The following is a 124,691-nucleotide window of genomic DNA, read 5'->3' as shown; positions in this document are numbered from 1 at the left end:
TTCGTCTTTAGTACAAGTGGGTTTGTCACCAATTCTGTGTATTATAGAAACTCAGACAGAAAGTGGCCAATGCATGACTCTGCCTTGCAAAATCTTCAAAAGTTTCATTTATTTCCTGTGATAACAAAGTGAAAGGGAAACCTCTGGCAGAAAATCTTTATATTAACAATTAATGAATGATAGATGTGATCACACTCTGTAGTGGGTGCCCTTTACACACACTTATGAGGGGAGGAGGCCCAGAAAGCTTCAAGACGAGCCATTATGGACGGCTTATTTCCTTTAAAAAGAGAAAGAAAAGCTTTCAGAGAGCATCAGTGGCTTTGACAAGACTCCTGCAAAAGAACACAAGGATGGGAGCACTCTTGTCAGAAAATAATGAGAAAGACACCATGCACAGAAATTTGTGCTCATGGATATGCTCCACTCCTGATCTACTACTTACTTCTATATATCTTAGGGAAAATGGCTTCTATTTTATAAGCATCAGTTTCTCGCTCAGAAACGTAAGGGTAAGCAATGAGAAGAGTTTCATTTAGAATCTGCAGTAAGCTCAACAACAGGATGCTGTGATCAATCCTGCATACTGGAGGTGCTTGTGCTGCAGCTAGGAGCAGGGAAGGACTGGGAGAGTTCGCCTTTGGTTTGCCCACTTAAAGCAAAATCATTTTTTATGGTTGGAATCTGCATGGCAGCACTTCTAGGTTAGCAAAACCCCATGGAGCTCTACTGGCTACCTGTGTCTCTACAGCTCAGCAGCAGACAGATGGCCTCATATGGTTTTCTAAATCAGGAATATTTTATAACTGTTGGTGTAATTGCACAAGGAGCAGGAGTATCAGGGATCAGGCAGGTCTTGAAAGTTTTATTGGCTGGGCAAAATATTTGGATTGGGTGTTTTGAAATAGGTACTAGAAAAGATGAAGAAAGGAATTAGGAAGATCAGCTGTGGGAGAAGGTTTCTCCTGTTGGCTGGAGTTTGGTGGAGAATGTAGTTTAGAAAAGGTGTGGGGAAGTCCTTGTTTTTAGCAGGTTTTGTTCTGCTTTTCCTTTTAAACTGACTCTCTGACAATGGGATCTTTGCAGCTTGTAGAGAGTGGGGGATTATCTCACTTGCAAATGATTCCACTCGGTTTTTAAAATAGAGATTTCATGTCTCCTTGAGACTTACTAATTGCTCGTGATTGCATCTAGGAAAGATTAGAAATGCGTCAAATTCCTTCCTGTTGGTTCTTGACTTCCGATTTCCAAGACTGAAAGACACCGACTTGCTAAAATCAGTGACAGCCCTGCTGAAGTCAACATTGCTGGCGTTGCCTCAGAAAAAGCTCTTCCCCTCTGCTTAATTATAAGCACGTACCTAGGCCTCATGGACGTCACAGCCTGCAATGACGTTCTTGCTCTATGACGAGGAAGGGGCTTACTTTTGGGTGGAGACTGCATCTCATTTTTTCCTCACAATGAGGCATCACTGTACCATCTGGGATAACCTTCAGGTAATTATGAGCTTATCTTCGTGAATTGATCTTCACTTTTAAAGAAACTATTGAGACAGCAGTTTTTGTCAGCTTCAGTATGAAGCAGATGGAATTTTCCATCCGTCTGGGTAGGCAGAGAGAGGCGGACAGCATCTGCAGGTCTGCACGTACCCAGAGTGGCACACGACGAGCGGGCATTTGCTTCTTTGACCATAGCGAACCATAGTATCTTCTGGGTTAATTCTATTCTCCTGTTAATAGTGTGAGTGAAGGCCTAATGATTTGTACAGACTTACTCCTGAATTACACCATGGCAAATGGAGCCACACTTTGCCAGTTCTTGTTAGCACCGAAGGCCAAATGCGGACATTTATAATACGTGAATGCACACACAAGATTTAGCAGGTTCATAGCTCTCATCTACGGTGCTGTGTACAATAATATTTTTGTGTGTTATTTATGGCTTTTCTATAAACCATGTGACAAAAATCTGATACAGTTTGAGGTCTGGTCCTGCAAATCCTTAGGTTGTCCTTATTCGCAGGCATAGGTTTGCTTCCTCAGATGGGGAATGGAGCAGCCTCAAGTGCTGATATGCTCTCACAATTCAGTTATTCACGCTTTGTTCATTCCTGGAGCAGGGGCCACCTTGTAGGTGCTGAAACTGGAAGAACAACACGATTAAAAATATCCAGGCAAAAAATATCTAAAACCATACTCATAGAGTTGTATCCAGCCTGTTTTTCAAGCAATCTGCTTTCCAAGGAAAATTCCAGTAATCATTAAAAAAATCAGCAAAAATGAGCCTACAAATATCTAAGAATTTCATTGTTTTCTGTTTTCTGCTGAAACACTTGAGTTTCAGGACCCAGTATTTCAGAATTCAACTAAGCTATTCCAGCCAAGGATGATCTACTGAAAAATCAATGTTTTCCATCCAAAGTATGGAATAAAGCAGGGGGGAAAAAAGGACTTTCATTAAAATCCTTTCCCAGAGAAAAAAAAGTACATTTGTAGGCTATCTTATATTGAGCCTTTGTTCTGAAAGGGGCAGGTCTCTTGGGCACAGAGGTAAGTTGCATGGAGCAAACGCTATGAAGTACTGATTATTCTGCATCAGCATACAGTGGGGGATTTGCAGACCATGAGCTGCAAAACTCTGTAGTTTGCAAAGAAAGGATCATCGGTAACATTTGAGGTTTTAAGAGTTTTTCAATACCTTTCCAGTCCTGTGGTCCTTTGTAGATCCACAGTAAAATTTAGAGGTCTGGTTGTTCCAAGCAGAGTCATACCTGAGCTAGTTTTGAGGCTAATTACAATAAGCAATGCAGCTTTAGTGGTACGGCCTTTGGCCACAAGTACTGAGGAATTGAGAAAGCCTAAGCTGCAAACAGTTCTGTGGCAGGTAGTTTGGTAAATTTGGGTAGGTTTGTATGGGTTGAAGTCTCACTCCTCAAGACCAAAATACAAAATTATAATTCTACCAAGCCCCTAACAAGTAACCTGTTATAATTAAGGTCCAGAAGAAATGATTTAATCTCTGTGAGCCTAGAATTGTAGCACCCCTGAAAGTTTGAAGTATCCTTTGGTCTCCAAATCTGTAGAGAAGAGTTTGATTTTCAGGAGTTTAGCATCTGTGGCTGGGGCCAGGTTTCAAAAGCTGCCCACACCAGAGAATCCTTACTAGGTCTTAGAGTCTGATTTTCAAACAAATGCCTAATTGAGTGCAAACCTTCAGTGAAGCCAGACTTTTTAAAAAACCTGGCCTGATGGTGAAAATGCTCGATCTTGAAAATCTGTCTGTAAAGGCATTGCAATACATCGACAGACTTGCAGGAACATTTGGTGTTGTGAGCCAACAATTGTTTGTGTGTTTGCAAAATATATGCACAGTGATTTTGTGACTTTTTGGCATATTCTAGTTGTTTCTGAGTCAATTTTGCTTTGAATCTGAGTTCAAAGCTTTGCCAACGAGAACAATTCTTCCTTGAGTAGCAACCATAGAAATAGTTGTCTTGGAGGTCAGGAATACATATCATGAGGCTGTGATCTTTTTTCCCCTTTTCTATCTGCTTTACTCAATAGACCATGCTGTATCCCACTGAAACATGAAAAGTGAATAATACCTATTCCTCAATAGCGCCTTTTAACCACTACGTTAGTATGAATGTGAAATATTCAGGAACATGAGTAACTGGAATGGTATCCTTTTATCTTAAATAGGCAGCGTATTTAGAGAGTATTGTGAGATACTACCAAACCACAGACTGTTTTTTTCTAACTAAAGTTAACAAGCAGCAGAGAAGTATGAAACAGTACTTACTAATGTCATACTTGTAATGCAGTGTGTGTACAGCATGGTGTTCCTGGCAGAAGTTTTCAGAGGTTTCTCTTGTAAATCATACCATGCTCACTGTGGCCTGTTTATTATCTCATTTTATCAGTGCGAATTCTGAATAACTCCTGTGGGTTAGATACTGATGTACCAGAGTGACTTGAGATTAACAACTGAGTTCTGATTTAATTGCAGCTGGTATAGAGTGAAAAAATGGACAACTATCATCTGATTTATACTGGCATAAGGCAAGAGTAGCCTGGGCAAAGTTTTGTGCCTATTTGAACTTTTAAATCCCAAATTCTGTTCCCAGTTTCACTAAGGTGAAGTTGTTTGTTTAAAGGTATACTTAAAATCAAGTATACACTATGTGCTTAAATGTGTGCATGTCATGGGAAAGGACATCAACATTACAACAAATCAAGCCATTTTAGACTACCCTGTGCTAGGCTTCTTTTTTGCAAAAAGTAGATTTTCACTTCAGGATATAGAAAAGAAATCTCTAACATGGAGAAGATACACTAAGTCACTATATGCAATGAGGGACTTCTAAATTACGTTGTTTCTTCCTATTTAATGTAGATATATGTAGATTTATGCTTGGCTTTTGTTTCTTGTTCTTGACTAAGAATATCCCTCTCAGCTCCTTTTTTTAAAGGAGATGTCAAGCATAAAGATGTTATCAGTGGTTGCAGATATGAATTTACAATATAAGTAGGGGGAAATAAACGGAAATGCAAAGATTTTGGAAAAAGTTTGCAACTTATGCAAAGTGAAGTCATACTGAGTAGTAGTAAAATTTAGATTCATACATTAAAAATGAGTAGACTGAAAAGAATAAAATATAAGTATTCATTATATTAAAATGATTGAACTTTGTATATAATTCTGTTCATCTTCTGTTCTAATTCAAAGAAAAGATGAGACCACAACTGTGGTTCAGTTCTACAGCCTCTGTAACCCACTCACTGGAAATTTATTTAATACCCAAATTCAGCCAGTATTTTAGGATATAAGAACTGTCATGTTGAGTCAGCTCAAACTTCTGCCTGGCCAGATCTTTCTTCTATGACAATAGCCTCTAATAGGACAGTCAGGAGGGGTTTATAAGAAACAGGGTGTCTATGAAATAATTCTTTTCTGTTTATAGCAATCTGCAGTTACATCTTGTTCATCTTGTTTAATAGTCCTTGGTTGACCTGTGTGCCATTAATTTGTGTAATCTTTTTTTGATCCCACTTTTGCTTTTGGTGACTACAGTATCCTGTGGCAACGAATTACGGATTTTAATTATATGTTATGTGAAGAGGTTCTTCCTTTTGCTACTGTGAAATACTGAGAATTGCATGTTCTTTGTTCTTGAGAAATAATGAGTGATCATTTCTTTGTACAGAAATAGTTTTATATCTATGACTCTTCTGGGTTGCCCTTCACTGGACCTATTCTAATTTTATTACAGCTTTGGGAAAAAGAATGAAGTAATTTGAGAGGGAAGGTCTTGACTTTTGATCACAGAAAAGTGAGATTCACCAGCTGTTTTATGAAGCAGTATATTTTGTTTTTTAAAAGCGCATATCATCTTGTAGATCTGCAGTGAATCAGTTCCTGTTAGATGTAAGTTTTTGCTGGAGAGCTTTGTACAACCTGCTGGAAAGTACAATTAATCGGAGTTTGCTCTGATCTGCTGCTCAGCGTGAAGATAAGAAGAAGAAGGGAAGATGGGTCTGAACCACACCTCTAAAGCCTGAACCCTAACGTGGCCTTCTATTAGTGGAAGGAAGGCAGTTTTATCAGAAATGAGGATCTTGTGACCAAGTAGAGTATATGTAGGAAAACCTCAATAAAATGCACCCTCATTTTCACAGAGGTGTAAATGCTTTAGCGTATGCGCTACACTGAGACATTGCACAGTCAGTCCTTCACAACCATGAGTGTCCTGCACAGTGATCAAAAGGGCCCATACTGACTGAAGGGATAATTGAGATATTTAAGCCTGGAGTCAAATCTTTGCTGAGTTCATCAACTTTTCTATCCTTGGGCAGCAGCGTAGCTAATTAGAGATATTAGAGGTAGTAAGGATACTGTTTTATGCATGTTTTTGTGTACTTAACGGTAAGACAGTGCAGTGGTTATGTAAAAACATGGCTTTCCTATCTGTCTGAACAGACAGAAAGAGAGTGGAAAAGTTCAAAGGCTGCTTTCTCCAGATAGGCATGGCTTGAGAAGGATGCTGTGTGTGAACAGAACTAACAGCAACAGTGCAAATCAGAGGTGGAAAATGAAGGGCTATCATTATTTTACAACATTTTTGGTGCTTTCTCTTCCAGTCGGGATGCAGATAAAACACTGCGTGGCTGATGTTCTGGCAAGATTTATACATGGCAGAATCTCACTAGTAATTGTCTTCCACATTTATAGCAGCAGAAACAACAAGTACCAAGACACCTTAGGAAATGTTGGTTGCATAATGCACTTGACCAAAATGGTTCTACCGTGTTTACTAATACTAATGTTTCCACTTGTGCGCTTCAATTGCTAGAGTCTGCACTCATGGAGAGCCTCCCAATACGAATGTCATGTGGGTATATTTGAGACTTTGTGGCTGCAGATATAAATAACAGGTACAGTTTAGGTTCTGTGGCTTCAAACAATGTTTTTGCTAGCTAAAACTTCATCCCTTGCCCTTAAAAGGCCAGATCCTGCCTCTGATTAGTACTTCCCCTGCCTCCCACTTCTCCCACCACCTGCCCCAGACCTTCCTCACCTCCAGATAAGTGTTACTGTGCCCTCTCTCCGGTCTGACTCCTGCCTCTTCCCTGGCCTCAACTCTCCCTTTGCATGATTTCATGTCCCATCTGCTTCAATCCTGGCACCCCTGATGCGGGGTCCTAAGGAAAACCCCACCTTGGCACAGTGAGTTAAAGTGTGAGGAGTTAAACAAATGTGAAAAGAGTTAAACAAATGGGCTAGAATGAGTATGCTGGAAGGAAGAGTTCAGGTTGGTTGCAACTTTTTCTGTCCTGTCCCACAGATACTTACTCTGGGTCCGTTTTGTTTCCGATGTTTCACAGCTATGTTGGACCATGAGTGTTGGTTACAGTAACCTTAAGCTTCCTCTTATATGATCCCTTATGACAGGCACCGGAGCAAGAGAAGGACAAGGAGAAAGCAAACTACTTTCCCCAATGCGGGTGACGAGTTTACACAGTGAAAGAGACACCTGTTGATCTTTGACTCATTCAACAAAGAAGTCACGTCAAATACTAACCTGAAAAATTCCTGGTAAGTGATTAAACCCTGAGACAATAGCATATTTCTGCATCTTGACGCTGTTAGAAACCACAGGCATCCTCAGTGATATTCTCCCTTTGATGCTTTGAGATCAGAAGTAATTTTGATCGAAAACTGGAGGAATTACCCCAAACATATTAATGCTAAAGGAGATTCTTTTGTTTTGGTCTTTAGTTACCCTCAGAACCATTGCACACTGCTTAAGATCTCAAAGAGTTATGGCTAAATTAAAATAAATACATTGCAAATGTATTTAATTACAAAATCACACTAATTTGGACAGAGAATGCTTTCATGGTACTTGTCCTGATGCTGATCAATAGCTGTGTTGATTTTCAGAAAGACTGTCCAGACTTTCTAAAGTAATTGGACTTCTCACTTCACCTAAGGCTCTGAATATGGCCATTTAATTTGATTCCTAGCTAGGTCTTTGTTTGAAAGTCAAAAATACCAAAACTGAATGTTCCTGGCTAAAAACTGAAAAAGACTAGGCTTTTGGGTGTTGTGTTGATTTTTCTTCCCCCCTGAGTTGTGGCAATTTTAAGACAGAAATATTTTCTTGGGAGAAGGGGGATGCTTTCAGCTGAAAATGTCAACCAGCCCTCCTCCTCACAGCGCTCTGACCAGCTCTGCCAGGAACTTTGCTGATGTTCTGCCTATTACTCAGAAAAGCACTTTGCAATTCTATAAACAGGTACTATTATTATTCTAGCTACTTGGCATGGCAAAGCACTGCCATGACTGTATTGCAGGGCTAGTGAAATGTACTGCAACCTGCAAGAAAGTGTGGTGGGCACCTCGACCGTTATTTGTGCTTTGGTCTTGTAGGTCTCAACATTCATGTAGTCATGAGTCTAAAATGAAGGGCCTTGTGTAAGGGCTGTGGGGATGGAAATGTGACAAATACCCAAACTTCAGTGCATTAATTACCAATCCAAGAGAAACAATTATGCTCTTTGCCATTTTGGGCTAGTCCTCTAGAGGTAACCGCTCATCAGGCTCAGTCTTTGCTGCTCCCTCTAGCTCAGCTTTCTGGTAGAAGGAACCTAGGTCCTGAGCAGTATCTAAATGGAGCACTTCTGAGTTGGATCCTTCCTCTGCTCCTTCCCAACCCATCCTGTGGAGCTGTCTTAACAAACTGCTTCCCCTTGACTCTGCGAAGCAGTTTCCCAAAACTTAAGTTAGACTCACAAGATGTGATTCTTCTTACCTGACCTCAGGTGCCCACAAGGTGTGTGTCCAAAGCAGAATTAGTCTCTCTGGGCTCTCTTACAATCAATAGACAATAATCCAGAGAGTTCAGCTGACCAAATGTAAGTACCTACTTGAGGTTGAGATATATTCCATACTAAATTCCCTGAGTGGGTCTCAGTGGGGTTTAGAGTGAGTCTGAGGTGACCAGATGAGGTGCTTACATTATAGACATTGATGCTTAATCAGAGCAATCCCTCTCAGACTGCCTGAAGGCAGGAGGCCTTATTTGGTTTTCCTGGAAGATACCAATACTACAAGAAACTCTTAGCTTAGGTAGGGATGTCTGCCATAATAACTGCTTGCAGTAGTCCTGTGATCTCTATATTAATTTAATTTACAACTTAGACTGTCTCATTGGTCTTCCCTGCTATCTTTTCCCCAAAGTCAGGAATGTACCATGGCCATTATCTTCAGATGGATAGTTCTGTTCTAGCTGTGCTGGTACTTAGTGACACACTGATGCCATGCACATACCATGCAAGTACTTGCAAACTTCTAGACAGTATTTTCACAGAGTTCATCCACATGTTGCGCAAAATCACAGTCCTCATAAACCAGCTTACCAGACTGAGACCTGGAGTTCTGAGGGAAAATGGGACTGAGCAGGAACGCAGTAGGTCTGTGTTCCTGCTTCAGCTGCTAAGGTATGTGACTTTGAGGTAAATCAGTTCTCCTCCCTGTGCCTGTCTTGTCTGTAATATAGGGACAATGAGGCTTATTTCCTTTGTAAGGCAGTTTGAGATCAGCGGGAGATAAGTAGTATGCAAGAGCAATTTTTGTTTTCCTGATTGAATTCACTTAGGCAAAGTATTTGTTTGTTTATTGTTCCAGCAAAAATATCTTTTCTTTCCCTGCTCAATCACACACATTTTTGGGGCATCCCATGACTCGCTTTGCAGACACCGGTGAGATGGAAGTACACTGATATGCTGACAGTTATTTTGAAATCATGGCTTCAAAACAATAGAAATAACTCAGATTACTTGCTTGTATAGTACTCAACTTGGTGTTGAGTGTGAATGCAACACAGATAAAATGATGATATGGCTATATTAATTTATTTATTGTTATTAATTAATAGGACCTTTAGTGGTAATCGTTTTATATTTTAATTCTACCATCCAAGGTTCCCACTGGCAGAACACAGGGTGCATTGGCGACCATGGAAAACTTCATGGCACCACTGAGCACCATCAGCGAGCTTGGACTTCAGCACAGCAAGGCTAAGTTCCTCCACAGCAAGGTGAGTGGGCCCTCCCGACGCAAGCGGGAGTTCATGCCGGATGAGAAGAAGGACAACATGTACTGGGAGAAGAGGCGCAAGAACAACGAGGCAGCCAAGCGCTCACGGGAGAAGAGGCGTCTCAATGACTTCGCCATGGAGAGCCAGCTGGCTGCTCTCAGTGAGGAGAATGCCATCCTCAGGACAGAGCTGCTGTCCCTGAAACTGCGTTTTGGGCTCATCAGCCCAGACACCGGCACCCATCAGGGCTGCTCTGTCCAGGACTTGCTGGGAATTTATTTTGGAGGACACAAAGCTGTCCCCCCATTTCCCGAGGCAGAGTCCTTTGCTAGGGATTCCTGCTTCTTCAGGACAAATAGCTTTGTGCCGAAGGTGCTGAAGACAGCTGATTTTTCATGCAAAAGCTTTGACCCATCCAGAAATATCCTCAGCTGTGACTCACAGCAGGCTCTCATGGGCACCCAGTGTGACCTTAGCCTTCACCAGTCAAAAAGGCTTGATTCAGCCTTCAGATCCACATTTTGCTCTCCTTTCCTCAATTATCACTGCCCAGACAAATATGCCTACCACTTCCCCTTGTCAGACAGTGCCTGCTTCTTGTCTCCTTCCCCCAGCCTAACTGAGGTGAGCAAAGAAAGCACCCAAACTGTCTCAGATGAAGACGATGAGCAACAGGTGCCCAAAATTTCTCCCCTACCCCTATACAGCCTGCCCTGCCCTTCAGAAGACCACCCAAAGGGCCGAAGCTATTCTGCTCTGCCTCACAAACTCCGAATTAAGACCAAAGCCCTCAGCACCTGGGAGGAGGGCAGCTTGGACTCCCACTGACATGGCAGAAGACTGGCCTGCTCTAGAAGGCCAATGCAAGACCTTCCAAAGACATGAGGGGTTTGGAAGGAGGGAGAGAGAGAGAGGGGAAGGTCTTATGCTTCAAAGTGGGATGCAGTTTTCTCTGTTTTGCATAAATGATAGTGGGTTTATAGGCCTGGGCTGCATCACTACAGCACAATTACATTTGACACCCTATGTTGGCTGTGATGCTCCACTTACCATAGGAGACCTGCCAGGTCCTGTGGTCACTGTGTGAGTAAGTCACAGTTTCACCCTGCTCACACGCCAAACTAAAGTGTGAAAGGACCAAAGGCAGGAAGAGGCTAAGATAGTGGCGATGGTAGCCACACCATGTAATACAATAGTGGCTCCACACCACAACTACAGCTGCTTGGTGTGGCAACCATTTTAATTCCCTTTCTTACTTTTGTTTCTTTTTTTTTTTTTCTTTCTCCTTCATCCTCTTAAATGGGGCTTGTTTGACATTTGAAGCTATTGATGGAAACAGCTTCACAGACCTTCTCACCCTAGCTGTCTGGAGCAAGAAAAAGTAGAGTGATTAAAAAGGCAGTAGATTTACACTGGCAATAATAAATAAGGCATTTTTCAGAAATGACCTTTCCATATTTGGAATTTGCCTTTATAAAACATTCTCTCACCTTTAGCTGAGTTGGCCAATACATTTCCTTATTTTGAAATGAATTATTTATAAAATAAAAATAAAAAATAAAAAAATAAAAATTTTTACCAGAATTGTCAGTAAACTGAATAGAAAGCATTTCAACATTTTAGATTTTTTTAAATGATTTTTTAAATTATTTAGCCAGCTTAAAATGCAAGTGAGCATCTTAGTTAACATATGGCTGCATACATTAATCAAGGTAAATTGTGACTGGCAGTGCTGGACTCAGAGTTGGATGTACTCACTGATGACACTGTCCAAGTTTAAGAGGCTGAACCAAAGAGCTGGCACTGATGGTTTCTCTTGAGTTTCAGTGCCTGGCATCTTTGCAACACTCAGAAATAATAGAGGAAGATAATACTTTAGTATTCTAGATGGATAGTCTAGTATAGACTGTGACTTTTGGATCCGTGCTGATGCAGAGTGTGTAGCATCATTGAATGAGCCACAGACATGGAGCAAAATGGACTGGACTTTCCAAAAAACAGTAAAGGCTACATTGCTGCTTCAGAGATCTCCTGGACATGGAGGAACTGATTTCCACCCCTATATGAAGGAGCCAGCAGACTGAGAAGTGTAAGGTACCCAGGGCACAAGAGGTGGTGCATAACATGTTCTGTCTGGTAGGTTCCCTTTATCAGGAAATATCAGGGAGGACTTGTATGTGAGCGATACCTGGGGACAGTGGTTCAGAGTCATCTTTGTTGATACTTTATACTGTTGTGCCCAAACCGAGAAGCTTCGTGATGCCCCTCATGTCCCAAGGACAGAGCTGCTTGCTTTAGTCATTACTTAACATAATTTACTCAGTGCTGTGCTGTCTGTGAATGGGCTCTAACATCTGCGTCTCTTGGACTGAAGTTCCCGCTGGAGCGAGATGGCTCTCCAGCCTGGAGCACTGCTTAGCAATTGCAGTTGGCCTTTGGAAGTGCACACAGCAAGGATAACTCTTCCAGCTCACTCACCTCCCTGAGGCTTCACATGTGTCTGCTGGGCTGTGGGAATTGCTCACTCACCAAAAAATTGTAGTGAGATGCGTTAGGAAGCATCTGCAGACTAGATGCCTCTAGTTCTTTTTGGAAGCCTGCTCTCAGGCTGGGCAAGGTGGTGTTCTGCTCCTGTATGGTGCTTCCTGCAGGACATTCTGCCCCTTCTCCAGGTGTTCAAGGAGCATCCATGCCGAGATATTTCTAGCACTGTGTCAACATTAGGTTTAACTATTCCAGGTCACAGGGGTGTCCATTCTGTCTCTCAGGAAACTGCTCTGTTCCAGATCGCCAGAGTTTTGTTTGTTTAATATTATCTAATACCTTCTGGTCCAGCCCCTAAAGGCTTTTAAAGCATTTTGCTCCCTTTTTACCTGTGCACATACTGCAAATAGTGTATGTATTCCTCAGGGTACCTGCATGGCCACTTTCCTTGTCCATCCTGCCTTCCCACTGCTTGGGAGAGTCTGCACTGCAGCGGTGGCAGTAAGTGTGGAGTAAGTTAGATATAGCCGAAGTACTTTAACCCAGTCAACCTGAGACTGCCAGCAGCATAGCACAGAGCTCAGTGCAGGGCAGCCCGACATCATGAGCAGGTTCTGCTGCTATAGCTACATTGAGCTTAAAACTAGCTTAGCCTCAATGAGCAGTAGCTTCTTTAAGGACATTAAGACCTACTTTACTCCGTTCCTCAGCCTCCTCACTTTAAGAGCTGCACAGTGTCTGCTGTCTGCGCTCAGACCTGGGCTCACTCCAAGGACTCAGGATCTAGGTCTGGATTTTGAGCGCCCAAAGAGCTGTCAAACGCATAGCTCCAAGGTACACGTGGTGCTGTGTGGAGGCAGAGGAAGAAAGTGTAAACTAGGAAAGTGTAAAATTCATGTTCAGGTTTCCAGTACTGACTACTGGGCTCATATGTCCCCCTATTTTCTTGACCTTGCTTTCTCCCTGCTGTATCTTAGTGCTGAATTATGCAGGATATGCCACACCTACAAGGTAGCTGAGCGTGGTGATTCATTTGCTTTACAAAACAGTAGCCAAAGATAGTTCTCAGGGATGTATTCCAGGTATATCTGTAATTTCTCATCCTCAGTTTTCTCTTTCTACCTCTTCCACGTTTTGTCTTGTTTCCTAAGGAAATGAGGCTAATGCAGTTCTGTGTTTCTGTGCCAGTCTGTCATCCCTAAACATTTTTTTGACTTGTTGGACAAATACAGTCCAATCTGATGGAAGAGAAGAGATCTCAAAGAGAATAAGTAACTTCAGATTGCATGAAAATAGGTGGTTGGGGCAGAGGAGGCCAATCTATCATATCCGTACTGATAGAAAAGCTACCGTGCCTGCCCAGCCCTGCTAGAAATTGGGAGAATAACATAGGAGCTCAACATCATAACTCACATTCCCAGTTTTGCTGCTCACAGAACTGCCTAGTACCTTTATATATTACACTGTTTTTGTTAAAATTTCAGGTTTTGCAGAACGAGGACAGTTGTCGGGGATATTTTTCTAGAAAGGATTTTATTGATAATAAATGAATGTGCCAATAATAAGAGAGTGTAAAAGGACAAACGGCACAGCCTGATGTGGGATATAATCCTCACGTCTTAGCTCGGTTTGGAAGAAGAATGCCCTTAATGTGAATTGTACAGAGGGAGATCTGCACTTTGCTATAAGGTGTATCAACATGTTGTGCCTAATAAAACTCTATTTCCAAAAGTGGCCTGTTGGGATTGTATCACTGCCAAGCTTTCCTTCTCAGGAGCGACTGGTATGATAAATACATCCCCTGGAGATAAGGTCTGCTCACAAGGAGCACAGGGAACTGTGAAGAAGGGCAAGGATTAAACAGCATCCCGCACCAAGCTGCGGTGCAATGGGGGCAGCACTACTGTACTCATGGGGATGAAGGGAAACCAGAGTACTGCAACTGCTCTTCAGGTGTGAAACTTGACACAGTGATGCTTGCAGATTAAAAGAAACCACAAGTGTGTCGATTTCCTGTGCTATTCCCCCCGTCCTCCCTTCCCCTCCAAACAGGTAGAGACAGACCATAGCAATAAGAAGGCTTAGAAATTGTTTTGCTAGAAAAAAAATCACCTCTGCCCTATGGCTGCCCTTCCCAAGCATCACTGGGAAGGCTCTTCCATGGCCTTCCTCTGGCTTGCTGCCTGTTGCAAGCATTGCAGAATATAGCAAGCTGTAAACAAGTGAGTTCAGGTACTGGCAGCAGTCTATCCTAGCGACAGAGCTTAGTGTAGGCTAGCTCACCCTGCTATTTAGGATGTGTTTTGCAGCACAGGCTGAGTTCGGTGCTAGCAGAGAGGAGGTGGCCCCAGCCCTGTGCTGCAGATGGTCCCTGGCAGAGCAGGCCCCGAGCAGTTTAACCCTGCAGGTGTCAAGAGCCAGGATTTTTCTCAGGGAGCGGACACGCTTCTTCTGAAGAGTGTTAAGAAATGAGTAATGCTTCCTGTTTGTTGTCTCCCTGCTGGTGCACGAGCTGGGGGCTGAACCTGGAGTCGGAGTTAACGGCAGTGTAAACTGCCGGGAAGGGTGGGATGGCAGCAGGAAGAGCAAGCAGGAGAGGATGAAAAGGTGTGAGATAAGCCAGCCCTGTTTCCACACCTGGCTTTATCTCACGCCACCTTGTGCTCCTCTCTCAAATGTCTCTCTTTTTCCAGGTTTAGCTTTTCCTCCCCTCTGGGGCTGCACACCTGGCCTAGGACGCGTGGGAGGAGATGCAGACGGGGAGGGTATTTCCGCTCCCTCCGCGCTTTTATCTCCACTTGTACTGCCTTGTCCTTGAGAAAGTTTCCTACTGGTAGCCTGTGGGCGATCCAGTCCTCTCTATTGATTATCCCTGCCCCAATTTGGCTATTTAATAATATCTTCAAATAAGAGTGATTATTAAACTAATTGCTTTAGGTAATGAGAGCCAGAGGGCTTGCCTGGGAGGCATCTGACCTGATTTCTGGTTCTGCTCAAGCTTAAAAGCTAATTCATTAACCAGCTTTTGTTCCAAAGCAGTTTTAAGTAGTTTTTGAGTTGATTAATTACAGGGAGGAGTGTTATATAATAAAGCAACTGTGTGTGAGTCTGAAGGAGGGAGGTGAGTAAAATGTTTCATGTTTCCTGAGCCTGGGGGCCCTGTTCGCTTTTGTGATGGAAAAACGCGGTGTCTGGGGAAAGACATGACGGTGAGGCATTGCGGGGAGTGGGTGGGAGGGTATGGATGAACACGGATGTAGGTGGAGTGGGTTGCTCACTGTATTCTTCACTGGCCCCAGGAGTCCTGGAGGTGGGGGGAATCCATTCCACGTCCTGTTCGACTCCACAGCCTTGATTTCGGTTGCTGAGTCAAACGTTGTAATCACATAGTTTTGCAAATCTGAACTGGAAATCTCTTGGGAAGATTTTGCATCAAAATCCATTTTGGTCCCACATGGGAGGGAAGAAAGCAAAAAAAAGACAGAAAGAAGCATGTCTAAAAGTTTATGCACCTTTGAACTGTTTTGCTCACTTCCATGTTAAAAAAAAAAAAAAGGCATAATTGGAGGAAGGTGGAAAGTGTTTTATATTTTTCCACAAATAAACATTTTGTATCTATTTTAGGTTTTGTTATAAGTACTGGTCAGCCTTGATTAAGAGATCTACTCCCCATGAGCTTGCTTGCATCTCTTTGGAAACCTATTCTGATATTTACCAGAATGGAAGGATCAAAAGCACCATCCTAATTCAGGACCAACTTGTATTTGACTGTAATGTTGATTTGATCCATGGTTAAGCAACTGTAAACTAATGCCACAGTTTTAATGTCAGCCCAGTTTCCACTGGCAACTACAGGCCTGTGTGTATCAATACTACTTGGTGATGTTTGTTCTTTACAGAGGTGAAATCGAGAAATAAAGTGGGTGAGGAGATTTGCAGGCAAAAACTAGCTAGCGTCAGTGAGAACAAGCCCAAGAGGGGACACCTCAGTCCCAGCATCGCCGGTGTCTCATCCTGCAGGCACCTGAGCAGGAGGAATCACACACACACATGCACATACACGTTTGGGGTGGCAGCTTGGCCGCGGTCCCGCTGTGGCGCTCCTCCGGTGAGCAAGCACTGGCACACGTGGCCAGCCCAGGCTGCACCGAAGCGTGGCCGCCGCGATCACTTTCATTAGAAAGCACAACCAGCGGAGGAAGAAATGGTGTATAAATATCAGCCTTTTATTTTGCATACGAGCTCGTGGTTACAGCACTTCCCCAGGAAATGAAAGATTGTGCTTCAATTCCCTCTGCAGGCTGCAAGGATTCAAAACGGCTTCCCAGACCCTGTGGGAAGCTCCTGGCCCAGCTGCTGCAGCAAAGCTGGGCACTGTCCTCCGGCCGCTTGAACCGCCGCTGCTGCGCAGCCAGGAATTCAGGGGCCGAGGGCCACAAAGACCAAGAGGAGAGGGAGCCCAGGACTGTGGTTTTCCCCTTCCTTGCAGCAGAGATGAAGCATTCGGTGGCATTTAAACTTTTCATGAAACTCTTTTGCCTTCTGAGCTTAATGTTCTGGTCAGTCACAAGCAAATCTCACTCTTGCAATGCTGTTTTAATATGTATTTTTAAAGCAGTGCTTTCCCCTCTGCAAATATCCTCCTTCCATAATCAATAGCTATTTTTTTCTCAAATTTAAAAAATATAACCATTTTGCTATACCAGGCAACAGTTTTGCTGATCATAATGGAAAGTACTTAAAAGCCTCCCACAAATTCCAGGAAATACAGTTATAGGTGTTATTTTGAGTAGCACCTCAGTGGCATCTGTTGTATAGTAAACACATGCAGTAAGTGGTTGAGAATAAGGGGGAAATAGTGAAATGAAAAAAGGTTCTGGTATCATAAAATTATTCAATCTGGCAAAAACTAAAAATGACTGCAATGAGTCGGAGAAGATCTCACCACCCTGAACGACTGTGGAAGAAAATGCAGGGGAATTTAATGTTGAAAAATACAAATTAATGCACATAGGAAAAAGCCATGACCTTAACAAGTCACATATGATAACTTCAAATTAACAGCACTCTGCAGAGCAATTTTGATGTCCTAGTGAGCTCGCGCTTTCAACGCTGTGTGCCATTCTGGTCCTCCTGCCTTCAAAAAGATGCAGTAAAGAGAGGGCAAGGATGGTGCCTAAGATGCCAGGTTTTCAAGTGGGAGAGAGGTAATTGAGAGGGACACGCTACAGATATCTAAATATGCATCATGCAAGACCTGTAGCATTTGAACAGGGAGCAATTGCTCACTGTTTTCCATAATGTAGAATTAGCCAGCATTGAATGAAAGTGGGCAGAACTTTTTTAAAATAGAAAAGCAGAAGGAAGTATTTTTTCATGCAGTGCACAGTTAAACCGTGGAGCTTGTTACCACAGGATGTTTTGGATGCCAGAAATATAAATGAGGTCAAAAAGTGATTAGACAAGTTCAGGGAGCATAAGTCCATCAGGGGCAATTAAACACAGAGGTGTGGATAGACTCTCCGGCTCAGGAAGTCTCTAAACTGCAGACCGCAGGAACTGGGAAGGCAGTGGAAGCTCCCTTTGCTCTCACAAAGTTTTTCTTAAGCATCCACCAGTTTTGGAGACAGCTTCTAGGCTGGATGAAGCTTTGGTCAGATCCAAATGCTCTTCTGTCTTTGTGCATCTGAAAAGAGCATTTTTCTGCTGCCAAACACTGCACTCTCTAAAAAGGCAAAAAAACCCTCTCACATTTCAAGCACTGTTTTTCACACCTTCGTGGTGTTAGATGGAGAGATGACTACAGAGTTTTCCCTTAAGAAGATGAGTTAATGATGACCTTTAGGTCATGCGAAGGACCAAAACTGAATCATTACTGAGGTAGGAAAAGTTAGCAATGACTTCTGGAAATAAGCATTACATTCAGAATACCCCACTGCTTGACCTATTGTATAGCACTCGGGTGTGCACATAAGGGTAATGCCATTTCAAAAATCTCTTTGAAATTTCATCTTGGCCATGTTTCCACTATTATGAAATAATTAGAAGGGAAAATGTCAAACCATACACAACTATCGGCATTAATCATTTGCAAAATGAACTTGTCCTACATCGTAGCCCCAGCTACAAGGGAATGAAGCAGCTTAGCTGTAGATGGACCATATTTTGCTAATGCACACCACTTTGGGAGAAATTCTGGCTTTTAAAGGACATAAGCACCCACCGCCACAAGACTTCACACTACAAAATGGCTCAAAATCCTGAAGGCTGTGGGCCCTCTCCCACCTCCTGCAGTGCGGTGGTGTAGACGTCTGCCCTAAACCACCATTCAGACAGGAGACACAGGCAGCTAAGCCTCAAACTTGAACTGAATTCCCCCACCCCCAACCTATAGGATTCTCTGTCAGTCCTGGGAGGTTACTTCTAGACATGAGGGTGGGTCTTTATATGGAAGAGAAAATAGTCGACCCGTTCTGGTTCACATTTCCACCATCATAAACCCCAGGTGACTTGGCCAGTGTCGGTGCCTTCAACTCCAGGCTGCCCTGATGTCATGGATTTGCCATTCCCCAGAGAGCTGAGGGTGCACATTAATGCAAGTATTAATGCAAGAATTAATGCAGTATTAATGCAAGCCAGGTGGTGAAACTCAGCGCTCGGGAGGTTGCTTGCTACGGGAAGCCTGCTTGACGGCTGCTTGAAGACTGCTTGGATCGAGGCCAGCTGAGACCAGCTGGGCAAGGCAAGACCAGAGGAGCAAGCAGAGGGGGAGGACGTGTGGGGCCGCAACAGCGCATCTCTGCTTTTACAGCGATGCTTTTACCCTTGTGGTGACTTGCAGGTTCCGGACGCTGGAGTTACAGCTGGTTTTTATTGTTTCCTACGCAGAGAGATCGCATGGGGCTCGATTGATCAACCACAGGCAGCAAGAGCATTTCTGCCCTTTATCTTGCACTAACCTCCTTATTAGCTGCACGAGAGCTGCTCCTCACACGAATCCCTCAGCTCTGCTCTCAGCTGCCTGCATTGCATACCTATTGGTTTCCTGCTGAAAAAGATATCCCAGATTAAATTTGCCCTTGTGCTCATATCCAGTCATCTTTCTAATAGGAATAGGAAGGAACTGAAGATCAGATCCTCAACAACGCAATTTAGTTCATAGCAAGTTAGACAGCACTGAGGCTCAGTGCCTGCAGACTTTGGCTTCCAGGGGACTCATTTCCATGGTGGAGAGCTGCATGTCCAGGGGTTCTTGACCTCATCTGTCCTGTGGTGATGTTGGCAGGGTGAACTTCAAAATGTCCATGAGGCCCATCCATCCTCAGTGCAAAGACAAGCTGAAAGTATAACTAGAGACACAGCTCAGAGATGCCCACCAGGACTGCAGGCTCACGCACCAGAGAACTTAGCTTTGTGGCTTGCAAAGGGCTGAAGTAAGTTACATGATCCAGCTCCCTTTTAATGTAAAACACTTTGGGAGTTGCTGTCTCTGCTCCTAATGCTACCAAATACCCTGGCTGATGTGCAGTAATGCTTGCTAGTGTGTTAAGATAAAGTGATTATTGAAGAGGCATCTTGGGTGCGTGGGAGTTTGTATATATGTAGCTGCCTTCTAACATACATCTTGCTCTTATCAGATACTCAGTGTTTCAAATTCATGCTCAACCCTGTAGAAAAAAGAAAAGAGAAAAAGAAAGTATAGCCCCTTACATTAGCTTGTAAAATTTAGTAAGTGCAGCACAAGAAGTGTGACTACACTAAGGTATTCATCTTTAAGCTGGCTTTCTCATATCAGTTCTTCTGAAGACCACAATCTTTCATTTCTCGCACGTAGCTTTACTCATACTTGATAAGTGTGCTAAAACATCAGAAGGACCTGGGGAGGCTTGACAACTCCTAGACCTCAAACAAACAAACAGAAAGCAATGCTCCGGAATGATTAAAAGCTCATCTGATATTTTTTAATATGTAAAAAGTCATCTTTGCATTTGTGATGTGTTAGGGCTGGGTTTGGATAAAACAGCAGCTAACCAAATCCTGCACCCAAACCTAACCTCCATCCCCAAAACTCTAAGCGAACCAGACTCTTCCACCTCCAATTTCTCCTTCCACCTGTTGCAGTTCCTGTATGCTCAGCGCCAAGGCGTCCAAATCGCTCAGTTGCTGCTATCGGCAGCGTCCCAGCGCCCCGGTGAGGAAGAGCTGTGTTACTGGCTCGAGCGTGGGGGATTACAGGATTTCTTTTTACCCTCTGTGCAGTGAGGCTGCAGCAGAGCAAGGACCGAGCTGTGTCTCCTGCACTGGACTAACCCTGTCCTCCCAGTTCTGTGCTCAGCTGAGTTTTTTCCCGCAGTGGCGTTTAAGCGGAGTCACACTGTATTTCCACTTGTTTTTCTGCCAGAAAACTTGGCTTATTGATGTTTGCATAAATTAACTCAAACTCAAGGGTGAAGCAAACCTGCACATCACCCACTGAAATGCCGTTTTGCTGGGTAAAAAATCCCCAAGCAGAATTTGGGTTAAGCTACCACGTTAAGCTAAACCTAGAAATCATCTCCTCTCTTTCGGTGCCCCTGCATTTTATCCCTGTTCTTTGCACAGATCCCAAGCTTTGTGGCCACATGGGCTTGTACAGCCCTGGGGTCCGGAGGGAATGACACCAGCAGGCACATTTGGTGCACATCAGGTATGTGGGACCACATTGCATGGGCAAGTCTTCAAAACACACGTCTTTAGCTTGCTTGCAGGTCTACAGCGCTGCCTTTTGCCTGCCAGATGAGACAAAAGTGCCAGCCAGGCTACAGAGGCAAAGCCTGGAGGTTTTCTTTGTTGCAGATGCAAACTGGCTGCACAACGAAAGCAGCGTGAGGAGCGTTGTGGTTGTGTGTCCAAGGGATCAGCGTGTCCCTCTTCAAGGGAGGAAACCCCCATGTTAACCACATCGCTGCACTGCTGGGAGGGTGCCAGGCATGCGAGAAAAGGCTTCAGCTGTTAGAAACAGGAGGCCCAGATATGTCCTCATGTTTGCACCTTTCTCTGCTTGTTTCGAGCTGAGCTGGTTGGGACAAAGTAGGACAGCACTGCGTCCTCTGCCCAGGTCATCCCCCGGTCCCCGGTGCACCGTCCGGGAATGGCCGAGCATTAGGGAGGAGCATCGGTGTCCTGGCACCCAGAGGACACCTCCAGGGACTCATCCATTGGCCGTCAGCCCTTGCTGAAGCCCTGCATGGACCTGCCAGCTCTGTTTTCCTGCGTGAAAACTCAGGTCTCCAAGCGGTGCCTTGGCTATCGGCCGCCGCGCTCATCCAGGGCGTGCGAGACCCGGCTAAATACCACTGTATCAGTGTCACCACAATCGATCCCCAGTCCTGACTCTTCAGTTCTGATCCTTTTCCCCTTGCTCACCGGTGCAATCCCTCTGGAGCAGAGTTTTCCCATGCATCAGCCACTAGAACTGCCTAAAAAATTATTTCATTTTCCTCGCTCGCATATGAAAGGCTTGTGATCTGATAGCGGTTTTCAGTTTGTCGGCACTTTTTTCCCCCCCACCTCAAGAAATGTTAGAGGTTCAGAATTGAAGTCATGGGTTTGTTTTTGGTTTTTTTGTGTGTGTGTGTGTGGAGAAAACAACTTTGGACGGGAAGAACTTCACCAGCCACATCTTGGCAGCCAGCTGGTTAGGATGATTTTTTTCAATTTATTTATTCCCTAGTTCCCAGGGGGGGATAAAATACCTATCTGCATCTTTCCTAATCTCCCCTTCAAACAGCGTGCATCTGCGCAGAGGCAAGACTGGGGGGTACCGGGGGCTTCTCCGCTACCCAACTTCATCGTATTAATGCAGTTATTAGAGTTAATGACAGTCTTTTGGGGACAGGCTTGGAAAACAGATGATAGCAGGGAGCAGCTCGGAGCGCAGCTAGCTCTGGAGCCGAATTACCCAGGTGGTTTCTTGCTCCCTGCACAGGGATGGAGCCCCCTTAGCGCTGCCCATCGAATTATAATCCCCTGTGAAATTGCAATGAGTTTGATCAAGAGAGCATCTAATGTCTTCCAGGGCAGAAATGAGTAAGAATTAATGTGATTTTATCACAACAAGGCCTCAGCTTGGTGGTTTTTCTGCGGTACTTATTAAGAAGGGGGAAAAATCGTTATTAGCTCAAGGCGATCAGAAGGATCCAAAAAAGGATGAAAAAGGGAGCACGTGCAGCTCAGCCACCTCGTTAAGGGCAGTCTTAAGCTCTTAGACAAAGTAAGAAAGTTTTGATAGAGCCCAGGTTTTCTTTCTCGTTGTTTCAACATTTTTCCAACTGACATAAGTGCAGATATTCCTCTTGAATTGCTTGTTAAAAATATATATAAAAAAAATCTTTGGGGGTTTTCCCTAGTGAGAGTGGGGGGGGGGAAAGCATAAAACTGAGAAAAAGTGGAATACTGATACACAAAATTCAGAGGGAAATAAAAGATGCTCTTGCATTTTTACTTTCCAGAGCCTTGGAGAAACAGGAGAACATGCTTTTCGGTGAATACCACCATGAAATTTCAGTGCGATCTGCCCAAGTAAACATCTGCACCTGGGTTGCATCCAACCAAGCTGTGAAAGCGAAGCAGGATGCCCTGAATTTCAGCTCCACGGCTGCTCTGCGATTCTGAATAACCACACAGCAGCATATAAAAGTGGCTATGAAATCTCAAGTGGCTGCGTATCTGTTACAAGATGATTAATTATGTGCGCAGCATAAACCACAGGAAAAATCCACCGCCTTCAAAGCTCCCAAGCCCCTAACTACAACAGCAGGGACTCTCCCTCCCAAGCTGGGCCAAATTTGCAAGATTTAATTGAAAAGCTGTCATTTATTTCGCTGCTGGGAGAACGGAGCTGGTGCTCCTTGCAAGAAGGGGACGAGTGGCACAGCCGGACTTATGACCAGGCCGTTTGGAGAGCCGAATGAAGAAGAAATGGCCAGATTTGCCCCTGGTTTTAAAGGGCATCAGTCGAAATCCAAGACACAGTCCTGCCCACTGGGCCTCGCTATTGAGCCACGGCTATGAAAGCTAAAGAATCTGAGCTGGGATTTTGGGTCAAAATATGAATCCTTAGTTAGGTAAAAACCTTTCTGAGCCGCTCCTTGGTGATGTGGGTATGCAGGCTCTCACTTTCAGCGGGTCGGACACCGACGCCTTTGGGGACTTTCGGGGATGCAGGGCACGGCTGAGACCGGAGGCACAAACACCGAATCGTTCCGGCTGCCAGCAGCAGCAGCAACTTTTATTTTTTCCGAGGTTTTGGCATTCAAAGCAGCAATCGGCCATCCTGAACGAGTTGGAGCCTCTCTTGCATCCGAAAAAAGCTGTTTCTGTTCTTAACGCCTTAGAAACAGGGATGGCAAGCTCAGAAGTCAAAATTTGATAAGAAAAGCCTCCAATATTCTTTTTTTTTTTTTTTTTTAGTAGCAATTCAATTCTGAGTTGGGCAGCCAGAACTGTGATGTTTCCGATCGTGAGGGACCAGGAGCATCTTTTTAAAGACACCCAGCGATCGCGGCGGTGTCTCCGAGGCTAAGCGGGCTCATGCAGAGCGCTCTCAGCCCCCTCTGCACCCACCACTCTTCCTGCCAGGAAGCGTTGGCGGCTCACTAACGGGGTGTTATACAACTTGCTCCACATTTTAGAGGTCCTCCTTGTCCTCATCGCCTCTGCGGGCCATCACGAATCGATGGCGGCAGGAGCTTGCACCAGTCCGGTAACTGGGCTGAGCACCCAGGGCCAGAGAGCAAGTTGGTTCCCCGTCACCGCCACGCCGTCACCCCTGCGAAACCATGTCAGGGCAGAGGTGTCACCTTGGCCGCGACAGCCACGACAGGCTGGGTGCGAGGGTCCCCATCCTCCAAGCTGAGCCCTGCTTTTGCTTTTGTCACCTCCAGGTTTGCAGCCCTGGGAAGCACAGATTGAGGGTGGAGGGGGATTTTGCGGCATTTAAGTGAGGGGCAGGGCTGCAATGCGGGCGGTGGTGATTTTGCTGCTTGAAAATATTTTTACCGAGCGATGTCAAGGGCTGCTTCAAACCAGCAAACGTGCGAGTGAAAGGGAAGGGAGCGAAAGGACTGTGTCTAAAGGTTAAGCCTTCCCCTTGGGAGAGAGAAAGCAATTCTAGCAAATGTCTTTGCTTTTAAATAATGTTTGCTGACGCAGTCGTCTCACGGCTATTTGGTTTGGGGGTTTTTTGTTTTCTGTTTTTTTTCAAAGGCCGAAAATCTCCTCTTTTTTTTCCACTTGCGCACGCCACTATCAAGGAGGGAGTCTGAGGAGCATCATTTTGAGCTCTCAGGTCGTCACCGCCTTCCCTGTGCGGTAGCAAGAGTTCACACCTCCCACACTCGTCGCATTTCTTCCGTACAGCACAAAACCCCTTGGGCCTGGCATCAGAACGAGATTACAGCAGAAAAATACTTTCCGCTAAGTTACCACAGCATTTTTGACTAACCTCAAAATCCTACCAGCCCTTTCTGCCTGGTCCCTTATTTCTCTGAGACTTACGGCCAAGGGGTTTCTCTTCATAACAAAATACATGCACGCGGAGGAGCTGATGCCCTGCCAGGACAGTGAAAATGCAACTCTTTAACACCAAGCACATAGGGTTGCCCTATTCTTTTTAGGTCCTGGAGCCATGGTGTGCAGGAGAGTGTCTCACTTAATGCGTATTTATTTTCTCACCAAAAGTGAGCTGGGAGGTGACCAGCAGATCTGGAGCCTGCCCCCTGCCTTGGACGGCCCTGCTCCCCTTGGCATGAAGAAGTTGCATCCAGTTTTGCTTGGAAAATTGCTGCTTCTGATTGCAGCCGCTCACTAGCTTTGTGCTGGGCATCAGTTCTTGGGAAGCCGCTGGGCTGTGCCAGTCCTCCAGGCATCGTCCAGCTTTCGGGGATCTTCGCACACCGGCTCGCGGTGCCGTTGCCCAACGCCCGAGCCAACGAAAGGAGCCGTCCTTCTTCGTGGGGAGAGGCTGGTGGGCAGCAGAAAGTACCTTTTGGGTGGATGGAAGGGAAACGGAGGCGTCGAGCCACTGAGCAATTTCTTCCCCACATGGTGGCTGTGCCCTGCACCGTGCCAGCGAGCGGGAGGCAGAGCGGGCAGCGGTGGAGACGCCAACACTTTTGGAGGGGAGGTTTCAGGGCTGCCTCCCAAAGTTGTCAGGAGTGGGAGCTCGCTGGGACCGAGGCTTTGCGGTGCTGCTGGGGCTGCAATGCAGCAACGCTTTTTGCAGGGTGCAGGATTGCACTGGTGTCGGGGGAATGCAGGAAACTGGGACGGGTTTAAATATTTGGTTTGCACCCCGCACTGCTGGGCAACACCGCCTTGCCAGAGGCGAGGCTGAACCTCTGGAGAAGAGCTTGCCGGCATTCCCATTTGATCGAAGCCGCACACACGCAGGTGGCCCTCTGCGCACAGCCGGACACAGGTGTCCCAAGAGCAACCCCCACCTGCTTGCAATTAAGTACCACTTTCCTGTCCTGCCACTCCCCTCATTTTCTCTGCTGTGCTAAGGAACTACCAAAACAAAATCAGCCTCTCTCGCCCCCTCTCTGCCTTTCTGCTCCCCCAGCTTGCACCAGGAGGGGATCCAGGCCCCAGGGGCAATCAGGAGGGGAAACGCTGCTGCTCAGGCATTTTGTCAAGCAAAAAGAGAAGGAGGGGGGATTTGCTGGGCTAAAAACGCTGCAAATGTGATGGCCATTTTGTGGACCACAGCAGTACTTAAGAATTAAAGTCCAAACCCTCTTTTAATCCTTTATTTTAAGTTTGCCTGAACAGAAAAAAAGGCAGAGGCTGAAAGTTTTGGCTGACACCGGGGGTGCAGAATAAAGCCACCAGGTCACCCCAGTGCTTTCCCTTCAGGCTCACGGAACAAATTTGGGTCTCCTGGGCTGCCACTCTTGCTGTGCCCATCCCTCAAGCCTGTCCCCATCCCCTCCTTTCCCAGGAGCTGCTCATTCCTCCCCGCCCACCTCCATGGCCTGGGTTTCTAGCAAGATAAGAGCTTGTTTTCTCCGGAAAGTTTCAGGGGAAATTAAGTGGCTAGTTTGAGTCAATGTGAGAGCCAAGCGCTCTGTGCTCATCAGTGAGCCGTGGGAAAGCTCTCTGCAGCATCCCTGCAGCTCTGAGCTCCTGTTCCTCCTCCTCGCCCCAGTGGTTCCGTGTGGCCCCCCAACAGCCTCCAAACACAGCTGGTAATGGAGAGACTGCAACGGGTCTAGCCCAGGGGCACAATAAATGTGTCGCCAGCTGAAAAGCTGTCACCAAACCCCGTACCAGCTTCAAAAGGTCGGGGGAGTTTCACAACAGTTTGGTAAATTTGGCATGATTTTTCTCTTGGGGATTTTCTGTGAAAGGGTTTGGTGCTGAGCTTGACATTGTTTGAGGTAGTTTCCATGGCTCTTTCTCCCCTGTGCAGTAAAAAAATCACTTGTGTGTGTGTGTTGGTGCCTGCAGGGATCCAGCCATGGGGTGGGATGGAGGGCTGCAGTCTGCGCTGGAGAGGTGAGGTAGACACCTCCGTCCTGCTTTTCCCTTCACACAAAATCTGTGTTCAAGTGAAATTAAAGTTGCTACGTTGACGTCAAGAGCATCAGCAAACAATGGGATTAAACCTGCCTTGCCCACTAGAGTGGGTGCATTAAATAATCAGTCCTCACAGGGCCAAGAGCTCTTGGGGCTGAAAAGAGAAAGCAGAGAAATAAAAAAGGACAAGAAGGCAAAAGTGTGGGGGAGTGGAAAATAAAAGGACTCAGCTTGAGGAAAAGATGAGGGTGCAGTTCTGTCACCGAAATCGAACAGTTCCAACACATCTAATCGCAGCTGGGGAACGCCTGTCCCTGTGGGTCCTCAGCCCCTGCTGCAATCCCAGTGATGAAATGCAGCTGGGGGAGGATTTTGCAACTCCTGCTTCTCAGTTGACTCCAAGCTGGCAGCAACTGGACCAAGAAACCCTGCATGGGAATGTGCTGTGCCAGGAGGAGAGCCGGCCAGCACCAAGCCACCCACACTCTGGTGGGCTGTGTGGCCTCTGCCCAGGTGGACACAGAGCTGTCCTGGCCCTTAGGCTGCAGCTGGGGGCATCTGAGCCCTTAGGAGCTGCCAAATGTCCCCTGAAGCTGATAAGCCCTCAGACCTACAAAATCCAGAGGACTGGTCTATATCTTCCTCCAGAGAGAGCACTGAAGAGGGGGGAGCCAGCAGCACCTAGTTCTGCTCTTTGCACCTGGGAATCTCCTCAGCTGCTGTGGATAGAGGCCAGACCCTTTCCTAGCAGTGACGTAGGAAAATCCTTTAGATGACTGGGGGGGGGAGGTCATGGATTTGGGAGGTTTGCTCTGCTCTTCCTCCCCCGCCATGGTTTGATCGGTACCTTGGCAGGCTGCTCTGAGTGCCTGGTTTTTGCAGGAATATGGGCATTTATGGCCAACTCTTGTGTGCTTGGAGGTGGTTGCAAGGGCTGGATGCACAACTGGAGACCTCTGCAGGGTCCTGCTTGGGCAGCATAAGCCTTTTTTGGAGTACCTGGGCTGTACCTGAGGGAAAGGCTCCCCTGCAAGCTAGGGCTGTGAAATTCAGCTCCCAGCTGGGCTGTTGCTCAGCTAGGCTGGAGCAGGGAGGTTGGGCTGGTGTTTGTGAGCCCTGACTCTGTTCCTGTGTCTCAGCAAGCTCCTGGGTGGCCTCAGGGAGGTAGAAGTGTGACATTGCTGCCACTGCAGTGGCCCTGGAGCGGGGGAACAACCATGATCTGCACTGTCCTCTGGGCCAGCCAGGCCGTGCAGGGCTGCACAAGGCATCTCCAGCAGGCAGGATGCAGGGAGAGGTTCCCCCTGAGCTGCTCAATCTGGATTGCAGTTTTCTCCCCATAAATAAAATCCTTCTGAGCAAGTGGGCTCCTGCTGCTGGTTTCATGTTTGGGGCATCTACTGAAATAACCCTCAGCTCTGCATGCTGTGGGGCCTGGGAAAGGACAGCATTCAATAAAGCAAAACCATTTATTATTGCTTTCTACTGGCCAGTCTGTAGCTACAAGTAAAATGTGCATTGATACATATGAATTTCTCATCCAGGTAGTCAGAGAAATCTGTTTGCTTTCTTGGTGACCTTAAGTCTGGTGTGAGGTGTCTCCTTCAGTAGCATTTCTGATGGACAATGCATGGTCCATGTTCACTGTACTCCTCCTTTCGGATCCAGCATGACTGGAAGTTTTTCAGGGAGGCAAGGATAGACCCCCCCATCCAGGCGGAGTATCTCCTCAGGGGAATGGCAGATACCCTGATTTTGGTGTTAGAGGGCATTTTTTGGAGGAGTTCGCTGGAAAACCTCTTCTCTAGCCCCTCAAAGAGAGAGGACCCTCCACACAGGAGGATGTTTTTGTACATTTTTTCCCTGACTGCTTCTGGCACTTTGTTTAGACTTCTCTGGGCCATCTCATGAATGCCCACGTAAGAAATCCCATGTGCCTGAGGGGGGTTGAAGAGCACCTCTGGGCACTGGAACCTCTCCTTCCCAAGACTGATAGTCTGACCATCTGGCAAGGGGAAATCCACTGTGAAGCTGGCCTTAGGGAGGTAGCACTCATTTTCAAAGTCAGAAGCAACATAGCAGCATTTATGTTTGATGTCTTCTATGACTTGGGTCATCTCTTCACTGAACATGTACCCAGAGTCTCTGAGAAGCTTCATCAGGTAATGCGTCATGTGGGATCCGGCAATATCCATTCTCTCGACTGCTTGCGGTAAGCTGTAACCCTCGTGGACAGGTACCGTGTGGGTCACAGCGTAGCCTGTGTCCACGACCAAACCACTGGTTTGACCGTGGGCATATACTGAGAGGACGGACTGCGAGGCAATGTAAATGCCGGGGGAGTGCAGCGACTCAAACACCAGCTCCACCATCTTTTCTCGGTTGGTGATAGGGCTCAGGGGGGGATCTGTGATGAGTAAAGCGTGCTCCTCAGGGGGGACCATGAGGTCATTGTAAAATATGTGCTGCCACAGGATTTCAGCCGCCTCCCAATTGATGATGATGCCGCTCTGCGTAAGCCCAGTAATGTCGACATCAGCATGAAGCAAGGCTTCTTCCCTGGAGAAGGTGCGAGGCCTGGCCTTTTCTGACCCCAGGGATTGCTCTGAAGGATAGGCAACCAAGGTGCTGATTTCAGATATGGGTTTCTGTTGTCCAGCAAACCCTGCTTTACAGCTCCCCGTACCAGTATCTATCACAACAGCTCCAGTTCTCATCTCAAAGGAGTGCTCGCTTGATGAGGAACTAGCTGTGTCTGAGGATGTGTCTCTTGCAGATCCTGGATCTGGGAGGTCTTCGTGCGGTCTGTGCAGTGCGGACATTGGAGAATGACTTCTTGCCCCTAGACACCCTGCTCTTCGGCTTGCTAAGTCTGGAAGCACTGTTCCCATCTGGGCTCTGGCCAAGGCGGCCATGTCCTTGGGCCGTCTGGAAGGACAGGTGGCAATGCAGCAGTAAGATTGGCGGTGGCTTTCTGAGGAGCGGGTTCAGACCTCGTATTTGACAGCTTGTGTTGTAATAGGGGGAACTGTGACATCACCCAGGGCTGAGCTGGTCACAGCGGACCCCCCGTGCTACCATGGTTGCTCTCTTGAGCTTGTGCTATCATCTGTGATCTCAAGAGCTTTTTTGGCTCTTTTCTATTCCAGCTAATTTTGCGCTTTGTTAGGATTTGAAACAAGTTATGGGGGGAGGGAGAAGCTAGAATTTGAATTAACCTACCTCAAAGCAAAAGGGACCTAGTTAACAGTCCTCTCTGGAGGGTCTTTCACAGTGCCTTGTTTTGAGGAGTGTTTCAAGCCCAAGGAGCAGTGTTTTAGCATTGCTCCTGAAGGCTGGAGATGTGGGGGCAGTTCAGGTGCCTAACAGAGGTATTGAGAATTGGGGTGGCTGGACTGGGCTGCCCCAAAAGACACAGGTTTGTATTGCTGCAGGGAGACCCAGAGCAAATATCCGAATTCGCTGTTCCCCTTTATAAATAGGATCTGATGATACTGTCTCTGCCTTGTAAAACCCTCCTGGCTCTGTGGATGGTGCTCCTCAGGAGCCTGTGTATTCTCTGGGCAAGATGGTGCCTTCCCAAAAATGCTTGAGAGCAGAGGAGGAAGGGACAGGCTTGCCCAAGGTCAGAGAATGCTGTTTGGAGAGTCTGAATCCAGGCAAAGTGCCCATCCCAGGGGATGCACCTGCCAGTCTGCTCATGGCTTTGTTCATTGTGGCCCCTGCTGTCACCGAAATCGGGAGAAAAACTCCTTAAGGTAACACTGCTATTTAATCTGGCACAGTCTAAATACCGGATTACAGTGATAGACACAGGAACATTGCTGTGGACATAAGCATGTTGGTGGGGATCAGGGAACGACAGGCAGCATTTGCATCACGATGTGCTAGGCTCTGCTCTTGGTGCTGCCCCAAAATGCCCATTTTTCCTGGTCCCTTGGCTGGGGCAGGAGTCCAAGGTTGGAGGATGTTGGGTTAGTGAGAGTGGGCTGGGAAACCTCTGTCCCCCACCTGCAACAGGTGATCCTCTGCCTCTTTGTGTCCCAGTTAAAAGTTTAATAAATCCACAATACAATACTTGATGGTATCGAATGCTTTTTTGGCAGGAGTGAGGTGGAAAGCTGAACAGTGTTACCTAGCTCCAGTTTATACCAACTCATGTGTCCTGGGGCTTTTCTTGGTCTGTTTTGTTTTTTTTTTTTGTTTGTGCTAGTGTTGTTTGGCTGCAAGCCAGCACCTGGGGGAAATCCTCACCTGATGCCAGAGCAGCTCCTTTGTGGCTGTGCTTCTGCACACCCAAGAAAAACTACAGCTCCTAATTTCCTGAAGTACTCTTGTAAAATCCTGCCTAATGCCTTTCAAAAGCTGCCTGGATTGCCACCTACAAGAGTCTCCTAACAGCCTTTTGGCTGCCTATGAAAGGCTAACTGGCACTGTGCAGGCTGTGCCCTTAGCTTGGAGTTATTTACTGCTGCTCTTGGAAGGGAGTCACTGAACTGCAGCGATTGAGTGCTGGAAAATTTCCATGAGTGGGTTGTTTGAAGGGCTTACAGGTGGCTGGGTGCAGCAAGGACTCTTCAGGCTGTGTAGCTGATGTCTGGCTACTTGCAGAGTCCAACCAGGGCCCTGGGTAGACCTGGCTCACACCAGAGCCCAGAGAAGGGGCTGCAGTGGTGTGGTGGGTGCTGGGCTGTGCTGCAGGCACAAGAGCCGACAAATGTCCCTCTATGAACATAGAGGGAGGAGGAAGCTGTAGTTGCTTAATGCTCCTTCTTTGCTGGTATATTGGACAAAGTATATTCCAAACTGTCAGACTTTGTCTCCTGCTGTCCCTAATGCTGGTGCTTTTATCAGAGAAGAGCAGAAAGGTGGCAAAGGGGAGCTGCAAGGCCCCAGCAGTGGCTCTAGGGGAAGTTCAGATTTGCTTCCTGCAGGATGGCAGGGAGGGAAACATCTTTCAGCAATTGTGGTGCCGACAAGGCAAGGCTTCTGTTCTGGATAAGGCAACCATTTTGCAAATTAAATTCCTTGTTAGGTGCAGCACAGCTCCTGGCTGACAGGGTGTATGAGGCGGAGATCTCTCCCTTGGAGCAAGAAAAAGGCTGATGAAGCACAATTAGTGACAAAGTTATGAGAGGGATAAGCAGAAAGGATGGGCTGATCTACCGTCAGCTATGGAGCTATAAAGCCCAGCAAGCACTAGTCAGCCACTACTGCTTCCTGTGTCTGGCCCCTGTGCAGCATCATTGAGATCCTGCTCTACTTGTTCTACCCTTGGAGGAGGGAACTTCACTGGGATGGAAATCGTTGGCTGCACAGCGATGCTGGAGTTGGTGCTAAAAACTGAGGTTACAGGGAAGTGTCTGGATGTGAGTGCTGAATGGTGCCCTTGCTGCACAGGGGAAGAAATGCAATACCAGTGAAGGGCTTTTTGATGACTTTCCTAGGCAGATGGAGCATTTTTCTATCTGAGAGCCAAACTGAATAGGAATTGCTGGGAAGAATGATGAGAAGCAGCTGTATCTTTTATCGCTGCAGTTCAGGCTTGTTTCCAGATGTCAGTATGAAATGTTAAGAGCTGAAAAGGAGGCTGATAAAGTGTCTCTTATCAGGCAGCAATTAGCAGGACAGTTCTGGGGAGGTCCAGCTGGCCCTGTACTGAGAAAAGAGCCCAGAGACCATCAGAAGCTGGTTTGCCTGCTGGCAACAGTGGGGAGGCCGGGCCAAGTCACACCAGGACAAATATAAGGAAAGACAAATGCAGAGGAATAGACCTGGTGTATCTGCAGTGTAAGGACAGAGTAGAAAGAGGGGGAGTCCTAAGATCCTGCTGGGAGGGAAGAAATGGTGGAAGGCTGAGTTGCAGTTTGGGATTGCTGTAAGGGTGTCCAAGAAAGGTCCACAAGGCTGAGCTGGGCCACCATCCAGCTCTGCCTCTTTGCCCCCTTGCTCTGCCCTTCCCTCACTGCTGCCCTTGGCCCTGACCCCAGTCAAACATCTGCCTCCCTGGATGTGCTAATCCCTATCTCTGGAGGAAGAGAAGCCATCTGGCTTCAGCAGCTGGTGGATTAAAACTCTGCCTGGGGCCAGGTCACTGAGCTGGTGTCTCAGGCACCTGCATCACTGCTGAGCTGGCCTTGTTGTGCTGTCTCTCAGGTCCCGTCCCTCCCCTGAGCAAGCTCACTGGGGGCTTGCTCAGAAACAGCGGTACCATAGCAAATGCAGGCCAGTGTCCAACTGTAACACGAGGCATGTTATGACACAACATGGGATGACAAGAGGCGCAGTGATATGTGGCTGCTCCTTCCTCTTGGAAGGCAGTCCTGGAAGGTCTGTAGATACCATGCATCTCTGCAGTGTGACCCAGTCTGGCCCTTTTTTGCCTGCAAATTTTTTGTTACCTGCAGGTGCTGCTTTCTCAGCTCCTAAATCCCCTTCTCTGAGCTTTCTTTGTGCCGTTTTCTTAGTATTTCGGCAGTATGACTTTGTCAGGGTTGGATTACGGAGACGAGCAAGCAGGGCTGCCCTTTGAAGCTGCCTGTGGTGTCGGGGCTTGCCATGGCGGCGATTACCAGCCAAGGTGTGCATGGGCCATTGTATGTGGCATGTCTTGGCCAGGTTTAGAGGAGCCCTGGAGCTCTGGGGGTGCTGCTGGGAGCTTCACTGAAAAATGGTTGATTTTTCTGCCCTCCCTTTTGTCCCTGGGGCTGGACAGGACAGGGGTGCTAGTGCAGGGGCTGTTAGTCTGTGCTCAGCAGCATGTATTGGGCCTCTTCTCTGGTTTCTAGTAGTCTTGTGGGCAAAGCCTGGTGTCCCAGGGCCCTGGCTGCCCCCTCACCGCTTAGTAGAGTGGGGGGAGTGGGTGGTCTAGTATGCTGCGCTGGGTGCAGCATAGATTTGGGGTGGACCTCAGGAGGCCCTGGGGGTCTCCTGAGATGGAGCTGGTGCTCTAACCACTAGAACGCCTACCTCTGCTCAGTCATTGAGATTTTGAGTGCCTCCCTTCAAAGGCTGAGCCAAGAAGTCCTTTCTGTTCAAAGCATTTCTGTACCCGTATCAGCATCATAGCCAGGGCATGCTCAGCAGCATTGAAATCTGCAAAGGTCTTTTGCAAGCAACTGTGAAAGCTTTTTAAGCTGATATTACTGACATAAGATTGGGTGTTTGTAAACCTTTGTTTGATCAAGCAAACAGGTTTCTAATCCTCCGTATCGGAAGTTCTAGTCTGTGCTTAGGAACCTGACCTGCGAGATGAACGAGGCCAACCTGCCGTTGATCAGTTTTGCTTCGAAAGTAAAAAGGCAGTTTGCATGGAAACATGGCCTGCAGTGGAAGGATTAATGACTAATTATGATTTCATTAGTTCTAGTGCATTCCCTTTCAGCAGAGTGGAGAGTTTGTCTAATGATAATATCAGATGATTACCTAGAGATTAGCACCATCTCCTGTGTTGAAATGCTGCATTAGGATGCCCAGCTGCTCTTGGGGGGGGGGGGTGGTAGGTGTGAGCCTCACTGTGTATTTTCCTCAGGAAAATGTTGGCATTGTATTTGGAGACTGACTTTCCCAAAGACTTTGGTTCCCAGGGACATGTGGCAACGGAGGCTCAAGAATCCAGCAGTTTCCCTGTGACACTAGCACGAATTTTCTGCAAGAGCACCCAGTGTGCTCTGCAGAAGATCAGGGCACACTGCAGGCACTGAGTTCTTGGGCACATCCATCCAGCACAGCATGGTTCAGAGGGACAGTGAAAGGTCATGATCTCCAAAGTAATGTTGGACCCTGCACTATGGTGGGGAGCTCTCAATGAGACCATTGAGGGGGTGAAATATCAGAGATCTTTGTAGGGCAGAAATCTTTCCTGATTTGGGATGAAGTGTTGATATAGAGAAATAAAAGGAATCGGTTTCATGGCAACAAATCTGACATTTATTAAACTGAAATCAGTATCAATCTTAAAAGACCACAGAGTGCTGTATCACACTCATAGTTAACAATGTATCTTTAAATAATCTCTTGACATATTAAATATAAAATGTTTTCATCAGCTTAAAATAGATATTTTAGATAAACCAGGAAAAAGGGTAAAGTCTAAGTGATCTGTCTTGTTTTTAATATACAGCAGTCAGTCCTGCAAATCTGTAAACTAGCATAATTAAGCCCTTTTCAGAAGACTAACACTGAACAGCCCTGCAAACTGCAACTCCTGGCAGTCTTCATTTTCTGTTGGTTGTGTAATATTTATATAAAATACTGCAGTGCTTTAAAAATATTTTCCCCAACATCTGTGTTGGCAGTTTCCCATACTATGAAAGTAGTTTTCGTAATAGTGCAGGCTTGCATCAAGACACGAGAAAAGGCTAAACAAAATTTATTAAAGAAGAAACATTTTCCTAGTAGCTGTAAACATCTTTCCTTCATCTGTGGATGGAACTGGTCTGTGAAAACAGGCTTCACCTGTTATGTCAATGCACTTTTCTTGTGTTCAGATGTGGGAAATACACCCCGTACACACTCTGTTGAACCTGGTACAGGTTTAACTTTCTTTTTAGGCAAAAGACAATCTGGTGGAAAATGAACAGCATTAATTGCAAAACACCAAGTCTGCATTTTGTCTTTCATTAGAGGGTCCCAAAACACATTACCAGGTGGAGAGATGCCCCCCCATTTGACAGATGGGATAATTCAGTGGCAAAGACGGCACGTGCCTAAGGCTGCATAGGCAGTCAATAGCACAGCCCCTGACTTTGAATTTGAGTTTTTTTTCTCCTAAATCTTACTGACTGTAATTTTTTCTCTTAAACCTCCAAGAACAATAATCTGTGTTCTCTATGGATTTAGCCATTCTGTTCTAGCTGGTGTGAAGCAAACACAGCTACTGCTGAAACAGTGCTAATAAAATACTCCCCCACCCCGCCCCAATGAAATATGCACCAGACAGAAGAGGATCTGCTCTGGCCTCTCCAAAGGGTTACAGCTGGAGTCTGGCCCTGCAGGGCTGCTACAGTCTGCATGTTATCAGCACTGAACACAAAATTCTCAATGCAATTCCTGCCACCTGCAGTTTATTAAAAAATATTTCTTCTAAACTGTTATCTGTAACCTGGTCATTCTGCAGAGATTTGTGCAGGGAAAAGGTTTAAGAGGGGGTTTTGTAGGAAGTCCCCTAATTCAACCTGCTTATGTTCTTGGGATTTGCCTTATCTCAGTTTCATATTTTCCCCTCTCTAGAGGACTGGATCTCACTCATGATCCACTGCCTCCTTCCCTAGAAATCTGCTTCGTGGGCTAAATACTCTTCCCTATGCTCCTGTGCACAAGCCCTTGAAAGAGGTGGCAGTAACTGAAAGAGGATTTGGCACAGCATTTGATGTTACAATGCATGTAATATACTGCTCCCCCATGGATTCCTTGTAGGATGTGTCTCTGAATACCCCTTCTGCAACTCCTTGGATTGCTGGATGTTGCAGTAGTCAAAAGTAAGAGGTGCAACAGCAAAGGGATCACTTACCAGGAAGCATAACAGGAGGAGGAGGATGAAGCCAAGCAGCGTGAAGAGGCAGATAAGGATAATTGCCCAGAATGGAAGCTCTGCAAAAACAAAATCAAGGCGCATCAGTCTTTTGACTTGCAGCTGTTGCACATGGGACACTGAGAGCGTTCTCACCCTGACCAAGTGCAAAAGCATTATACAGCACACAGATGAGGTGAATTTGCTGGAAAAGAATCTGACCTTCCCTGGCTGCAGGCAAATGTGCCCCAGCAGTGTGAAGATGGGAGAGATGTGCAGAAGCCTTGGTGGAATAGAGTGAGGGTGCAAGGATCCACAATGCTAAGTACCACTACAGTTAGCGTTAGGGTCCTTGGATGGATTTGCAGCTGTTCAGGGAGTACAAAGGTCCAGCTCCTGGCTGGGTCTCTTTCAGAGAAGGCACAGGGCTAAGGGTGTTGGAAAAGAAGCTGTAGTTACTTGTGAGGGTGTTCCTGGTGCATGGAAAAGCAATGTTTGCGAGTACATGTGGTTTGTTTTTGTTGAATGTTAGTTCTGGGGTTGTGGCTGTACTTGGTGCTGTTTGTATTATTTTTTGTTTTGTTTTTGTTTCTTTGCTTTTGTAAACACTGAAGTTATTGAAACTTATTGGTGCTGGAGCTTCCCAAATTCCCATGCTTTTGCCTGCCCTTCACTTTGGGTTTCCCCAGGCTCACTGGCTCTGGTCCCTGATGTTTGCTGCCTGTCTCCCAGGAGTCCTAAACCTTTGTGCTCTTGCCACTGGTCCAGTCACCTTTTCAAGGTAGGTTATGCTAATTTAGTGCAACTCAACAAGTATTCAGTAGCTTTAGGGTGAATGCTTCCAAGCACTTACCAGATCTTTCCTGCTCGACTGTTTTGAGTGGAGAGTAACCTGGAAAAGAAAGGGTGGGACAGGTGGGGAACAGGGCATTTGATGTGATTAAAGCAAAACATAACAAACGTTTGAGTCATCTCAGTAGTACTCACCATCAACAACCAAACTATGCTCTTCCAGCTGGTAGCTGAGGCCCAGCTTGGTGAACCCTTGCGTCAAGCGTTTCAGCTCCTCATATACAACTTCCTTTTGTAAAGTCCCTGAGGAGGGGTCCAGTGTGAATTTACAGACGGAGGCAACACTTGTGTAAGCTTTCCCAAGGACAGGCCTGGAGGATGAAGACCAGAGCTGTTGTTATGGGACAAGAGAAAGCTAGCACAGAACTGAGGAGCAGTTAACATGGAGAAGCACTTGGGGAGGGATCCAGCACTGGGCTCAGGCATGCAGATGTGTGAGCAATGTTTTATTAGCATAGGATCAATTCTTACAGTTTACACTAGATGGAAGGAACTGCTGTGTGGCATTGTGAAATCCACCCACTAAATTAATCCTGGGCATGGCATTTCTGAGAGATAAGTCAGTCGGCTTTTCTTGTTCCTCTAAAGAGATGCCAGAGAAGACACGAAAAAGAAGGTTTTGTACTCAAGCTGGTCAGTTCTTATGATTGTTTTCCAAATCTGTTTGAGTCTTAACTTGTTTGAATAAGCGAGACAATGAGATTATTTGTTTTACTTTGGAATTGCTTATACTTGAAAATAGTTATGCTAGCATAGAAAAAAAACCCACCTCCTATTTGGACAGAAAAGTTCTGTGGTAAAGGCAAAGCTGACTGAGAGTGAGTGAAGGTGCCTCCTATGTGTCGCTGAATAAAGGTTGTCACTGAGGCATAAACACTATACTGCAGCTCTGAGTGCCATTTCTGCTAAATGTTCTGCTGGAACTAAAGGAAAACAGTTCTGAAGTAACTGCCTATGAGGCAAGACATACCTAAAGCTCTCAACAGTACAGCCAATGAAGTAGTCCTTCAGACTGCTAGCTCTGAATACATCAAACTGATGGGAAGAAACAAAACAATTAAGCAAAATGAATGAATCTAATATATCTTTAAATTGGACAGAGAATTCAGTCCAGGCTATTGCTATTAGTTTTTACCTCCTCCTCAATCTTCTCCTTGTTCACTTGGGACATCTGTGATTTGGAGTCCTGCAGTTCTGGAGAGTAGTGAAGGTTGGTGATGCTGAAGTTTAATCTGAAGTTTCCTTTCCCAGATTGCAGGGGTGCTCTCTGAGTTGCTGCCTCAATTGCTAGTTCTAAGTCTGGAGATAGAAGGGAAAAGTGGAATATAAAATCTAGCAAAGAGAAACACAGAGACTCTTATGCAGATCAGTGTTGCTTGGTGAACTTTCAGCTGGGAAAAATCCGAAGAAGTCCTAGGAGATTAACAGAACGCAGGTTGCACTGGGATCTGACACCATATCCCCAATATACCCCTTTGAAAGTTCAGTCCTTCAGCAATTTACCAGGCCAGTGCTTTCTTTGGGAACACGTACATCTGGAAAAAAAGCAAACTCTTAGAGATAAACAGGCTTTTAGAAATTATGATGAGTAGTTATCGCTTTCTTGCCTTATTTAACACTTAATAACCCCTGAAACCACTGGGGACTCAAGGGCTGGACTGAGCCAGACTGAATTTGGCAAAGAACTGGCCCAACTCTGGCTTAAGTTCAGTGATTCAGTTTGGGGGAACATAGTGCCCATCCCGCCAATGAACCAGAAAGTGGGTAATTCTGAGTATGCCATGACGAAGTGGGTTAAGCTGGGTAGAAACTGGGCATTCATGATCTTCTATGAGCTTTACGTACTGTCCACTGAGAATCCTTCCAGCTGGTAACTGCTTCCCAGCCACAGCCCAGTTGCATGCGAAGTCCCATCCTGAAAAGCCCTTTCAACCTCAGCCCTGTTGATGCTGGGGTCTGGCTGGAAGAAGCACTTGCAGTCAACCACTATAGATCCAATCCTGCAGAGAGAGAAACAGAGGCTCTGAAATAAATGGTCTACCTGATGATCAGGAGGTCTCTTCATGTGGGACAGTTTCCTAGGGGCTTCTGCTATTCTCAGTGTTAGGGAGTGTTTTAATCTAATGTGGTGCTACTGGGAGATGTGGAATAGACTACTGTGGGGCTTTTCCTTAGACCAGGTATGGCAAATGAGTACCACTACCTCTTCTCCATGCAAACTTAGGTTATGATCATGCTGTGCGTATAGCATGAATGATCAGTACTTTCTTTTAAAATTTTAGTCCTGTGTGAGGGTCCCTTGCCCAAATCCCTTCCCATCTAGAGCAGGACATTACAGATATACCCAAAGTCCTTTTAAAGCCCAGCAGAGTCCAAGTCTGGAGGAGGATGGGGGCAGAGTTTGCATGGTCACTATTCAGTCTTCATTCTTGTGGTAAAATTGCTCATGGCAATCAGTAATTACAGGGATATTCAAAGAGGCTTGACAGAGTGCCAAAATTTCCCCAAATCCTTACAGAAATCCTGACTGAGACTGAAGAAAAGTTTTATTATTAAAGCATATTTGAGACCCTCCAACATATTCCATGTCAGCTGTGCAGCACTGACCGTGGTCAGTCCCCACCAAGTCAGAACAAACTCGGACTCATGAACTCCAGAAAGCCTGCGAATGACTTGGATAGGGCATGGAAAACAAAATTCAAAATCAAATTGCATTACAAACCTTAGCTTTGTGACAGTGCAGTTCACGAAGTAATTCTGCAGATGGCTCTGATGGTATAGTTGGTTCATCTAAAATAAAAACGTTACGTTAAATATTAGAGTTCTGGACCTCATGGTGGATGCTTCAGGGCAGCAGGAGGACCTCTAACCTTGGAACAACAACAGATTTTTCTCTGCTAATCAGATTTTCATGGGAGAGGGCTTTTATTTCAGAATATGCCTTCTAGGGATGGAATCTGACTTCCAGATTGGCAGCCCTTATCTCATCTGAGTTGTTATAATTAAAGCACACTGTCTGCTGTCTGTAGCTGTCATCTTGATCCATATTCCATGGGTAAAACAGACTCAAAACTCAAACCATGGAATGGTTTTGTCACCGAAATTGGTCCTAATCTTGGCTCCAACTGGCTTCTGCTGGTTTATCTGTACTTTCTCAGGTTGTATCAGTCCCAGCTGCACCTGTGTCCTTGGGTATGTTTCTCTGAGGCTCCTGTTGAGACTCCTTCTTGTCCGAGCTGGTAACAGTTCCCCCATTTCCCCCCTCTTTGAGACTCTCTCTTGTCTGGGGCCTTTTGGTAACAGTTTCACCTGAAAAAGACTTCATTATGGCTTCACTTGAGAGAAGAAGGGCAGGGGGGTGGGGGAAAAACTGCCTAGTTAGGGCTTTAGCAGATTGATATTTTAGTGGATTGGTGCTGAAGAGGACCTGCACTGGACTATCTACAATGAATTACATTTGTGCTGACCTCTGAGGTGGAAGAGGTCACTGGTCATCTGGTGCAGATATGGTGATTTCTGAACTGCAGCTCCTTACCTTGTTATTGATGCTTTCCACTGCTGCTTTGTATTCTGAAGACTGGGAGTCTGGGTTAGTTAGATTTTCATTAATTATTCTAAAGCTGAATTTATAGCCCAATTTGGCTGCAGCTTCAGTTAAGACAGGCTTTCTGGTGATAGCTGTGAGGTGGAAACCTAAATTAAAAAAAAAAGATTGACTGTAACTTTTTTACATTAGCTATATACACATACCACAAAAGCAATATGCCTAGATCCTTTTTTAGTTTATATGAATATAAAAATGAAATTATCCAGCAATTTGTGCGATTTAAGGGGCAGCATTCCTTCCAGAATGGCTTGATTATGTTGTAATGCCAAAACCTGCAGAATCCCAATAAACCAAAGCAGAAATGCATTAGCACTCAAACCCTGATGAAGATCACTCCTCATTTTTTCCACTCCAAGTGACTCCAAAGTCGTATCTTGATATTGCTTACAGATGCTTACCATTGACATACAGGCTGTTCTTCTCCAAGCTGTAGCGTCCTAGTTTGGTGACACCTTCTGTCATGGTGCTCAGCTCATGATAAACCTTTTCTCTGTCAAAGCTGGCAATGCTGATGTCATTTTTGTAGCTGCAGACAGCATCTACGTGAGTGTCATCCCTGTCTTTCACAGATCTATGCAAAAAATGTCAGACACGTTGTTAAGGACACTGCTGATGCTTACAGAATGCCCTGTGTAATTTGAGTGGGAAGGACAGGCATTGAAACCTATTAGCACAATCAGTCTCCTACATCTTTGAACAGATATTCAAGAATTGTGGTAGCAGCATTTACATGCAAAAGTGACTTTTCCAACAAGGACGTTGTGAATTTTCAGGCATATGCAGAGGGTAAATTTTAACCTCTTTAAGCTACAATGCTGATTGTATCTAGAGAAGGCAAGGCAGATGGACAAGGAGGTGCTACTAGTCTCAGTTTTTTGGCTTCAGAAGAACTACAGGAACTTCCAGTCTAGGGTGTGTAAAAGCAGACAATGGAATGGTTAACTTCCTTTCAGGATTCTTACCTGAATCTCATCACTCTACATCCTGTGTAGACAGGGTTTATGCTGCCTCTCTTAAAAAGAGGGTCAAGCTGTCAGGAGAAGGGAGGGGGAAAAAAAAAAAGTAAAGCTGAGAGAATTTAAAAGCATGTCCTGAATTTAATGCATACAGAGTAAGGTCATGAGCATGACACACAAAATGGACAAAACCAGAGCCAGACTTACATAATGGTTAATAACTTTCTCTGTGGAAATGAACTTGCGGGTACTTGGTACACCCAGATCTGCAGTGTACGGGAGGTTGGTTAAGGTGAAATTAAGTGTGAAATGCCTGGATGCTGGGCTTGGTGCCGTAGTTGAGCTCAGAGCTATAATCAAAGGGGAGAAGGATTATGATCTCACTGTACAAAAAGACATCTTCACTTTCAAAGACATTCCCAATCCTAGCAAATTTCAAGGCCACTCTAAAGAATCTGTTCCCCTCTCATTTTCTGAGTGCACCACTCCTTTGATAGCTTTCACTGGAATGAGTGACAAAACACTTACATAGTATCTCAAGTGGTTCATTGTAACCTGGAAAGGAAATGCAAGAGAATCATTACATAAGAGAATGACACATTTAGAGAATGAAAGCGAAGAGGGGATAATGAAATGGATGACTCGGGAATGAATCACCAGAACCAGTCCCTGTAGGTGTGAATCTATTAAACAAACGACCTACTGCTTAAGCAGAGGGAGATTTTACAGTAGTGAAGACTGCAATGAGGAAAATATGTTCCATCACTTAGAAATACATACTGGTGGGACAGAAATCAGGTGAAATGTTCATATGCAAATCAGTGACTGACATGAGATTAAAATGAAGTCACTCTTAAATGTAAGATAGAAATTAAAATCTTCAAAATGTCTGTGTGAAAATAGACTTAGACTTAGAAGCATATGCTTCATCTTATGCGCATAAGTTGTTGGTAATCTTCAGTGGGGCCACTTTTCCCTTAAGGTTACATTATTAATTTTTAAATACTACCTAAAGCCTAAGGAGGTCCCAACTTCCTCCAGTGCCTGAAGGAATAAGAAAATCACGCATTTACCATTGATATAGAGGCTGTTGTTGTCCAGGTTATAAACTCCTAATTTGGTGATGCTACTTGTCATGCTCCTTAGCTCTTGGTAAACCTTAGCTCGGTCAAATTTAGGCCCTTGAGAGCCACTTCCATAGTTGCAGATGGTGTCTACTCCTGTGTTATCCCTATTCCTCACTGACCTGAGGAATCAAACATCATGAAGGTTCTGTTAGTTACTTTCTGATATGTGATCCAAAAAAAAAAACCAATTAAAATCTGTCCATAGTATTCAGAGGTAAACTGCAGAAGTTATTTACTGAGATATGATAATATTGTAAGGAAAAAAGCTTTATAAGATAAAGACCATACAATAAAGCTTCTATGCCCTTTTGTAATGATATTGGTTTCTTGAAAACAGAAAAGAACTATGTGTTATTAATTGTCAATCAAACATAAGTAAATTAATTTGCTGAAGTTAAGTTCATCTCCCAGCTATATCGCTCTCACCTGAATGCTATCACTTTGCAGTCAGTGAAATCAGGGCCAATGCTGCTCCTTTGAAGCAGGGGATCAATCTGACAAAGAATGGCATTTGTGAGTACATTCCCTTATGAGAAAGGGAAAACCAAAGTACTGGGCGACCTCAGTGAAGAACAGCATGACTTTGACTTACATAACTTTGCATTATTTTCTTTGTAGAATTGAATTTAGCAGAATTTGGTGTCCCTAGGTCTGCTGTGAACCTGAGGTTGGTTATGGTGAAGTTCAGTGTAAATTGCTCTGTTGTTAGTCCTGGGCTTTGTGTGGTGGATGGCTTCATAGCTATAAGAAAGAATAAAAATTATACAGACAAAATAAGAACAGAAACTTTGTAAGATGCAAACATTATTACTATTTTTTCCTTTACAGCTGGAGCAGATAAACTAAAGCTTATGAATGACATCACAAGGTCTCTTTGTACTTTTACGGGCATTGCCAAATCCACAAAAAAAATAAATTTCTGCCTTTGAGTAACTTTACCATAAGTTTGTTCTTAAATATACTTACATGAGAGAGTGTATGGTTCATTATAATCTGGAAAACAAAGGGACAATCATTAGGAAAAAGTTCCAAGAATATTTTGTCTCTCCTACTGATCAAGTTCAGCAGGGCTATACGTGTTCATGCTGTTTATCATTAAGGATTTCAGGATAAGGATAACTTGATTCTTGACTGTTAATTTAGTGATTTGCCCTCTGCTTTTTGTTATCAGTTCTGGAGAGTATTTAATCCTCCTCATTCTCATTTCAAGATACTGTGGCAACAGTCTGTGGCAACACAAAGAATAATGCCTTGTGTGGCCAATGGCCAATAATGGTCTCATTACCATTAATGTAGAGGCTCTGGCTATTAAGGCTGTAGTGTCCCAGCTTGGTGATGCCATTTGTCATGTTACTCAACTCATGGTAAACAGTCACTCTGTTGAATGTGGGATCTGAAGGCTCATCTCTGTAGCTGCAGATGGCATCTACTCTTGTGTCATCCCTGTTCTTCACCGACCTAAGAAATGGGCCATTGTTTCAATATATTTTAGTCAGCTATTGAGAAGTCTGTCTTAACTTTTAATATATGACCAAAGGCACATCAAAGAATGACACTGCATTAATGTGTTAAATATTATCATTGTATAGAACTGAGAAACAGGAAACAACCTTTCCAAGGAGCAGGTAACACAAACTTTTCCCAGGCATGACTCCTACCTGAATGCCATCACATTGCAGCCAATATAAGCAGGGCCAATGCTGCTTTTCTGGAGCAGACGGTCAACCTAGAAATTTAACAAAAATGCGTAAGCAAAATGCCACAACAAGGATAAGAGATCAGAGATGCAGAAGAACTGTGCGCAGGCAGGGCATGATTCTTCCAGACTTACGTAATAGCGCATGACTTTTTCTGTTGACTTGAATTTTTTGGAATTTGGCATCATCAGGTCTGCAGTGAACTGGAGGTTGGTTATAGTGAAGTTCAGTGTGAAGTTGCTTATTGATGGTGACAGAAGTTGTGTACTTTGATTAACAGCTGTAATGATTGAGGTAAATTATTGCTTGAAAAGATATTATGAACATCACTCCTAGAGGAAACACTAAAAGAAAAATTCTCAGGTATTCTAGTTGACGTCTGGATCATAGCAGCTGTGGTACCCTAGCAGGACTCCTGAATTGTCATAACACTGTATTACGGGTGTTGTGGTGCTTTTAGTTGGTTAATCCAACCTTCATCTTAAGCTATCGCTACCTAACAAAATCCTCTTGCCCATTCAATTGGTATTTAAAGGTACTTACATTGTCCATGCTGTGGTTCATTATAACCTGGGAGGGAAAAAAAGGGACAGTATCTCGGAAACTGGCTTAGAATTCATAAGCTCTTGTATACAGTGGAGTTCATAATTTGAATCTCTTTTGTCTGAGATACCTTGTGTAAACATTTGTTGGAGAAGACGACTGTCTAGGCATGAATGCATATTAAACACGTGCACTGCTGTATGTGGTTGGAAAACTGCTGCTTTTCTTAGAACAGTACACAGAATTCTCCCTTCCTCAGAGGAGTCAAAAGGAAACTTTCCATTGCCTAAATCCAATTTAATCACTACGTTGACAATTTAAGTATACCTCTTGTCAAGTAGTGTCCAGTTCTAGTGCTGTTTGTCTCCAGAGGAATACATTGTACCTTGGGAGGCTAAGCTTGATCTTTTCTGGAGAGCACCCTATGATATATTATTATATGACATGTGATACATTGTATTTGGCCCAGTTATTCAGTTCAAAAGAAAAACAAGGTGTGAAAACTACTAACAACAGTGGCTCCTCTGGGCTGGTGTTTGCTTTCACCCTCCACGCAGGTACTACTGTTTCTGTGGTTATGTATTTATTCAGTTTCTCCATCGAGCCAGTATCAAATCGGCAGTCAGAGGATTCCTTCCTGACATCAGCTTGGCTACTTACCGTTAACATAGAAGCTGGCCGCATCCAGTTTGTAGGGTCCTAGCTCAGTGCAGCTGGCTGTCATCCTGCTGAGCTCACGATAAACCATGACTCGGTCAAATTTAGTAGTGGTAGTGTTGGCTCTGTATGTGCAGACAGCATCCATGCCAGTGTCCTCTCCATTCTTCACAGATCTGAGAAGTTACACGCTTACTTACAGCCTGAATGACACTTACATGCACTTGTTTGAATTTGCTTGTGCAGTAACTACCATGGAATTGGATTTCTTGTTAAAATACTGTAAAACAACACCATTTAATGGAATAATGTGCTCAAATTTTAGAAATGTAGTATTCATTCTGTTTTATACCATTAGAACAGTGTTCTTATGATCTAACCGAACTGCATTTTAAATTAGTCATATTACTCTTTTTATCTAGTGCAAAATTGGTGTGAAATCAATGTAAGTAAAATCAGAAGAAGTTATGTATTAACCCTCTGCCCTTTCATGAGGGATCATAATGAGGTCTAATTTTTCTCTGCACTCTCAAGAACCTAACAGGATCTACCAAGTTAGGAGGAAGTGGAAGCAGAAAGGAATTATATGCTAAGGAAAGATCTCTGTATAATCCTATTGTCAGGCAAAATTTGAATTGCTCGTCTTCTATAACAAAAACCATTTCAAGGACATGCCCCCTACCTTAGTGCCACCACTGTGCATCCAGCGTAAGCAGGGCTAATGCTGCTGTTCTTGAGCACATAGTCAAGCTGACAAAAAAAAGGAATTAAGTTAGTGAAAATATGATAAAAACAAATACACTAAACAACCACAGGAAGAACCTGACTGATGCTCACCAAATATGTCAGAGTGTTTTTTGTAGCATTGAATTTTTTAGAATTTGGGTTTCCTAGTGCTGGTCTGTAAAGGAGATTGGTTACTGTGAAGTTCACTGTGAAATGTTCTATTCTTGCAAAAGGAAGAGCTGGAGATGTTGCTGCAAAAAAAAAAAAAAAAAAGCACAAAATTTTGTTGCGAGTAGAAAGCAAACACTTTTTTAAATTCCTGTCTTTAGCAGAGTCAACAATTCCTTTCTGCTGGAATGGATGTATCCTGCACTGAACACAGTACAGAATGGGAACGATGATGCCAGCAGCACTGTGGAGCTCGTAGTTGTAGGGCAGATGAGGAATCTCTAGCTCACCCAGATTCATAGAGAAGGCCAGTCCTAGCTGAGCAGACTCTAAACTGGTACCAAACCATTTCAGATGAGGAGTTGAAGTTAATGCCATCTCACCTTTTATCCTGCTGGGTAAAAAAACCTCTAACCACACCGGTCTGATACTCCATGTAGGTCTTTGAACCTCTGACCATTTCTACTTGTAAAGTTGCTTTTGGAAAAGACTGAACTGCATGTCAACACTAGTTACTCTCTAGCCTTCTATGAGTGTAGCCATGTATTTCTGCAAACAGGTCTCCTCATACCATCTCCTCTGACCTCCTCTGTAATGCAGGGCATAGGATTTCATCCAGTTACTCCTCTGCAGAGGCTTTGATTTGACTAAAGTCTGTTTTCCAGGAAGAAATAATGCTTCATGAAACATTTGAATGAGGCCTATAAGTTACCAACTGTGCTTGGTAGCTGATACCTCTCACTGTTAAACATGTTCACCTTATTTTTACTTCTAGTTCCATGAAAAAGCTAAGAAAGGGAAGATCTCCAATCAGGCATTCATCTGTGTATCTCTTGTACTGACACTTAAGGTATCATGCCTTTTTAATTACTTAAAGTACTTACAAGGAAAGAGATGGGCTTCATGGTAATCTGGAAAGAGAAAGTAAATAATGAGTTCGGCTGCTGATTTAGAGATATTTGCATAGATGAAAGATTCCACGGGAGAACAAAAGATTTCCTATTTCTGAGCAGGCACTTAAACTATTTATGATAGTGCAGGGAAGTATTTTGACAACAGCTCCATTGTAAATGGTGGAGTAAGGTTCCAATCAGGTGCTGAACTTAGTTGCCTTTACCTCTCTGAAGAGTAAGTCACACTGGGCTGATGACGCTGCCAACCATGCCTAAATCAGCCTGTAGGGAAGAGAGTCCAGCAACAAACTCTTTGCAGAAGAGCACTGACAAACCACAAACCCATGGTTCTGAGATATCAAGGCACTCTCGCAGTACGGGCCGACACTCTGCATGATTCCTATCCAGGCATGGGAGATGCAGGCAGGGCATGGGACAAAAAGGTTTACCAGACAGCAGGTGCTTACCGTTGACGTAGAGGCTGTCCTTGTCCAGGCTGTAGGGGCCCAGCTGCGTGATGCCTTTGGTCTTGTTGCTCACTTCGTGGTAAAGGCCCACCCTGTCCAACGGCGGGGCGGACGAGTCGCTCCTGTAGGTGCAGACGGCGTCCACCCGCGTGTTGTCCCCTTGCCTCACTGGCCTGAAAAACACAAGGCGATGCCTGAGCACGTGTTTTGCGCACCCTCTCGTTGCAAGGTCAGGCGTTAGGGCTCCCTCAGCCGTGTCCTTGCGGCAACGCGTGCTCGGCGTTCCCCGCCCGCGCGGGGACGCTTGCCACTGCTCTCCTCGCTGCACTCTGACCCTGCTGTCGTTCCCATGGGGTCAGGCCACGCAAGGTGCGAGAGTCGTCTAGGGGCCGGGCTCAGACCCTCCACGGGTGGGAGGGCGAGCAGCAGGGGGAAGCCCGGAGATGGGAGGGCAACGGGGACAAGGTCCCGCCTCCGTAGCCCGAGGGGGCGGACAGAGCCGGAGCATGCCAGGCTGCCTGATCCCGGGACCCGCCAAGGGCACCTGCTGGGCCTGGCCCCGTACCTGAAAGCTGTCGGTTCGCATCCGAGGAAAGCAGGGCCGATGCTGGCTTCCTTCAGAAGCTGCTTGAGCTGCCAAGGGGAGGTGATTCAGAATTAACCCATGGCCCTACTCCCGCGCACCTGCCAGCCCACGAGGCCAGCAGGCCTCATGGCCGCGGCAGAGCGGCGGGTCGCTTACCAGCGTGGCCATGACTCTCTGGGTAGTGTTGAGCTTTGCCGAGTGAGGAATTGCCAGGTCGGAATTGTAGGGGAGATTGGTGATGGTGAAGTTGATGGTGAAACGCTCAAGGGCGGCAGCTGGTGTCCGCGTGGGCATGGCAGCTGCAAGGAGCACAGATGGGGAATGAAAAGGTGCAGGAGCCAGGGTGTCAAGGCTTTGCGTGGAGAAAGGCAACGGTCTCCCGACAGCCACCCCTCCTTCCTGGCCCGGGTCCCGAGGCGGAAGGTCAGCATGCTCCCCACTCCCCCCCAGGCATCACCAGCCTTGGCCCCCGGCTGCCTCAGCCAGGCGGTGGAGACCCGCGAGAAACTCGCCGCCCTGTGACGCCAGCCCTCCCCTGAAAGCTACTCACATGGCAGGACCGGCTGTTCGTTGTAACCTGCAAAGAGAGAGCCAGTCGTGAGCTGGAGCTGGGATCGGGCACAGGGGAAGGCTGCTGCGGAAGAAAGGCCGCTGCACGAGAGCAGAGGACGTGGGGAGGCCTTGGTGCTTACCGTTGACGTAGAGGCTGTCCTTGTCCAGGCTGTAGGGGCCCAGCTGCGTGATGCCTTTGGTCTTGTTGCTCACTTCGTGGTAAAGGCCCACCCTGTCCAACGGCGGGGCGGACGAGTCGCTCCTGTAGGTGCAGACGGCGTCCACCCGCGTGTTGTCCCCTTGCCTCACTGGCCTGAAAAACACAAGGCGATGCCTGAGCACGTGTTTTGCGCACCCTCTCGTTGCAAGGTCAGGCGTTAGGGCTCCCTCAGCCGTGTCCTTGCGGCAACGCGTGCTCGGCGTTCCCCGCCCGCGCGGGGACGCTTGCCACTGCTCTCCTCGCTGCACTCTGACCCTGCTGTCGTTCCCATGGGGTCAGGCCACGCAAGGTGCGAGAGTCGTCTAGGGGCCGGGCTCAGACCCTCCACGGGTGGGAGGGCGAGCAGCAGGGGGAAGCCCGGAGATGGGAGGGCAACGGGGACAAGGTCCCGCCTCCGTAGCCCGAGGGGGCGGACAGAGCCGGAGCATGCCAGGCTGCCTGATCCCGGGACCCGCCAAGGGCACCTGCTGGGCCTGGCCCCGTACCTGAAAGCTGTCGGTTCGCATCCGAGGAAAGCAGGGCCGATGCTGGCTTCCTTCAGAAGCTGCTTGAGCTGCCAAGGGGAGGTGATTCAGAATTAACCCATGGCCCTACTCCCGCGCACCTGCCAGCCCACGAGGCCAGCAGGCCTCATGGCCGCGGCAGAGCGGCGGGTCGCTTACCAGCGTGGCCATGACTCTCTGGGTAGTGTTGAGCTTTGCCGAGTGAGGAATTGCCAGGTCGGAATTGTAGGGGAGATTGGTGATGGTGAAGTTGATGGTGAAACGCTCAAGGGCGGCAGCTGGTGTCCGCGTGGGCATGGCAGCTGCAAGGAGCACAGATGGGGAATGAAAAGGTGCAGGAGCCAGGGTGTCAAGGCTTTGCGTGGAGAAAGGCAACGGTCTCCCGACAGCCACCCCTCCTTCCTGGCCCGGGTCCCGAGGCGGAAGGTCAGCATGCTCCCCACTCCCCCCCAGGCATCACCAGCCTTGGCCCCCGGCTGCCTCAGCCAGGCGGTGGAGACCCGCGAGAAACTCGCCGCCCTGTGACGCCAGCCCTCCCCTGAAAGCTACTCACATGGCAGGACCGGCTGTTCGTTGTAACCTGCAAAGAGAGAGCCAGTCGTGAGCTGGAGCTGGGATCGGGCACAGGGGAAGGCTGCTGCGGAAGAAAGGCCGCTGCACGAGAGCAGAGGACGTGGGGAGGCCTTGGTGCTTACCGTTGACGTAGAGGCTGTCCTTGTCCAGGCTGTAGGGGCCCAGCTGCGTGATGCCTTTGGTCTTGTTGCTCACTTCGTGGTAAAGGCCCACCCTGTCCAACGGCGGGGCGGACGAGTCGCTCCTGTAGGTGCAGACGGCGTCCACCCGCGTGTTGTCCCCTTGCCTCACTGGCCTGAAAAACACAAGGCGATGCCTGAGCACGTGTTTTGCGCACCCTCTCGTTGCAAGGTCAGGCGTTAGGGCTCCCTCAGCCGTGTCCTTGCGGCAACGCGTGCTCGGCGTTCCCCGCCCGCGCGGGGACGCTTGCCACTGCTCTCCTCGCTGCACTCTGACCCTGCTGTCGTTCCCATGGGGTCAGGCCACGCAAGGTGCGAGAGTCGTCTAGGGGCCGGGCTCAGACCCTCCACGGGTGGGAGGGCGAGCAGCAGGGGGAAGCCCGGAGATGGGAGGGCAACGGGGACAAGGTCCCGCCTCCGTAGCCCGAGGGGGCGGACAGAGCCGGAGCATGCCAGGCTGCCTGATCCCGGGACCCGCCAAGGGCACCTGCTGGGCCTGGCCCCGTACCTGAAAGCTGTCGGTTCGCATCCGAGGAAAGCAGGGCCGATGCTGGCTTCCTTCAGAAGCTGCTTGAGCTGCCAAGGGGAGGTGATTCAGAATTAACCCATGGCCCTACTCCCGCGCACCTGCCAGCCCACGAGGCCAGCAGGCCTCATGGCCGCGGCAGAGCGGCGGGTCGCTTACCAGCGTGGCCATGACTCTCTGGGTAGTGTTGAGCTTTGCCGAGTGAGGAATTGCCAGGTCGGAATTGTAGGGGAGATTGGTGATGGTGAAGTTGATGGTGAAACGCTCAAGGGCGGCAGCTGGTGTCCGCGTGGGCATGGCAGCTGCAAGGAGCACAGATGGGGAATGAAAAGGTGCAGGAGCCAGGGTGTCAAGGCTTTGCGTGGAGAAAGGCAACGGTCTCCCGACAGCCACCCCTCCTTCCTGGCCCGGGTCCCGAGGCGGAAGGTCAGCATGCTCCCCACTCCCCCCCAGGCATCACCAGCCTTGGCCCCCGGCTGCCTCAGCCAGGCGGTGGAGACCCGCGAGAAACTCGCCGCCCTGTGACGCCAGCCCTCCCCTGAAAGCTACTCACATGGCAGGACCGGCTGTTCGTTGTAACCTGCAAAGAGAGAGCCAGTCGTGAGCTGGAGCTGGGATCGGGCACAGGGGAAGGCTGCTGCGGAAGAAAGGCCGCTGCACGAGAGCAGAGGACGTGGGGAGGCCTTGGTGCTTACCGTTGACGTAGAGGCTGTCCTTGTCCAGGCTGTAGGGGCCCAGCTGCGTGATGCCTTTGGTCTTGTTGCTCACTTCGTGGTAAAGGCCCACCCTGTCCAACGGCGGGGCGGACGAGTCGCTCCTGTAGGTGCAGACGGCGTCCACCCGCGTGTTGTCCCCTTGCCTCACTGGCCTGAAAAACACAAGGCGATGCCTGAGCACGTGTTTTGCGCACCCTCTCGTTGCAAGGTCAGGCGTTAGGGCTCCCTCAGCCGTGTCCTTGCGGCAACGCGTGCTCGGCGTTCCCCGCCCGCGCGGGGACGCTTGCCACTGCTCTCCTCGCTGCACTCTGACCCTGCTGTCGTTCCCATGGGGTCAGGCCACGCAAGGTGCGAGAGTCGTCTAGGGGCCGGGCTCAGACCCTCCACGGGTGGGAGGGCGAGCAGCAGGGGGAAGCCCGGAGATGGGAGGGCAACGGGGACAAGGTCCCGCCTCCGTAGCCCGAGGGGGCGGACAGAGCCGGAGCATGCCAGGCTGCCTGATCCCGGGACCCGCCAAGGGCACCTGCTGGGCCTGGCCCCGTACCTGAAAGCTGTCGGTTCGCATCCGAGGAAAGCAGGGCCGATGCTGGCTTCCTTCAGAAGCTGCTTGAGCTGCCAAGGGGAGGTGATTCAGAATTAACCCATGGCCCTACTCCCGCGCACCTGCCAGCCCACGAGGCCAGCAGGCCTCATGGCCGCGGCAGAGCGGCGGGTCGCTTACCAGCGTGGCCATGACTCTCTGGGTAGTGTTGAGCTTTGCCGAGTGAGGAATTGCCAGGTCGGAATTGTAGGGGAGATTGGTGATGGTGAAGTTGATGGTGAAACGCTCAAGGGCGGCAGCTGGTGTCCGCGTGGGCATGGCAGCTGCAAGGAGCACAGATGGGGAATGAAAAGGTGCAGGAGCCAGGGTGTCAAGGCTTTGCGTGGAGAAAGGCAACGGTCTCCCGACAGCCACCCCTCCTTCCTGGCCCGGGTCCCGAGGCGGAAGGTCAGCATGCTCCCCACTCCCCCCCAGGCATCACCAGCCTTGGCCCCCGGCTGCCTCAGCCAGGCGGTGGAGACCCGCGAGAAACTCGCCGCCCTGTGACGCCAGCCCTCCCCTGAAAGCTACTCACATGGCAGGACCGGCTGTTCGTTGTAACCTGCAAAGAGAGAGCCAGTCGTGAGCTGGAGCTGGGATCGGGCACAGGGGAAGGCTGCTGCGGAAGAAAGGCCGCTGCACGAGAGCAGAGGACGTGGGGAGGCCTTGGTGCTTACCGTTGACGTAGAGGCTGTCCTTGTCCAGGCTGTAGGGGCCCAGCTGCGTGATGCCTTTGGTCTTGTTGCTCACTTCGTGGTAAAGGCCCACCCTGTCCAACGGCGGGGCGGACGAGTCGCTCCTGTAGGTGCAGACGGCGTCCACCCGCGTGTTGTCCCCTTGCCTCACTGGCCTGAAAAACACAAGGCGATGCCTGAGCACGTGTTTTGCGCACCCTCTCGTTGCAAGGTCAGGCGTTAGGGCTCCCTCAGCCGTGTCCTTGCGGCAACGCGTGCTCGGCGTTCCCCGCCCGCGCGGGGACGCTTGCCACTGCTCTCCTCGCTGCACTCTGACCCTGCTGTCGTTCCCATGGGGTCAGGCCACGCAAGGTGCGAGAGTCGTCTAGGGGCCGGGCTCAGACCCTCCACGGGTGGGAGGGCGAGCAGCAGGGGGAAGCCCGGAGATGGGAGGGCAACGGGGACAAGGTCCCGCCTCCGTAGCCCGAGGGGGCGGACAGAGCCGGAGCATGCCAGGCTGCCTGATCCCGGGACCCGCCAAGGGCACCTGCTGGGCCTGGCCCCGTACCTGAAAGCTGTCGGTTCGCATCCGAGGAAAGCAGGGCCGATGCTGGCTTCCTTCAGAAGCTGCTTGAGCTGCCAAGGGGAGGTGATTCAGAATTAACCCATGGCCCTACTCCCGCGCACCTGCCAGCCCACGAGGCCAGCAGGCCTCATGGCCGCGGCAGAGCGGCGGGTCGCTTACCAGCGTGGCCATGACTCTCTGGGTAGTGTTGAGCTTTGCCGAGTGAGGAATTGCCAGGTCGGAATTGTAGGGGAGATTGGTGATGGTGAAGTTGATGGTGAAACGCTCAAGGGCGGCAGCTGGTGTCCGCGTGGGCATGGCAGCTGCAAGGAGCACAGATGGGGAATGAAAAGGTGCAGGAGCCAGGGTGTCAAGGCTTTGCGTGGAGAAAGGCAACGGTCTCCCGACAGCCACCCCTCCTTCCTGGCCCGGGTCCCGAGGCGGAAGGTCAGCATGCTCCCCACTCCCCCCCAGGCATCACCAGCCTTGGCCCCCGGCTGCCTCAGCCAGGCGGTGGAGACCCGCGAGAAACTCGCCGCCCTGTGACGCCAGCCCTCCCCTGAAAGCTACTCACATGGCAGGACCGGCTGTTCGTTGTAACCTGCAAAGAGAGAGCCAGTCGTGAGCTGGAGCTGGGATCGGGCACAGGGGAAGGCTGCTGCGGAAGAAAGGCCGCTGCACGAGAGCAGAGGACGTGGGGAGGCCTTGGTGCTTACCGTTGACGTAGAGGCTGTCCTTGTCCAGGCTGTAGGGGCCCAGCTGCGTGATGCCTTTGGTCTTGTTGCTCACTTCGTGGTAAAGGCCCACCCTGTCCAACGGCGGGGCGGACGAGTCGCTCCTGTAGGTGCAGACGGCGTCCACCCGCGTGTTGTCCCCTTGCCTCACTGGCCTGAAAAACACAAGGCGATGCCTGAGCACGTGTTTTGCGCACCCTCTCGTTGCAAGGTCAGGCGTTAGGGCTCCCTCAGCCGTGTCCTTGCGGCAACGCGTGCTCGGCGTTCCCCGCCCGCGCGGGGACGCTTGCCACTGCTCTCCTCGCTGCACTCTGACCCTGCTGTCGTTCCCATGGGGTCAGGCCACGCAAGGTGCGAGAGTCGTCTAGGGGCCGGGCTCAGACCCTCCACGGGTGGGAGGGCGAGCAGCAGGGGGAAGCCCGGAGATGGGAGGGCAACGGGGACAAGGTCCCGCCTCCGTAGCCCGAGGGGGCGGACAGAGCCGGAGCATGCCAGGCTGCCTGATCCCGGGACCCGCCAAGGGCACCTGCTGGGCCTGGCCCCGTACCTGAAAGCTGTCGGTTCGCATCCGAGGAAAGCAGGGCCGATGCTGGCTTCCTTCAGAAGCTGCTTGAGCTGCCAAGGGGAGGTGATTCAGAATTAACCCATGGCCCTACTCCCGCGCACCTGCCAGCCCACGAGGCCAGCAGGCCTCATGGCCGCGGCAGAGCGGCGGGTCGCTTACCAGCGTGGCCATGACTCTCTGGGTAGTGTTGAGCTTTGCCGAGTGAGGAATTGCCAGGTCGGAATTGTAGGGGAGATTGGTGATGGTGAAGTTGATGGTGAAACGCTCAAGGGCGGCAGCTGGTGTCCGCGTGGGCATGGCAGCTGCAAGGAGCACAGATGGGGAATGAAAAGGTGCAGGAGCCAGGGTGTCAAGGCTTTGCGTGGAGAAAGGCAACGGTCTCCCGACAGCCACCCCTCCTTCCTGGCCCGGGTCCCGAGGCGGAAGGTCAGCATGCTCCCCACTCCCCCCCAGGCATCACCAGCCTTGGCCCCCGGCTGCCTCAGCCAGGCGGTGGAGACCCGCGAGAAACTCGCCGCCCTGTGACGCCAGCCCTCCCCTGAAAGCTACTCACATGGCAGGACCGGCTGTTCGTTGTAACCTGCAAAGAGAGAGCCAGTCGTGAGCTGGAGCTGGGATCGGGCACAGGGGAAGGCTGCTGCGGAAGAAAGGCCGCTGCACGAGAGCAGAGGACGTGGGGAGGCCTTGGTGCTTACCGTTGACGTAGAGGCTGTCCTTGTCCAGGCTGTAGGGGCCCAGCTGCGTGATGCCTTTGGTCTTGTTGCTCACTTCGTGGTAAAGGCCCACCCTGTCCAACGGCGGGGCGGACGAGTCGCTCCTGTAGGTGCAGACGGCGTCCACCCGCGTGTTGTCCCCTTGCCTCACTGGCCTGAAAAACACAAGGCGATGCCTGAGCACGTGTTTTGCGCACCCTCTCGTTGCAAGGTCAGGCGTTAGGGCTCCCTCAGCCGTGTCCTTGCGGCAACGCGTGCTCGGCGTTCCCCGCCCGCGCGGGGACGCTTGCCACTGCTCTCCTCGCTGCACTCTGACCCTGCTGTCGTTCCCATGGGGTCAGGCCACGCAAGGTGCGAGAGTCGTCTAGGGGCCGGGCTCAGACCCTCCACGGGTGGGAGGGCGAGCAGCAGGGGGAAGCCCGGAGATGGGAGGGCAACGGGGACAAGGTCCCGCCTCCGTAGCCCGAGGGGGCGGACAGAGCCGGAGCATGCCAGGCTGCCTGATCCCGGGACCCGCCAAGGGCACCTGCTGGGCCTGGCCCCGTACCTGAAAGCTGTCGGTTCGCATCCGAGGAAAGCAGGGCCGATGCTGGCTTCCTTCAGAAGCTGCTTGAGCTGCCAAGGGGAGGTGATTCAGAATTAACCCATGGCCCTACTCCCGCGCACCTGCCAGCCCACGAGGCCAGCAGGCCTCATGGCCGCGGCAGAGCGGCGGGTCGCTTACCAGCGTGGCCATGACTCTCTGGGTAGTGTTGAGCTTTGCCGAGTGAGGAATTGCCAGGTCGGAATTGTAGGGGAGATTGGTGATGGTGAAGTTGATGGTGAAACGCTCAAGGGCGGCAGCTGGTGTCCGCGTGGGCATGGCAGCTGCAAGGAGCACAGATGGGGAATGAAAAGGTGCAGGAGCCAGGGTGTCAAGGCTTTGCGTGGAGAAAGGCAACGGTCTCCCGACAGCCACCCCTCCTTCCTGGCCCGGGTCCCGAGGCGGAAGGTCAGCATGCTCCCCACTCCCCCCCAGGCATCACCAGCCTTGGCCCCCGGCTGCCTCAGCCAGGCGGTGGAGACCCGCGAGAAACTCGCCGCGCTGTGACGCCAGCCCTCCCCTGAAAGCTACTCACATGGCAGGACCGGCTGTTCGTTGTAACCTGCAAAGAGAGAGCCAGTCGTGAGCTGGAGCTGGGATCGGGCACAGGGGAAGGCTGCTGCGGAAGAAAGGCCGCTGCACGAGAGCAGAGGACGTGGGGAGGCCTTGGTGCTTACCGTTGACGTAGAGGCTGTCCTTGTCCAGGCTGTAGGGGCCCAGCTGCGTGATGCCTTTGGTCTTGTTGCTCACTTCGTGGTAAAGGCCCACCCTGTCCAACGGCGGGGCGGATGAGTCGCTCCTGTAGGTGCAGACGGCGTCCACCCGCGTGTTGTCCCCTTGCCTCACTGGCCTGAAAAACACAAGGCGATGCCTGAGCACGTGTTTTGCGCACCCTCTCGTTGCAAGGTCAGGCGTTAGGGCTCCCTCAGCCGTGTCCTTGCGGCAACGCGTGCTCGGCGTTCCCCGCCCGCGCGGGGACGCTTGCCACTGCTCTCCTCGCTGCACTCTGACCCTGCTGTCGTTCCCATGGGGTCAGGCCACGCAAGGTGCGAGAGTCGTCTAGGGGCCGGGCTCAGACCCTCCACGGGTGGGAGGGCGAGCAGCAGGGGGAAGCCCGGAGATGGGAGGGCAACGGGGACAAGGTCCCGCCTCCGTAGCCCGAGGGGGCGGACAGAGCCGGAGCATGCCAGGCTGCCTGATCCCGGGACCCGCCAAGGGCACCTGCTGGGCCTGGCCCCGTACCTGAAAGCTGTCGGTTCGCATCCGAGGAAAGCAGGGCCGATGCTGGCTTCCTTCAGAAGCTGCTTGAGCTGCCAAGGGGAGGTGATTCAGAATTAACCCATGGCCCTACTCCCGCGCACCTGCCAGCCCACGAGGCCAGCAGGCCTCATGGCCGCGGCAGAGCGGCGGGTCGCTTACCAGCGTGGCCATGACTCTCTGGGTAGTGTTGAGCTTTGCCGAGTGAGGAATTGCCAGGTCGGAATTGTAGGGGAGATTGGTGATGGTGAAGTTGATGGTGAAACGCTCAAGGGCGGCAGCTGGTGTCCGCGTGGGCATGGCAGCTGCAAGGAGCACAGATGGGGAATGAAAAGGTGCAGGAGCCAGGGTGTCAAGGCTTTGCGTGGAGAAAGGCAACGGTCTCCCGACAGCCACCCCTCCTTCCTGGCCCGGGTCCCGAGGCGGAAGGTCAGCATGCTCCCCACTCCCCCCCAGGCATCACCAGCCTTGGCCCCCGGCTGCCTCAGCCAGGCGGTGGAGACCCGCGAGAAACTCGCCGCCCTGTGACGCCAGCCCTCCCCTGAAAGCTACTCACATGGCAGGACCGGCTGTTCGTTGTAACCTGCAAAGAGAGAGCCAGTCGTGAGCTGGAGCTGGGATCGGGCACAGGGGAAGGCTGCTGCGGAAGAAAGGCCGCTGCACGAGAGCAGAGGACGTGGGGAGGCCTTGGTGCTTACCGTTGACGTAGAGGCTGTCCTTGTCCAGGCTGTAGGGGCCCAGCTGCGTGATGCCTTTGGTCTTGTTGCTCACTTCGTGGTAAAGGCCCACCCTGTCCAACGGCGGGGCGGACGAGTCGCTCCTGTAGGTGCAGACGGCGTCCACCCGCGTGTTGTCCCCTTGCCTCACTGGCCTGAAAAACACAAGGCGATGCCTGAGCACGTGTTTTGCGCACCCTCTCGTTGCAAGGTCAGGCGTTAGGGCTCCCTCAGCCGTGTCCTTGCGGCAACGCGTGCTCGGCGTTCCCCGCCCGCGCGGGGACGCTTGCCACTGCTCTCCTCGCTGCACTCTGACCCTGCTGTCGTTCCCATGGGGTCAGGCCACGCAAGGTGCGAGAGTCGTCTAGGGGCCGGGCTCAGACCCTCCACGGGTGGGAGGGCGAGCAGCAGGGGGAAGCCCGGAGATGGGAGGGCAACGGGGACAAGGTCCCGCCTCCGTAGCCCGAGGGGGCGGACAGAGCCGGAGCATGCCAGGCTGCCTGATCCCGGGACCCGCCAAGGGCACCTGCTGGGCCTGGCCCCGTACCTGAAAGCTGTCGGTTCGCATCCGAGGAAAGCAGGGCCGATGCTGGCTTCCTTCAGAAGCTGCTTGAGCTGCCAAGGGGAGGTGATTCAGAATTAACCCATGGCCCTACTCCCGCGCACCTGCCAGCCCACGAGGCCAGCAGGCCTCATGGCCGCGGCAGAGCGGCGGGTCGCTTACCAGCGTGGCCATGACTCTCTGGGTAGTGTTGAGCTTTGCCGAGTGAGGAATTGCCAGGTCGGAATTGTAGGGGAGATTGGTGATGGTGAAGTTGATGGTGAAACGCTCAAGGGCGGCAGCTGGTGTCCGCGTGGGCATGGCAGCTGCAAGGAGCACAGATGGGGAATGAAAAGGTGCAGGAGCCAGGGTGTCAAGGCTTTGCGTGGAGAAAGGCAACGGTCTCCCGACAGCCACCCCTCCTTCCTGGCCCGGGTCCCGAGGCGGAAGGTCAGCATGCTCCCCACTCCCCCCCAGGCATCACCAGCCTTGGCCCCCGGCTGCCTCAGCCAGGCGGTGGAGACCCGCGAGAAACTCGCCGCCCTGTGACGCCAGCCCTCCCCTGAAAGCTACTCACATGGCAGGACCGGCTGTTCGTTGTAACCTGCAAAGAGAGAGCCAGTCGTGAGCTGGAGCTGGGATCGGGCACAGGGGAAGGCTGCTGCGGAAGAAAGGCCGCTGCACGAGAGCAGAGGACGTGGGGAGGCCTTGGTGCTTACCGTTGACGTAGAGGCTGTCCTTGTCCAGGCTGTAGGGGCCCAGCTGCGTGATGCCTTTGGTCTTGTTGCTCACTTCGTGGTAAAGGCCCACCCTGTCCAACGGCGGGGCGGACGAGTCGCTCCTGTAGGTGCAGACGGCGTCCACCCGCGTGTTGTCCCCTTGCCTCACTGGCCTGAAAAACACAAGGCGATGCCTGAGCACGTGTTTTGCGCACCCTCTCGTTGCAAGGTCAGGCGTTAGGGCTCCCTCAGCCGTGTCCTTGCGGCAACGCGTGCTCGGCGTTCCCCGCCCGCGCGGGGACGCTTGCCACTGCTCTCCTCGCTGCACTCTGACCCTGCTGTCGTTCCCATGGGGTCAGGCCACGCAAGGTGCGAGAGTCGTCTAGGGGCCGGGCTCAGACCCTCCACGGGTGGGAGGGCGAGCAGCAGGGGGAAGCCCGGAGATGGGAGGGCAACGGGGACAAGGTCCCGCCTCCGTAGCCCGAGGGGGCGGACAGAGCCGGAGCATGCCAGGCTGCCTGATCCCGGGACCCGCCAAGGGCACCTGCTGGGCCTGGCCCCGTACCTGAAAGCTGTCGGTTCGCATCCGAGGAAAGCAGGGCCGATGCTGGCTTCCTTCAGAAGCTGCTTGAGCTGCCAAGGGGAGGTGATTCAGAATTAACCCATGGCCCTACTCCCGCGCACCTGCCAGCCCACGAGGCCAGCAGGCCTCATGGCCGCGGCAGAGCGGCGGGTCGCTTACCAGCGTGGCCATGACTCTCTGGGTAGTGTTGAGCTTTGCCGAGTGAGGAATTGCCAGGTCGGAATTGTAGGGGAGATTGGTGATGGTGAAGTTGATGGTGAAACGCTCAAGGGCGGCAGCTGGTGTCCGCGTGGGCATGGCAGCTGCAAGGAGCACAGATGGGGAATGAAAAGGTGCAGGAGCCAGGGTGTCAAGGCTTTGCGTGGAGAAAGGCAACGGTCTCCCGACAGCCACCCCTCCTTCCTGGCCCGGGTCCCGAGGCGGAAGGTCAGCATGCTCCCCACTCCCCCCCAGGCATCACCAGCCTTGGCCCCCGGCTGCCTCAGCCAGGCGGTGGAGACCCGCGAGAAACTCGCCGCCCTGTGACGCCAGCCCTCCCCTGAAAGCTACTCACATGGCAGGACCGGCTGTTCGTTGTAACCTGCAAAGAGAGAGCCAGTCGTGAGCTGGAGCTGGGATCGGGCACAGGGGAAGGCTGCTGCGGAAGAAAGGCCGCTGCACGAGAGCAGAGGACGTGGGGAGGCCTTGGTGCTTACCGTTGACGTAGAGGCTGTCCTTGTCCAGGCTGTAGGGGCCCAGCTGCGTGATGCCTTTGGTCTTGTTGCTCACTTCGTGGTAAAGGCCCACCCTGTCCAACGGCGGGGCGGACGAGTCGCTCCTGTAGGTGCAGACGGCGTCCACCCGCGTGTTGTCCCCTTGCCTCACTGGCCTGAAAAACACAAGGCGATGCCTGAGCACGTGTTTTGCGCACCCTCTCGTTGCAAGGTCAGGCGTTAGGGCTCCCTCAGCCGTGTCCTTGCGGCAACGCGTGCTCGGCGTTCCCCGCCCGCGCGGGGACGCTTGCCACTGCTCTCCTCGCTGCACTCTGACCCTGCTGTCGTTCCCATGGGGTCAGGCCACGCAAGGTGCGAGAGTCGTCTAGGGGCCGGGCTCAGACCCTCCACGGGTGGGAGGGCGAGCAGCAGGGGGAAGCCCGGAGATGGGAGGGCAACGGGGACAAGGTCCCGCCTCCGTAGCCCGAGGGGGCGGACAGAGCCGGAGCATGCCAGGCTGCCTGATCCCGGGACCCGCCAAGGGCACCTGCTGGGCCTGGCCCCGTACCTGAAAGCTGTCGGTTCGCATCCGAGGAAAGCAGGGCCGATGCTGGCTTCCTTCAGAAGCTGCTTGAGCTGCCAAGGGGAGGTGATTCAGAATTAACCCATGGCCCTACTCCCGCGCACCTGCCAGCCCACGAGGCCAGCAGGCCTCATGGCCGCGGCAGAGCGGCGGGTCGCTTACCAGCGTGGCCATGACTCTCTGGGTAGTGTTGAGCTTTGCCGAGTGAGGAATTGCCAGGTCGGAATTGTAGGGGAGATTGGTGATGGTGAAGTTGATGGTGAAACGCTCAAGGGCGGCAGCTGGTGTCCGCGTGGGCATGGCAGCTGCAAGGAGCACAGATGGGGAATGAAAAGGTGCAGGAGCCAGGGTGTCAAGGCTTTGCGTGGAGAAAGGCAACGGTCTCCCGACAGCCACCCCTCCTTCCTGGCCCGGGTCCCGAGGCGGAAGGTCAGCATGCTCCCCACTCCCCCCCAGGCATCACCAGCCTTGGCCCCCGGCTGCCTCAGCCAGGCGGTGGAGACCCGCGAGAAACTCGCCGCCCTGTGACGCCAGCCCTCCCCTGAAAGCTACTCACATGGCAGGACCGGCTGTTCGTTGTAACCTGCAAAGAGAGAGCCAGTCGTGAGCTGGAGCTGGGATCGGGCACAGGGGAAGGCTGCTGCGGAAGAAAGGCCGCTGCACGAGAGCAGAGGACGTGGGGAGGCCTTGGTGCTTACCGTTGACGTAGAGGCTGTCCTTGTCCAGGCTGTAGGGGCCCAGCTGCGTGATGCCTTTGGTCTTGTTGCTCACTTCGTGGTAAAGGCCCACCCTGTCCAACGGCGGGGCGGACGAGTCGCTCCTGTAGGTGCAGACGGCGTCCACCCGCGTGTTGTCCCCTTGCCTCACTGGCCTGAAAAACACAAGGCGATGCCTGAGCACGTGTTTTGCGCACCCTCTCGTTGCAAGGTCAGGCGTTAGGGCTCCCTCAGCCGTGTCCTTGCGGCAACGCGTGCTCGGCGTTCCCCGCCCGCGCGGGGACGCTTGCCACTGCTCTCCTCGCTGCACTCTGACCCTGCTGTCGTTCCCATGGGGTCAGGCCACGCAAGGTGCGAGAGTCGTCTAGGGGCCGGGCTCAGACCCTCCACGGGTGGGAGGGCGAGCAGCAGGGGGAAGCCCGGAGATGGGAGGGCAACGGGGACAAGGTCCCGCCTCCGTAGCCCGAGGGGGCGGACAGAGCCGGAGCATGCCAGGCTGCCTGATCCCGGGACCCGCCAAGGGCACCTGCTGGGCCTGGCCCCGTACCTGAAAGCTGTCGGTTCGCATCCGAGGAAAGCAGGGCCGATGCTGGCTTCCTTCAGAAGCTGCTTGAGCTGCCAAGGGGAGGTGATTCAGAATTAACCCATGGCCCTACTCCCGCGCACCTGCCAGCCCACGAGGCCAGCAGGCCTCATGGCCGCGGCAGAGCGGCGGGTCGCTTACCAGCGTGGCCATGACTCTCTGGGTAGTGTTGAGCTTTGCCGAGTGAGGAATTGCCAGGTCGGAATTGTAGGGGAGATTGGTGATGGTGAAGTTGATGGTGAAACGCTCAAGGGCGGCAGCTGGTGTCCGCGTGGGCATGGCAGCTGCAAGGAGCACAGATGGGGAATGAAAAGGTGCAAGGATTTGGTGTGAGAAATGGAGATATCTTCTGCTAACCATTCCTCCTTCTCTCTCCTAGGTCTGTCCCTGGTTTCTTTTGTTGTGGAGCCCCGCTGGTAATGATCATATTTTCATATATCTTAGAATGGTCTTTAGAGATTCTGCATATCACTGTGAATAATAATTCGCTGGTTTTGCACTGCTCATATCAATAATATTGAAAGAGTGTGCTCCTCAACAGGGTATATTTAAGCTTAGTGAACAATTTAGAATGCTCAGCGTGGTTACCCATGTGCTTGAGATATTATTGGAATCCAAAAGGGTTTTTTTATATGTTTTTAGCGTGGCCATTTAATTAAGCCTGTAGAAAACTTTTGAATTTCAGTAAATGTGCACAGCCTCACTTTTATCTTTCTAGGGCATTCCTTTCAGAGGTATGGTTGCATGTGCAATATACACTTGTGCATCTTCAGGAAAAAACACAGAGGATGGAATCTGTTTTTTAGAAAGGAAGAATTCCTCACTGCTATTCCTGGTAATTATTTCAGTCAGTGAGCTGTTCCCTGGCCATAAGGAAACATCTCTGATCTAATCTTCAGTTTTGGTTTATTTAGTTAATTTAGATGATACTCTTATTATGAAGGGACTCATTTATTCTGTGGCTCTATAAGAAGACTATTTTCTTAAGGGTCTTTGTGTATTCATGAGTAATAACAACATCATTATTACAATATAATAATATTCATATAATATTATTTTCAAGACAGTGCAGTTCCCCACAAAGGGTAAAAAGACCTTCCCTTAAATAAAAGGTAAATATTTTTTCCAGGAACATAGTTTCCTAAGACAATAATATAAAAAAATTGGCCATAAAGGTGTTCCTATCAAAGCTACTAAAAAAATCTGTTATAGCTTTTATTATGAAACCTATCATCTCCTCACAAAAATAATAAAATAAAAAGAAAATAAGAATCTTACATGTTTTTGGAGTGGTAGTAACAGTTACTATTGATGGTCTTTGGGCATAGGCTGTGCTTCCAACACTGGACAAAGGAATGACTGTTGTTTGGTAAATGTCTTTAGAAGAACTGGTAACAAATGTAGCTGTGCTTTGAAATAGAGAATTGGTAACAAGAGAGGCAGAGGTTTCTGAACCAGTAGACGCACCTACAGCAGTTACCTCAGGAAGAACGGTTGTGGCAAGGGCAGGAGTGGATGTTCCAGCTAGGCCAGAAGTGGCTGCGGTGGTCATTGCAAGAGCTGGACTAGGCGTCTCTGCCCGGGTAGAGAGGACTGCAGCAGCTGTCTCAGTGGCAGAAGTTTGTGCCAGAGCAGAAGTAGGTGAAGCTGTAGGCGTGGGAGGAGAAGTGGACTGGCGAGCAGTGGTGGCTGCGTCTACAGCTGTAGCCATGATGGTGGTAGTTGTCTCAAGGGGTGAAGTGCCTGGAACAGTGCTAGTGGACGTCGGTAGGAGAGTAGAGGTGGGCGCAGCTGTTGTCTCGGCTGGGGAAGCGGTCGCCAGAGCCGCGGTGGAGGTAGCAGCCAAGGTGCTTGCACGAGGTGGCATTGTCCCGGGCGCGGAGCTGGATGTTTCTGCGAGGACCGTCATCGGGGAAGCTGTTATTTCTGGAGCTGGGCTTGTGGCAAGGGCAGGAGTGGATGTTTCAGCTAGGGTAGAAGTGACTGCCGTGGCTGCCACAAGAGGGGAGTTGCTGTATGTCGATTTAGCGTTTGTCCGTGGCTTGGCAGTGATTGCTAGTGTTGTCCTCCCTGCTGCATTGGTCTTAAGCGGCATAGTCGATTTTTCATGTAAAGCTGAGGTATATGCCGTTGCGGTTTTCATTCCAGAAGTGGTCTTTAGGGCAACTGTGTTTTTTTCATTTGTTGTTAGGTAAGGGATTGTAGCTTTCTCTCTGTCAGTGATAAGGGGAAATGCTGCCTCTGTAGTTTTTATGACTTTTGGACTGATGGCTGTTGTCCTGTCCATCTGAAGAGTAGGGGGCGATGTGGCATTTTCCTTATGTTCTTTTCCCAGGTTATTAACTGTTCTTTGTTGCATTATTTCTGTGTAAACTAAATCAAAATGCATCATATATATTTTAATTTTATTGCTGTGTATCAATTTTTTTTTTATTTTACTGAACTTAAGTCTAATGTATTTTGGTGATTTCTGACTAAAAGGAAGAATAACAGCTCTCCTTCTCATCTTCCTTTGTGTGTTTTGGAACAGGTTTCAAAACAGTGAATGTCATTTAAAATACTCATGTCCTGAAATTCAACCCATATGGTGCTATATCTGAAAAATAATTCATTGATAAAGGCAAGCATTTGCTATGCATTTTTCAGTCTGACAAAGCAAAGTTTTTAAAATTGTTCTTATTCTCCAGGAAAGGCATCCCAATACCTAAAGGCTATTTTATCAATAATAAAAGATCTAGGAGGAAGCAGCCAGAGGTCAGAAACTACCTTACAGTAACAAATCACTGCACATCTGCCACAGAAACTATAATGCTATAAAAAAGCCAGTGTAATTATCATATCTTAAATCGCAGTGCAATTCACTAATTGAGCTAGTTGCTCAACATCAAAAAAGTGAGTATATTAAAGCAGAATTAAATGATGGCACTAATTTCAGAGTCATCTGAGAAGGCTTCCCTCTTTTATGGCTGCATTAAGGAAGGTGCATCCAGAATACTTTTTTGTCCTTTTAGGAAAGTCTTGATTCCTGATTTTGATAATTAAAGTGCTCCTAATTTTTTCCATTTCTTTTCTCCTTTGATGACCACTTTTTCTTTTAGTTAGTCCTTATAAAAATGAACCTCACTTCTCTCTCAAGCAATAGCAAGCAATAGTAAAAGCATTCGTCACCATAAACCAATTCATTCTCATACTCATAGAAATGTAGGACTGAAGATGCTCTAAAGATGCCTTCACAGAAGAAGAGTCAAACATACTAGAATATCCCTGACAGGTCAACATGCACATTTGAACTTGCTAGGAGGTTGAATTTCATCTTCCGGAACTTGGAACTTTAATACAGTTTATCAGAAATATTCCAATTCTAATCTTGTCCTCCAAAATATCTGCAAAATTTTCCAGTTTGTTAGCTTTTGTGATTCTATACTCCATCATTCAAAACAGTCATAAAAAAATGGACATAAAGCAGACAGCAGCGAATGGTTACATTTGAAACACAAGGTCACTTGACTGCTAAGCATTAATGGCTGTTTTTTTCACTGGGCTTTTGCAACCAGTTGAACAGCCATCTCTGGGGATTTCATCTGTACCACAGATCAGTGGTGAACACCTGATTAAATTCTTGGTATAACTAAGGGATTTCCCTTTGCTTGTCAAAAAATGAAATGAGATTGAATTGACAGTTCCTTTCCATTCTTTTTAACTCTTTGCTATTGTTAATTGTTTAGTAATGAGTTCTACTTTTGTTCTGCATATTGCAGCAAAGCTGGTTAGCTGAAAATTTCTCCCCCCAAGAAATTATTCCTTCCCAAAGAAAAATCATATTGCTACCTGTCTCCAGACCTTTTGACCTCCCCAGTTTTCTATGAGCAATTGAAGAGGGTCACAGACTGATTGTTCACAGATTGCTTAAGATAGCTGCTTGAGAACTCTCAGGTATTTCAACATTTTGAGCACCTCTTCCTCATGGTCATATTGTTAGTGATGCTATTCTCATGCTTCAAAAGACTAATAGCTACCCAACAGCTCAATAAAGAGAATCAGAAAAATTCTTTCCCTACCTTTAGCAGGAGTTTTGGTGACTGAAGGTGAAGGTGTAATAATGGATCCTGCAGATGTCTCCTTAAGATGCATAGTAGTAATTGCCACTGTGGTGTCAGTGCTAGTTTTTGAAAACTACAGGAAAGAAAACGTATCTTTAATAGTAATCAAAGTTTTTACCATATAGAAAAAGAAGAGAAAACTGTAACTGCAATAGAGTGAATAGCAGATACAGTACTTACTTCAGAGGTGGATGAGGATGACGTTTGTGAAATAGAGGTGACTCTTTGAGTTGTGTAAACAGAAGCTCCTGGACTGGTCAAAAAAGCGTCAGTTGTACTAGGTGAGACAGAGGTGATTGAAACAGGTGAAGCCTGGCTCTCCAAAATACCCTTCATTATTCCTGACGAACTGCTGAAAAGAGATGTAGGAGAAATTCTTGTGGTCTGGAAAGATGGGGTTGCAGTTGTGGACTGTAAAAGCAGTGTCTGGGGTGAAGATGATAATAACTCTTTCGGGGTGAAGGGGATGCCTTTGGAAGTCAGTGGTAGAAAAGTGGTTGACAGACGAGGAGCACTAATACCCTGAAGAATGGTTGTTGAAGATCCAAAGGAAGGGGAGACAGTAGAGGATAGTGTTGACCCCTCAGTGACTGTGATAATTGGTACTGGAATTCTCTGAGAGGATGTTGTTGAAGCCTCTGCCTGGGGGGAGGAGAGTCTAAGGGTTGTCAATGGGATGGAAGTGGTAGACAGAGCACCTGTGCTCATCCCATGGGCAGCTCTTGTTGCAGTAGCGGAAGAACTGGGAGCTGTGGAGGCACCAGTCGTGGCTTGGGAAGCAGTCGTAGTAGGCGTGGACTTTGTGATGGGAATGCTTGTCTCAGCACCTCTGCTTGTTGACCCCTCACTGGACATGCTAGTTGGCACGAGCGTTGTCTCAGTGGACTTTGTCGATGCCTCTGCCTGCGAGGAGGAGATTGCTGTACTCGTTGGTGGGACTTCAGCAGTAGTTGGGGGAGCTGTGCTCATCCCGCGGGGAGCTCTTGTTGCAGTAGGGGAAGAACTGGGAGCTGTGGAGGCACCAGTCGTGGCTTGGGAAGCAGTCGTAGTAGGCGTGGACTTTGTGATGGGAATGCTTGTCTCAGCACCTCTGCTTGTTGACCCCTCACTGGACATGCTAGTTGGCACGAGCGTTGTCTCAGTGGACATTGTCGATGCCTCTGCCTGGGTGGAGGAGAGTCTAAGGGTTGTCAATGGGATGGAAGTGGTAGACGGAGCACCTGTGCTCATCCCATGGGCAGCTCTTGTTGTAGTAGGGGAAGAACTGGGAGCTGTGGAGGCACCAGTCGTGGTTTGGGAAGCAGTGGTGGTAGGCGTGGACTTTGTGATGGGAGTGCTTGTCTCAGCACCTCTGCTTGTTGACCCCTCACTGGACATGCTAGTTGGCACGAGCGTTGTCTCAGTGGACATTGTCGATGCCTCTGCCTGGGTGGAGGAGAGTCTAAGGGTTGTCAATGGGATGGAAGTGGTAGACGGAGCACCTGTGCTCATCCCATGGGCAGCTCTTGTTGCAGTAGCGGAAGAACTGGGAGCTGTGGAGGCACCAGTCGTGGCTTGGGAAGCAGTCGTAGTAGGCGTGGACTCCGAGATGGGAGTGCTTGTCTCAGCACCTCTGCTTGTTGACCCCTCACTGGACATGCTAGTTGGCACGAGCGTTGTCTCAGTGGACATTGTCGATGCCTCTGCCTGCGAGGAGGAGATTGCTGTACTCGTTGGTGGGACTTCAGCAGTAGTTGGGGGAGCTGTGCTCATCCCGCGGGGAGCTCTTGTTGCAGTAGGGGAAGAACTGGGAGCTGTGGAGGCACCAGTCGTGGCTTGGGAAGCAGTGGTAGTAGGCGTGGACTCCGAGATGGGAGTGCTTGTCTCAGCACCTCTGCTTGTTGACCCCTCACTGGACATGCTAGCTGGCACGAGCGTTGTCTCAGTGGACATTGTTGATGCCTCTGCCTGGGTGGAGGAGAGTCTAAGGGTTGTCAATGGGATGGAAGTGGTAGACGGAGCACCTGTGCTCATCCCATGGGCAGCTGTGGAGGGAGTAGCGGAAGAACTGGGAGCTGTGGAGGCACCAGTCGTGGCTTGGGAAGCAGTCGTAGTAGGCGTGGACTCCGAGATGGGAGTGCTTGTCTCAGCACCTCTGCTTGTTGACCCCTCACTGGACATGCTAGTTGGCACGAGCGTTGTCTCAGTGGACATTGTCGATGCCTCTGCCTGCGAGGAGGAGATTCTTCTACTCGTCGGTGGGACTGCAGTAGTAGGTGGGAGACTTGAGCTTGTCCCCCGGGAAGCTGTTGTGGCAGTAGAGGAAGAATTGGGAGCCGGGGACGAAGCGGTCGTGGTTTCAGAAACAGTGGTAATAGCCATGGACTCTGTGATGGGAGTGCTTGTCTCAACACCTCTGCTTGTTGACCCCTCACTGGACACGCTAGCTGGCACGAGCATTGTCTCAGTGGACATTGTCGATGCCTCTGCCTGGGTGGAGGAGAGTCTAAGGGTTGTCAGTGGGAAGGAAGTGGTAGACGGAGCACCTGTGCTCATCCCATGGGCAGCTGTGGAGGGAGTAGCGGAAGAACTGGGAGCTGTGGAGGCACCAGTCGTGGCTTGGGAAGCAGTGGTAGTAGGCGTGGACTTTGTGATGGGAATGCTTGTCTCAGCACCTCTGCTTGTTGACCCCTCACTGGACATGCTAGTTGGCATGAGCGTTGTCTCAGTGGACATTGTCGATGCCTCTGCCTTCGAGGAGGAGATTGCTGTACTCGTTGGTGGGACTTCAGCAGTAGCTGGGGGAGCTGTGCTCATCCCACGGGGAGCTCTTGTTGCAGTAGGGGAAGAACTGGGAGCTGTGGAGGCACCAGTCGTGGCTTGGGAAGCAGTGGTAGTAGGTGTGGACTTTGTGATGGGAATGCTTGTCTCAGCACCTCTGCTTGTTGACCCCTCACTGGACATGCTAGTTGGCACGAGCGTTGTCTCAGTGGACATTGTCGATGCCTCTGCCTTCGAGGAGGAGATTGCTGTACTCGTTGGTGGGACTTCAGCAGTAGTTGGGGGAGCTGTGCTCATCCCGCGGGGAGCTCTTGTTGCAGTAGCGGAAGAACTGGGAGCTGTGGAGGCACCAGTCGTGGCTTGGGAAGCAGTCGTAGTAGGCGTGGACTCCGAGATGGGATTGCTTGTCTCAGCACCTCTGCTTGTTGACCCCTCACTGGACATGCTAGTTGGCACGAGCGTTGTCTCAGTGGACATTGTCGATGCCTCTGCCTGGGTGGAGGAGATTCTTCTACTCGTCGGTGGGACTGCAGTAGTAGGTGGGAGACTTGAGCTTGTCCCCCGGGAAGCTGTTGTGGCAGTAGAGGAAGAATTGGGAGCCGGGGACGAAGCGGTCGTGGTTTCAGAAACAGTGGTAATAGCCATGGACTCTGTGATGGGAGTGCTTGTCTCAACACCTCTGCTTGTTGACCCCTCACTGGACACGCTAGCTGGCACGAGCATTGTCTCAGTGGACATTGTCGATGCCTCTGCCTGGGTGGAGGAGAGTCTAAGGGTTGTCAGTGGGAAGGAAGTGGTAGACGGAGCACCTGTGCTCATCCCATGGGCAGCTGTGGAGGGAGTAGCGGAAGAACTGGGAGCTGTGGAGGCACCAGTCGTGGCTTGGGAAGCAGTCGTAGTAGGCGTGGACTCCGAGATGGGAGTGCTTGTCTCAGCACCTCTGCTTGTTGACCCCTCACTGGACATGCTAGTTGGCACGAGCGTTGTCTCAGTGGACATTGTGGATGCCTCTGCCTGGGTGGAGGAGATTCTTCTACTCGTCGGTGGGACTGCAGTAGTAGATGGGAGACTTGAGCTTGTCCCCCGGGAAGCTGTTGTGGCAGTAGAGGAAGAATTGGGAGCCGGGGACAAAGCAGTCGTGGTTTCAGAAACAGTGGTAATAGCCATGGACTCTGTGATGGGAGTGCTTGTCTCAACACCTCTGCTTGTTGACCCCTCACTGGACATGCTAGTTGGCACGAGCGTTGTCTCAGTGGACATTGTTGATGCCTCTGCCTGGGTGGAGGAGAGTCTAAGGGTTGTCAATGGGATGGAAGTGGTAGACGGAGCACCTGTGCTCATCCCCTGGGCAGCTGTGGAGGGAGTAGCGGAAGAACTGGGAGCTGTGGAGGCACCAGTCGTGGCTTGGGAAGCAGTCGTAGTAGGCGTGGACTCCGAGATGGGAGTGCTTGTCTCAGCACCTCTGCTTGTTGACCCCTCACTGGACATGCTAGTTGGCACGAGCGTTGTCTCAGTGGACATTGTCGATGCCTCTGCCTGCGAGGAGGAGATTCTTCTACTCGTCGGTGGGACTGCAGTAGTAGGTGGGAGACTTGAGCTTGTCCCCCGGGAAGCTGTTGTGGCAGTAGAGGAAGAATTGGGAGCCGGGGACGAAGCGGTCGTGGTTTCAGAAACAGTGGTAATAGCCATGGACTCTGTGATGGGAGTGCTTGTCTCAACACCTCTGCTTGTTGACCCCTCACTGGACATGCTAGTTGGCACGAGCGTTGTCTCAGTGGACTTTGTCGATGCCTCTGCCTGCGAGGAGGAGATTGCTGTACTCGTTGGTGGGACTTCAGCAGTAGTTGGGGGAGCTGTGCTCATCCCGCGGGGAGCTCTTGTTGCAGTAGGGGAAGAACTGGGAGCTGTGGAGGCACCAGTCGTGGCTTGGGAAGCAGTCGTAGTAGGCGTGGACTTTGTGATGGGAGTGCTTGTCTCAGCACCTCTGCTTGTTGACCCCTCACTGGACATGCTAGTTGGCACGAGCGTTGTCTCAGTGGACATTGTCGATGCCTCTGCCTGGGTGGAGGAGAGTCTAAGGGTTGTCAATGGGATGGAAGTGGTAGACGGAGCACCTGTGCTCATCCCATGGGCAGCTCTTGTTGCAGTAGGGGAAGAACTGGGAGCTGTGGAGGCACCAGTCGAGGTTTGGGAAGCAGTGGTGGTAGGCGTGGACTTTGTGATGGGAGTGCTTGTCTCAGCACCTCTGCTTGTTGACCCCTCACTGGACATGCTAGTTGGCACGAGCGTTGTCTCAGTGGACATTGTCGATGCCTCTGCCTGGGTGGAGGAGAGTCTAAGGGTTGTCAATGGGATGGAAGTGGTAGACGGAGCACCTGTGCTCATCCCACGGGCAGCTCTTGTTGCAGTAGCGGAAGAACTGGGAGCTGTGGAGGCACCAGTCGTGGCTTGGGAAGCAGTCATAGTAGGCGTGGACTCCGAGATGGGAGTGCTTGTCTCAGCACCTCTGCTTGTTGACCCCTCACTGGACATGCTAGTTGGCACGAGCGTTGTCTCAGTGGACATTGTCGATGCCTCTGCCTGCGAGGAGGAGATTGCTGTACTCGTTGGTGGGACTTCAGCAGTAGTTGGGGGAGCTGTGCTCATCCCGCGGGGAGCTCTTGTTGCAGTAGCGGAAGAACTGGGAGCTGTGGAGGCACCAGTCGTGGCTTGGGAAGCAGTCGTAGTAGGCGTGGACTCCGAGATGGGAGTGCTTGTCTCAGCACCTCTGCTTGTTGACCCCTCACTGGACATGCTAGCTGGCACGAGCGTTGTCTCAGTGGACATTGTCGATGCCTCTGCCTGGGTGGAGGAGAGTCTAAGGGTTGTCAATGGGATGGAAGTGGTAGACGGAGCACCTGTGCTCATCCCCTGGGCAGCTGTGGAGGGAGTAGCGGAAGAACTGGGAGCTGTGGTGGCACCAGTCGTGGCTTGGGAAGCAGTCGTAGTAGGCGTGGACTCCGAGATGGGAGTGCTTGTCTCAGCACCTCTGCTTGTTGACCCCTCACTGGACATGCTAGCTGGCACGAGCGTTGTCTCAGTGGACATTGTGGATGCCTCTGCCTGGGTGGAGGAGATTCTTCTACTCGTCGGTGGGACTGCAGTAGTAGGTGGGAGACTTGAGCTTGTCCCCCGGGAAGCTGTTGTGGCAGTAGAGGAAGAATTGGGAGCCGGGGACGAAGCGGTCGTGGTTTCAGAAACAGTGGTAATAGCCATGGACTCTGTGATGGGAGTGCTTGTCTCAACACCTCTGCTTGTTGACCCCTCACTGGACACGCTAGCTGGCACGAGCATTGTCTCAGTGGACATTGTCGATGCCTCTGCCTGGGTGGAGGAGAGTCTAAGGGTTGTCAGTGGGAAGGAAGTGGTAGACGGAGCACCTGTGCTCATCCCATGGGCAGCTGTGGAGGGAGTAGCAGAAGAACTGGGAGCTGTGGAGGCACCAGTCGTGGCTTGGGAAGCAGTGGTAGTAGGCGTGGACTTTGTGATGGGAATGCTTGTCTCAGCACCTCTGCTTGTTGACCCCTCACTGGACATGCTAGTTGGCATGAGCGTTGTCTCAGTGGACATTGTCGATGCCTCTGCCTTCGAGGAGGAGATTGCTGTACTCGTTGGTGGGACTTCAGCAGTAGCTGGGGGAGCTGTGCTCATCCCACGGGGAGCTCTTGTTGCAGTAGGGGAAGAACTGGGAGCTGTGGAGGCACCAGTCGTGGCTTGGGAAGCAGTGGTAGTAGGTGTGGACTTTGTGATGGGAATGCTTGTCTCAGCACCTCTGCTTGTTGACCCCTCACTGGACATGCTAGTTGGCACGAGCGTTGTCTCAGTGGACATTGTCGATGCCTCTGCCTTCGAGGAGGAGATTGCTGTACTCGTTGGTGGGACTTCAGCAGTAGTTGGGGGAGCTGTGCTCATCCCGCGGGGAGCTCTTGTTGCAGTAGCGGAAGAACTGGGAGCTGTGGAGGCACCAGTCGTGGCTTGGGAAGCAGTCGTAGTAGGCGTGGACTCCGAGATGGGATTGCTTGTCTCAGCACCTCTGCTTGTTGACCCCTCACTGGACATGCTAGTTGGCACGAGCGTTGTCTCAGTGGACATTGTCGATGCCTCTGCCTGCGAGGAGGAGATTCTTCTACTCGTCAGTGGGACTGCAGTAGTAGGTGGGAGACTTGAGCTTGTCCCCCGGGAAGCTGTTGTGGCAGTAGAGGAAGAATTGGGAGCCGGGAACGAAGCGGCCATGGTTTCAGAAACAGTGGTAATAGCCATGGACTCTGTGATGGGAGTGCTTGTCTCAACACCTCTGCTTGTTGACCCCTCACTGGACACGCTAGCTGGCACGAGCATTGTCTCAGTGGACATTGTCAATGCCTCTGCCTGGGTGGAGGAGAGTCTAAGGGTTGTCAGTGGGAAGGAAGTGGTAGACGGAGCACCTGTGCTCATCCCCTGGGCAGCTGTGGAGGGAGTAGCGGAAGAACTGGGAGCTGTGGAGGCACCAGTCGTGGCTTGGGAAGCAGTGGTAGTAGGCGTGGACTTTGTGATGGGAATGCTTGTCTCAGCACCTCTGCTTGTTGATCCCTCACTGGACATGCTAGTTGGCACGAGCGTTGTCTCAGTGGACATTGTCGATGCCTCTGCCTGCGAGGAGGAGATTCTTCTACTCGTCGGTGGGACTGCAGTAGTAGGTGGGAGACTTGTGCTTGTCCGCCGGGAAGCTGTTGTGGCAGTAGAGGAAGAATTGGGAGCCGGGGACGAAGCGGTCGTGGTTTCAGAAACAGTGGTAATAGCCATGGACTCTGTGATGGGAGTGCTTGTCTCAACACCTCTGCTTGTTGACCCCTCACTGGACACGCTAGCTGGCACGAGCATTGTCTCAGTGGACATTGTCGATGCCTCTGCCTGGGTGGAGGAGAGTCTAAGGGTTGTCAATGGGATGGAAGTGGTAGACGGAGCACCTGTGCTCATCCCATGGGCAGCTGTGGAGGGAGTAGCGGAAGAACTGGGAGCTGTGGAGGCACCAGTCGTGGCTTGGGAAGCAGTCGTAGTAGGCGTGGACTCCGAGATGGGAGTGCTTGTCTCAGCACCTCTGCTTGTTGACCCCTCACTGGACATGCTAGTTGGCACGAGCGTTGTCTCAGTGGACATTGTCGATGCCTCTGCCTGGGTGGAGGAGATTCTTCTACTCGTCGGTGGGACTGCAGTAGTAGGTGGGAGACTTGAGCTTGTCCCCCGGGAAGCTGTTGTGGCAGTAGAGGAAGAATTGGGAGCCGGGGACAAAGCAGTCGTGGTTTCAGAAACAGTGGTAATAGCCATGGACTCTGTGATGGGAGTGCTTGTCTCAACACCTCTGCTTGTTGACCCCTCACTGGACATGCTAGTTGGCACGAGCGTTGTCTCAGTGGACATTGTTGATGCCTCTGCCTGGGTGGAGGAGAGTCTAAGGGTTGTCAATGGGATGGAAGTGGTAGACGGAGCACCTGTGCTCATCCCCTGGGCAGCTGTGGAGGGAGTAGCGGAAGAACTGGGAGCTGTGGAGGCACCAGTCGTGGCTTGGGAAGCAGTCGTAGTAGGCGTGGACTCCGAGATGGGAGTGCTTGTCTCAGCACCTCTGCTTGTTGACCCCTCACTGGACATGCTAGTTGGCACGAGCGTTGTCTCAGTGGACATTGTCGATGCCTCTGCCTGCGAGGAGGAGATTCTTCTACTCGTCGGTGGGACTGCAGTAGTAGGTGGGAGACTTGAGCTTGTCCCCCGGGAAGCTGTTGTGGCAGTAGAGGAAGAATTGGGAGCCGGGGACGAAGCGGTCGTGGTTTCAGAAACAGTGGTAATAGCCATGGACTCTGTGATGGGAGTGCTTGTCTCAACACCTCTGCTTGTTGACCCCTCACTGGACACGCTAGCTGGCACGAGCATTGTCTCAGTGGACATTGTCGATGCCTCTGCCTGGGTGGAGGAGAGTCTAAGGGTTGTCAGTGGGAAGGAAGTGGTAGACGGAGCACCTGTGCTCATCCCATGGGCAGCTGTGGAGGGAGTAGCGGAAGAACTGGGAGCTGTGGAGGCACCAGTCGTGGCTTGGGAAGCAGTGGTCGTAGGCGTGGACTTTGTGATGGGAATGCTTGTCTCAACACCTCTGCTTGTTGACCCCTCACTGGACATGCTGGTTGGCACGAGCGTTGTCTCAGTGGACATTGTCGATGCCTCTGCCTTCGAGGAGGAGATTGCTGTACTCGTTGGTGGGACTTCAGCAGTAGTTGGGGGAGCTGTGCTCATCCCGCGGGGAGCTCTTGTTGCAGTAGCGGAAGAACTGGGAGCTGTGGAGGCACCAGTCATGGCTTGGGAAGCAGTGGTAGTAGGCGTGGACTCCGAGATGGGATTGCTTGTCTCAGCACCTCTGCTTGTTGACCCCTCACTGGACATGCTAGTTGGCACGAGCGTTGTCTCAGTGGACATTGTCGATGCCTCTGCCTGCGAGGAGGAGATTGCTGTACTCATTGGTGGGACTTCAGCAGTAGTTGGGGGAGCTGTGCTCATCCCGCGGGGAGCTCTTGTTGCAGTAGGGGAAGAACTGGGAGCTGTGGAGGCACCAGTCGTGGCTTGGGAAGCAGTGGTAGTAGGCGTGGACTCCGAGATGGGATTGCTTGTCTCAGCACCTCTGCTTGTTGACCCCTCACTGGACATGCTAGTTGGCACGAGCGTTGTCTCAGTGGACATTGTCGATGCCTCTGCCTGCGAGGAGGAGATTCTTCTACTCGTCAGTGGGACTGCAGTAGTAGGTGGGAGACTTGAGCTTGTCCCCCGGGAAGCTGTTGTGGCAGTAGAGGAAGAATTGGGAGCCGGGAACGAAGCGGCCATGGTTTCAGAAACAGTGGTAATAGCCATGGACTCTGTGATGGGAGTGCTTGTCTCAACACCTCTGCTTGTTGACCCCTCACTGGACACGCTAGCTGGCACGAGCATTGTCTCAGTGGACATTGTCAATGCCTCTGCCTGGGTGGAGGAGAGTCTAAGGGTTGTCAGTGGGAAGGAAGTGGTAGACGGAGCACCTGTGCTCATCCCCTGGGCAGCTGTGGAGGGAGTAGCGGAAGAACTGGGAGCTGTGGAGGCACCAGTCGTGGCTTGGGAAGCAGTGGTAGTAGGCGTGGACTTTGTGATGGGAATGCTTGTCTCAGCACCTCTGCTTGTTGATCCCTCACTGGACATGCTAGTTGGCACGAGCGTTGTCTCAGTGGACATTGTCGATGCCTCTGCCTGCGAGGAGGAGATTCTTCTACTCGTCGGTGGGACTGCAGTAGTAGGTGGGAGACTTGTGCTTGTCCCCCGGGAAGCTGTTGTGGCAGTAGAGGAAGAATTGGGAGCCGGGGACGAAGCGGTCGTGGTTTCAGAAACAGTGGTAATAGCCATGGACTCTGTGATGGGAGTGCTTGTCTCAACACCTCTGCTTGTTGACCCCTCACTGGACACGCTAGCTGGCACGAGCATTGTCTCAGTGGACATTGTCGATGCCTCTGCCTGGGTGGAGGAGAGTCTAAGGGTTGTCAGTGGGAAGGAAGTGGTAGACGGAGCACCTGTGCTCATCCCATGGGCAGCTCTTGTTGCAGTAGCGGAAGAACTGGGAGCTGTGGAGGCACCAGTCGTGGCTTGGGAAGCAGTCGTAGTAGGCGTGGACTCCGAGATGGGAGTGCTTGTCTCAGCACCTCTGCTTGTTGACCCCTCACTGGACATGCTAGTTGGCACGAGCGTTGTCTCAGTGGACATTGTGGATGCCTCTGCCTGGGTGGAGGAGATTCTTCTACTCGTCGGTGGGACTGCAGTAGTAGGTGGGAGACTTGAGCTTGTCCCCCGGGAAGCTGTTGTGGCAGTAGAGGAAGAATTGGGAGCCGGGGACAAAGCAGTCGTGGTTTCAGAAACAGTGGTAATAGCCATGGACTCTGTGATGGGAGTGCTTGTCTCAACACCTCTGCTTGTTGACCCCTCACTGGACATGCTAGTTGGCACGAGCGTTGTCTCAGTGGACATTGTTGATGCCTCTGCCTGGGTGGAGGAGAGTCTAAGGGTTGTCAATGGGATGGAAGTGGTAGACGGAGCACCTGTGCTCATCCCCTGGGCAGCTGTGGAGGGAGTAGCGGAAGAACTGGGAGCTGTGGAGGCACCAGTCGTGGCTTGGGAAGCAGTCGTAGTAGGCGTGGACTCCGAGATGGGAGTGCTTGTCTCAGCACCTCTGCTTGTTGACCCCTCACTGGACATGCTAGTTGGCACGAGCGTTGTCTCAGTGGACATTGTCGATGCCTCTGCCTGCGAGGAGGAGATTCTTCTACTCGTCGGTGGGACTGCAGTAGTAGGTGGGAGACTTGAGCTTGTCCCCCGGGAAGCTGTTGTGGCAGTAGAGGAAGAATTGGGAGCCGGGGACGAAGCGGTCGTGGTTTCAGAAACAGTGGTAATAGCCATGGACTCTGTGATGGGAGTGCTTGTCTCAACACCTCTGCTTGTTGACCCCTCACTGGACACGCTAGCTGGCACGAGCATTGTCTCAGTGGACATTGTCGATGCCTCTGCCTGGGTGGAGGAGAGTCTAAGGGTTGTCAGTGGGAAGGAAGTGGTAGACGGAGCACCTGTGCTCATCCCATGGGCAGCTGTGGAGGGAGTAGCGGAAGAACTGGGAGCTGTGGAGGCACCAGTCGTGGCTTGGGAAGCAGTGGTCGTAGGCGTGGACTTCGTGATGGGAATGCTTGTCTCAACACCTCTGCTTGTTGACCCCTCACTGGACATGCTGGTTGGCACGAGCGTTGTCTCAGTGGACATTGTCGATGCCTCTGCCTTCGAGGAGGAGATTGCTGTACTCGTTGGTGGGACTTCAGCAGTAGTTGGGGGAGCTGTGCTCATCCCGCGGGGAGCTCTTGTTGCAGTAGCGGAAGAACTGGGAGCTGTGGAGGCACCAGTCATGGCTTGGGAAGCAGTGGTAGTAGGCGTGGACTCCGAGATGGGATTGCTTGTCTCAGCACCTCTGCTTGTTGACCCCTCACTGGACATGCTAGTTGGCACGAGCGTTGTCTCAGTGGACATTGTCGATGCCTCTGCCTGCGAGGAGGAGATTGCTGTACTCATTGGTGGGACTTCAGCAGTAGTTGGGGGAGCTGTGCTCATCCCGCGGGGAGCTCTTGTTGCAGTAGGGGAAGAACTGGGAGCTGTGGAGGCACCAGTCGTGGCTTGGGAAGCAGTCGTAGTAGGCGTGGACTTTGTGATGGGAATGCTTGTCTCAGCACCTCTGCTTGTTGACCCCTCACTGGACATGCTAGTTGGCACGAGCGTTGTCTCAGTGGACACTGTGGATGCCTCTGCCTGGGTGGAGGAGATTCTTCTACTCGTCAGTGGGACTGCAGTAGTAGGTGGGAGACTTGAGCTTGTCCCCCGGGAAGCTGTTGTGGCAGTAGAGGAAGAATTGGGAGCCGGGGACGAAGCGGTCGTGGTTTCAGAAACAGTGGTAATAGCCATGGACTCTGTGATGGGAGTGCTTGTCTCAACACCTCTGCTTGTTGACCCCTCACTGGACACGCTAGCTGGCACGAGCATTGTCTCAGTGGACATTGTCAATGCCTCTGCCTGGGTGGAGGAGAGTCTAAGGGTTGTCAGTGGGAAGGAAGTGGTAGACGGAGCACCTGTGCTCATCCCCTGGGCTGCTGTGGAGGGAGTAGCGGAAGAACTGGGAGCTGTGGAGGCACCAGTCGTGGCTTGGGAAGCAGTGGTAGTAGGCGTGGACTTTGTGATGGGAATGCTTGTCTCAGCACCTCTGCTTGTTGACCCCTCACTGGACATGCTAGTTGGCACGAGCGTTGTCTCAGTGGACATTGTGGATGCTTCTGCCTGCGAGGAGGAGATTCTTCTACTCGTCGGTGGGACTGCAGTAGTAGGTGGGAGACTTGAGCTTGTCCCCCGGGAAGCTGTTGTGGCAGTAGAGGAAGAATTGGGAGCCGGGGACGAAGCGGTCGTGGTTTCAGAAACAGTGGTAATAGCCATGGACTCTGTGATGGGAGTGCTTGTCTCAACACCTCTGCTTGTTGACCCCTCACTGGACACGCTAGCTGGCACGAGCATTGTCTCAGTGGACATTGTCGATGCCTCTGCCTGGGTGGAGGAGAGTCTAAGGGTTGTCAGTGGGAAGGAAGTGGTAGACGGAGCACCTGTGCTCATCCCCTGGGCAGCTGTGGAGGGAGTAGCGGAAGAACTGGGAGCTGTGGAGGCACCAGTCGTGGCTTGGGAAGCAGTCGTAGTAGGCGTGGACTCCGAGATGGGAGTGCTTGTCTCAGCACCTCTGCTTGTTGACCCCTCACTGGACATGCTAGTTGGCACGAGCGTTGTCTCAGTGGACATTGTCAATGCCTCTGCCTTCGAGGAGGAGATTGCTGTACTCGTTGGTGGGACTTCAGCAGTAGTTGGGGGAGCTGTGCTCATCCCGCGGGGAGCTCTTGTTGCAGTAGCGGAAGAACTGGGAGCTGTGGAGGCACCAGTCGTGGCTTGGGAAGCAGTGGTAGTAGGCGTGGACTCCGAGATGGGAGTGCTTGTCTCAACACCTCTGCTTGTTGACCCCTCACTGGACATGCTAGTTGGCACAAGCGTTGTCTCAGTGGACATTGTCGATGCCTCTGCCTGGGTGGAGGAGAGTCTAAGGGTTGTCAATGGGATGGAAGTGGTAGACGGAGCACCTGTGCTCATCCCCTGGGCAGCTGTGGAGGGAGTAGCGGAAGAACTGGGAGCTGTGGAGGCACCAGTCGTGGCTTGGGAAGCAGTCGTAGTAGGCGTGGACTCCGAGATGGGAGTGCTTGTCTCAGCACCTCTGCTTGTTGACCCCTCACTGGACATGCTAGTTGGCACGAGCGTTGTCTCAGTGGACATTGTCGATGCCTCTGCCTGCGAGGAGGAGATTGCTGTACTCGTTGGTGGGACTTCAGCAGTAGTTGGGGGAGCTGTGCTCATCCCGCGGGGAGCTCTTGTTGCAGTAGCGGAAGAACTGGGAGCTGTGGAGGCACCAGTCGTGGCTTGGGAAGCAGTGGTAGTAGGCGTGGACTCCGAGATGGGAGTGCTTGTCTCAGCACCTCTGCTTGTTGACCCCTCACTGGACATGCTAGTTGGCACGAGCATTGTCTCAGTGGACATTGTCGATGCCTCTGCCTGGGTGGAGGAGATTCTTCTACTCGTCAGTGGGACTGCAGTAGTAGGTGGGAGACTTGAGCTTGTCCCCCGGGAAGCTGTTGTGGCAGTAGAGGAAGAATTGGGAGCCGGGGACGAAGCGGTCGTGGTTTCAGAAACAGTGGTAATAGCCATGGACTCTGTGATGGGAGTGCTTGTCTCAACACCTCTGCTTGTTGACCCCTCACTGGACACGCTAGCTGGCACGAGCATTGTCTCAGTGGACATTGTCGATGCCTCTGCCTGGGTGGAGGAGAGTCTAAGGGTTGTCAGTGGGAAGGAAGTGGTAGACGGAGCACCTGTGCTCATCCCATGGGCAGCTGTGGAGGGACTAGCGGAAGAACTGGGAGCTGTGGTGGCACCAGTCGTGGCTTGGGAAGCAGTCGTAGTAGGCGTGGACTCCGAGATGGGAGTGCTTGTCTCAGCACCTCTGCTTGTTGACCCCTCACTGGACATGCTAGTTGGCACGAGCGTTGTCTCAGTGGACATTGTCGATGCCTCTGCCTTCGAGGAGGAGATTGCTGTACTCGTTGGTGGGACTTCAGCAGTAGTTGGGGGAGCTGTGCTCATCCCGCGGGGAGCTCTTGTTGCAGTAGCGGAAGAACTGGGAGCTGTGGAGGCACCAGTCGTGGCTTGGGAAGCAGTGGTAGTAGGCCTGGACTTTGTGATGGGATTGCTTGTCTCAGCACCTCTGCTTGTTGACCCCTCACTGGACATGCTAGTTGGCACGAGCGTTGTCTCAGTGGACATTGTCGATGCCTCTGCCTGGGTGGAGGAGAGTCTAAGGGTTGTCAATGGGATGGAAGTGGTAGACGGAGCACCTGTGCTCATGCCGCGGGGAGCTCTTGTTGCAGTAGGGGAAGAACTGGGAGCTGTGGAGGCACCAGTCGTGGCTTGGGAAGCAGTGGTAGTAGGCGTGGACTTTGTGATGGGAATGCTTGTCTCAGCACCTCTGCTTGTTGATCCCTCACTGGACATGCTAGTTGGCACGAGCGTTGTCTCAGTGGACATTGTGGATGCCTCTGCCTGGGTGGAGGAGATTCTTCTACTCGTCAGTGGGACTGCAGTAGTAGGTGGGAGACTTGTGCTTGTCCCCCGGGAAGCTGTTGTGGCAGTAGAGGAAGAATTGGGAGCCGGGGACGAAGCGGTCGTGGTTTCAGAAACAGTGGTAATAGCCATGGACTCTGTGATGGGAGTGCTTGTCTCAACACCTCTGCTTGTTGACCCCTCACTGGACACGCTAGCTGGCACGAGCGTTGTCTCAGTGGACATTGTCGATGCCTCTGCCTGGGTGGAGGAGAGTCTAAGGGTTGTCAATAGGATGGAAGTGGTAGACGGAACACCTGTGCTCATCCCCTGGGCAGCTGTGGAGGGGGTAGCAGAAGAACTGGGAGCTGTGGAGGCACCAGTCGTGGCTTGGGAAGCAGTGGTAGTAGGCGTGGACTCCGAGATGGGAGTGCTTGTCTCAGCACCTCTGCTTGTTGACCCCTCACTGGACATGCTAGTTGGCACGAGCGTTGTCTCAGTGGACATTGTCGATGCCTCTGCCTGCGAGGAGGAGATTCTTCTACTCGTCGGTGGGACTGCAGTAGTAGGTGGGAGACTTGAGCTTGTCCCCCGGGAAGCTGTTGTGGCAGTAGAGGAAGAATTGGGAGCCGGGGACGAAGCGGTCGTGGTTTCAGAAACAGTGGTAATAGCCATGGACTCTGTGATGGGAGTGCTTGTCTCAACACCTCTGCTTGTTGACCCCTCACTGGACACGCTAGCTGGCACGAGCATTGTCTCAGTGGACATTGTCGATGCCTCTGCCTGGGTGGAGGAGAGTCTACGGGTTGTCAATAGGATGGAAGTGGTAGACGGAGCACCTGTGCTCATCCCATGGGCAGCTGTGGAGGGAGTAGCGGAAGAACTGGGAGCTGTGGAGGCACCAGTCGTGGCTTGGGAAGCAGTCGTAGTAGGCGTGGACTCCGAGATGGGAGTGCTTGTCTCAGCACCTCTGCTTGTTGACCCCTCACTGGACATGCTAGTTGGCACGAGCGTTGTCTCAGTGGACATTGTCGATGCCTCTGCCTGCGAGGAGGAGATTCTTCTACTCGTCGGTGGGACTGCAGTAGTAGGTGGGAGACTTGAGCTTGTCCCCCGGGAAGCTGTTGTGGCAGTAGAGGAAGAATTGGGAGCCGGGGACGAAGCGGTCGTGGTTTCAGAAACAGTGGTAATAGCCATGGACTCTGTGATGGGAGTGCTTGTCTCAACACCTCTGCTTGTTGACCCCTCACTGGACACGCTAGCTGGCACGAGCATTGTCTCAGTGGACATTGTCGATGCCTCTGCCTGGGTGGAGGAGAGTCTACGGGTTGTCAATAGGATGGAAGTGGTAGACGGAGCACCTGTGCTCATCCCATGGGCAGCTGTGGAGGGAGTAGCAGAAGAACTGGGAGCTGTGGAGGCACCAGTCGTGGCTTGGGAAGCAGTCGTAGTAGGCGTGGACTCCGAGATGGGAGTGCTTGTCTCAGCACCTCTGCTTGTTGACCCCTCACTGGACATGCTAGCTGGCACGAGCGTTGTCTCAGTGGACATTGTCGATGCCTCTGCCTGGGTGGAGGAGAGTCTAAGGGTTGTCAATGGGATGGAAGTGGTAGACGGAGCACCTGTGCTCATCCCATGGGCAGCTGTGGAGGGAGTAGCGGAAGAACTGGGAGCTGTGGAGGCACCAGTCGTGGCTTGGGAAGCAGTCGTAGTAGGCGTGGACTCTGTGATGGGAGTGCTTGTCTCAGCACCTCTGCTTGTTGACCCCTCACTGGACATGCTAGTTGGCACGAGCGTTGTCTCAGTGGACATTGTGGATGCCTCTGCCTGCGAGGAGGAGATTCTTCTACTCGTCGGTGGGACTGCAGTAGTAGGTGGGAGACTTGAGCTTGTCCCCCGGGAAGCTGTTGTGGCAGTAGAGGAAGAATTGGGAGCCGGGGACGAAGCGGTCGTGGTTTCAGAAACAGTGGTAATAGCCATGGACTCTGTGATGGGAGTGCTTGTCTCAACACCTCTGCTTGTTGACCCCTCACTGGACACGCTAGCTGGCACGAGCATTGTCTCAGTGGACATTGTCGATGCCTCTGCCTGGGTGGAGGAGAGTCTACGGGTTGTCAATAGGATGGAAGTGGTAGACGGAGCACCTGTGCTCATCCCATGGGCAGCTGTGGAGGGAGTAGCAGAAGAACTGGGAGCTGTGGAGGCACCAGTCGTGGCTTGGGAAGCAGTCGTAGTAGGCGTGGACTCCGAGATGGGAGTGCTTGTCTCAGCACCTCTGCTTGTTGACCCCTCACTGGACATGCTAGTTGGCACGAGCGTTGTCTCAGTGGACATTGTCGATGCCTCTGCCTGCGAGGAGGAGATTGCTGTACTCGTTGGTGGGACTTCAGCAGTAGTTGGGGGAGCTGTGCTCATCCCGCGGGGAGCTCTTGTTGCAGTAGGGGAAGAACTGGGAGCTGTGGAGGCACCAGTCGTGGCTTGGGAAGCAGTGGTAGTAGGCGTGGACTCCGAGATGGGAGTGCTTGTCTCAGCACCTCTGCTTGTTGACCCCTCACTGGACATGCTAGTTGGCACGAGCGTTGTCTCAGTGGACATTGTGGATGCCTCTGCCTGGGTGGAGGAGATTCTTCTACTCGTCGGTGGGACTGCAGTAGTAGGTGGGAGACTTGAGCTTGTCCCCCGGGAAGCTGTTGTGGCAGTAGAGGAAGAATTGGGAGCCGGGGACGAAGCGGTCGTGGTTTCAGAAACAGTGGTAATAGCCATGGACTCTGTGATGGGAGTGCTTGTCTCAACACCTCTGCTTGTTGACCCCTCACTGGACACGCTAGCTGGCACGAGCATTGTCTCAGTGGACATTGTCGATGCCTCTGCCTGGGTGGAGGAGAGTCTACGGGTTGTCAATAGGATGGAAGTGGTAGACGGAGCACCTGTGCTCATCCCCTGGGCAGCTGTGGAGGGACTAGCGGAAGAACTGGGAGCTGTGGTGGCACCAGTCGTGGCTTGGGAAGCAGTCGTAGTAGGCGTGGACTCCGAGATGGGAGTGCTTGTCTCAGCACCTCTGCTTGTTGACCCCTCACTGGACATGCTAGTTGGCACGAGCGTTGTCTCAGTGGACATTGTCGATGCCTCTGCCTGCGAGGAGGAGATTGCTGTACTCGTTGGTGGGACTTCAGCAGTAGTTGGGGGAGCTGTGCTCATCCCGCGGGGAGCTCTTGTTGCAGTAGGGGAAGAACTGGGAGCTGTGGAGGCACCAGTCGTGGCTTGGGAAGCAGTGGTAGTAGGCCTGGACTTTGTGATGGGATTGCTTGTCTCAGCACCTCTGCTTGTTGACCCCTCACTGGACATGCTAGTTGGCACGAGCGTTGTCTCAGTGGACATTGTCGATGCCTCTGCCTGGGTGGAGGAGAGTCTAAGGGTTGTCAATGGGATGGAAGTGGTAGACGGAGCACCGGTGCTCATGCCGCGGGGAGCTCTTGTTGCAGTAGCGGAAGAACTGGGAGCTGTGGAGGCACCAGTCGTGGCTTGGGAAGCAGTGGTAGTAGGCGTGGACTTTGTGATGGGAATGCTTGTCTCAGCACCTCTGCTTGTTGATCCCTCACTGGACATGCTAGTTGGCACGAGCGTTGTCTCAGTGGACATTGTGGATGCCTCTGCCTGGGTGGAGGAGATTCTTCTACTCGTCAGTGGGACTGCAGTAGTAGGTGGGAGACTTGTGCTTGTCCGCCGGGAAGCTGTTGTGGCAGTAGAGGAAGAATTGGGAGCCGGGGACGAAGCGGTCGTGGTTTCAGAAACAGTGGTAATAGCCATGGACTCTGTGATGGGAGTGCTTGTCTCAACACCTCTGCTTGTTGACCCCTCACTGGACACGCTAGCTGGCACGAGCATTGTCTCAGTGGACATTGTCGATGCCTCTGCCTGCGAGGAGGAGATTGCTGTACTCGTTGGTGGGACTTCAGCAGCAGTTGGGGGAGCTGTGCTCATCCCGCGGGGAGCTCTTGTTGCAGTAGGGGAAGAACTGGGAGCTGTGGAGGCACCAGTCGTGGCTTGGGAAGCAGTGGTAGTAGGCGTGGACTCCGAGATGGGAGTGCTTGTCTCAGCACCTCTGCTTGTTGACCCCTCACTGGACATGCTAGTTGGCACGAGCGTTGTCTCAGTGGACATTGTCGATGCCTCTGCCTGGGTGGAGGAGAGTCTAAGGGTTGTCAATGGGATGGAAGTGGTAGACGGAGCACCTGTGCTCATCCCATGGGCAGCTGTGGAGGGAGTAGCGGAAGAACTGGGAGCTGTGGAGGCACCAGTCGTGGCTTGGGAAGCAGTCGTAGTAGGCGTGGACTTTGTGATGGGAATGCTTGTCTCAGCACCTCTGCTTGTTGACCCCTCACTGGACATGCTAGTTGGCACGAGCGTTGTCTCAGTGGACATTGTCGATGCCTCTGCCTGCGAGGAGGAGATTCTTCTACTCGTCGGTGGGACTGCAGTAGTAGGTGGGAGACTTGAGCTTGTCCCCCGGGAAGCTGTTGTGGCAGTAGAGGAAGAATTGGGAGCCGGGGACGAAGCGGTCGTGGTTTCAGAAACAGTGGTAATAGCCATGGACTCTGTGATGGGAGTGCTTGTCTCAACACCTCTGCTTGTTGACCCCTCACTGGACACGCTAGCTGGCACGAGCATTGTCTCAGTGGACATTGTCGATGCCTCTGCCGGGGTGGAGGAGAGTCTACGGGTTGTCAATAGGATGGAAGTGGTAGACGGAGCACCTGTGCTCATCCCCTGGGCAGCTGTGGAGGGAGTAGCGGAAGAACTGGGAGCTGTGGAGGCACCAGTCGTGGCTTGGGAAGCAGTCGTAGTAGGCGTGGACTCCGAGATGGGAGTGCTTGTCTCAGCACCTCTGCTTGTTGACCCCTCACTGGACATGCTAGTTGGCACGAGCGTTGTCTCAGTGGACATTGTCGATGCCTCTGCCTGCGAGGAGGAGATTCTTCTACTCGTCGGTGGGACTGCAGTAGTAGGTGGGAGACTTGAGCTTGTCCCCCGGGAAGCTGTTGTGGCAGTAGAGGAAAAATTGGGAGCCGGGGACGAAGCGGTCGTGGTTTCAGAAACAGTGGTAATAGCCATGGACTCTGTGATGGGAGTGCTTGTCTCAACACCTCTGCTTGTTGACCCCTCACTGGACACGCTAGCTGGCACGAGCATTGTCTCAGTGGACATTGTCGATGCCTCTGCCTGGGTGGAGGAGAGTCTACGGGTTGTCAATAGGATGGAAGTGGTAGACGGAGCACCTGTGCTCATCCCATGGGCAGCTGTGGAGGGAGTAGCAGAAGAACTGGGAGCTGTGGAGGCACCAGTCGTGGCTTGGGAAGCAGTCGTAGTAGGCGTGGACTCCGAGATGGGAGTGCTTGTCTCAGCACCTCTGCTTGTTGACCCCTCACTGGACATGCTAGTTGGCACGAGCGTTGTCTCAGTGGACATTGTCGATGCCTCTGCCTTCGAGGAGGAGATTGCTGTACTCGTTGGTGGGACTTCAGCAGTAGTTGGGGGAGCTGTGCTCATCCCGCGGGGAGCTCTTGTTGCAGTAGGGGAAGAACTGGGAGCTGTGGAGGCACCAGTCGTGGCTTGGGAAGCAGTGGTAGTAGGCGTGGACTCCGAGATGGGAGTGCTTGTCTCAGCACCTCTGCTTGTTGACCCCTCACTGGACATGCTAGTTGGCACGAGCGTTGTCTCAGTGGACATTGTCGATGCCTCTGCCTGGGTGGAGGAGATTCTTCTACTCGTCGGTGGGACTGCAGTAGTAGGTGGGAGACTTGAGCTTGTCCCCCGGGAAGCTGTTGTGGCAGTAGAGGAAGAATTGGGAGCCGGGGACGAAGCGGTCGTGGTTTCAGAAACAGTGGTAATAGCCATGGACTCTGTGATGGGAGTGCTTGTCTCAACACCTCTGCTTGTTGACCCCTCACTGGACACGCTAGCTGGCACGAGCATTGTCTCAGTGGACATTGTCGATGCCTCTGCCTGGGTGGAGGAGAGTCTACGGGTTGTCAATAGGATGGAAGTGGTAGACGGAGCACCTGTGCTCATCCCCTGGGCAGCTGTGGAGGGACTAGCGGAAGAACTGGGAGCTGTGGTGGCACCAGTCGTGGCTTGGGAAGCAGTCGTAGTAGGCGTGGACTCCGAGATGGGAGTGCTTGTCTCAGCACCTCTGCTTGTTGACCCCTCACTGGACATGCTAGTTGGCACGAGCGTTGTCTCAGTGGACATTGTCGATGCCTCTGCCTGCGAGGAGGAGATTGCTGTACTCGTTGGTGGGACTTCAGCAGTAGTTGGGGGAGCTGTGCTCATCCCGCGGGGAGCTCTTGTTGCAGTAGGGGAAGAACTGGGAGCTGTGGAGGCACCAGTCGTGGCTTGGGAAGCAGTGGTAGTAGGCCTGGACTTTGTGATGGGATTGCTTGTCTCAGCACCTCTGCTTGTTGACCCCTCACTGGACATGCTAGTTGGCACGAGCGTTGTCTCAGTGGACATTGTCGATGCCTCTGCCTGGGTGGAGGAGAGTCTAAGGGTTGTCAATGGGATGGAAGTGGTAGACGGAGCACCGGTGCTCATGCCGCGGGGAGCTCTTGTTGCAGTAGCGGAAGAACTGGGAGCTGTGGAGGCACCAGTCGTGGCTTGGGAAGCAGTGGTAGTAGGCGTGGACTTTGTGATGGGAATGCTTGTCTCAGCACCTCTGCTTGTTGATCCCTCACTGGACATGCTAGTTGGCACGAGCGTTGTCTCAGTGGACATTGTGGATGCCTCTGCCTGGGTGGAGGAGATTCTTCTACTCGTCAGTGGGACTGCAGTAGTAGGTGGGAGACTTGTGCTTGTCCGCCGGGAAGCTGTTGTGGCAGTAGAGGAAGAATTGGGAGCCGGGGACGAAGCGGTCGTGGTTTCAGAAACAGTGGTAATAGCCATGGACTCTGTGATGGGAGTGCTTGTCTCAACACCTCTGCTTGTTGACCCCTCACTGGACACGCTAGCTGGCACGAGCATTGTCTCAGTGGACATTGTCGATGCCTCTGCCTGCGAGGAGGAGATTGCTGTACTCGTTGGTGGGACTTCAGCAGCAGTTGGGGGAGCTGTGCTCATCCCGCGGGGAGCTCTTGTTGCAGTAGGGGAAGAACTGGGAGCTGTGGAGGCACCAGTCGTGGCTTGGGAAGCAGTGGTAGTAGGCGTGGACTCCGAGATGGGAGTGCTTGTCTCAGCACCTCTGCTTGTTGACCCCTCACTGGACATGCTAGTTGGCACGAGCGTTGTCTCAGTGGACATTGTCGATGCCTCTGCCTGGGTGGAGGAGAGTCTAAGGGTTGTCAATGGGATGGAAGTGGTAGACGGAGCACCTGTGCTCATCCCATGGGCAGCTGTGGAGGGAGTAGCGGAAGAACTGGGAGCTGTGGAGGCACCAGTCGTGGCTTGGGAAGCAGTCGTAGTAGGCGTGGACTTTGTGATGGGAATGCTTGTCTCAGCACCTCTGCTTGTTGACCCCTCACTGGACATGCTAGTTGGCACGAGCGTTGTCTCAGTGGACATTGTCGATGCCTCTGCCTGCGAGGAGGAGATTCTTCTACTCGTCGGTGGGACTGCAGTAGTAGGTGGGAGACTTGAGCTTGTCCCCCGGGAAGCTGTTGTGGCAGTAGAGGAAGAATTGGGAGCCGGGGACGAAGCGGTCGTGGTTTCAGAAACAGTGGTAATAGCCATGGACTCTGTGATGGGAGTGCTTGTCTCAACACCTCTGCTTGTTGACCCCTCACTGGACACGCTAGCTGGCACGAGCATTGTCTCAGTGGACATTGTCGATGCCTCTGCCGGGGTGGAGGAGAGTCTACGGGTTGTCAATAGGATGGAAGTGGTAGACGGAGCACCTGTGCTCATCCCCTGGGCAGCTGTGGAGGGACTAGCGGAAGAACTGGGAGCTGTGGAGGCACCAGTCGTGGCTTGGGAAGCAGTCGTAGTAGGCGTGGACTCCGAGATGGGAGTGCTTGTCTCAGCACCTCTGCTTGTTGACCCCTCACTGGACATGCTAGTTGGCACGAGCGTTGTCTCAGTGGACATTGTCGATGCCTCTGCCTGCGAGGAGGAGATTCTTCTACTCGTCGGTGGGACTGCAGTAGTAGGTGGGAGACTTGAGCTTGTCCCCCGGGAAGCTGTTGTGGCAGTAGAGGAAAAATTGGGAGCCGGGGACGAAGCGGTCGTGGTTTCAGAAACAGTGGTAATAGCCATGGACTCTGTGATGGGAGTGCTTGTCTCAACACCTCTGCTTGTTGACCCCTCACTGGACACGCTAGCTGGCACGAGCATTGTCTCAGTGGACATTGTCGATGCCTCTGCCGGGGTGGAGGAGAGTCTACGGGTTGTCAATAGGATGGAAGTGGTAGACGGAGCACCTGTGCTCATCCCATGGGCAGCTGTGGAGGGAGTAGCAGAAGAACTGGGAGCTGTGGAGGCACCAGTCGTGGCTTGGGAAGCAGTCGTAGTAGGCGTGGACTCCGAGATGGGAGTGCTTGTCTCAGCACCTCTGCTTGTTGACCCCTCACTGGACATGCTAGTTGGCACGAGCGTTGTCTCAGTGGACATTGTCGATGCCTCTGCCTGCGAGGAGGAGATTGCTGTACTCGTTGGTGGGACTTCAGCAGTAGTTGGGGGAGCTGTGCTCATCCCGCGGGGAGCTCTTGTTGCAGTAGTGGAAGAACTGGGAGCTGTGGAGGCACCAGTCGTGGCTTGGGAAGCAGTCGTAGTAGGCGTGGACTCCGAGATGGGAGTGCTTGTCTCAGCACCTCTGCTTGTTGACCCCTCACTGGACATGCTAGTTGGCACGAGCGTTGTCTCAGTGGACATTGTCGATGCCTCTGCCTGGGTGGAGGAGATTCTTCTACTCGTCGGTGGGACTGCAGTAGTAGGTGGGAGACTTGAGCTTGTCCCCCGGGAAGCTGTTGTGGCAGTAGAGGAAGAATTGGGAGCCGGGGACGAAGCGGTCGTGGTTTCAGAAACAGTGGTAATAGCCATGGACTCTGTGATGGGAGTGCTTGTCTCAACACCTCTGCTTGTTGACCCCTCACTGGACACGCTAGCTGGCACGAGCATTGTCTCAGTGGACATTGTCGATGCCTCTGCCTGGGTGGAGGAGAGTCTACGGGTTGTCAATAGGATGGAAGTGGTAGACGGAGCACCTGTGCTCATCCCATGGGCAGCTGTGGAGGGAGTAGCAGAAGAACTGGGAGCTGTGGAGGCACCAGTCGTGGCTTGGGAAGCAGTCGTAGTAGGCGTGGACTCCGAGATGGGAGTGCTTGTCTCAGCACCTCTGCTTGTTGACCCCTCACTGGACATGCTAGTTGGCACGAGCGTTGTCTCAGCGGACATTGTCGATGCCTCTGCCTTCGAGGAGGAGATTGCTGTACTCGTTGGTGGGACTTCAGCAGTAGTTGGGGGAGCTGTGCTCATCCCGCGGGGAGCTCTTGTTGCAGTAGCGGAAGAACTGGGAGCTGTGGAGGCACCAGTCGTGGCTTGGGAAGCAGTGGTAGTAGGCGTGGACTCCGAGATGGGAGTGCTTGTCTCAGCACCTCTGCTTGTTGACCCCTCACTGGACATGCTAGTTGGCACGAGCGTTGTCTCAGTGGACATTGTGGATGCCTCTGCCTGGGTGGAGGAGATTCTTCTACTCGTCGGTGGGACTGCAGTAGTAGGTGGGAGACTTGAGCTTGTCCCCCGGGAAGCTGTTGTGGCAGTAGAGGAAGAATTGGGAGCCGGGGACAAAGCAGTCGTGGTTTCAGAAACAGTGGTAATAGCCATGGACTCTGTGATGGGAGTGCTTGTCTCAACACCTCTGCTTGTTGACCCCTCACTGGACATGCTAGTTGGCACGAGCGTTGTCTCAGTGGACATTGTCGATGCCTCTGCCTGCGAGGAGGAGATTCTTCTACTCGTCGGTGGGACTGCAGTAGTAGGTGGGAGACTTGAGCTTGTCCCCCGGGAAGCTGTTGTGGCAGTAGAGGAAGAATTGGGAGCCGGGGACGAAGCGGTCGTGGTTTCAGAAACAGTGGTAATAGCCATGGACTCTGTGATGGGAGTGCTTGTCTCAACACCTCTGCTTGTTGACCCCTCACTGGACACGCTAGCTGGCACGAGCATTGTCTCAGTGGACATTGTCGATGCCTCTGCCTGGGTGGAGGAGAGTCTACGGGTTGTCAATAGGATGGAAGTGGTAGACGGAGCACCTGTGCTCATCCCATGGGCAGCTGTGGAGGGAGTAGCAGAAGAACTGGGAGCTGTGGAGGCACCAGTCGTGGCTTGGGAAGCAGTCGTAGTAGGCGTGGACTCCGAGATGGGAGTGCTTGTCTCAGCACCTCTGCTTGTTGACCCCTCACTGGACATGCTAGTTGGCACGAGCGTTGTCTCAGTGGACATTGTCGATGCCTCTGCCTGCGAGGAGGAGATTCTTCTACTCGTCGGTGGGACTGCAGTAGTAGGTGGGAGACTTGAGCTTGTCCCCCGGGAAGCTGTTGTGGCAGTAGAGGAAGAATTGGGAGCCGGGGACGAAGCGGTCGTGGTTTCAGAAACAGTGGTAATAGCCATGGACTCTGTGATGGGAGTGCTTGTCTCAACACCTCTGCTTGTTGACCCCTCACTGGACACGCTAGCTGGCACGAGCATTGTCTCAGTGGACATTGTCGATGCCTCTGCCTGGGTGGAGGAGAGTCTACGGGTTGTCAATAGGATGGAAGTGGTAGACGGAGCACCTGTGCTCATCCCATGGGCAGCTGTGGAGGGAGTAGCAGAAGAACTGGGAGCTGTGGAGGCACCAGTCGTGGCTTGGGAAGCAGTCGTAGTAGGCGTGGACTCCGAGATGGGAGTGCTTGTCTCAGCACCTCTGCTTGTTGACCCCTCACTGGACATGCTAGTTGGCACGAGCGTTGTCTCAGCGGACATTGTCGATGCCTCTGCCTTCGAGGAGGAGATTGCTGTACTCGTTGGTGGGACTTCAGCAGTAGTTGGGGGAGCTGTGCTCATCCCGCGGGGAGCTCTTGTTGCAGTAGCGGAAGAACTGGGAGCTGTGGAGGCACCAGTCGTGGCTTGGGAAGCAGTGGTAGTAGGCGTGGACTCCGAGATGGGAGTGCTTGTCTCAGCACCTCTGCTTGTTGACCCCTCACTGGACATGCTAGTTGGCACGAGCGTTGTCTCAGTGGACATTGTGGATGCCTCTGCCTGGGTGGAGGAGATTCTTCTACTCGTCGGTGGGACTGCAGTAGTAGGTGGGAGACTTGAGCTTGTCCCCCGGGAAGCTGTTGTGGCAGTAGAGGAAGAATTGGGAGCCGGGGACAAAGCAGTCGTGGTTTCAGAAACAGTGGTAATAGCCATGGACTCTGTGATGGGAGTGCTTGTCTCAACACCTCTGCTTGTTGACCCCTCACTGGACATGCTAGTTGGCACGAGCGTTGTCTCAGTGGACATTGTTGATGCCTCTGCCTGGGTGGAGGAGAGTCTAAGGGTTGTCAATGGGATGGAAGTGGTAGACGGAGCACCTGTGCTCATCCCCTGGGCAGCTGTGGAGGGAGTAGCGGAAGAACTGGGAGCTGTGGAGGCACCAGTCGTGGCTTGGGAAGCAGTGGTAGTAGGCGTGGACTCCGAGATGGGAGTGCTTGTCTCAGCACCTCTGCTTGTTGACCCCTCACTGGACATGCTAGTTGGCACGAGCGTTGTCTCAGTGGACATTGTCGATGCCTCTGCCTGGGTGGAGGAGAGTCTAAGGGTTGTCAATGGGATGGAAGTGGTAGACGGAGCACCTGTGCTCATCCCATGGGCAGCTGTGGAGGGAGTAGCGGAAGAACTGGGAGCTGTGGAGGCACCAGTCGTGGCTTGGGAAGCAGTCGTAGTAGGCGTGGACTTTGTGATGGGAATGCTTGTCTCAGCACCTCTGCTTGTTGACCCCTCACTGGACATGCTAGTTGGCACGAGCGTTGTCTCAGTGGACATTGTCGATGCCTCTGCCTGCGAGGAGGAGATTCTTCTACTCGTCGGTGGGACTGCAGTAGTAGGTGGGAGACTTGAGCTTGTCCCCCGGGAAGCTGTTGTGGCAGTAGAGGAAGAATTGGGAGCCGGGGACGAAGCGGTCGTGGTTTCAGAAACAGTGGTAATAGCCATGGACTCTGTGATGGGAGTGCTTGTCTCAACACCTCTGCTTGTTGACCCCTCACTGGACACGCTAGCTGGCACGAGCATTGTCTCAGTGGACATTGTCGATGCCTCTGCCGGGGTGGAGGAGAGTCTACGGGTTGTCAATAGGATGGAAGTGGTAGACGGAGCACCTGTGCTCATCCCCTGGGCAGCTGTGGAGGGAGTAGCGGAAGAACTGGGAGCTGTGGAGGCACCAGTCGTGGCTTGGGAAGCAGTCGTAGTAGGCGTGGACTCCGAGATGGGAGTGCTTGTCTCAGCACCTCTGCTTGTTGACCCCTCACTGGACATGCTAGTTGGCACGAGCGTTGTCTCAGTGGACATTGTCGATGCCTCTGCCTGCGAGGAGGAGATTCTTCTACTCGTCGGTGGGACTGCAGTAGTAGGTGGGAGACTTGAGCTTGTCCCCCGGGAAGCTGTTGTGGCAGTAGAGGAAAAATTGGGAGCCGGGGACGAAGCGGTCGTGGTTTCAGAAACAGTGGTAATAGCCATGGACTCTGTGATGGGAGTGCTTGTCTCAACACCTCTGCTTGTTGACCCCTCACTGGACACGCTAGCTGGCACGAGCATTGTCTCAGTGGACATTGTCGATGCCTCTGCCTGGGTGGAGGAGAGTCTACGGGTTGTCAATAGGATGGAAGTGGTAGACGGAGCACCTGTGCTCATCCCATGGGCAGCTGTGGAGGGAGTAGCAGAAGAACTGGGAGCTGTGGAGGCACCAGTCGTGGCTTGGGAAGCAGTCGTAGTAGGCGTGGACTCCGAGATGGGAGTGCTTGTCTCAGCACCTCTGCTTGTTGACCCCTCACTGGACATGCTAGTTGGCACGAGCGTTGTCTCAGTGGACATTGTCGATGCCTCTGCCTGCGAGGAGGAGATTGCTGTACTCGTTGGTGGGACTTCAGCAGTAGTTGGGGGAGCTGTGCTCATCCCGCGGGGAGCTCTTGTTGCAGTAGCGGAAGAACTGGGAGCTGTGGAGGCACCAGTCGTGGCTTGGGAAGCAGTCGTAGTAGGCGTGGACTCCGAGATGGGAGTGCTTGTCTCAGCACCTCTGCTTGTTGACCCCTCACTGGACATGCTAGTTGGCACGAGCGTTGTCTCAGTGGACATTGTCGATGCCTCTGCCTGCGAGGAGGAGATTCTTCTACTCGTCGGTGGGACTGCAGTAGTAGGTGGGAGACTTGAGCTTGTCCCCCGGGAAGCTGTTGTGGCAGTAGAGGAAGAATTGGGAGCCGGGGACGAAGCGGTCGTGGTTTCAGAAACAGTGGTAATAGCCATGGACTCTGTGATGGGAGTGCTTGTCTCAACACCTCTGCTTGTTGACCCCTCACTGGACACGCTAGCTGGCACGAGCATTGTCTCAGTGGACATTGTCGATGCCTCTGCCTGGGTGGAGGAGAGTCTACGGGTTGTCAATAGGATGGAAGTGGTAGACGGAGCACCTGTGCTCATCCCATGGGCAGCTGTGGAGGGAGTAGCAGAAGAACTGGGAGCTGTGGAGGCACCAGTCGTGGCTTGGGAAGCAGTCGTAGTAGGCGTGGACTCCGAGATGGGAGTGCTTGTCTCAGCACCTCTGCTTGTTGACCCCTCACTGGACATGCTAGTTGGCACGAGCGTTGTCTCAGCGGACATTGTCGATGCCTCTGCCTTCGAGGAGGAGATTGCTGTACTCGTTGGTGGGACTTCAGCAGTAGTTGGGGGAGCTGTGCTCATCCCGCGGGGAGCTCTTGTTGCAGTAGCGGAAGAACTGGGAGCTGTGGAGGCACCAGTCGTGGCTTGGGAAGCAGTGGTAGTAGGCGTGGACTCCGAGATGGGAGTGCTTGTCTCAGCACCTCTGCTTGTTGACCCCTCACTGGACATGCTAGTTGGCACGAGCGTTGTCTCAGTGGACATTGTGGATGCCTCTGCCTGGGTGGAGGAGATTCTTCTACTCGTCGGTGGGACTGCAGTAGTAGGTGGGAGACTTGAGCTTGTCCCCCGGGAAGCTGTTGTGGCAGTAGAGGAAGAATTGGGAGCCGGGGACAAAGCAGTCGTGGTTTCAGAAACAGTGGTAATAGCCATGGACTCTGTGATGGGAGTGCTTGTCTCAACACCTCTGCTTGTTGACCCCTCACTGGACATGCTAGTTGGCACGAGCGTTGTCTCAGTGGACATTGTTGATGCCTCTGCCTGGGTGGAGGAGAGTCTAAGGGTTGTCAATGGGATGGAAGTGGTAGACGGAGCACCTGTGCTCATCCCCTGGGCAGCTGTGGAGGGAGTAGCGGAAGAACTGGGAGCTGTGGAGGCACCAGTCGTGGCTTGGGAAGCAGTCGTAGTAGGCGTGGACTCCGAGATGGGAGTGCTTGTCTCAGCACCTCTGCTTGTTGACCCCTCACTGGACATGCTAGTTGGCACGAGCGTTGTCTCAGTGGACATTGTCGATGCCTCTGCCTGCGAGGAGGAGATTCTTCTACTCGTCGGTGGGACTGCAGTAGTAGGTGGGAGACTTGAGCTTGTCCCCCGGGAAGCTGTTGTGGCAGTAGAGGAAGAATTGGGAGCCGGGGACAAAGCAGTCGTGGTTTCAGAAACAGTGGTAATAGCCATGGACTCTGTGATGGGAGTGCTTGTCTCAACACCTCTGCTTGTTGACCCCTCACTGGACATGCTAGTTGGCACGAGCGTTGTCTCAGTGGACATTGTTGATGCCTCTGCCTGGGTGGAGGAGAGTCTAAGGGTTGTCAATGGGATGGAAGTGGTAGACGGAGCACCTGTGCTCATCCCCTGGGCAGCTGTGGAGGGAGTAGCGGAAGAACTGGGAGCTGTGGAGGCACCAGTCGTGGCTTGGGAAGCAGTCGTAGTAGGCGTGGACTCCGAGATGGGAGTGCTTGTCTCAGCACCTCTGCTTGTTGACCCCTCACTGGACATGCTAGTTGGCACGAGCGTTGTCTCAGTGGACATTGTCGATGCCTCTGCCTGCGAGGAGGAGATTCTTCTACTCGTCGGTGGGACTGCAGTAGTAGGTGGGAGACTTGAGCTTGTCCCCCGGGAAGCTGTTGTGGCAGTAGAGGAAGAATTGGGAGCCGGGGACGAAGCGGTCGTGGTTTCAGAAACAGTGGTAATAGCCATGGACTCTGTGATGGGAGTGCTTGTCTCAACACCTCTGCTTGTTGACCCCTCACTGGACATGCTAGCTGGCACGAGCATTGTCTCAGTGGACATTGTCGATGCCTCTGCCTGGGTGGAGGAGAGTCTACGGGTTGTCAATAGGATGGAAGTGGTAGACGGAGCACCTGTGCTCATCCCATGGGCAGCTGTGGAGGGAGTAGCAGAAGAACTGGGAGCTGTGGAGGCACCAGTCGTGGCTTGGGAAGCAGTGGTAGTAGGCGTGGACTCCGAGATGGGAGTGCTTGTCTCAGCACCTCTGCTTGTTGACCCCTCACTGGACATGCTAGTTGGCACGAGCGTTGTCTCAGTGGACATTGTCGATGCCTCTGCCTGCGAGGAGGAGATTGCTGTACTCGTTGGTGGGACTTCAGCAGTAGTTGGGGGAGCTGTGCTCATCCCGCGGGGAGCTCTTGTTGCAGTAGGGGAAGAACTGGGAGCTGTGGAGGCACCAGTCGTGGCTTGGGAAGCAGTGGTAGTAGGCGTGGACTCCGAGATGGGAGTGCTTGTCTCAGCACCTCTGCTTGTTGACCCCTCACTGGACATGCTAGTTGGCACGAGCGTTGTCTCAGTGGACATTGTCGATGCCTCTGCCTTCGAGGAGGAGATTGCTGTACTCTTTGGTGGGACTTCAGCAGTAGTTGGGGGAGCTGTGCTCATCCCGCGGGGAGCTCTTGTTGCAGTAGCGGAAGAACTGGGAGCTGTGGAGGCACCAGTCGTGGCTTGGGAAGCAGTGGTAGTAGGCGTGGACTCCGAGATGGGAGTGCTTGTCTCAGCACCTCTGCTTGTTGACCCCTCACTGGACATGCTAGTTGGCACGAGCGTTGTCTCAGTGGACATTGTCGATGCCTCTGCCTTCGAGGAGGAGATTGCTGTAATCGTCAGTGGGACTGCAGTAGTAGGTGGGAGACTTGAGCTTGTCCCCCGGGAAGCTGTTGTGGCAGTAGAGGAAGAATTGGGAGCCGGGGACGAAGCGGTCGTGGTTTCAGAAACAGTGGTAATAGCCATGGACTCTGTGATGGGAGTGCTTGTCTCAACACCTCTGCTTGTTGACCCCTCACTGGACACGCTAGCTGGCACGAGCATTGTCTCAGTGGACATTGTCGATGCCTCTGCCTGGGTGGAGGAGAGTCTAAGGGTTGTCAGTGGGAAGGAAGTGGTAGACGGAGCACCTGTGCTCATCCCATGGGCAGCTGTGGAGGGACTAGCGGAAGAACTGGGAGCTGTGGTGGCACCAGTCGTGGCTTGGGAAGCAGTCGTAGTAGGCGTGGACTCCGAGATGGGAGTGCTTGTCTCAGCACCTCTGCTTGTTGACCCCTCACTGGACATGCTAGTTGGCACGAGCGTTGTCTCAGTGGACATTGTCGATGCCTCTGCCTGCGAGGAGGAGATTGCTGTACTCGTTGGTGGGACTTCAGCAGTAGTTGGGGGAGCTGTGCTCATCCCGCGGGGAGCTCTTGTTGCAGTAGCGGAAGAACTGGGAGCTGTGGAGGCACCAGTCGTGGCTTGGGAAGCAGTGGTAGTAGGCCTGGACTTTGTGATGGGATTGCTTGTCTCAGCACCTCTGCTTGTTGACCCCTCACTGGACATGCTAGTTGGCACGAGCGTTGTCTCAGTGGACATTGTCGATGCCTCTGCCTGGGTGGAGGAGAGTCTAAGGGTTGTCAATGGGATGGAAGTGGTAGACGGAGCACCTGTGCTCATGCCGCGGGGAGCTCTTGTTGCAGTAGGGGAAGAACTGGGAGCTGTGGAGGCACCAGTCGTGGCTTGGGAAGCAGTGGTAGTAGGCGTGGACTCCGAGATGGGAGTGCTTGTCTCAGCACCTCTGCTTGTTGACCCCTCACTGGACATGCTAGTTGGCACGAGCGTTGTCTCAGTGGACATTGTCGATGCCTCTGCCTGGGTGGAGGAGAGTCTAAGGGTTGTCAATGGGATGGAAGTGGTAGACGGAGCACCTGTGCTCATCCCCTGGGCAGCTGTGGAGGGAGTAGCGGAAGAACTGGGAGCTGTGGAGGCACCAGTCGTGGCTTGGGAAGCAGTCGTAGTAGGCGTGGACTCCGAGATGGGAGTGCTTGTCTCAGCACCTCTGCTTGTTGACCCCTCACTGGACATGCTAGTTGGCACGAGCGTTGTCTCAGTGGACATTGTCGATGCCTCTGCCTGCGAGGAGGAGATTCTTCTACTCGTCGGTGGGACTGCAGTAGTAGGTGGGAGACTTGAGCTTGTCCCCCGGGAAGCTGTTGTGGCAGTAGAGGAAGAATTGGGAGCCGGGGACGAAGCGGTCGTGGTTTCAGAAACAGTGGTAATAGCCATGGACTCTGTGATGGGAGTGCTTGTCTCAACACCTCTGCTTGTTGACCCCTCACTGGACACGCTAGCTGGCACGAGCATTGTCTCAGTGGACATTGTCGATGCCTCTGCCTGGGTGGAGGAGAGTCTAAGGGTTGTCAATAGGATGGAAGTGGTAGACGGAGCACCTGTGCTCATGCCGCGGGGAGCTCTTGTTGCAGTAGGGGAAGAACTGGGAGCTGTGGAGGCACCAGTCGTGGCTTGGGAAGCAGTCGTAGTAGGCGTGGACTCCGAGATGGGAGTGCTTGTCTCAGCACCTCTGCTTGTTGACCCCTCACTGGACATGCTAGTTGGCACGAGCGTTGTCTCAGTGGACATTGTCGATGCCTCTGCCTTCGAGGAGGAGATTGCTGTACTCGTCGGTGGGACTTCAGCAGTAGTTGGGGGAGCTGTGCTCATCCCGCGGGGAGCTCTTGTTGCAGTAGGGGAAGAACTGGGAGCTGTGGAGGCACCAGTCGTGGCTTGGGAAGCAGTGGTAGTAGGCGTGGACTCCGAGATGGGAGTGCTTGTCTCAGCACCTCTGCTTGTTGACCCCTCACTGGACATGCTAGTTGGCACGAGCGTTGTCTCAGTGGACATTGTCGATGCCTCTGCCTGCGAGGAGGAGATTCTTCTACTCGTCGGTGGGACTGCAGTAGTAGGTGGGAGACTTGAGCTTGTCCCCCGGGAAGCTGTTGTGGCAGTAGAGGAAAAATTGGGAGCCGGGGACGAAGCGGTCGTGGTTTCAGAAACAGTGGTAATAGCCATGGACTCTGTGATGGGAGTGCTTGTCTCAACACCTCTGCTTGTTGACCCCTCACTGGACACGCTAGCTGGCACGAGCATTGTCTCAGTGGACATTGTCGATGCCTCTGCCTGGGTGGAGGAGAGTCTACGGGTTGTCAATAGGATGGAAGTGGTAGACGGAGCACCTGTGCTCATCCCATGGGCAGCTGTGGAGGGAGTAGCAGAAGAACTGGGAGCTGTGGAGGCACCAGTCGTGGCTTGGGAAGCAGTCGTAGTAGGCGTGGACTCCGAGATGGGAGTGCTTGTCTCAGCACCTCTGCTTGTTGACCCCTCACTGGACATGCTAGTTGGCACGAGCGTTGTCTCAGTGGACATTGTCGATGCCTCTGCCTGCGAGGAGGAGATTCTTCTACTCGTCGGTGGGACTGCAGTAGTAGGTGGGAGACTTGAGCTTGTCCCCCGGGAAGCTGTTGTGGCAGTAGAGGAAGAATTGGGAGCCGGGGACGAAGCGGTCGTGGTTTCAGAAACAGTGGTAATAGCCATGGACTCTGTGATGGGAGTGCTTGTCTCAACACCTCTGCTTGTTGACCCCTCACTGGACACGCTAGCTGGCACGAGCATTGTCTCAGTGGACATTGTCGATGCCTCTGCCTGGGTGGAGGAGAGTCTACGGGTTGTCAATAGGATGGAAGTGGTAGACGGAGCACCTGTGCTCATCCCATGGGCAGCTGTGGAGGGAGTAGCAGAAGAACTGGGAGCTGTGGAGGCACCAGTCGTGGCTTGGGAAGCAGTCGTAGTAGGCGTGGACTCCGAGATGGGAGTGCTTGTCTCAGCACCTCTGCTTGTTGACCCCTCACTGGACATGCTAGTTGGCACGAGCGTTGTCTCAGCGGACATTGTCGATGCCTCTGCCTTCGAGGAGGAGATTGCTGTACTCGTTGGTGGGACTTCAGCAGTAGTTGGGGGAGCTGTGCTCATCCCGCGGGGAGCTCTTGTTGCAGTAGCGGAAGAACTGGGAGCTGTGGAGGCACCAGTCGTGGCTTGGGAAGCAGTGGTAGTAGGCGTGGACTCCGAGATGGGAGTGCTTGTCTCAGCACCTCTGCTTGTTGACCCCTCACTGGACATGCTAGTTGGCACGAGCGTTGTCTCAGTGGACATTGTGGATGCCTCTGCCTGGGTGGAGGAGATTCTTCTACTCGTCGGTGGGACTGCAGTAGTAGGTGGGAGACTTGAGCTTGTCCCCCGGGAAGCTGTTGTGGCAGTAGAGGAAGAATTGGGAGCCGGGGACAAAGCAGTCGTGGTTTCAGAAACAGTGGTAATAGCCATGGACTCTGTGATGGGAGTGCTTGTCTCAACACCTCTGCTTGTTGACCCCTCACTGGACATGCTAGTTGGCACGAGCGTTGTCTCAGTGGACATTGTTGATGCCTCTGCCTGGGTGGAGGAGAGTCTAAGGGTTGTCAATGGGATGGAAGTGGTAGACGGAGCACCTGTGCTCATCCCCTGGGCAGCTGTGGAGGGAGTAGCGGAAGAACTGGGAGCTGTGGAGGCACCAGTCGTGGCTTGGGAAGCAGTCGTAGTAGGCGTGGACTCCGAGATGGGAGTGCTTGTCTCAGCACCTCTGCTTGTTGACCCCTCACTGGACATGCTAGCTGGCACGAGCGTTGTCTCAGTGGACATTGTCGATGCCTCTGCCTGCGAGGAGGAGATTCTTCTACTCGTCGGTGGGACTGCAGTAGTAGGTGGGAGACTTGAGCTTGTCCCCCGGGAAGCTGTTGTGGCAGTAGAGGAAGAATTGGGAGCCGGGGACGAAGCGGTCGTGGTTTCAGAAACAGTGGTAATAGCCATGGACTCTGTGATGGGAGTGCTTGTCTCAACACCTCTGCTTGTTGACCCCTCACTGGACACGCTAGCTGGCACGAGCATTGTCTCAGTGGACATTGTCGATGCCTCTGCCTGGGTGGAGGAGAGTCTACGGGTTGTCAATAGGATGGAAGTGGTAGAAGGAGCACCTGTGCTCATCCCATGGGCAGCTGTGGAGGGAGTAGCAGAAGAACTGGGAGCTGTGGAGGCACCAGTCGTGGCTTGGGAAGCAGTCGTAGTAGGCGTGGACTCCGAGATGGGAGTGCTTGTCTCAGCACCTCTGCTTGTTGACCCCTCACTGGACATGCTAGTTGGCACGAGCGTTGTCTCAGTGGACATTGTCGATGCCTCTGCCTTCGAGGAGGAGATTGCTGTACTCGTTGGTGGGACTTCAGCAGTAGTTGGGGGAGCTGTGCTCATCCCGCGGGGAGCTCTTGTTGCAGTAGCGGAAGAACTGGGAGCTGTGGAGGCACCAGTCGTGGCTTGGGAAGCAGTGGTAGTAGGCGTGGACTCCGAGATGGGAGTGCTTGTCTCAGCACCTCTGCTTGTTGACCCCTCACTGGACATGCTAGTTGGCACGAGCGTTGTCTCAGTGGACATTGTCGATGCCTCTGCCTTCGAGGAGGAGATTGCTGTACTCTTTGGTGGGACTTCAGCAGTAGTTGGGGGAGCTGTGCTCATCCCGCGGGGAGCTCTTGTTGCAGTAGCGGAAGAACTGGGAGCTGTGGAGGCACCAGTCGTGGCTTGGGAAGCAGTGGTAGTAGGCGTGGACTCCGAGATGGGAGTGCTTGTCTCAGCACCTCTGCTTGTTGACCCCTCACTGGACATGCTAGTTGGCACGAGCGTTGTCTCAGTGGACATTGTCGATGCCTCTGCCTTCGAGGAGGAGATTGCTGTAATCGTCAGTGGGACTGCAGTAGTAGGTGGGAGACTTGAGCTTGTCCCCCGGGAAGCTGTTGTGGCAGTAGAGGAAGAATTGGGAGCCGGGGACGAAGCGGTCGTGGTTTCAGAAACAGTGGTAATAGCCATGGACTCTGTGATGGGAGTGCTTGTCTCAACACCTCTGCTTGTTGACCCCTCACTGGACACGCTAGCTGGCACGAGCATTGTCTCAGTGGACATTGTCGATGCCTCTGCCTGGGTGGAGGAGAGTCTAAGGGTTGTCAGTGGGAAGGAAGTGGTAGACGGAGCACCTGTGCTCATCCCATGGGCAGCTGTGGAGGGACTAGCGGAAGAACTGGGAGCTGTGGTGGCACCAGTCGTGGCTTGGGAAGCAGTCGTAGTAGGCGTGGACTCCGAGATGGGAGTGCTTGTCTCAGCACCTCTGCTTGTTGACCCCTCACTGGACATGCTAGTTGGCACGAGCGTTGTCTCAGTGGACATTGTCGATGCCTCTGCCTGCGAGGAGGAGATTGCTGTACTCGTTGGTGGGACTTCAGCAGTAGTTGGGGGAGCTGTGCTCATCCCGCGGGGAGCTCTTGTTGCAGTAGCGGAAGAACTGGGAGCTGTGGAGGCACCAGTCGTGGCTTGGGAAGCAGTGGTAGTAGGCCTGGACTTTGTGATGGGATTGCTTGTCTCAGCACCTCTGCTTGTTGACCCCTCACTGGACATGCTAGTTGGCACGAGCGTTGTCTCAGTGGACATTGTCGATGCCTCTGCCTGGGTGGAGGAGAGTCTAAGGGTTGTCAATGGGATGGAAGTGGTAGACGGAGCACCTGTGCTCATGCCGCGGGGAGCTCTTGTTGCAGTAGGGGAAGAACTGGGAGCTGTGGAGGCACCAGTCGTGGCTTGGGAAGCAGTGGTAGTAGGCGTGGACTTTGTGATGGGAATGCTTGTCTCAGCACCTCTGCTTGTTGATCCCTCACTGGACATGCTAGTTGGCACGAGCGTTGTCTCAGTGGACATTGTGGATGCCTCTGCCTGGGTGGAGGAGATTCTTCTACTCGTCAGTGGGACTGCAGTAGTAGGTGGGAGACTTGTGCTTGTCCCCCGGGAAGCTGTTGTGGCAGTAGAGGAAGAATTGGGAGCCGGGGACGAAGCGGTCGTGGTTTCAGAAACAGTGGTAATAGCCATGGACTCTGTGATGGGAGTGCTTGTCTCAACACCTCTGCTTGTTGACCCCTCACTGGACACGCTAGCTGGCACGAGCGTTGTCTCAGTGGACATTGTCGATGCCTCTGCCTGGGTGGAGGAGAGTCTACGGGTTGTCAATAGGATGGAAGTGGTAGACGGAACACCTGTGCTCATCCCCTGGGCAGCTGTGGAGGGACTAGCGGAAGAACTGGGAGCTGTGGTGGCACCAGTCGTGGCTTGGGAAGCAGTGGTAGTAGGCGTGGACTCCGAGATGGGAGTGCTTGTCTCAGCACCTCTGCTTGTTGACCCCTCACTGGACATGCTAGTTGGCACGAGCGTTGTCTCAGTGGACATTGTCGATGCCTCTGCCTGCGAGGAGGAGATTGCTGTACTCGTCGGTGGGACTTCAGCAGTAGTTGGGGGAGCTGTGCTCATCCCGCGGGGAGCTCTTGTTGCAGTAGGGGAAGAACTGGGAGCTGTGGAGGCACCAGTCGTGGCTTGGGAAGCAGTCGTAGTAGGCGTGGACTCCGAGATGGGAGTGCTTGTCTCAGCACCTCTGCTTGTTGACCCCTCACTGGACATGCTAGTTGGCACGAGCGTTGTCTCAGTGGACATTGTCGATGCCTCTGCCTGGGTGGAGGAGAGTCTAAGGGTTGTCAATGGGATGGAAGTGGTAGACGGAGCACCTGTGCTCATCCCCTGGGCAGCTGTGGAGGGAGTAGCGGAAGAACTGGGAGCTGTGGAGGCACCAGTCGTGGCTTGGGAAGCAGTCGTAGTAGGCGTGGACTCCGAGATGGGAGTGCTTGTCTCAGCACCTCTGCTTGTTGACCCCTCACTGGACATGCTAGCTGGCACGAGCGTTGTCTCAGTGGACATTGTCGATGCCTCTGCCTGCGAGGAGGAGATTCTTCTACTCGTCGGTGGGACTGCAGTAGTAGGTGGGAGACTTGAGCTTGTCCCCCGGGAAGCTGTTGTGGCAGTAGAGGAAGAATTGGGAGCCGGGGACGAAGCGGTCGTGGTTTCAGAAACAGTGGTAATAGCCATGGACTCTGTGATGGGAGTGCTTGTCTCAACACCTCTGCTTGTTGACCCCTCACTGGACACGCTAGCTGGCACGAGCATTGTCTCAGTGGACATTGTCGATGCCTCTGCCTGGGTGGAGGAGAGTCTAAGGGTTGTCAATAGGATGGAAGTGGTAGACGGAGCACCTGTGCTCATGCCGCGGGGAGCTCTTGTTGCAGTAGGGGAAGAACTGGGAGCTGTGGAGGCACCAGTCGTGGCTTGGGAAGCAGTCGTAGTAGGCGTGGACTCCGAGATGGGAGTGCTTGTCTCAGCACCTCTGCTTGTTGACCCCTCACTGGACATGCTAGTTGGCACGAGCGTTGTCTCAGTGGACATTGTCGATGCCTCTGCCTTCGAGGAGGAGATTGCTGTACTCGTCGGTGGGACTTCAGCAGTAGTTGGGGGAGCTGTGCTCATCCCGCGGGGAGCTCTTGTTGCAGTAGGGGAAGAACTGGGAGCTGTGGAGGCACCAGTCGTGGCTTGGGAAGCAGTGGTAGTAGGCGTGGACTCCGAGATGGGAGTGCTTGTCTCAGCACCTCTGCTTGTTGACCCCTCACTGGACATGCTAGTTGGCACGAGCGTTGTCTCAGTGGACATTGTCGATGCCTCTGCCTGCGAGGAGGAGATTCTTCTACTCGTCGGTGGGACTGCAGTAGTAGGTGGGAGACTTGAGCTTGTCCCCCGGGAAGCTGTTGTGGCAGTAGAGGAAAAATTGGGAGCCGGGGACGAAGCGGTCGTGGTTTCAGAAACAGTGGTAATAGCCATGGACTCTGTGATGGGAGTGCTTGTCTCAACACCTCTGCTTGTTGACCCCTCACTGGACACGCTAGCTGGCACGAGCATTGTCTCAGTGGACATTGTCGATGCCTCTGCCTGGGTGGAGGAGAGTCTACGGGTTGTCAATAGGATGGAAGTGGTAGACGGAGCACCTGTGCTCATCCCATGGGCAGCTGTGGAGGGAGTAGCAGAAGAACTGGGAGCTGTGGAGGCACCAGTCGTGGCTTGGGAAGCAGTCGTAGTAGGCGTGGACTCCGAGATGGGAGTGCTTGTCTCAGCACCTCTGCTTGTTGACCCCTCACTGGACATGCTAGTTGGCACGAGCGTTGTCTCAGTGGACATTGTCGATGCCTCTGCCTGCGAGGAGGAGATTCTTCTACTCGTCGGTGGGACTGCAGTAGTAGGTGGGAGACTTGAGCTTGTCCCCCGGGAAGCTGTTGTGGCAGTAGAGGAAGAATTGGGAGCCGGGGACGAAGCGGTCGTGGTTTCAGAAACAGTGGTAATAGCCATGGACTCTGTGATGGGAGTGCTTGTCTCAACACCTCTGCTTGTTGACCCCTCACTGGACACGCTAGCTGGCACGAGCATTGTCTCAGTGGACATTGTCGATGCCTCTGCCTGGGTGGAGGAGAGTCTACGGGTTGTCAATAGGATGGAAGTGGTAGACGGAGCACCTGTGCTCATCCCATGGGCAGCTGTGGAGGGAGTAGCAGAAGAACTGGGAGCTGTGGAGGCACCAGTCGTGGCTTGGGAAGCAGTCGTAGTAGGCGTGGACTCCGAGATGGGAGTGCTTGTCTCAGCACCTCTGCTTGTTGACCCCTCACTGGACATGCTAGTTGGCACGAGCGTTGTCTCAGCGGACATTGTCGATGCCTCTGCCTTCGAGGAGGAGATTGCTGTACTCGTTGGTGGGACTTCAGCAGTAGTTGGGGGAGCTGTGCTCATCCCGCGGGGAGCTCTTGTTGCAGTAGCGGAAGAACTGGGAGCTGTGGAGGCACCAGTCGTGGCTTGGGAAGCAGTGGTAGTAGGCGTGGACTCCGAGATGGGAGTGCTTGTCTCAGCACCTCTGCTTGTTGACCCCTCACTGGACATGCTAGTTGGCACGAGCGTTGTCTCAGTGGACATTGTGGATGCCTCTGCCTGGGTGGAGGAGATTCTTCTACTCGTCGGTGGGACTGCAGTAGTAGGTGGGAGACTTGAGCTTGTCCCCCGGGAAGCTGTTGTGGCAGTAGAGGAAGAATTGGGAGCCGGGGACAAAGCGGTCGTGGTTTCAGAAACAGTGGTAATAGCCATGGACTCTGTGATGGGAGTGCTTGTCTCAACACCTCTGCTTGTTGACCCCTCACTGGACATGCTAGTTGGCACGAGCGTTGTCTCAGTGGACATTGTTGATGCCTCTGCCTGGGTGGAGGAGAGTCTAAGGGTTGTCAATGGGATGGAAGTGGTAGACGGAGCACCTGTGCTCATCCCCTGGGCAGCTGTGGAGGGAGTAGCGGAAGAACTGGGAGCTGTGGAGGCACCAGTCGTGGCTTGGGAAGCAGTCGTAGTAGGCGTGGACTCCGAGATGGGAGTGCTTGTCTCAGCACCTCTGCTTGTTGACCCCTCACTGGACATGCTAGCTGGCACGAGCGTTGTCTCAGTGGACATTGTCGATGCCTCTGCCTGCGAGGAGGAGATTCTTCTACTCGTCGGTGGGACTGCAGTAGTAGGTGGGAGACTTGAGCTTGTCCCCCGGGAAGCTGTTGTGGCAGTAGAGGAAGAATTGGGAGCCGGGGACGAAGCGGTCGTGGTTTCAGAAACAGTGGTAATAGCCATGGACTCTGTGATGGGAGTGCTTGTCTCAACACCTCTGCTTGTTGACCCCTCACTGGACACGCTAGCTGGCACGAGCATTGTCTCAGTGGACATTGTCGATGCCTCTGCCTGGGTGGAGGAGAGTCTAAGGGTTGTCAGTGGGAAGGAAGTGGTAGACGGAGCACCTGTGCTCATCCCATGGGCAGCTGTGGAGGGAGTAGCAGAAGAACTGGGAGCTGTGGAGGCACCAGTCGTGGCTTGGGAAGCAGTGGTAGTAGGCGTGGACTTTGTGATGGGAATGCTTGTCTCAGCACCTCTGCTTGTTGACCCCTCACTGGACATGCTAGTTGGCACGAGCGTTGTCTCAGTGGACATTGTCGATGCCTCTGCCTTCGAGGAGGAGATTGCTGTACTCGTTGGTGGGACTTCAGCAGTAGTTGGGGGAGCTGTGCTCATCCCGCGGGGAGCTCTTGTTGCAGTAGCGGAAGAACTGGGAGCTGTGGAGGCACCAGTCGTGGCTTGGGAAGCAGTGGTAGTAGGCGTGGACTCCGAGATGGGAGTGCTTGTCTCAGCACCTCTGCTTGTTGACCCCTCACTGGACATGCTAGTTGGCACGAGCGTTGTCTCAGTGGACATTGTCGATGCCTCTGCCTTCGAGGAGGAGATTGCTGTACTCTTTGGTGGGACTTCAGCAGTAGTTGGGGGAGCTGTGCTCATCCCGCGGGGAGCTCTTGTTGCAGTAGCGGAAGAACTGGGAGCTGTGGAGGCACCAGTCGTGGCTTGGGAAGCAGTGGTAGTAGGCGTGGACTCCGAGATGGGAGTGCTTGTCTCAGCACCTCTGCTTGTTGACCCCTCACTGGACATGCTAGTTGGCACGAGCGTTGTCTCAGTGGACATTGTCGATGCCTCTGCCTGCGAGGAGGAGATTCTTCTACTCGTCGGTGGGACTGCAGTAGTAGGTGGGAGACTTGAGCTTGTCCCCCGGGAAGCTGTTGTGGCAGTAGAGGAAGAATTGGGAGCCGGGGACGAAGCGGTCGTGGTTTCAGAAACAGTGGTAATAGCCATGGACTCTGTGATGGGAGTGCTTGTCTCAACACCTCTGCTTGTTGACCCCTCACTGGACACGCTAGCTGGCACGAGCATTGTCTCAGTGGACATTGTCGATGCCTCTGCCTGGGTGGAGGAGAGTCTAAGGGTTGTCAGTGGGAAGGAAGTGGTAGACGGAGCACCTGTGCTCATCCCATGGGCAGCTGTGGAGGGACTAGCGGAAGAACTGGGAGCTGTGGTGGCACCAGTCGTGGCTTGGGAAGCAGTCGTAGTAGGCGTGGACTCCGAGATGGGAGTGCTTGTCTCAGCACCTCTGCTTGTTGACCCCTCACTGGACATGCTAGCTGGCACGAGCGTTGTCTCAGTGGACATTGTCGATGCCTCTGCCTTCGAGGAGGAGATTGCTGTACTCGTTGGTGGGACTTCAGCAGTAGTTGGGGGAGCTGTGCTCATCCCGCGGGGAGCTCTTGTTGCAGTAGCGGAAGAACTGGGAGCTGTGGAGGCACCAGTCGTGGCTTGGGAAGCAGTGGTAGTAGGCCTGGACTTTGTGATGGGATTGCTTGTCTCAGCACCTCTGCTTGTTGACCCCTCACTGGACATGCTAGTTGGCACGAGCGTTGTCTCAGTGGACATTGTCGATGCCTCTGCCTGGGTGGAGGAGAGTCTAAGGGTTGTCAATGGGATGGAAGTGGTAGACGGAGCACCTGTGCTCATGCCGCGGGGAGCTCTTGTTGCAGTAGGGGAAGAACTGGGAGCTGTGGAGGCACCAGTCGTGGCTTGGGAAGCAGTGGTAGTAGGCGTGGACTTTGTGATGGGAATGCTTGTCTCAGCACCTCTGCTTGTTGATCCCTCACTGGACATGCTAGTTGGCACGAGCGTTGTCTCAGTGGACATTGTGGATGCCTCTGCCTGGGTGGAGGAGATTCTTCTACTCGTCAGTGGGACTGCAGTAGTAGGTGGGAGACTTGTGCTTGTCCCCCGGGAAGCTGTTGTGGCAGTAGAGGAAGAATTGGGAGCCGGGGACGAAGCGGTCGTGGTTTCAGAAACAGTGGTAATAGCCATGGACTCTGTGATGGGAGTGCTTGTCTCAACACCTCTGCTTGTTGACCCCTCACTGGACACGCTAGCTGGCACGAGCGTTGTCTCAGTGGACATTGTCGATGCCTCTGCCTGGGTGGAGGAGAGTCTACGGGTTGTCAATAGGATGGAAGTGGTAGACGGAACACCTGTGCTCATCCCCTGGGCAGCTGTGGAGGGACTAGCGGAAGAACTGGGAGCTGTGGTGGCACCAGTCGTGGCTTGGGAAGCAGTGGTAGTAGGCGTGGACTCCGAGATGGGAGTGCTTGTCTCAGCACCTCTGCTTGTTGACCCCTCACTGGACATGCTAGTTGGCACGAGCGTTGTCTCAGTGGACATTGTCGATGCCTCTGCCTGCGAGGAGGAGATTGCTGTACTCGTCGGTGGGACTTCAGCAGTAGTTGGGGGAGCTGTGCTCATCCCGCGGGGAGCTCTTGTTGCAGTAGCGGAAGAACTGGGAGCTGTGGAGGCACCAGTCGTGGCTTGGGAAGCAGTGGTAGTAGGCGTGGACTCCGAGATGGGAGTGCTTGTCTCAGCACCTCTGCTTGTTGACCCCTCACTGGACATGCTAGTTGGCACGAGCGTTGTCTCAGTGGACATTGTCGATGCCTCTGCCTGGGTGGAGGAGAGTCTAAGGGTTGTCAATGGGATGGAAGTGGTAGACGGAGCACCTGTGCTCATCCCATGGGCAGCTCTTGTTGCAGTAGCGGAAGAACTGGGAGCTGTGGAGGCACCAGTCGTGGCTTGGGAAGCAGTCGTAGTAGGCGTGGACTTTGTGATGGGAATGCTTGTCTCAGCACCTCTGCTTGTTGACCCCTCACTGGACATGCTAGTTGGCATGAGCGTTGTCTCAGTGGACATTGTCGATGCCTCTGCCTGCGAGGAGGAGATTGCTGTACTCGTTGGTGGGACTTCAGCAGTAGTTGGGGGAGCTGTGCTCATCCCGCGGGGAGCTCTTGTTGCAGTAGGGGAAGAACTGGGAGCTGTGGAGGCACCAGTCGTGGCTTGGGAAGCAGTGGTAGTAGGCGTGGACTCCGAGATGGGAGTGCTTGTCTCAGCACCTCTGCTTGTTGACCCCTCACTGGACATGCTAGTTGGCACGAGCGTTGTCTCAGTGGACATTGTCGATGCCTCTGCCTGCGAGGAGGAGATTGCTGTACTCTTTGGTGGGACTTCAGCAGTAGTTGGGGGAGCTGTGCTCATCCCGCGGGGAGCTCTTGTTGCATTAGCGGAAGAACTGGGAGCTGTGGAGGCACCAGTCGTGGCTTGGGAAGCAGTGGTAGTAGGCGTGGACTCCGAGATGGGAGTGCTTGTCTCAGCACCTCTGCTTGTTGACCCCTCACTGGACATGCTAGTTGGCACGAGCGTTGTCTCAGTGGACATTGTCGATGCCTCTGCCTGGGTGGAGGAGATTCTTCTACTCGTCAGTGGGACTGCAGTAGTAGGTGGGAGACTTGAGCTTGTCCCCCGGGAAGCTGTTGTGGCAGTAGAGGAAGAATTGGGAGCCGGGGACAAAGCGGTCGTGGTTTCAGAAACAGTGGTAATAGCCATGGACTCTGTGATGGGAGTGCTTGTCTCAACACCTCTGCTTGTTGACCCCTCACTGGACACGCTAGCTGGCACGAGCATTGTCTCAGTGGACATTGTCGATGCCTCTGCCTGGGTGGAGGAGAGTCTAAGGGTTGTCAGTGGGAAGGAAGTGGTAGACGGAGCACCTGTGCTCATCCCATGGGCAGCTGTGGAGGGACTAGCGGAAGAACTGGGAGCTGTGGTGGCACCAGTCGTGGCTTGGGAAGCAGTCGTAGTAGGCGTGGACTCCGAGATGGGAGTGCTTGTCTCAGCACCTCTGCTTGTTGACCCCTCACTGGACATGCTAGTTGGCACGAGCGTTGTCTCAGTGGACATTGTCGATGCCTCTGCCTTCGAGGAGGAGATTGCTGTACTCGTTGGTGGGACTTCAGCAGTAGTTGGGGGAGCTGTGCTCATCCCGCGGGGAGCTATTGTTGCAGTAGCGGAAGAACTGGGAGCTGTGGAGGCACCAGTCGTGGCTTGGGAAGCAGTGGTAGTAGGCCTGGACTTTGTGATGGGATTGCTTGTCTCAGCACCTCTGCTTGTTGACCCCTCACTGGACATGCTAGTTGGCACGAGCGTTGTCTCAGTGGACATTGTCGATGCCTCTGCCTGGGTGGAGGAGAGTCTAAGGGTTGTCAATGGGATGGAAGTGGTAGACGGAGCACCTGTGCTCATGCCGCGGGGAGCTCTTGTTGCAGTAGGGGAAGAACTGGGAGCTGTGGAGGCACCAGTCGTGGCTTGGGAAGCAGTGGTAGTAGGCGTGGACTCCGAGATGGGAGTGCTTGTCTCAGCACCTCTGCTTGTTGACCCCTCACTGGACATGCTAGTTGGCACGAGCGTTGTCTCAGTGGACATTGTCGATGCCTCTGCCTGCGAGGAGGAGATTGCTGTACTCGTTGGTGGGACTTCAGCAGTAGTTGGGGGAGCTGTGCTCATCCCGCGGGGAGCTCTTGTTGCAGTAGCGGAAGAACTGGGAGCTGTGGAGGCACCAGTCGTGGCTTGGGAAGCAGTGGTAGTAGGCCTGGACTTTGTGATGGGATTGCTTGTCTCAGCACCTCTGCTTGTTGACCCCTCACTGGACATGCTAGTTGGCACGAGCGTTGTCTCAGTGGACATTGTCGATGCCTCTGCCTGGGTGGAGGAGAGTCTAAGGGTTGTCAATGGGATGGAAGTGGTAGACGGAGCACCTGTGCTCATCCCATGGGCAGCTGTGGAGGGAGTAGCGGAAGAACTGGGAGCTGTGGAGGCACCAGTCGTGGCTTGGGAAGCAGTCGTAGTAGGCGTGGACTTTGTGATGGGAATGCTTGTCTCAGCACCTCTGCTTGTTGACCCCTCACTGGACATGCTAGTTGGCACGAGCGTTGTCTCAGTGGACATTGTCGATGCCTCTGCCTGCGAGGAGGAGATTCTTCTACTCGTCGGTGGGACTGCAGTAGTAGGTGGGAGACTTGAGCTTGTCCCCCGGGAAGCTGTTGTGGCAGTAGAGGAAGAATTGGGAGCCGGGGACGAAGCGGTCGTGGTTTCAGAAACAGTGGTAATAGCCATGGACTCTGTGATGGGAGTGCTTGTCTCAACACCTCTGCTTGTTGACCCCTCACTGGACACGCTAGCTGGCACGAGCATTGTCTCAGTGGACATTGTCGATGCCTCTGCCTGGGTGGAGGAGAGTCTACGGGTTGTCAATAGGATGGAAGTGGTAGACGGAGCACCTGTGCTCATCCCATGGGCAGCTGTGGAGGGAGTAGCAGAAGAACTGGGAGCTGTGGAGGCACCAGTCGTGGCTTGGGAAGCAGTTGTAGTAGGCGTGGACTCCGAGATGGGAGTGCTTGTCTCAGCACCTCTGCTTGTTGACCCCTCACTGGACATGCTAGTTGGCACGAGCGTTGTCTCAGTGGACATTGTCGATGCCTCTGCCTTCGAGGAGGAGATTGCTGTACTCGTTGGTGGGACTTCAGCAGTAGTTGGGGGAGCTGTGCTCATCCCGCGGGGAGCTCTTGTTGCAGTAGCGGAAGAACTGGGAGCTGTGGAGGCACCAGTCGTGGCTTGGGAAGCAGTGGTAGTAGGCGTGGACTCCGAGATGGGAGTGCTTGTCTCAGCACCTCTGCTTGTTGACCCCTCACTGGACATGCTAGTTGGCACGAGCGTTGTCTCAGTGGACATTGTCGATGCCTCTGCCTGCGAGGAGGAGATTGCTGTACTCGTTGGTGGGACTTCAGCAGTAGTTGGGGGAGCTGTGCTCATCCCGCGGGGAGCTCTTGTTGCAGTAGCGGAAGAACTGGGAGCTGTGGAGGCACCAGTCGTGGCTTGGGAAGCAGTCGTAGTAGGCGTGGACTCCGAGATGGGAGTGCTTGTCTCAGCACCTCTGCTTGTTGACCCCTCACTGGACATGCTAGTTGGCACGAGCGTTGTCTCAGTGGACATTGTCGATGCCTCTGCCTTCGAGGAGGAGATTGCTGTACTCGTTGGTGGGACTTCAGCAGTAGCTGGGGGAGCTGTGCTCATCCCACGGGGAGCTCTTGTTGCAGTAGGGGAAGAACTGGGAGCTGTGGAGGCACCAGTCGTGGCTTGGGAAGCAGTGGTAGTAGGTGTGGACTTTGTGATGGGAATGCTTGTCTCAGCACCTCTGCTTGTTGACCCCTCACTGGACATGCTAGTTGGCACGAGCGTTGTCTCAGTGGACATTGTCGATGTCTCTGCCTGGGTGGAGGAGAGTCTAAGGGTTGTCAATGGGATGGAAGTGGTAGACGGAGCACCTGTGCTCATGCCGCGGGGAGCTCTTGTTGCAGTAGCCGAAGAACTGGGAGCTGTGGAGGCACCAGTCGTGGCTTGGGAAGCAGTGGTAGTAGGCGTGGACTCCGAGATGGGAGTGCTTGTCTCAACACCTCTGCTTGTTGACCCCTCACTGGACATGCTAGTTGGCACGAGCGTTGTCTGAGTGAACTTTGTCGATGCTTCTGCCTGCGAGGAAGAGATTGCTGTACTCGTTGGCGGGACTTCAGCAGTAGTTGGGGGAGCTGTGCTCATCCCGCGGGGAGCTCTTGTTGCAGTAGCGGAAGAACTGGGAGCTGTGGAGGCACCAGTCGTGGCTTGGGAAGCAGTCGTAGTAGGCGTGGACTCCGAGATGGGAGTGCTTGTCTCAGCACCTCTGCTTGTTGACCCCTCACTGGACATGCTAGTTGGCACGAGCGTTGTCTCAGTGGACATTGTCGATGCCTCTGCCTGGGTGGAGGAGATTCTTCTACTCGTCGGTGGGACTGCAGTAGTAGGTGGGAGACTTGAGCTTGTCCCCCAGGAAGCTGTTGTGGCAGTAGAGGAAGAATTGGGAGCCGGGGACGAAGCGGTCGTGGTTTCAGAAACAGTGGTAATAGCCATGGACTCTGTGATGGGAGTGCTTGTCTCAACACCTCTGCTTGTTGACCCCTCACTGGACACGCTAGCTGGCACGAGCATTGTCTCAGTGGACATTGTCGATGCCTCTGCCTTCGAGGAGGAGATTGCTGTACTCGTTGGTGGGACTTCAGCAGTAGTTGGGGGAGCTGTGCTCATCCCGCGGGGAGCTCTTGTTGCAGTAGGGGAAGAACTGGGAGCTGTGGAGGCACCAGTCGTGGCTTGGGAAGCAGTGGTAGTAGGCCTGGACTTTGTGATGGGATTGCTTGTCTCAGCACCTCTGCTTGTTGACCCCTCACTGGACATGCTAGTTGGCACGAGCGTTGTCTCAGTGGACATTGTCGATGTCTCTGCCTGGGTGGAGGAGAGTATAAGGGTTGTCAATGGGATGGAAGTGGTAGACGGAGCACCGGTGCTCATGCCGCGGGGAGCTCTTGTTGCAGTAGCGGAAGAACTGGGAGCTGTGGAGGCACCAGTCGTGGCTTGGGAAGCAGTCGTAGTAGGCGTGGACTTTGTGATGGGAATGCTTGTCTCAGCACCTCTGCTTGTTGATCCCTCACTGGACATGCTAGTTGGCACGAGCGTTGTCTCAGTGGACATTGTCGATGCCTCTGCCTGGGTGGAGGAGATTCTTCTACTCGTCAGTGGGACTGCAGTAGTAGGTGGGAGACTTGAGCTTGTCCCCCGGGAAGCTGTTGTGGCAGTAGAGGAAGAATTGGGAGCCGGGGACGAAGCGGTCGTGGTTTCAGAAACAGTGGTAATAGCCATGGACTCTGTGATGGGAGTGCTTGTCTCAACACCTCTGCTTGTTGACCCCTCACTGGACACGCTAGCTGGCACGAGCATTGTCTCAGTGGACATTGTCGATGCCTCTGCCTGGGTGGAGGAGAGTCTAAGGGTTGTCAGTGGGAAGGAAGTGGTAGACGGAGCACCTGTGCTCATCCCACGGGGAGCTCTTGTTGCAGTAGCGGAAGAACTGGGAGCTGTGGAGGCACCAGTCGTGGCTTGGGAAGCAGTCGTAGTAGGCGTGGACTTTGTGATGGGAATGCTTGTCTCAGCACCTCTGCTTGTTGACCCCTCACTGGACATGCTAGTTGGCACGAGCATTGTCTCAGTGGACATTGTCGATGGCTCTGCCTGGGTGGAGGAGAGTCTAAGGGTTGTCAATGGGATGGAAGTGGTAGACGGAGCACCTGTGCTCATCCCATGGGCAGCTCTTGTTGCAGTAGCGGAAGAACTGGGAGCTGTGGAGGCACCAGTCGTGGCTTGGGAAGCAGTCGTAGTAGGCGTGGACTCCGAGATGGGAGTGCTTGTCTCAGCACCTCTGCTTGTTGACCCCTCACTGGACATGCTAGTTGGCACGAGCGTTGTCTCAGTGGACATTGTCGATGCCTCTGCCTGCGAGGAGGAGATTGCTGTACTCGTCGGTGGGACTTCAGCAGTAGTTGGGGGAGCTGTGCTCATCCCGCGGGGAGCTCTTGTTGCAGTAGGGGAAGAACTGGGAGCTGTGGAGGCACCAGTCGTGGCTTGGGAAGCAGTCGTAGTAGGCGTGGACTTTGTGATGGGAATGCTTGTCTCAGCACCTCTGCTTGTTGACCCCTCACTGGACATGCTAGTTGGCACGAGCGTTGTCTCAGTGGACATTGTCGATGCCTCTGCCTGCGAGGAGGAGATTGCTGTACTCGTTGGTGGGACTTCAGCAGTAGTTGGGGGAGCTGTGCTCATCCCGCGGGGAGCTCTTGTTGCAGTAGCGGAAGAACTGGGAGCTGTGGAGGCACCAGTCGTGGCTTGGGAAGCAGTCGTAGTAGGCGTGGACTCCGAGATGGGAGTGCTTGTCTCAGCACCTCTGCTTGTTGACCCCTCACTGGACATGCTAGTTGGCACGAGCGTTGTCTCAGTGGACATTGTCGATGCCTCTGCCTGCGAGGAGGAGATTCTTCTACTCGTCGGTGGGACTGCAGTAGTAGGTGGGAGACTTGAGCTTGTCCCCCGGGAAGCTGTTGTGGCAGTAGAGGAAGAATTGGGAGCCGGGGACGAAGCGGTCGTGGTTTCAGAAACAGTGGTAATAGCCATGGACTCTGTGATGGGAGTGCTTGTCTCAACACCTCTGCTTGTTGACCCCTCACTGGACACGCTAGCTGGCACGAGCATTGTCTCAGTGGACATTGTCGATGCCTCTGCCTGGGTGGAGGAGAGTCTACGGGTTGTCAATAGGATGGAAGTGGTAGACGGAACACCTGTGCTCATCCCATGGGCAGCTGTGGAGGGAGTAGCAGAAGAACTGGGAGCTGTGGAGGCACCAGTCGTGGCTTGGGAAGCAGTCGTAGTAGGCGTGGACTCCGAGATGGGAGTGCTTGTCTCAGCACCTCTGCTTGTTGACCCCTCACTGGACATGCTAGTTGGCACGAGCGTTGTCTCAGTGGACATTGTCGATGCCTCTGCCTGCGAGGAGGAGATTGCTGTACTCGTTGGTGGGACTTCAGCAGTAGTTGGGGGAGCTGTGCTCATCCCGCGGGGAGCTCTTGTTGCAGTAGGGGAAGAACTGGGAGCTGTGGAGGCACCAGTCGTGGCTTGGGAAGCAGTGGTAGTAGGCCTGGACTTTGTGATGGGAGTGCTTGTCTCAGCACCTCTGCTTGTTGACCCCTCACTGGACATGCTAGTTGGCACGAGCGTTGTCTCAGTGGACATTGTCGATGCCTCTGCCTGGGTGGAGGAGAGTCTAAGGGTTGTCAATGGGATGGAAGTGGTAGACGGAGCACCTGTGCTCATCCCATGGGCAGCTGTGGAGGGAGTAGCGGAAGAACTGGGAGCTGTGGAGGCACCAGTCGTGGCTTGGGAAGCAGTCGTAGTAGGCGTGGACTTTGTGATGGGAATGCTTGTCTCAGCACCTCTGCTTGTTGACCCCTCACTGGACATGCTAGTTGGCACGAGCGTTGTCTCAGTGGACATTGTCGATGCCTCTGCCTGCGAGGAGGAGATTGCTGTACTCGTTGGTGGGACTTCAGCAGTAGTTGGGGGAGCTGTGCTCATCCCGCGGGGATCTCTTGTTGCAGTAAGGGAAGAACTGGGAGCCGGGGACGAAGCGGTCGTGGTTTCAGAAACAGTGGTAATAGCCATGGACTCTGTGATGGGAGTGCTTGTCTCAACACCTCTGCTTGTTGACCCCTCACTGGACACGCTAGCTGGCACGAGCATTGTCTCAGTGGACATTGTCGATGCCTCTGCCTGGGTGGAGGAGAGTCTACGGGTTGTCAATAGGATGGAAGTGGTAGACGGAGCACCTGTGCTCATCCCATGGGCAGCTGTGGAGGGAGTAGCAGAAGAACTGGGAGCTGTGGAGGCACCAGTCGTGGCTTGGGAAGCAGTGGTAGTAGGCGTGGACTCCGAGATGGGAGTGCTTGTCTCAACACCTCTGCTTGTTGACCCCTCACTGGACACGCTAGCTGGCACGAGCATTGTCTCAGTGGACATTGTCGATGCCTCTGCCTGGGTGGAGGAGAGTCTAAGGGTTGTCAGTGGGAAGGAAGTGGTAGACGGAGCGCCTATGCTCATCCCATGGGCAGCTGTGGAGGGAGTAGCGGAAAAACTGGGAGCTGTGGAGGCACCAGTCGTGGCTTGGGAAGCAGTCGTAGTAGGCGTAGACTTTGTGATGGGAATGCTTGTCTCAGCACCTCTGCTTGTTGACCCCTCACTGGACATGCTAGTTGGCACGAGCGTTGTCTCAGTGGACATTGTCGATGCCTCTGCCTTCGAGGAGGAGATTGCTGTACTCTTTGGTGGGACTTCAGCAGTAGTTGGGGGAGCTGTGCTCATCCCGCGGGGAGCTCTTGTTGCAGTAGCGGAAGAACTGGGAGCTGTGGAGGCACCAGTCGTGGCTTGGGAAGCAGTGGTAGTAGGCGTGGACTCCGAGATGGGAGTGCTTGTCTCAGCACCTCTGCTTGTTGACCCCTCACTGGACATGCTAGTTGGCACGAGCGTTGTCTCAGTGGACATTGTCGATGCCTCTGCCTGGGTGGAGGAGATTCTTCTACTCGTCAGTGGGACTGCAGTAGTAGGTGGGAGACTTGAGCTTGTCCCCCGGGAAGCTGTTGTGGCAGTAGAGGAAGAATTGGGAGCCGGGGACGAAGCGGTCGTGGTTTCAGAAACAGTGGTAATAGCCATGGACTCTGTGATGGGAGTGCTTGTCTCAACACCTCTGCTTGTTGACCCCTCACTGGACACGCTAGCTGGCACGAGCATTGTCTCAGTGGACATTGTCGATGCCTCTGCCTGGGTGGAGGAGAGTCTAAGGGTTGTCAGTGGGAAGGAAGTGGTAGACGGAGCACCTGTGCTCATCCCATGGGCAGCTGTGGAGGGACTAGCGGAAGAACTGGGAGCTGTGGTGGCACCAGTCGTGGCTTGGGAAGCAGTCGTAGTAGGCGTGGACTCCGAGATGGGAGTGCTTGTCTCAGCACCTCTGCTTGTTGACCCCTCACTGGACATGCTAGTTGGCATGAGCGTTGTCTCAGTGGACATTGTCGATGCCTCTGCCTTCGAGGAGGAGATTGCTGTACTCGTTGGTGGGACTTCAGCAGTAGTTGGGGGAGCTGTGCTCATCCCGCGGGGAGCTCTTGTTGCAGTAGGGGAAGAACTGGGAGCTGTGGAGGCACCAGTCGTGGCTTGGGAAGCAGTGGTAGTAGGTGTGGACTTTGTGATGGGAATGCTTGTCTCAGCACCTCTGCTTGTTGACCCCTCACTGGACATGCTAGTTGGCACGAGCGTTGTCTCAGTGGACATTGTCGATGCCTCTGCCTGCGAGGAGGAGATTGCTGTACTCGTTGGTGGGACTTCAGCAGTAGTTGGGGGAGCTGTGCTCATCCCGCGGGGAGCTCTTGTTGCAGTAGGGGAAGAACTGGGAGCTGTGGAGGCACCAGTCGTGGCTTGGGAAGCAGTGGTAGTAGGCCTGGACTTTGTGATGGGAGTGCTTGTCTCAGCACCTCTGCTTGTTGACCCCTCACTGGACATGCTAGTTGGCACGAGCGTTGTCTCAGTGGACATTGTCGATGCCTCTGCCTGGGTGGAGGAGAGTCTAAGGGTTGTCAATGGGATGGAAGTGGTAGACGGAGCACCTGTGCTCATCGCATGGGCAGCTGTGGAGGGAGTAGCGGAAGAACTGGGAGCTGTGGAGGCACCAGTCGTGGCTTGGGAAGCAGTCGTAGTAGGCGTGGACTTTGTGATGGGAATGCTTGTCTCAGCACCTCTGCTTGTTGACCCCTCACTGGACATGCTAGTTGGCACGAGCGTTGTCTCAGTGGACATTGTCGATGCCTCTGCCTGCGAGGAGGAGATTGCTGTACTCGTTGGTGGGACTTCAGCAGTAGTTGGGGGAGCTGTGCTCATCCCGCGGGGATCTCTTGTTGCAGTAAGGGAAGAACTGGGAGCCGGGGACGAAGCGGTCGTGGTTTCAGAAACAGTGGTAATAGCCATGGACTCTGTGATGGGAGTGCTTGTCTCAACACCTCTGCTTGTTGACCCCTCACTGGACACGCTAGCTGGCACGAGCATTGTCTCAGTGGACATTGTCGATGCCTCTGCCTGGGTGGAGGAGAGTCTACGGGTTGTCAATAGGATGGAAGTGGTAGACGGAGCACCTGTGCTCATCCCATGGGCAGCTGTGGAGGGAGTAGCAGAAGAACTGGGAGCTGTGGAGGCACCAGTCGTGGCTTGGGAAGCAGTGGTAGTAGGCGTGGACTCCGAGATGGGAGTGCTTGTCTCAACACCTCTGCTTGTTGACCCCTCACTGGACACGCTAGCTGGCACGAGCATTGTCTCAGTGGACATTGTCGATGCCTCTGCCTGGGTGGAGGAGAGTCTAAGGGTTGTCAGTGGGAAGGAAGTGGTAGACGGAGCACCTGTGCTCATCCCATGGGCAGCTGTGGAGGGACTAGCGGAAGAACTGGGAGCTGTGGTGGCACCAGTCGTGGCTTGGGAAGCAGTCGTAGTAGGCGTGGACTCCGAGATGGGAGTGCTTGTCTCAGCACCTCTGCTTGTTGACCCCTCACTGGACATGCTAGTTGGCATGAGCGTTGTCTCAGTGGACATTGTCGATGCCTCTGCCTTCGAGGAGGAGATTGCTGTACTCGTTGGTGGGACTTCAGCAGTAGTTGCGGGAGCTGTGCTCATCCCGCGGGGAGCTCTTGTTGCAGTAGCGGAAGAACTGGGAGCTGTGGAGGCACCAGTCGTGGCTTGGGAAGCAGTGGTAGTAGGCGTGGACTCCGAGATGGGAGTGCTTGTCTCAGCACCTCTGCTTGTTGACCCCTCACTGGACATGCTAGTTGGCACGAGCGTTGTCTCAGTGGACATTGTCGATGCCTCTGCCTGGGTGGAGGAGAGTCTAAGGGTTGTCAATGGGATGGAAGTGGTAGACGGAGCACCTGTGCTCATCCCATGGGCAGCTCTTGTTGCAGCAGCGGAAGAACTGGGAGCTGTGGAGGCACCAGTCGTGGCTTGGGAAGCAGTCGTAGTAGGCGTGGACTTTGTGATGGGAATGCTTGTCTCAGCACCTCTGCTTGTTGACCCCTCACTGGACATGCTAGTTGGCACGAGCGTTGTCTCAGTGGACATTGTCGATGCCTCTGCCTGCGAGGAGGAGATTGCTGTACTCGTCGGTGGGACTGCAGTAGTAGGTGGGAGACTTGAGCTTGTCCCCCGGGAAGCTGTTGTGGCAGTAGAGGAAGAATTGGGAGCCGGGGACGAAGCGGTCGTGGTTTCAGAAACAGTGGTAATAGCCATGGACTCTGTGATGGGAGTGCTTGTCTCAACACCTCTGCTTGTTGACCCCTCACTGGACATGCTAGTTGGCACGAGCGTTGTCTCAGTGGACATTGTCGATGCCTCTGCCTGGGTGGAGGAGAGTCTAAGGGTTGTCAATGGGATGGAAGTGGTAGACGGAGCACCTGTGCTCATCCCCTGGGCAGCTGTGGATGGAGTAGCGGAAGAACTGGGAGCTGTGGAGGCACCAGTCGTGGCTTGGGAAGCAGTCGTAGTAGGCGTGGACTTTGTGATGGGAATGCTTGTCTCAGCACCTCTGCTTGTTGACCCCTCACTGGACATGCTAGTTGGCACGAGCGTTGTCTCAGTGGACATTGTTGATGCTTCTGCCCGGGTGGAGGAGAGTCTAAGGGTTGTCAATGGGATGGAAGTGGTAGACGGAGCACCTGTGCTCATCCCATGGGCAGCTCTTGTTGCAGTAGCGGAAGAACTGGGAGCTGTGGAGGCACCAGTCGTGGCTTGGGAAGCAGTGGTAGTAGGCGTGGACTCCGAGATGGGAGTGCTTGTCTCAGCACCTCTGCTTGTTGACCCCTCACTGGACATGCTAGTTGGCACGAGCGTTGCCTGAGTGAACTTTGTCGATGCTTCTGCCTGCGAGGAAGAGATTGCTGTACTCGTTGGTGGGACTTCAGCAGTAGTTGGGGGAGCTGTGCTCATCCCGCGGGGAGCTCTTGTTGCAGTAGGGGAAGAACTGGGAGCTGTGGAGGCACCAGTCGTGGCTTGGGAAGCAGTCGTAGTAGGCGTGGACTCCGAGATGGGAGTGCTTGTCTCAGCACCTCTGCTTGTTGACCCCTCACTGGACATGCTAGTTGGCACGAGCGTTGTCTCAGTGGACATTGTCGATGCCTCTGCCTGCGAGGAGGAGATTCTTCTACTCGTCGGTGGGACTGCAGTAGTAGGTGGGAGACTTGAGCTTGTCCCCCGGGAAGCTGTTGTGGCAGTAGAGGAAGAATTGGGAGCCGGGGACGAAGCGGTCGTGGTTTCAGAAACAGTGGTAATAGCCATGGACTCTGTGATGGGAGTGCTTGTCTCAACACCTCTGCTTGTTGACCCCTCACTGGACACGCTAGCTGGCACGAGCATTGTCTCAGTGGACATTGTCGATGCCTCTGCCTGGGTGGAGGAGAGTCTAAGGGTTGTCAGTCGGAAGGAAGTGGTAGACGGAGCACCTGTGCTCATCCCCTGGGCAGCTGTGGAGGGAGTAGCGGAAGAACTGGGAGCTGTGGAGGCACCAGTCGTGGCTTGGGAAGCAGTCGTAGTAGGCGTGGACTTTGTGATGGGAATGCTTGTCTCAGCACCTCTGCTTGTTGACCCCTCACTGGACATGCTAGTTGGCACGAGCGTTGTCTCAGTGGACATTGTCGATGCCTCTGCCTGCGAGGAGGAGATTGCTGTACTCGTCAGTGGGACTGCAGTAGTAGGTGGGAGACTTGAGCTTGTCCCCCGGGAAGCTGTTGTGGCAGTAGAGGAAGAATTGGGAGCCGGGGACGAAGCGGTCGTGGTTTCAGAAACAGTGGTAATAGCCATGGACTCTGTGATGGGAGTGCTTGTCTCAACACCTCTGCTTGTTGACCCCTCACTGGACACGCTAGCTGGCACGAGCATTGTCTCAGTGGACATTGTCGATGCCTCTGCCTGGGTGGAGGAGAATCTACGGGTTGTCAATAGGATGGAAGTGGTAGACGGAGCACCTGTGTTCATCCCCTGGGCAGCTGTGGAGGGAGTAGCAGAAGAACTGGGAGCTGTGGAGGCACCAGTCGTGGCTTGGGAAGCAGTGGTAGTAGGCGTGGACTCCGAGATGGGAGTGCTTGTCTCAGCACCTCTGCTTGTTGACCCCTCACTGGACATGCTAGTTGGCACGAGCGTTGTCTCAGTGGACATTGTGGATGCCTCTGCCTGGGTGGAGGAGATTCTTCTACTCGTCGGTGGGACTGCAGTAGTAGGTGGGAGACTTGAGCTTGTCCCCCAGGAAGCTGTTGTGGCAGTAGAGGAAGAATTGGGAGCCGGGGACGAAGCGGTCGTGGTTTCAGAAACCGTGGTAATAGCCATGGACTCTGTGATGGGAGTGCTTGTCTCAACACCTCTGCTTGTTGACCCCTCACTGGACATGCTAGCTGGCACGAGCGTTGTCTCAGTGGACATTGTCGATGCCTCTGCCTGGGTGGAGGAGAGTCTAAGGGTTGTCAATGGGATGGAAGTGGTAGACGGAGCACCTGTGCTCATCCCACGGGGAGCTCTTGTTGCAGTAGGGGAAGAACTGGGAGCTGTGGAGGCACCAGTCGTGGCTTGGGAAGCAGTCGTAGTAGGCGTGGACTTTGTGATGGGAATGCTTGTCTCAGCACCTCTGCTTGTTGACCCCTCACTGGACATGCTAGTTGGCACGAGCGTTGCCTGAGTGAACTTTGTCGATGCTTCTGGCTGCGAGGAAGAGATTGCTGTACTCGTTGGTGGGACTTCAGCAGTAGTTGGGGGAGCTGTGCTCATCCCGCGGGGAGCTCTTGTTGCAGTAGCGGAAGAACTGGGAGCTGTGGAGGCACCAGTCGTGGCTTGGGAAGCAGTCGTAGTAGGCGTGGACTCCGAGATGGGAGTGCTTGTCTCAGCACCTCTGCTTGTTGACCCCTCACTGGACATGCTAGTTGGCACGAGCGTTGTCTCAGTGGACATTGTCGATGCCTCTGCCTGCGAGGAGGAGAGTCTAAGGGTTGTCAATGGGATGGAAGTGGTAGACGGAGCACCTGTGCTCATCCCATGGGCAGCTGTGGAGGGAGTAGCGGAAGAACTGGGAGCTGTGGAGGCACCAGTCGTGGCTTGGGAAGCAGTGGTAGTAGGCGTGGACTCCGAGATGGGAGTGCTTGTCTCAGCACCTCTGCTTGTTGACCCCTCACTGGACATGCTAGTTGGCACGAGCGTTGTCTCACTGGACATTGTCGATGCCTCTGCCTGGGTGGAGGAGAGTCTAAGGGTTGTCAATGGGATGGAAGTGGTAGACGGAGCACCTGTGCTCATCCCCTGGGCAGCTGTGGAGGGAGTAGCGGAAGAACTGGGAGCTGTGGAGGCACCAGTCGTGGCTTGGGAAGCAGTGGTAGTAGGCGTGGACTCCGAGATGGGAGTGCTTGTCTCAGCACCTCTGCTTGTTGACCCCTCACTGGACATGCTAGTTGGCACGAGCGTTGTCTGAGTGAACTTTGTCGATGCTTCTGCCTGCGAGGAAGAGATTGCTGTA

The 124,691-nt window shown here is 52.6% G+C and overlaps 3 protein-coding genes across 3 annotated transcripts; 1 reads left to right on the top strand and 2 right to left on the bottom strand.

The window, feature by feature from the left end:
- The first annotated feature begins 9,520 nt into the window (after window positions 1–9,520).
- NFILZ (NFIL3 like basic leucine zipper) lies at window positions 9,521–10,429 on the top strand. Its single transcript, XM_013944631.2, has one exon. The coding sequence runs from the start codon at window positions 9,521–9,523 to the stop codon at window positions 10,427–10,429; it is 909 nt and encodes a 302-aa protein (XP_013800085.2).
- A 17,819-nt stretch (window positions 10,430–28,248) lies between these two features.
- On the bottom strand, window positions 28,249–29,559 carry ACTL9 (actin like 9). The gene has a single exon (XM_013944634.2). It carries the CDS (start codon window positions 29,557–29,559, stop codon window positions 28,249–28,251), a length of 1,311 nt encoding a protein of 436 aa, XP_013800088.2.
- Window positions 29,560–34,637: 5,078 nt separating this feature from the next.
- MUC16 (mucin 16, cell surface associated) lies at window positions 34,638–111,838 on the bottom strand (the record flags this gene model as incomplete). The annotated part of the gene is made up of 75 exons (XM_067313093.1): window positions 34,638–35,208; window positions 36,156–36,235; window positions 37,009–37,047; window positions 37,143–37,318; window positions 37,978–38,042; window positions 38,143–38,306; window positions 38,853–39,007; window positions 39,730–39,797; window positions 40,543–40,700; window positions 41,013–41,140; window positions 43,124–43,191; window positions 43,290–43,438; window positions 43,664–43,690; window positions 43,983–44,155; window positions 44,356–44,423; window positions 44,529–44,674; window positions 44,938–44,964; window positions 45,598–45,770; window positions 46,277–46,344; window positions 46,432–46,571; window positions 47,849–48,021; window positions 48,414–48,481; window positions 48,591–48,733; window positions 48,985–49,011; window positions 49,127–49,299; window positions 49,692–49,759; window positions 49,869–50,011; window positions 50,263–50,289; window positions 50,405–50,577; window positions 50,970–51,037; window positions 51,147–51,289; window positions 51,541–51,567; window positions 51,683–51,855; window positions 52,248–52,315; window positions 52,425–52,567; window positions 52,819–52,845; window positions 52,961–53,133; window positions 53,526–53,593; window positions 53,703–53,845; window positions 54,097–54,123; window positions 54,239–54,411; window positions 54,804–54,871; window positions 54,981–55,123; window positions 55,375–55,401; window positions 55,517–55,689; window positions 56,082–56,149; window positions 56,259–56,401; window positions 56,653–56,679; window positions 56,795–56,967; window positions 57,360–57,427; window positions 57,537–57,679; window positions 57,931–57,957; window positions 58,073–58,245; window positions 58,638–58,705; window positions 58,815–58,957; window positions 59,209–59,235; window positions 59,351–59,523; window positions 59,916–59,983; window positions 60,093–60,235; window positions 60,487–60,513; window positions 60,629–60,801; window positions 61,194–61,261; window positions 61,371–61,513; window positions 61,765–61,791; window positions 61,907–62,079; window positions 62,472–62,539; window positions 62,649–62,791; window positions 66,566–66,680; window positions 75,164–75,220; window positions 88,391–88,467; window positions 96,277–96,376; window positions 97,199–97,252; window positions 97,808–97,855; window positions 101,669–101,725; window positions 111,779–111,838. Coding segments are annotated over 75 exons (7,644 nt in total), but the record flags the coding sequence as incomplete, so codon positions are not given.
- Between the last annotated feature and the right edge of the window lie 12,853 nt (window positions 111,839–124,691).

This window comes from Apteryx mantelli, chromosome 30 (assembly GCF_036417845.1).
Source record: "Apteryx mantelli isolate bAptMan1 chromosome 30, bAptMan1.hap1, whole genome shotgun sequence".
In the NCBI taxonomy this organism is placed as follows: Eukaryota; Metazoa; Chordata; class Aves; order Apterygiformes; family Apterygidae; genus Apteryx; species Apteryx mantelli.
This window is presented reverse-complemented; position numbering and strand designations above follow the sequence as displayed.

Excerpts from the sequence above, each read along its gene's own strand:
- NFILZ (XM_013944631.2), top strand. The coding sequence starts at position 9,521 with ATGGAAAACTTCATGGCACCACTGAGCACCATCAGCGAGCTTGGACTT.
- ACTL9 (XM_013944634.2), bottom strand. The coding sequence starts at position 29,559 with ATGGCCGCCTTGGCCAGAGCCCAGATGGGAACAGTGCTTCCAGACTTA.